This window comes from Aegilops tauschii, chromosome 3 (genome assembly GCF_002575655.3).
Source record: "Aegilops tauschii subsp. strangulata cultivar AL8/78 chromosome 3, Aet v6.0, whole genome shotgun sequence".
Classification (NCBI taxonomy): Eukaryota; Viridiplantae; Streptophyta; class Magnoliopsida; order Poales; family Poaceae; genus Aegilops; species Aegilops tauschii.
The window spans coordinates 190,480,502-190,624,680 of NC_053037.3; the positions used below are offsets into that span (position 1 = coordinate 190,480,502).

Below are 144,179 nucleotides of genomic sequence, written 5' to 3' on the forward strand. Positions count from 1 at the left end.
AATCTATAGACTTTAATATTATTGTTCCAAAACAAAATAATACCACCTTTCCTCCCATCACCTGGGCAGACTAGCTATTGGTCCATCCTCAATCTCTTTCGCAAACATTTAGCCAGAAAAGATTCAAGGTGAGTCTCTGACAAAAACATCACATCGAGGTTGCAACTTCGTTGGACATCCAACAAAACTCGGACTGCTGGGGCGTTCCCGAGCCCGTAACAGGTTCATGCTAGTATCTTCATGGTAGTAAAACAACAACAAAACTCCTGGTCGGCGGTGGCGCGGGAGGACAGCAAACACTAAATTAAATTTGCTAGGGGACGGCGAATCTGAAGACGAAGCTCCCTCTAAGGAGGATGAAGATCTGATCTAGCTTCTCAGGAAGAATCGCTGATGCCACACCAAGAAATCCTCATCAGCTATCCATCTCGTAATAGAGAAAAGGAGACCAGCGACGACACACCAAAGCATCGACTTGGGACAGCGAAGACGCCGGCCACCGCGCGTCAAAACCCTAGTCTCCTCGTGGTTTGCCTCTCATGGTAAAAACGGGTTCACGACCTACTATATAGTAAGAAAAAAATAGTAGCAAGTGGTGATCCGGCACCAACTCTGCTGGCTCGTAGCTTCGTGGCACCGTAGCGACATATTGTTACGAAAGAATATTATGCCATCACTGCAACCCACGGGTAATTACCTGCTTAGAAAAAAATAGTAAAAGAAAAAACAAGCCACTTGGGCAATTGAACGTGCCCAAGTTGACGACCGAACCAGGGAAAGTCTTCTCCTACCCACAAGAACGCTCATTCGCATCGCCACCTTCCTCCCTCCCCTCCTCGCCATCTCCGACCCGACTTGCGGCCAATGGCGGACCAGCTCACCGACGACCAGATCGCCGAGTTCAAGGAGGCTTTCAGCCTCTTCGACAAGGATGGGGACGGTACTCCCTCCTCTCTCTCTCTCTCTCTCTCTCTCTCTCTCTCTCTCTCTCTCTCTCTCTCGTTGTTAGGCGAAGAGATTATGCGTCTTATTGATCTGTCTGCTTTGTCAGTATTGGTCAACGATCGACCAGGAACTATCTGTTGGATCGTTCTCTGTTTTGAGGGATCTCGGATCTCGATTCCTGGTCTGCACGCCTTCCTTTTGAATTCCCATCTATTGTGATTTCTTGAGATCCGTTTGGAGTCTACGGGCCTGCCCTCAATGCTTGACTGCTTGTCACTTTTGGATCTTAGAGAGTGGCGTAGCTTGATTGGGGGTAAACGATAACTGATCGCTTGATCCATCATCAGTTTGTGCCAACGGATAGAGGTCTGCCGAGTTTTGATTCGTCACCCATAGGCCGTGATTTCGTTGGATTTGTTGGTGGAATCATTGCGTTCATCTCACTATCATGTTTCTTCAATTGTATATTAAGGGCTCCAGTTTATTGCAGCGGAAGGGAATAATCTCTCTAGAGCTTAAATGGCTAAATAATAGAAAATGCACTCTGTGGAGTCTAGATTCATTCGCATTAGTTTGCTATATGATTTAACTATCGCAAAATTGTACGTCGCAGTTTACATTGGATGATAGTGTTATCCAAAGAGTGCTTCTCTTTGCTTTGAGGTCACACAACATGCACTCATTAATTATAATCTGGTTGTTTCAGAGTTAGAGCCTTAGATGTATAACTGGGAGTGGTCCATAAGTTGTTGCTGGAGAGCTATCAACTAGATAGGGTAAATCAGGAAATTACAAGCGAAAGTTGTACAGATTCTGTCACTGAGAAGGTAAACTGTAAAGCAGTTGAGGATGTTCTGAATCTATTCGCTGCAAAACTGGCTGCTGCTGCAACATGCCTCTATTACGTGCATAGCTTCGTCATCACTGAGCATTACCATCAGGAGTACTACTATCAATTGATAAATTGAATGAAGGACTCACTTTTGTTGCTTACCTATCATGATCTGCGGGAAGTGTTTTCCTTTTCGTTCTGCAAATGCTCTCTGATAGCAAATTAAGTGGAAAACTAATGAATTCAACGTAGCTAGGATTTGAAGTTAATTATTACCACTAAATAACTTTATACCTAATGTATGTGCTTTATCAAGTTTTTGAAGGTTGTTTTTCTTTTACTATTTGTTAGTGGGGTTTATCCTGACAGTTGTTGAAAGTATTTTATTTGAAAGGTTCAGTTTCTTTGTTAGCAAACATATTATGCAGATAGCAAGTCATTGGTGCCATGCCAACATGGTCCAAAGACCAAACACACTAACACAGTATGTTACGCTGTTCATTATTGAGTTAATAGTTCCACAAGTATGTGTTTGCTGACAATTCAAGTTGAGACTGAAAATAAAAGCATGGACATGATAGTTTGGCACCACGCATCAGATAACTAACTTATATCAAGTGGCAGCTCTGTGGAGGATAGCTGCCTGAATCAATCCAAGGGGCATGGTATGCTAGTTGCTCTTGATTTTAGGTCAACAGAAGACAAAACGGTGATTTACCTGACAATCGTTGGAATATCTTGAGTTGTTGTGGGTTCGCACAGTGTTAGCTAGATGGAAATAAGACTAATGGTCTCCAAAATTGGACTTAATCATCATGCTCATAAGTACAGAATTATGACCAACATGAAAATAGTTTTAACTAGTAATCCAATGGTATCACTTTTGTGTGGCAAAACTATGCATTGTTGGAAAGATTCATGTAACAACATACAGTCTGAGCCTTGACACAGGCAAGAGCTTTATAAAAGAAAGGACGCCACTACTGCGCGACTGCTGCGGCGTAGCCCTGCTCAATGTGACGTCAGCACATGCTCACTCATCATAATCATCCACTAATGGATGGCTGGATCAAGTGGTTTCGTGGCTGTTGTGCCTGAGGGTTATTAGATCCTGAACGTTAGCTCCATAATTTTTTCTGTGGAAGAAATAGATGGAGCCTGCACTTACTAATTTGATAGCCATCACGACTTGTATCTTTGGCTTAGCGAATACTAGTTTATGTCTAGTGAGTGTAAGCAAGGTTCATTTTTAGTATTATATCCTTTTGTTTTATTTGTTTATTATGCACCTGCACAAGAATTGATGATTTTAAACATTACATAGGATACCTGAGAGCTGAACACCTGGACTTCAATAACATAGATCGTCTCCTTTCCAGGTTGCATTACCACCAAGGAGCTGGGAACTGTCATGCGTTCCCTGGGGCAGAATCCCACTGAGGCAGAGCTTCAAGACATGATCAATGAGGTGGATGCTGACGGCAATGGAACAATTGATTTCCCCGAATTCCTCAACCTTATGGCCCGCAAGATGAAGGACACTGATTCTGAGGAAGAGCTCAAGGAGGCATTCCGTGTGTTTGACAAGGATCAAAATGGTTTTATCTCTGCTGCTGAACTGCGCCATGTCATGACCAACCTTGGTGAGAAGTTGACTGATGAGGAGGTTGACGAGATGGTCCGTGAGGCTGATGTTGATGGTGATGGCCAGATCAACTATGACGAATTTGTTAAAGTCATGATGGCCAAGTAAGTTGCATTACCATCTGAGGGAAGCTTCAGTAATCAGACCAAAATATTACCTATCCAGGTGCCATTTTGTGGGATGGCTATTGTATTAAACCGAAAACGATAACACTGCTGTGTCATATGTTGTAGGCAATGATTGTTTGCCTTGAAGATTTTATAGATCCTGCTCTGGTCTTTCTGATTTTGTCTGTTCCGTTTTTTTATGTTTGGTTCGTTTCAACTTTTCAAGAGTGTAGCCACAACGTGTTAATGAATAACTATATGTCAGTGTTCCATGATTTCATTGCTAGCTCACAATTTACCCCTCATTTATTGAAGTGTTATACTGTATGTGTGTCTGATACAGACATAGCTTGCATATTTTTTTTGGTAACTATATAAATGAATATTTCTGGTAATGGAAGTGCGGTATTATCGTTCTTCAGCTTGAATGGCTAAGATTGTTTTCTTGTTTTGTCAATATTATAGAAAATTATTGTTTCCTGGCAATTCCCTATTTGGTGCCTGCCCAAACATCATTTGTTTTTGAGAGGCCAAAACATCGGAAGCAGCGATATGGCTCGTACTTGTATATAGTAGCATTATCTGGACGGTCCGATGGGCTGATTGGTTGGTTTGGTAGCATTGACTGAGGCAGGCTGTGAGCTGTGGAAAAAGAGGTATTCCGACCAGCGTCATGTCAGAGGACGTAGGAAGATGGCTACACGTACAGATTGCTGTATAGCTGACAGCAGTCAAGCCCGTGTGCAGGTGACAGACTAGACGGACTAGGACCGCCGGTCCAGGATCCTGGCTGTAGTTGGACCATAGTCCAGAATTTTTTGCTCTATCTCATGGAGAACAAACCACTGTCTGTCGTCTTCAATCAAATAGTTGGAGCGGCGAGGGGGTCGGTCAGAGGAAAAATGGAGTTGTAGAGCGAGGCAACACACGGCTGGCGATTTCCGGGCGAGGCCTTGCTTCCTTGACCCTTTTCACGGCGGTTGTGACAACGGTTAGTCAACTCCAGTGGTGTTTCGTCTGATGCATGTTCAGGTTGCTGAACTTCTCGGACGGGGGTGCCTCGCCGGCCTTGGATATGAAGGAGAGAAGCGAGGTGCGTAGTAGAGTACCCACTGATTGGGATGAATCGTCCGAGGGAGGTGACCAAATATAGGACCAGGATACACAGCCCCATCACTGAAACAGAAACCATCAAATTCGTTGCGGCCACAAGGAGCATTATCCTTGACAGTTCTCCATTGGAAGACACTCGAGCACCGGGATTTTGCTGCAATCCGTGAGAAGATTTGTAAAGAGAAGAATTGATGAGGCAGTCCGGATCCTCTCTCGGCTTGTCAAGCTGAGATCCAGACAAAGCTGGTGACAGAGGCGCAAAACTGCGGCCAGCTGCGACAGACTCCAGTATAGCGGGACATGTGTCCTATCATTCGAAGAAGGGACATTGACCAGATTACAATCACGAGAAGAAAAACAAGTAAACGAATTGAGACTACATCAATTGTACCAACGGAAAAGGAAAGATCTGGTTCAAGATCTTACCCTCCACAAGATGCACTTGTAGGGCGGCCTTAATTTTTGCTACAACGGCCGGAGTACCAACTGCTGTTCATGGTGGTGTGTACGCGATTGGAGCAGGTGGCCACGGAGGTTTTTTTTTCCCAACATGGATGGCAGCATAACCTACGGATCGATCCACCACCTCTTCGACATAGGCATAGTGTCGGTCTAAAGGACTCTACCGTTGCCGATTTGTCGATTTTTATTTCATGAATTTTTGTCAGACTTCTGGATTTGGCTGTGTGCATCTTAGTTACGCAGAGGCCGGGTGTTACTCATAATGCTTTGTATCCGCTTGATGCTACATTTTGAGATAATAAAGTCGCCCTTTATCGAAAAAAATGTCTCCAAGACATAACGACGACAGCGAGGATATGGTGTTCACTGCTATGGGAGACGAAGAACAAGATGTCGCCATTGCTGTACTTCGGTGAATTGGAAACAGTGCGGGGTGCAGGAAATGGCTGCTAGGGGGTGTGTCAGAAGGACGATGTAATAAATTGGATTGGATGGAGTATGACTCACGTCCACCACACACATCCAGGAAACAAGAACCCGGTCCAAGAAGATGAGCAAACGTCGGGACCGTAGAAGACCATGGTCGGCTCCAGCAATAATGGCTACCTGACAAGGCGCAGCGACATTGTTTGATAATGCTGTTTCCTGCTGAAATACTCAAGCATATACAATAGTGTGCGCTGATCCCTATATGCACCAACGACTTAGATAATAGGATCATATAGTAGTATGACCCATAATGAATTTTCGGTAAGTGCTTAGATATTATATCTCCTTTACTACATGATAGTATTGTGGCTTTTGATACATCTTTGTGCAACTTGTCTTTATTCTTTATCTTGGAGCTCATGTTTAATTCATGCGACACTGAATTATAAGATATGAATCTGTACAAAAGATTGTATGTTTATCTCCTCCATTGAAAATATAAGTTGATTGTTTATGTGCTCTCCTATAATTAGATTGCAGGGACAAGTTACCTACAAGGATAAACTAATTTATTATGCTAAATGGAACATGGGTATTTTCTTTGTTCAATTCTGCAAGTAATTTTCTTGAATTTTCTTTCCATAAATTTTGAAGCCGTACTTTTACATTATTTTTCAAACGGCGGGTCGACATGACTGTCACTGAAACCTTCTTATACGTATTTAGTGAAACAATTTCTTTGTTTATAGAATGGACATGGCTCCAGCCTATAGATCGTAAGACTTTATACTTCTTCAAAATGACTACATGGTTCTAATATGTGGATTTAAGTGGAATGAATATTCTCTTGGTCATATTTTGCAAGGTGACTGGAGTGGTGGAATAATCGCTTGCATGCTGAAGGTGTTAGCACACAAATTGTTAAAGATCGTGAGAAGATTATTCATTCGGTAGTTTAGTAGTTTATCAGTGGCTTTCACGGGAATTTGAGGTAACGCTTCTTGGAACCCTTTAGGTAGACTAGGTAAACCCTAGGCTTCTTGGTAGACTATGGCATCAACATTAGAAAACAACAATATAGCTCAGTCAAAATTGTACCAGTAAAAAAAACTACAAAGTACCTGATCTTGAACGTTAACATTTTCATTTGATTTTGAGATATTATGAATGGCAATTTTGTTCCGGTAGTATCAATATAGGATGAGATGGTCACCTGGTTATATTCATTTGCATTGAACAAGCTGAACCGGGATGTTGGCATTAGATCATCAAACCATCTACAAAATGCATGGTAAAAAGATGTGCAATGCTTATTGTTGTTCTCATTAGGAACTACAACTATAGATAGATGAACCATGGTCCGGAACAGATCAACAAACAGGTTGAAATTGCTTCTATATTATTTCTAGTGACAATACATAACAGAATGAGAAAAGGCAAGGATATACAACAAAGAAGGAGCACATTTACATGTTTGTATTTCTGCTTTTTCCTGTCAAGGATATAATTCAATGGGAGATAATTTATTATGAGTTTCTACCCTTTTCATTTGTGCTTCGTCGACATCTTACTTTTGCTTGGTCAAAGTTTAAAGTGCATGACAACTTAACTTGCTGCACGGGAGAAAGGTTGGCCAGAAGTAGGTGAGGTAAAAAATAAGTAGGCTCCATCTCTTTTACATCTGTTCAGGCTACTAAATTTAGTTCACTTAGTCATTTCAGTTTCACTTGTGTATGTGAAATAAATATTTTATAAAGCTTTATTTTTAGGGTTCAACTATCATTTGAAAGTCGAGTAGAGAATTAGAAGTGTTATAGTTAGCATTTAAAAGCTACATTTGATTACCAATTAGAACATAGATTTTGTTTCATTGTATTTGCAACTGCAGTATCAATTGGTTTTAAATTTCAGATAAAGAGTGATATTGAATTTTCACATATGCTTTTTTTATTCGTCATGATAACCCTGCCATTGCTATGGTTTGATTCCTGAAAAAAATTCCATGTCTTCAAAGCTATCCATACCCTTTGTACCAGTTTATTGTAAGTGTGCAGCTCACGGTAGAATATCCATTTAGTTCCCTGAATATTTTAAGATGATGAGCATATCAATTGCATTCTTTTTAATTGAGTTTGCACACATTTAAAAGCTACTGTTAACAGCAGCTACAGAAGCAGTCTCTAACTATTACCCTTTCCATTAATAACAAGGCATCAATGATGGAAGAACATTGCTGAAGGACTGGCAATAAACAACGATGTAAGAGCTATTGCTGAAGGACTTGACAATAAACAACAACGTAAAAGGGCCTCTTCGCAACTAGCTCGGCCTCCAACCTACTGACATCCCTTATTTCATTAAAAAAACACATACGTACGCACGGGCTCAACCACAGGCGCGACGTGCTGCCGCACCTTCCGCCTGCTAATTGTTCTTCAAGACGGAGAAGAAGCACTTCATCTTCATGCATTGTTGGTTGAAATTGAATGTGCACCCCAAGTGGCTCAATGTCATTACCAATTCCGTCAAGACCGCCTCCATAGCCAATGTAGATGAAGATGGTGATCCAACAAAAGGAGACCTTGCTCCGGCCATAAGGATGACTAGGAACCAAGGGGGGAAGTGGGAGGAGGAGAAGGATAAGCAAGGGGCGACCGCCAAGATGATGGAGAGGTACGAGGACATCATCGCAAAGGAGGAGGCATGCGTCAAGCGCAATGGCGTGGAGGAGAAGAAGGCCGAGAGGTTTGACAAGTCCAAGGTGGCGCAAGAAAAGAAGATCAAGCTCCAACAGAAGAAGGTTCAGCTTGACTGGTTCGGAGGACACCAAGATGTTGACCATAAATATGCTGGAGTTGGATCCCGATGCAGCGAAGATCGTGCAAGCTTACCGTGCTAGGATGTTGAAGTGCTTGGCAGCCAATTCTGAGGAGTCGGACGTACAGTGAAGAATTTGACATGGACAGCCGGACTGGGAGGCAAAAAGTAAAGTTTTTTGCACAAACCGACAACTTTTAGGATCGGCTGCATATAAAAAACTTATGAACATCCGACGCTTTTTGGTTGTGATTGCATATGTTTGCACTTATATTTACTAAATTTCTATTGATCTACATATGCTTCTCAAATGGAGGAGGCCGGAACCTGGGCGGGCATTTGATGCACCGGGTTGGATGGATTTGATGCATCGGGTTGGATGGATTTGATGCACCGGGTTGGATGACACTTGCCTACCACTGTCCGCAGACAAGTCCAGATATGTCCACGTACGTTTGGCGTTGGAGTTTCCCTAATGGGGCTAGAACTAAGGAGAGAAACATAGGCCCGCGGTCTTTCGTATATTATTATTTATTTGGTGACACTTGCCTTGTCGTTCACTTGTTGAAACAATCATTTCATGACTATGGCATGTCATGGTGCTGTTAGCAGTGCTCAAAGCAAAGATCATGAAGCTGCACGCACAGAGATGCTATGGAAATCATGAAACATAGTTCCCCAGACCAGAGAGAATTGTGTGGGTTGCACTGCATGAGATAAGAAAAACTTGATGTTTTGCGGAAATTCATTATGGGTCATACTACTATATGATCCTATTATCTAAGTCGTTGGTGCATATAGGGATCAGTGCACACTATTGTATATGCTTGAGTATTTCGGCAGGAAACAACATTATCGAACAGTGCCGCTGCGCCTTGTCAGGTAGCCATTATTGCTGGAGCCGACCATGGTCTTCTACGGTCCCGACGTTTGCTCATCTTCTTGGACCGGGTTCTTGTTTCCTGGATGTGTGTGGTGGACGTGAGTCGTACTCCATCCAATCCAATTTATTACATCGTCCTTCTAACACACCCCTAGCAGCCATTTCCTGCACCCCGCACTGTTTCCAATTCACCAAAGTATAGCAATGGCGACATCTTGTTCTTCGTCTCCCATAGCAGTGAACACCATATCCTCGCCGCCGTCGTTATGTCTTGGAGACATTTTTTTCGATAGAGGGCGACTTTATTATCTCAAAATGTAGCATCAAGCGGATACAAAGCATTATGAGTAACACCCGGCCTCTGCGTAACTAAGATGCACACAGCCAAATCCAAAAGTCTGACAAAAATTCATGAAATAAAAATCGACAAATCGGCAACAGTAGAGTCCTTTAGACCGACACTATGCCTATGTCGAAGAGGTGGTGGATCGATCCGTAGGTTATGCTACCATCCATGTTGGGAAAAAAAACCTCCGTAGCCACCTGCTCCAATCGCGTACACACCACCATGAACAGCAGTTGGTACTCCGGCCGTTGTAGCAAAAATTAAGGCCGCCCTACAAGTGCATCTTGTGGAGGGTATATCGCTGCTTCCAGCACTTACACCATACTTGAGCCTGTGTACCAATTATAGCTTCAGATTTTCTCTTGATAAATGTGTAAAATGAGTATGTATCTTAGGTGTTTAATCTTTGAATCATCACCGAGCCTTGCCCAAAATTTTAGCTCCAGTTTTTATATCTAGTTGGACGTAAGGGTATCTACTTTGTAATGAAGTGAATGAAGTCGGCAGCAGCACACACACACTTGCAAAAATTTGATTCACTTGCTTGAGATTTGCACTCCTATGGTCAAACTAGCAAAATGAAAGATACACCAATTTAACAAATATCGACAACTTTATGTCTTGCTATCAAATTAATGTATGTAGATTTAAGATAATCAATTTTATGATACTAATCATTATTGACTAATTGTCAAAAGTTTCACAATCTAAAAACACCCACTATTATTCTGTAAACCCTACAATTGTGAATGTTTGCACTAAGAAAAAGAAGGCACATGTTCTCCCACTTTTGTGAACTTCCGAAGATTCTAAAATATTGTGAATGTGCAAGTAAACTATATGTAACTTCCTGGTAGTAGATAGAATATACACTATTATATGCTACCTATTTAATTTTACACATATGCAACTCAATATTGCTATGACATATTACTTGCAAATTCTTGAAACAATGATGAGAATTTTTTTCATTGTATACAACAGATTCTAACATTCAGAGGACACAAGTTGGTATTTTTGGAATGATTTGTTTTTTTGCTTTTGCTTAGGACTGCGATGTTTGGCATCCCTTAGTTCAAATTACCAAATAACAGTTTCATGTTCATCCATGATAATATGTTAGTTCACATTACCATCATAATCTCCGAACCTAACCAAATGTCTGCTATGATTTTGGCATCTATAATGATTGGCACATCTTAGTTCACATCACTGTGATCGTTAAATAACCAAGGAAAAAGGAAATACTTTTTATTAAAAAGGAAATACTTTTAATGAAATCTGGCATACCATGGGGTCAAGGAGCCAGCTAAGGCGAAGGAGAGCGACCGAGGAAGGATGGTGAAGCTAGCAGCTCAGCCGACAGGGAGAAGCCGTGGCGGAGAAGGTGTGGTCTTGCTAGGGAGATAGGTCGAGTGTTCGCCACTCATGCTGCTGCACTACCGATGCCCAACTTTGGCGGAAGTTCCTCCCAAAATCCCAATGGCCTCCACCTTTACCGATCTTCTCCAAAAGCAACATGTCATGCCAGTCGCCAGTCCTCCCATGGTGGCCGATGGTAGATGGTCCCACCTTTGGGGGCTTTCTCCTGCGTCATCTTCACCTGCGCAAAGAAGCAAGGACTGGGACATGTAAATTGGAGAGAGGAGAGGCAGACAGAACCAGAAGAAATTGAGGGAGGGGACACAGAGGAGAGGGCACCTCTTGTTGCGGCACCGCTCCACTGCGGATAGGGAAAGAGATGCTAGATGAGAAAGAAAATGGCCGAGGCTTCATGAAGGATCGTCATAAGTGGCGACTGCAGTATGAACGGTCCAGCACATCAGGAGAAAAGAAGGCAAAAAACCGGAGGAAGCAAAAGCCAAAGACAGGAGGAAGCCAAAGGCAAAACCAAGGACATGTGTCACTCCCGGATGAGCCAATGCCCAACACTAGGAATGCACAGGAGGAGGCCTAGCTTAGCAGCTCTAATTATTGTATATACTAGATGACCCGTTGCGCCCTTGGCGCAAAGACCAATTGCAGAAAAGAGGCTAAGCAGCCTATAAACAACATGTTTTATGAATGATCCGCAAAGGGCAAATAGAAAATGCAATTGAGAAGTTACGTGAACTATTTGAAGGATATTTTGTTTTGAATTATCTGAAAGTGATAATGTTCATATTGCGTTTGTTTTTGCGCTGTATTTATCAATTACAGATAATGATTAACGTTGCCCATGGCTTTCTTTGGCGATAGATAAGCTATTTGCTTGAGCAGGTGAATGGATTCTAAGATTTGTTTTCATGCTCCGGCTTTATTCATTATGAAACTGTTAAAATAACCATGAGTTTAAATGGGATTGTTACTGAGTACTAGATCCTTATGTATGATGTTGATCTTTTACACCTTTGATGCAAAAAACTAGCAATATCATTACTATTTCGGGTATGTTGTCGATGGCCGGCGAGTAGATCACTCGGTACAGCACTACCACCCCCACCATCAAGGACCACCGAGAAATCTACATATTGAGGAGGGCTATAGAGAGAAAGTCGTATCGAGAGTGTGTGAGTGAGGCACGAAGACACAATTAGCGAGTGTGTGTGTTTGAGAGACAAGCCAATAGATAGATTAATATCAAGACCAAAGTGCCCCCCTACTCCTGTCTTTGCTGGGTGGGGTGGGGTGGGGGGAGAACACTGGTACAACGAGGTGCTATACAAACGGTTTTAACCCCTTTCCGCGACGGAATTTGGAACCGTCGCCAAGTGAGTGTGGGCGATAGGGGGTCCTTCCCACACGACCCAGAAACCGTCGGGGATAGGCCCTCCTGGCACACACGCTCGGCAAAATGAGGTCGTGTGCGACAGGGCAAGGCATCGAAACCCAATCGTTTCCGTTCATATGTACTGAGGGAGTCCTGGACTAAGGGGTCCTAGGGCGTCCGGCCTGTTACCTACTGGGCCGGACTGATGGGCTGTGAAGACACGAAGACTGAAGACTGTACCCGTGTCCGGATTGGACTCTACTTGGCGTGGAAGGCAAGCTAGGCGACCTATTATGAAGATTCCCTCCTATGTAATTGATCTCATGTAACCCTAGATCTCTCTGGTGTCTATATAAACCGGAGAGCATAGTCTGGATAGGACAGATTCATTACCATATACTCATAGGCTAGACTTCTAGGGTTTAGCCATTACGATCTCGTGGTAGATCAACTCTTGTAACACTCATATTCATCAAGATCAATCAAGCAGGAAGTAGGGTATTACCTCCATAGAGAGGGCCCAAACCTGGGTAAACATCGTGTCCCCCGTCTCCTGTTACCATCGATCCTAGACGCACAGTTCGGGACCCCCTACCCGAGATCCGCTGGTTTTGACACCGACATTGGTGCTTTCATTGAGAGTTCCACTGTGACGTCGCCAAGGAGGTTGATGCGCCTTGTTGTCAAGGATAATATCATCTCCGGAGGAGCCCTGGCCCCGGGCCAGATCCTCCGGCTCGGCCCTTAAGCCAACGATGACCTCTCAAGTCTTCGAAAATCGCCTCCGTGTTGATCCCGAATACTCCGCCCGCATGGATCCAAAGCAGTTATCGTCGTTGAATGAACTCCTGGATCGCATGGCCGCCTTGGGGGTCACTACAGACTATGATCGGGTCGGGCTTAAACCCGACCAGAGAGAAATTAAAACTCCACCGATCACCCATCAGATAGCGGTAGTCGAGGAGCGGAGCAACTCTTCTACTATATTGAAGACGAACTATATTCGGGTATCCGATCTCAAGGAGCCGGATATTTTCCGGCAGAAAACCATACCACTTCCTCCGAACATAGAATCGGAGGACGGGCCTAAAAAATCAGTCGATATCCCGGAGCCCGAACTGTCCGGCCCGGTAGACATCCAAACTCCGGATCCAAAATCGGGTCAGGGTTCGAATTCAATTCCACCCACCCACCCGGACATAGATGCTCTCAGGAGCATCAAACAACAGACTCAGGAAGCGGTCCACCACTTCTGGGCCAGATTCCTCCTTGTTAAAAACAAGGTAAAAGACTGCCGCGACGAAGACGCGATAGCAGCATTCTGCAACAACTGCGCGAACGAAGGTATCCTTAACGCCATCAATCGCCGCCGCATACCAAAGTTCGCTGACCTAGCAACTATCGTATAAAAGTACATCGCGATGGAAAGCGCCTGGAAAACTCACGCAGCTTGCTGGGAACCACCTCGGCTCCCCCCACAGGCGAAAAGGACGCGCCCCCATGGCACGCCTAGCCGAACAGTCAAAAACATAAACCCATTACGTTGCACGGCACCGTTCTGGAGGGATGGCTCAATAGCCCATGCAAAATACACACGACGCCGGATACCGTGGCAACCCACAGCCTTAGAGCATGTTGGATACTTCGGCAGGTAGCCAAGAGTGGCGAGGACATCCTTATCAAGGACACCCCAGAACAACACCCTCCAGCAAACGACGACAATAGAGTATTGGCAGTCTTCGAGACATTCGCTTCAAACAACAAGCGTAAAAGGGCCCTGCGCGATCTCGCCGAAGTTTGCCAGGTCGCTGCAATTGACCCCTGGAACGACACGGCCATAACCTTCAACGCCAGTGACGAACCTAAATACAGAACAGTCCGAGCGCCAGCTGCCCTAGTCCTCAGTCCCATCGTGGACGACTTTCGACTTACAAAAGTCCTCATGGACGGCGGCAACGGACTAAACCTCATTTACGAGGACACGCTCCACAAGATGGAAATAGACAGGAGCCACATCGAGAAAAGCAGCACAACCTTTCGAGGTATCATTCCCAGCCGGGAAGCTCGGTGTGCAGGAAAAATTACACTTGATGTGGTGTTCGGCATGCCGGATAATTATCGGTCCGAAGAAATAACTTTCCAGGTGGCCCCTTTCAACAACGGGTACCACGCCCTGTTAGGGCGAGAGGCCTTCATGCGCTTTCAAGCCATACCTCATTATGGGTATATGAAGTTAAAAATGCCCGGGCCTAATGGAATAATCACCCTCGTCAGCGATCCGGACATAGCCCTCCACGCCGAGAATAAAACCGCATCCTTGGCCCTCGAGGCATTGTCCAAGGCCCTTGCGGCCGAAGAACTAAGCGCACTACGCTCCACCGTGGATAAGGACGATGTGATCCTGGACAAACGACCCAAATCCACCTCGTTCAAGCCAGCAGAAGAAATAGTCAAATTTCAGGTCCATCCAACAGACCCGAAGAAGACAGCGTCTATCAGAGCGCAACTCAGCCCTGCAGTCGACGCCGCACTACGAGACTTCCTGCGCGAAAACTGGGATATATTCGCCTGGCATCCTTCCGATATGCCAGGAATCCCGCGCGAGTTGGCCGAACATAGCCTCAACATACTAAAGGGATATAAGCCGGTCAAGCAAACTCTATGGCGCTTTCCCGAACCCAAACGACAAGCTATGGTGGAGGAGCTAGCCAAACTCATCGAGGCCGGATTCATCAAAGACATTAAACATCCGGACTGGCTGGTAAACTTGGTAATGGTACCAAAGAAGGATAAATCCTGGCGCCTATGCGTCGATTTCAAAGACCTTAACAAGGCTTGCCCTAAGGATCCCTTCCCTCTTCCACGCATTGATCAAATCATTGACGCTACCGCAGGCCACGACTCGATGTGCTTCCTTGATGCATATTCTGGATACCATCAAATCAAAATGAAGGAGTCCGATCAAGCCGCAACAACATTCATTACACCATACAGGCCGTTTTGCTTGAACACCATGCCCTTCGGGCTCAAGAACGCCGGCGCCACCTACCAGCGCATGATCCAAACATGCCTCGAGAAACAGATCAGCAAAATAGTGGAGGCCTACGTGGACGACGTCGTCATCAAAACTAGACACGTCGAAACACTAATAGACGACTTGCGTCTCACATTCGACAACCTCCGCACATACGACATCAGGCTTAACTCGGAAAAGTGCATCTTCGGCGTCCCCGCCGGTAAACTATTTGGCTTCATCGTTTCCAATAGAGGAATTGAAGCAAATCCAGCCAAAATCCAAGCTCTGTCACAACTGGCTGCGCCAACCGAACTCAAGCAGGTCCAAAAACTCACTGGGTGCGTGGCAGCTTTAAGCCGCTTTATCTCCAGGTTGGGAGAAAAGGCGCTGCCGCTCTATCGCCTTCTACGGCGCACCGATAACTTCGAGTGGACGGACGCGGCGACGGCCGGACTGGAAGAAATAAAAGCCCTTCTGGCAAGCAACCCAATCCTGGCCGCGCCAAATGCCGGCGAACCAATGCTCTTATACATATCAGCAACACACCAGGTGGTGAGCGCCGTACTCGTCGTCGAACGAGAACAGGACGGACACAAATTCTCGCTCCAGAAGACGGTATACTACGGATCCACCGTCCTCACACCACGCAAATCCCGGTACCCTCATTATCAAAAAATAGCATATGCAGTCTTCATGGCATCTCGAAAATTGCGACACTACTTTCAAGAGTGCTTTATCACGGTGGCCTCAGAAGTGCCCCTCAACGATATAATTAACAACCGGGATGCAACGAGACGGATTGCCAAATGGGCCATTGAGCTCCTGCCATTCGACATCACGTACAAACCACGTCGAGCCATCAAATCACAGGTACTGGCTGACTTCGTCGCCAAATGGACAGAAGCCGAACTCCCTAAAGAGTACGGCGCGTATTCCAACTAGGTGATGCATTTTGACGGCGCCAAGATGTTGGCAGGGCTAGGGGCGGGCGTCGTATTAGCGTCCCCCACAGGAGATATCTTCCAATACGTACTCCAAATATTATACACAGACTCCAACAACGCAGCCGAATACGAGGCCTTGCTACATGGCCTCCGGATGGCCGTATCAATGGGCATACAACGCCTGGAGGTGCGCGGAGACTCAAACCTCGCAATATCCCAAATTAATGGAGACTTTGATGCCAAAGATCCAAAGATGGCAGCTTATCGCAATGCTATCTTGAAAATGTCGGCTCGGTTCAAGGGACTCGAATTTCACCACATTGCCCGCGAAAGTAATCAAGCGGCAGACGTCCTTGCTCGCATCGGTGCTAAGCGCGACCCCGTCCCACCTAACATCTTCCTCGAAAGGCTCTTTAAGCCCTCCGTGGTGTGGCAAGGGGGAGACAACAACGACAGTCCCGTTCCGAACACAAACACAGATAACGAACACGCCGATATCGTCGGAGGCTCAGCCACCGAAATAACACCCTCAGCTCAGCTCATAATGGCAATAATTGCCCCGTGGACCGAACCATTCTTGGACTACTTAATAGGAAGGAGCTCCCAGAGCATCAGAACGAGGCTCGCCGCATCATCCGGCGTTCGAAGGCCTATAAAGTTCACGAAGGAGAGCTCTACAAGAAAAGCACTACCGGAGTCCTTCAAAGGTGTATCTCCGAGGAGGAGGGGCGGCAACTCTTGGAAGAAATCCACGCCGGTCTTGGTGGGCACCACGCTGCAGCCAGAGCACTTGTCAGCAAGGCCTTCCGTACAGGATTTTACTGGCCTACGGCCGAGGCAGACACACAGGACCTTGTCCAGCGCTGTGTTGGATGCCAACTCTTCGCCAACCAAAGCCATATGCCCCAACCGCTTTACGAACAATCCCCATTACATGGCCCTTTGCGGTCTGGGGCTTGGACATGGTCGGACCCCTTAAAGGGGCAAGCCATAAGAAAAATATCTGCTGGTCATGGTGGACAAATTCACCAAGTGGATAGAGGCTAGACCAGTTAAAACGGTCGAGTCCGGACCGGTGATTGCATTTATATCCGATGTGGTACACCGTTATGGTGTACCACACAACATCATCACCGATAACGGTTCGAATTTCACAGCTGAGGAGGTGAAAAACTGGTGTGCTAATCTGGGCATTAAGCTCGATTACGCCTCTGTCTACCACCCGCAAACAAACGGTCAAGTCAAGCGACCTAATGGTCTTATTATGAGCAGCATCAAACCCAGACTAGTGCGGTCTTTGAAAGAAGACAAACACTGGGTCGAGGAGCTCGACTCCGTACTCTGGGGGTTGCGGACCACGCCCAACCGTACTACCGGATACACACCTTTCTTCATGGTGTACGGTGCAGAGGCTGTATTGCCCTGCGATATTATACATGACTCACCTCGAGTGCGCATGTACGAAGAGAAAGAGACCGAGTTGAATCGGCAGGACAACCTAGACGCCCTGGAGGAGGAGCGCGACGTCGCCAAAGCCCGTTCAGCATTTTATCAACAGCAGGCTCGAAGATATCAAAGCAGAGAAGTACGGGCCAAGACTTACAACGTTGGCGAACTCGTTCTACGCTTGCTGGAGAAGAAAAAGGACAAACTCAAGCCCAAATGGGAGGGTCCCTTCATAATTGACGAAGTTCTTACCGGAGGAGCGTACCGTCTTCGCGACGCATCAGACAATCGCCTAGAGCCGAACCCCTGGAACGCGGCCAGACTCCGAAGGTTCTATGCCTAGCGCCGAACCCTTTGTTAGTCTCCTTCTCCCTTATAGTTTCCATAACTCTTTCCCCCTTTTACACAATTTTTTTCACTTTAAAGCTCTCATTCGGCTCGACCGAACAGTGCTGACGTACACTTTTTTACATACGTACGCCCATTATACCTGGGGGCTTCTTTCACAGAAGCTTGTTAATATTACTTTCCGAGCTCATCACACATGCGCGTTTTTCCCGTATGTCTTTTCTTCACCATTATATGCATCGATATGACTTAAGTTTTGGCCAAGCTGGGTTGCCTGGCTCCTGTGCTTACCCCTACATTCCCGATTGTTCGGCTAGGTGGTAAAGGGAGCACCTCTGCGATTGTTACTGCCAGGTCATCCGGATGTGTACCTCAGACTGGGTGAAGCCGAAAGCTAGAGTTCTTAAGGGAATATTCGGTCGGCGGATGAAAAATATTTTTTGCACTCACTCTATTATGAACCCCTAGAAGCTATACACATTGTGCTTTTCACATCACAATTCGGACATGTCTACTAATGCATGCACACCTAGGGAAAGGAACCCTTAACGGAACTATTCTCCCTGGAAGATGTTTCTTACAATCTCAATGTAATATAACATAACTAGCCGGATACAACTTGTGTGTTCAAGCAACTATGACCCCTACGCTTAGTTTTCCATGCATACCCCGGCCTATTCGACCGCGACGGTATTCGGAAACACTCCGCACCTTCGGGTCCGGAGGTTGAAGCGAAAAGGTCTGCCATGACAAATGATATACAATTCGGCTAGAAATTCCACATGGTGAGGAAAGTACATAGTCACTTGGACTCAAACACTTCTGCCTCTATACCATCTAACATGCAATCTAATTTACAATCCTGCTGAGAATATTTGGCAGCCACCTCTACTTGGTCATATACTAAACTAACGGGAATTTCTTCCCCATTCGACCCTACCGGTCCGACCCGCACCATGTGATTAGGATCAAGCTTGGTATACCGAGTTTTCACCATGGCCCAAGCCTCTCGCGCACCCTCTCGGCAGGCAGATATCTTCCATAGCCGGATACGTCGCCGCGCTCCTTTAAACAACTCTACAAGATCCTCCATACTTCCTGGAGGGGAGGTGGATGGCCATAGAGCCTTGGCAACACTCCGCATCGCCAGCCGCGCCTGTTCGTGCACTTGCGACAGCTTTTGCAGCAGATCACTCGATGATCCGGACACCTCCTCTTTAGGATGGCCCGTTAATATACCTGCAATAATAGCTACATCAATTTCTCCTATCTCCGAACTACTTTCAAAATAGTTCAGATACATACTGAGTATGCCGCCTCGCAGCTTCTTGTTTTCCTTCACGGAATTGGCTAGCTGGGCCCGCACATCTTTCAGCTCTTCGCCTAGCTGGGTCTTGCAATCCTGGAGCTGGTTTTTCTCAATAATGGCCTGCTTCAGCACACGATCGCCTGTAGCTTGTAGCCTTTTGGCTTCTTGCTCATTCGCTTGCGCGACTTCCAACGCCTCTTTGAGTCCCCCTGACATTATGTCATGGTATAAGCAAGACTGTTAATATTCTGGGCATATAAGTATATTTTCTCGTTGGAGGGGAATATTACCAGGTGACGCCTTCTTGAACTCTTTTAGTTCGGCGGTAGCAACATTTAGCTGCGTCCGACATTGTTCCAGCTCTTGGGATAGCAGGTTGTTCTTCTCTGTAAGAACCTGGTCATACAACGGTCCTTAAATCAGTTGTACCAACTGCTTTCAGTCCCGGGGGCTACTGGCATAGGCTATCCTTTTTTGACAAAGTAACCTTACCTGCACATCTGTTAGATATTGCCTCGTGGCTTTTCTGAGCCCGTCTCGAGCAGCTCGGATGTATGCGTCGCCCGAGCTAAAGGCAATAAATGCCTCGTCCGAGAACTTCGGGTCTCGTAAAACAGCCCTGCAGCACCGATGATTCATGGCGCTCTCTACTTCCGAGTTGGTAACACACGTATTGTCCGAACCCTCGGCCGATGGGCAGTCCGGCTTTGTTTTTACATCGGCCCCCGTCTCCCCGGCCGCATCTAAATCTTGGTTGTTGGGAACGCGGCCGGCCGGACCCCCGGACACAGTTCATCAAACCTTTTTCCTGTAATCGAACAGGCGCATAAGTCACAGTCGGATACGGCCGCTGAAAAATATATTTATCCATACCTCCTCGACTAGGTCCCGGCGGTGCCTCCACCGGCCCTCCTCTTCGAAGGCCTGCCCGGTGCAGGAACCGATCTCCTCGGTATCATCGAACGCCTCCCCTGTAAAACGTGCGACAATGTGGTGTGTGAGGCAGAGTAAGAACACCCTTTCAAAAAAGGTGTTTCTTGATTACTTACCTGTGAAGCAGGAAGAAGACCAGGGTAATTGGCGATGATGGCCACTTCCGTGCCATCATAGCTCGTCTGGTAAAACACCTCCTCCGCGAGCACCACAAATATATCTGGATCCTCTTCGAACCCGGGATCAAGCTCCCGGTTGTGGTCCTCCGGCTGTGGGGCGGGACTATGGAATCCCTCGGTGACCTTTCGCCAGTGCTGTCGTAAGCAAACAAACCAGAAATTTATCAAAGGCAATTCGGAGATGGAGGGAGTAAAAACAGAGGGGTTGGACCTTACCCAACTGGGAGGGTTATACATAGAGTACCCATCGCTGAGCTTGATGCGAAGAAATTCCTTTTCCTCCCCTTTGAATAGCTCGGCTAATATCTTAGCCAAAGCGGCAGGGGTATCCGGACCTTTCTGGCCACAGCGAGAGGCGTCATCCTCCCCATTGTAGTCCCACATGGGAAGCCCTATGTGTTGGAGCGGCTGAACCCCTCGCGCTATGAAGATCGCCATCACCTCGATTACTATGAGCCCGGACTGAGCGAGCTCTTTTATCTTGCTCATTAGCTGACGAACCTCTACGCCGTCTCCTTCTTCAAGACTCCGGGGACGCCAACTGTGGCGTTTCTTCAGCGGGACGACCGCAAATTTGGGAAGACCCTTTCGCACCGGATCGGGAAGCGGAACGTCCTCGATATAGAACCATTCTGGGGGCCAGCCATCGGGTGCCTTCCTTGGTGTGCCGGATGGATATTCGGTATCGGCAACGCGCCATACTTCGGCTCCGCCCACTTCAAATATGTACCCTTCATGATTGCGCGGGACGAGGCAGAACAACTTCCTCCACAACTCAAAATGAGCCTCGACGCCCAGGAATAATTCACACAAAGAGACGTAACCCGCAATGTGCAGGCCGGTGTGAAGTTATGCAGTTGGAGGCCGTAGTACTCCAAAAGCCCTCGGAGGAACGGATGGATTGGAAATCCAACGCCTCTTAGCAGATAGGGGACGAAACACACTCACTCTTCCCCGGACAGATTGGGGAAGTCCTCTGCTTGAGCCCTCTCATTGAAGGAAGCTAGCCCCGTCCGAACAGGGACTAGATCTGCAGGGGGAAGGAATCCCTGCGTTTGCAACTTCGTCAACTGGCTATGAGGCATAGAACACCTCTCCCACTCGCCTTTCTCTGGGCCAGGACGAGCGGAGGAGCTAGGAACGCTGTCCATGCTGGAATGGTCTCTTCTAAGCAGTCTCTGGAGATTTCTTCTGCGTGGCGCTGAATGGATTTAGATCCCATCCCTTTAAATAAGCGCCCTTCCTTACGTAGAGGGGGTGTTATTCGCAAAAATACCCTAACTTTCCACATTCGCTTGACACGTGGAGGACGAAGATTATTTAAAACACGCGGAAGCCAAGGAGGCGACATTGGATCAATGGCCGAATACATTACTTGGAGATCATCGAAGGAGGAACCCGCCTTGCAATGCCGAAGACCATGTGTGTGCCGAGCACTTCGCTATTGAAGACTGGTTCGGGGGCTACTGAGGGAGTCCTGGACTAAGGGGTCCTCAGGCGTCCGGCCTGTTATCTACTGGGCCGGACTGATGGGCTGTGAAGACACGAAGACCGAAGACTATACCCATGTCCAGATTGGACTCTACTTGGCATGGAAGGCAAGCTAGGCAACCTATTATGAAGATTCCCTCCTATGTAACCGACCTCATGTAACCCTAGATCTCTCCGGTGTATATATAAACCGGAGAGCATAGTCCGGATAGGACAGATTCATTACCATATACTCATAGGCTAGACTTCTAGGGTTTAGCCATTACGATCTCGTGGTAGATCAACTCTTGTAACACTCATATTCATAAAGATCAATCAAGCAGGAAGTAGGGTATTACCTCCATAGAGAGGGCCCGAACCTGGGTAAACATCGTGTCCCCCGTCTCCTGTTACCATCGATCCTAGACGCACAATTCGGGACCCCCTACCCAAGATCCGCCGGTTTTGACACCGACATGTACATCCCACATAGCCAGTCAAAAACAAATGTTTCCGTTTGTTATGTACATTCCACATAGTTAATCCAAGGAATACGTTTCCATTCTTATGTACATCCCACACAGTCAATCCAGGGAAAATGTTTCCGTTCGTATGTACATCCCACACAGTCAATTCAGGGAAAACGTTTCCTTTCGTATGTACATCCCACACAATTTTATGTATAGGCTCGTGTGTGATAGGTGTAACTATCACACACACTCTGCCATGCTTAACCGTTTGCTTTTATTCAACTACATCACACACGATTTGATGAAGAAAACTGTGTGGCATTGGGCCATCCATCACAAGCGCTTTTACTGCTAGAACCGTTTGCAAAGTTCCGTGACCCATTTAGCAGGTTTATTAGTTTACATTTAATAATTCTAGTATTACGCAAATTCACATTTCATATCGAACAACTGTTTGCCAATTTCGTATCAGACACATAAATATATTTTAACATCACAGTACGATAGCTACCTAAAAGCAACACAGTACAACATATAGCTAGTTCAGCTTCATAAGAACAATATTAGAATAATATATTCATTTCCCTAATCGAGATCATCCAGACTCGTCTTATCCACCTCTGCTTTCAGTTCAGTAAGAACCTGTTTTACACTGGCCAAATGGGAAAGTGCCTCCTCCTTCGCCAACACCATCTTAGCAAAGTCTGACTTAAAAAATCTGAGCTCATTCTCCACCTTTCTCTTTTTATCCCGCATCTTCAAATATTCTTCAACGTTGACAACACTTTCTCTAAGCCTACCTCTGTTCTCTTCCTCATACATGCTCCAGAGCTTTGCTAGGCACATCTTCAAAGACTGTGGCCACTCTTGCTCAACCCACTCCAAGTAAGAACACTTATGTTCATCCTATAATATTTAAAACTAGATTAGTAACAATTGTAGGGGAAATGGGTTTATATCAATATAGAAAATCACCAATACTTATTTTGAAAAACTGAAGAAACATGTTAATTATGACATATCTTCTCAAAAAGATCAATGTGCAAATGAATTAATTGCTACTGAGATAACAACCAAATTCTTAAATATTAGAAGCTATAATTAACTACAACAACACTACAAGTTCTTACTCATGTACTATAAATAACAAACAGAACATTTTATGAGGAAGGTAAATATAACTGCAACAGCATAACGACAATGTTTGAATGACAACAAATTGATACTAACAGGTGTGTACATGCACAAATTTAGTAACATAGAACTAATAGCACTAAGGCTGTCCACTATGTATGCCAAAACCAGTGTAAAGACAACTGTTGCTACATCTCGCGCCGGTGCCCTGCACTGGCGAGCCGATGCAGCGGAAAAAAATCAGGGACCCAGACTTCGGAGCACCTAGTTGCTCTGATGCCCAGTTCCTTTGTGCCATAAAGATTTAGTATTTTACTACTTGACTGCTCGAATGTGTGGACCAAAGTTGGCTACACAAACTGCTGAAGCGGTGCCAAATAATTTTCTAATGGCACCGCTGATGAGATGGCCACATTTTTAGATACTAGGTACAAATTATGACACTGTCTTAGGATGCGTTTGCTTGAAGGTGTGGTATGAATGGGTTGGGACCGTGACAGTGTCTGAATCACATCTAACCAATGATTTGTAACAAGGAAAGAGGGTCTAACCTTCTCTGCACATGCCAGAAACTTCCTCCCTCTGTCCACAGATTCACACGCAACTAGCTTCACGCATGGAGATTGATGGTGACAATGAGCAGACAGATCTTCAGCCACCCCGCTCCATTCGTTGCAACTGATGGTCCTAGGGAGCTACAAGAGGAAGAAATGACTCAAATCGACCGCCGGGTTAAAATCCTTCATTCCAAGTCATAGCCTGAGAGAGAGAAGAGAGGCATACCCGAGTGGTGAAGGAGTCGTCGTCGTCGGAAGAACCGCTGGAGAGGTCATTGTAGAAGACCATGGCGACCCCGGCGGTAGGATGCGAGACGGCGAGAGCGAGGAAGCGCCTATAGCTTAGGAAGGAAGGAAGGACGAAATAGGGGAAATGTGACTTGTGGTCGGGGAGAAAAGGGGGTGGGGGTAGATATTTTGGTGGTAGGCCAAAAAATTCGAAATATGGAGGGAAACTTTCCGCGCGGTGCCGCCGGACACCATTCATGTCGTGGGAAACCACGACCACCTATGGGACCAAGAGCCCCTTTCTGGTTCGGCGGGGGATAGCACGTTTCACAAAGAGCGGAGGAGCGTGGAACAACATGATAGAGATCACATGGGCAGTCTTTACCCAGGTTCGGGCCGCCGTGAGGCGTAAAACCCTACTCCTACTTTGGTGGATTGATGGTGGAAAAATGGTGGTGAGCGCAACACGCTTTCCCGGCAGGGTTGCCTCGGGTCAAAAATGGCTACGCGCGTATCAGTGTGTGAGGGGATGGATTAGCCAACCCTTTCTACGGTTGCCTTGGGCCTCCTTTTATAGATAAAGGGGTCACCAGAGTGGAAAATCAGTCATTATGCACTGATTAGATAGCAAACAGTCTATCATACCTAACTCTGTAGGCTGACAGAGCGCATTAAATGCGCCGCTCAACGTCACATCACAGCTCGCCCGGCAGGCCCTGCCGGGCTGGTTTGCCAGCTTCGCGCCTGCTTGCTCGACACGTCGCAGGACAGGTGTCGCTTGTAGGTATTTTCTGTATGAAGTGGCTGCCTGTAGGGTAACGCGACAGAAAACAAAAAAAATTCTGACTTACGGACCAGCCCAGGACCACTATGGAGACTGCATACAAGGTTTGATCTTTTTCGTTACTGACTCGTAGCGCAGCGGGACGTAGAGTCGATGACGATCGGCGGTGCAGATCCCCGCAGCTAGGATTTACAACCTCCCAACCGCGAGGATGTATACCCTCATTTGCCCCTCGGACAGCCCTCCGGGAGGGGGTTGGACAGTCCCCCGGACGATGTCGCGGACAGCCCTTCGGGAGGAACTTTGAAACTCGAACGGTCACACGGACAGCCCTTCGGGAGGCACTCTCGAACTAAGAATGAAAACACGATCTCTCTACAGAGTTGCACACAAACGGTGTCATCTATCCGACAGGTCTTTGCCGTCCAGAACTAGTTCCCATCGGAACCCAGACAACCTTTCGGCTCTACGAAACTATTTCGCGGGGAGGGAGAGAGAAGCCAGATCATTGCAATGGCACTTGTATGTGAGAAAGAGTGTGTCTTTAGGCAGGCCCCTCCACCCCTATTTATAGGCCAAGCCCAAGGGTGGCTTCTCCAAGAAGCCAAGGGGATAATACCAAAAGGCCCTCAAGGTGGCTTCTCCAAGAAGCCAAGCAAAAAGCACTTTCACTATTCATGACGACATTTTTCAGCGTCCGTTCGAACTGAAAATATTTATGTGGGCTCAGAACATTTCCAGTACCCACTGAAATAATTTTCAACGTGTTCCAAAACAATTTCGGTTTAGTGATTTTCATCTGCGCAAAGCAAACAAGAATTCGTTTTCACTATTCATGAAGAAAATTTTTCGTGTCCATTAAATCCGAAAATATTTCTCTGGGTCTTAGAATAATTCCAGTACCCACTAAAATGATTTTGGATTCGTTCTGAAACAATTCCAGATTAGTGAATTTCATCTGCGAAAAGCAACCAAACCGGTACCGGCAGCTCCGGAACATTTCCGGTTTTTATCCCGAAAAATTCCCAGAAGTTTTCAGAATAATTCTGGCACCCTCCAAGAATTATCAGGCGTGTCCCGAAACCAATTTGACTTAATGGTATATCCTAAAACAACTTTTTGATTTTACGAAACTATTTTGCTATTCTCTCTCCGGAACTCTTCCATTGTCTCCGAAACTTTTTCGGCAAATTTCTCTCACACTCCCTGTCGAGTATTCAGCAGATAGATGACCCTTAAGCGTGTGACCCTATAGGTTCGGTGAAGCATAGACATGACCGGAACACTTTCCGATCAATGATCAACATCGGAGCCGTGGACACCCATATTGAACCCTATACCCACACGAATGAATATTCGAGTGAACCTCCAGTTGCCGTGTGCTATTCCTATTGCTTCGTGATATGTTACAAATACCCGAGGTGAGACATGTTGGCATCCCCGTGGATCAACAACTTGTCCACTATGCCAGCTACCTCGTTACCGGTATTGTTCTCTTTTCTCATTCCCGTGTTCCGGCATCCCCGTGATCAAATCACAAAGTGTCTGGCCAGACGATGATGGATACCGTAACACCGAGAGGGCCCAGATATATCTCTCCATCATCGGAGGAGAAAATCCCAATCTTGAGCTATCAAGTTACTTGACATACTTTTCCATGAACCCGTAAGCCGCCGTAATAGCCACCCATTTATGGATGATGTTTAACAAACCCCAAAGTTCATGAAGCAAGCATGAAGAAACTCGATACTCTCATGGTCTAAGGAATCATGCAAACGTTAACCATCTCTGTGTTATGTACCATTAACTTGTGATGAATGAATCTCATAGCATAACATCAATCCGGGTCGATTCAACACAAATGTTCTCTTAACGTTGTGCCCTCAAAGTTGCTGGCATAGATATGCCCATGATCAGGAAAACAGAACGATCATGCAACACTTGAGCTAGTCTTAGAGGCCAGACTAGGAATACTTCTTACCGTTTATTATTCCACATGTGCATATGAGTCTTTCTCCGAGCCTCGTGTTATTGCAGACTCGAGAACCATAGCAGTTATAGCATGGAACATAAACATAGTTATGAACATGGAGATAAATAATAGCATTTATTATTGCCTCTAGGGCATATCTCCTACACTGCCATGTGGCGAATAGTAGCCACTTAGTCAGTTTGGAGCTTGACCCCGCACTAGAGTCAATAATCTAGTTAATGCTAATGCACTTTGCACCTATGGCATACTGGTGTAAAAAATGCTTCACTTGTGGTATATCCTGATGTCCATTGGATCTGACAACTTCAGCTCCGTGTGTATCTCTACATATCCTCGCTTTTTCACGCTTTCACAAAATTCATATTTTGTGCGGACCTGGCTTTGTATATATGTGAATCATTGGTCGAAACCTGATTCCTCAGACTGAGCTATGGAGCAACTATCTGCAATAGTGTCCCATTGACCAAAGCCTTCTTGGAACCATAATAAGTTCATGAATGAACTATATGATTCAACATCTTTGTATTTGTCGCTTCTAAAGCGGCAACATACTTTGCCTCTGTTATATAATTTGCCACAATAACTTGTTTGGAACAATTTCCAACTAATTGCGCCACCATATTGTGTGTTACACAAAACCCTCAATTTAAATCGAAAATCGCATGGAGAAATGATGAAGACTGTATCGATGTAACCTTCTACAACGAACTCTTCACGATCTCCACTTGCGAGAAAACATGTCATCGGTGCTACTTTAGTACCCAATGACCTTTTTTTTCACTGTTGTCCCATGATCAGTATTTTTTATCACTTTGGTATCTATACTCGCAACAACTTGGGAGTATTGGACATATCTGGTTGTTTTACATACAATGGAATACATGATTAATCCAAACACATGAGTGTGTGGAATCTCCATCATGTATTTTGCTCATCAGTGTTTTGGGACACTGATTCTTGCAAAAACTCTTTCCATGTGACTTTGGCAAGAATCACTCCTTGTCGTTCTTAGTGCTAAATGGTTTTAGCATCTTGTCAATATGTATTTTTTTGCTCAGCCCCATTAGGTAAGTCTATCTCCATAGATCATTATGCCTAATATCAAGGCTATTTAGCCCAAGCACTTCATCGAAAAACTATTTTGAAATGAAGTCCTAATTCGTGTCAAGAAATTTATTTCCAATTAACAATGTGTCAAGCACACAAGGTTTTCAGAAATATTATTATGCTCCCACTTACTTTCTTGAAACCACAAGCATCTTCGTTACCCATTGATGAAGTCAAACCCATTTGACCATTCCATCAAAAACTAAGATTCCAACTCCATTTTGCTCTCTTCTGTCCATTGCTGGAACTCTGAAGCTAGCATACTTACTAGCATCCTCTGGACCGACAAAATACTTTGGATTGTATCACATACAAGTCCTAGGTTGTATTTCCATTTCATGGAAATTCTTTTGTCATCCATGTTTCATATCTCATGTTTGAAATATGTATTAATTGCTAGTTTGACCCGAACCGACTTTAAGCATTGCTACGGTGAGACAATCTCATTGTAGTCAACTCCTTGAACTTGTTATTGCAACAAGTCAAGCTTAATGGATAAAACATTTTATCCATACCAGTTTATAGTCCCATTACAATCCGTTAGACTCCAAGTCTTCCGGAGGGTTTATCAAGATTTAAATCTTGAATCATTTATGGAAACTATCTCAGATTATATTGGCATTTAGCCAATTCTGGAGTCAGGGCCCATCAACGCTTCCTTGTGTATTGTAGGTATACTGTTGTCTAACAACAATACCTCGTTTGCGCATCTGAGAGGTTTGCACGAGCTTTGCCTACGTTGTTCAGCTACAAGTTCGACTGAAGTCCATACATCTCATGTAGAGGCTTCTGTATCAGTCGCAGTAGGAAACTCTGGAATCACTTCCAAGGTTCCTTTCCTTTGACTTGATGACGAAGATACCTGTTATCTCATCGAGTTGCACTGTCCTCCCACTCACCCTTTTGCAAGAACTATTCTCTTTAAAAGCATACTATTTCCTGGCAAAATCCTTTGCCTCGGTATAGTGGTGGGGAATACCCAATGACTTGGGATAACTTACAAAGTAGCACTTGTCTGATTTTGAATAGGTTTGTAACCTTTTACAAAAGCCCCATATTCCAAATGTTAAGAAAAGATATAACATGGCTGGGCGTACCATACCAATGCCGCCACTTCAACAGACCTGATGGACCTCTTTTCAGTGTAAAAGCCGCAGTCTCTAAAGCATTACTCTTTAAAAGTGATAATGGCAAATTTATTTATGTCATCTTTGATCTTACCATGTCATAAATGGTTTGATTACATCTTCACAGACATTCCACTCATAGTGGTGTTCCGGGAGGTGTAAGTTGTGAAACTCTTTTCACAACTCATCAGACGTTCGCTAAACTTGTAACTCAGATATTCCTTTCTGCAATCAAATTGTAGAAACATAGTTTCCTTCTTACAATAACTTCTACTTCGTTTTTGAAAACCTTTCGAATGATTTCAAAAGATCCAGACTTACGTCTCATCAAGCAAATAATCATATATCTACTTGAGTCATTTCTGAAGATATATAAATCCACTACTTGCAACAACATTTATTTAACTACACACATCAAAATGTATGATAACCAATAAGTTTGTTGCTCGTTCCTTATGGCCTGTGAACGGTATTTTAGTCACTTCACTTTTCGAAGGAAAGTTGCAAGTGTCAGATGATTCAAAATCAAACGACTTCAAAATCCATCATAATAGAGTTTTTCCATGCGGGTTTCTCCAATGTGACCAAATGCAGTGCCACACATGTGTGGTATTCTCATAGTCTTGAGACATTTAGCGTCAGTGTTATGGGTGTATCATTTTACCATCAGTATTCATAACATACATCCCATCTTGGATGGAAGCATGGCCCTTCATGTTATTCATAATACTGAACAACAATTGTTCTTTTATGAACACCCCTTTTGCAATAAACATTGTGCAATGGGCTAGAGTGTAAGAAACTCTAAAATGAATTATGAAAGTAAACACAGAGGTAATATTAATATCATTATTCATAACATACATTTCATTCATAATGAAAGTATGACCCTTATGTTTATTCATAATACTGAACATCAAAAGTTCTCTTATGAACAACCTTCTTGCAAGATACCTTATGCAAAGGGCTAGAGTGTGAGAAACTCTAAAATGAATTATGAAAGAAAATACATAGGTAATACACCGATGGAAGGTATAGTAACTTGTACTATGTTCCCAGCACGTATTAAAACCTCATTCCTGGCTAGTCTTTTTAGGCCATAGTAGCTCTTACATTGATTCGCAACAGAATGCAATCGAGCGGGTCTCTTTGTGATTAACTCACAATACCAAGAATTAGTGATTAACATGTTTAACCGTAATTCCCAAGAACTATATCTTTGACCAGCCTTCTATACATCAAAAACTTGTATGACATTCATACATGAGCTGGATATTCCAGTCATCTTTCTTTCTGCCTTTATACTTCTAACAGTTTAACTTTTAGTATTTTTCCTACTTGAAAAAGAAGCACCCAACTTAAGAGTGGCGTTAGCCCCGGACTTCCTAGGCGTGTAAGTCATACTAACACTCTTTGGACACTTCCTTTCTCTTTACGTTGTTGTTTTATTCACCTTTCATCATATGACATGCGTTCTTCTGGATCCCTCTCTTATCAGTCTAATGCATAGTAAACACTTTACTAATAATTTGCAAACAAACATTGCTTTGGATATTTCATATCTTTCAGTCTTTGTTTGTATCTGAAAATTAATTTCCAGTTCCATGAATATCACATAACTATCCCAAACTTTTGAAGTTCGGGTCTCATGGAAGCAAACATTTTGCACTTGAGCGTAACGGAATTCTAGCTTTTGGATCGAAGGACAAGAGTCACATCATCCATAGCATTTGTGGGAGGATACCGAAAGCATGCGATAGGACAAAATCCTTCTCGGCACTCTTGAGGACAATCCTCACATTACGTTACCAATCGTAAAGTTTTAAACAGATATTTAACAGCTATTCAATTTTAAAAGGGAAGGTGGAAACACGAGCCATTATTCTACAAATATTTTGCAAGAAACACTTAGACAATGTACATAATTAATTGCACTGAGAATTAAACATGTTAATTCAATAGTGCGCTCCCACTCAAATCAATATCTCTCATAATTGATTGTGAGTGATACAAGATCCATATTACAATTCAACGCCAAGGATGCATCCATCTCAGGTGATGAGAATTGCAATCGGTAGGCCAACTTGCCAATCGCATCTTTATGTGACTGTCGGATCACGGGTTCCCGCAAAACCCTCAAGGTTCGAACATTGGGGTGTGCACGAAGATTCCCTCCCTACCGATCTGCGCCCTAGCTCGCTAAGATCCCGCGGACGAACTCGACGAACTCGCAACACAGAAAGACACAAGATTTATACTGGTTCAGGCCACCGTTGTGGTGTAATACCCTACTCCAGTGTGGTGGTGGTGGATTGCCTCTTGGGCTGATGATGAACAGTACAAGAGGAAGAACAGCCTCCTGAGGTTGAGGAGTTCTTGTGCTTGACCAACTTATGTGGGTGAGGACTCGATGCCCCTTGCTGTGGTGGCTAGCTCTACTTATATAGGCCCTGGTCCTCTCCCCAAATATTGAGCGGGAAGGGAGCCAACAACGGCCAATTTTAAAGGGGACAGCTAGTACAGCTTATCCTGACAAAAGTAGTCTTCACCTGCAAAAGGCTCTGGTGGTGACGCCATCTTGGGCTCCATGGTGACCTCCGTCTTGCCGTCCTGCTGGTCTTGGTCTCGTTGCGCCGATACAGAAACCTTTGCTTGATGCCTCGGTACTCCGCGCCTGCGCTTGCCCCTTTAGCACCAAAGAGGAAACGAGGACGCTGCGCGCCCTGGCGCCCGCCTGGCGCCCACCTGGTCTCGATCGTCATGGCTCACTTCACGAGGACCTCGCGAGGTTTGCCTTGCCTTGATCTCTCCGCCCCTCGTGAGCCTGCCTGGCGAGGCCGCTCCCGAGGAGGTCTCGCGTCGTCCGCCTCGCGAGGGTCTTGAATACCTTGTCGATGTAGATGGGCCGTAAAGCCTGCTAGCTCAGCCACGCCGTGGGCCGCGGGCAGGCAAGTCTGGGGACCCCCATTCCCAGAACGCCGACGGTGACTCTTGTTCATCTTTCGATGCGCGTGTTCCGAGCTCATGACTTTCATGCCTGAACGTCAAGACAACCAAGTGATCTTGCTGCGAGGTCTCAACTCACCCGCCTCACACTTCTCTAATCGTTCGTACCCATGCATCCATGTGATACCCCGAAGAGATAGGTGTCGTGACGGTGCTACACTTGGGAGAACACTAACTACTTGATATTTTAAGTGAGAGATCACCCTAATAAAAAGCGACTACCGCGCAATCAAGAAGGGTGCATCATAAGGGATAAACATCTCAGGCAATTCATAATAGCATGATATGGTATAGCCCTTTCTGACAGAGAAGTCTTTCATTTCTTCGTATTTGGCATTTACGTCGGTGTTCACCTTCGCGAAGATTGCCACCACCTTGTCGATGCACCAGATAATGTTGCTATCTCTATAGCTAATCAAATAAGTGCATTACTTAAGGCTGACACACAGGTCATTTAAAGTGACAATCATATGGCTCCAGCCATCATGCCGAATCATGACACGCAGGTCATGTTAATTTTACATTGTATAATCATCTCATACATAATCAAATTATTATATTATGAGCACTGCTATACCACATCACATGCAAACCATCCTGCAAAACCAAGTTAGACACCTCTAATCGGTTCATACAAAAAAGGTTTTACGTGGCTTCTAAGGTTTCGTAACAAACCGAAGCTACCAACGTCCATCATCAAGTATGATAATTCAAGTCGCTAGATTAACTTTGCAGGGTGTATGAAGAACGAGATAATAAAATCTCGAACCCCATACTAAACTTCGTCATACGCATGACCCCCATGTAGATCATATCTGCATTGCCCTTTTGTCTACAAAACATCCATCTTTCTTTAACTATGGTGGAACCCAAAGAACTGTTAGCACTTCGTTGATCTGTCAATCAGCATACTCAGGAGCAGCATAAAAGGATCGCGGATTGCCAGAACTTTGTGAGATTCCACCATGCCGTCAAGAGCAGGATTATGCAAATTCGAGGGAAGCAACAAGAACATCGGGTAACAGATTTCATCTGCTACCCACACAAATAAGTTTTAGTAATAGAACTCATCTCTTACCTAATTATATTGTGCAACACCCATACATCTCTATGTACTCTAGATCGCAACCTGCATCTACGCATAGCACGGCTCATGATGCCACTCTAGGGTAACGCGATAGAAAACAAAAAATTCCGACTTACGGACCAGCCCATGACCACTATGGAGACTACATACAAGGTTTGATCATTTTTGTTACCGACTCGTAGCGCAGCGGGAAGTAGAGTCGATGACGATCGGCGGTGCAGATCCCCGCAGCTAGGATTTACAACCTCCCAGCCGCGAGGATGTATACCCCCGTTCCGAGAACGCCGACAGTGGCCCCCGGGCCCAAGGCGCGCTCGGGCTTGCCTTCGAGGTGAAGCCAAAGGTCAAGCGCGGAGCGCCGCGGGCCCCAAAAGCCCGCGGCCCCGTTCGACGCGTGGCGGGCGATTGGACGTGGGCGTCTCCGCTTCCCCATGCTGTCTCGGCAACTGCCCGACTTGACAAGTCCCTGTGACATGCAAGGAAAACCATCATTACCTGTGATCGTGGGGGGCGCTGGTTGGCCTTCTCCTGCTATAAATGAGGGAGGGGGCAGAGCCCCCATCGCCCATCTCTTCCCGGTCCGCTTGCTCCTCCCTTCTCTGCTCCATCACCGGCTCCAATGGCGCCGTCGAAGAGGTTCTCCGCCGCAGAGAAAGGAAAGGCCCCTCGCGAGGGGCCTGGCTCCCCGGTGCCCAAGAGGGGACGCGGCCGTCCCCGTAAGCACACCACGACTCCCGCTGCGCCCCCCGCTCCCGGGGTGGCAACGCTGCACGTGGCGGGGGTCGCTCCGGTCGCGGCAGCCCCGTTGACGAGGGGAGACGTGCCGTCGTTGCGCGGCCTCCCCGGCCGCGCTTCCACTCGGCAGAGGTGCTGCCGGAGTTCGTTGTCTGGTCGGAGGATCCGGCCGGCAACTGGCTTCAGCTTCCACGCTTCTTCGTCGACGAGCTGCCGGCCTCTGGTCCAGGTGGGCTCTGGCTGCAGGCGAACGACTGCTGCAGCAGGGCTTCATGGGTCGTGGTTGAGGTCTCTGCCGCGGGCAGCATAGCTCTGGCCCGCGGTTGGCAGACGTTCGCCCACGCGCGCGGCCTGGGCATGCGGTGCACCCTCCATTTCAAGTACGACGATGATGCGACCCTCTACGTAAGGGTGTTTGGGGAAGATGGTCGCCGCGCCGGGTGCTACCCCAAGACGAACGACGGCGAGGAGGTGCTCGGTCCTGGCGATGGCCGCGACGAGGGCGTGGGCGAGCCCGCCGGACGCGCCTCATCCAGCTACGGTGGCTCTTCTCTTGGCGAAAGCTCCAGCAGCGGTGGCTACGACCAGCCGCCACGCTGCCGCGCTCGCTTCAAAGGTGGTAGCGGGTCATCTCGTCGTCGCGCCTCCGTGAAGCGCGAGGAGGGATCCGGCTAAGCTCGGGACATCTCCGGGGGCCTGCCCCCGTGGATCACTGCAACGCCGCTTTTGTTTTGTTCTTCTTTTCTTTCCTACATCAAAATGAAACCAGTATGGGCCCGGAGGGGCGTTTATCGAACTGTGGTTCCTCAATCATTACGCTATGCTTCTTATTTCCGTGCTGTGTCGTTATTTTGTGCCGAGATAACTTAGCCTGGCGCGTTCGGGGCAGCCTCCTCTTCACGAGGCACTTGTTTCCTCGTGCCCGTCTTGGCTTAGTGGTTGCTCAAGAACTGTAAAAAATTCGTTAGGAAGCTCACTAGGAGACTTATCGTTCACCCGAGCCTTGACCCAGCGCTTCATATCGCGATACCCGAGGGACATGGACTTGGAAAGATGCGCCAGCTTGTGGGCTCGAACAAGGGTGCCTGTTGCCTCTTGAGCACTGCGTTGGTTTTTCCCTTGAAGAGGAAAGGGTGATGCAGTAAACTAGCGTAAGTATTTCCCTCAGTTTTTGAGAACCAAGGTATCAATCCAGTATGAGACCACGCTCAAGTCCCTCGCACCGACACAAACAAATAAGAACCTCGCAACCAACGCGATAAAGGGGTTGTCAATCCCTTCACGGTCACTTACGAGAGTGAGATCTGATAGATATGATAAGATAATATTTTTGGTATTTTTATGATAAAGATGCAAAGTAAAATAAAAGGCAATAAAAATAGCTAGTTGATGGACGATTAATATGATGGAAAATAGACCCGGGGGCCATAGGTTTCACTAGTGGCTTCTCTCAAGAGCATAAGTATTACGGTCGGTGAACAAATTACTGTCGAGCAGTTGATAGAATTGAGCATAGTTATGAGAATATCTAGGTATGATCATGTATATAGGCATCACGTTCGTGACAAGTAGACCGACTCCTGCCTGCATCTACTACTATTACTCCACATATCGACCGCTATCCAGCATGCATCTAGAGTATTAAGTTCATAAGAACGGAGTAACGCTTTAAGCAAGATGACATGATGTAGAGGGATAAACTCATGCAATATGATATAAACCCCATCTTGTTATCCTCGATGGCAACAATACAATACATGTCGTTTCCCTTTCTGTCAGTGGGATCGAGCACCGCAAGATTGAACCCAAAGCTAAGCACTTCTGCCATTGCAAGAAAGATCAATCTAGTAGGCCAAACGAAACTGATAATTCGAAGAGGCTTGCAAAGATAACCAATCACACATAAAAGAATTCAGAGAAGATTCAAATATTGTTCATAGATAAACTTGATCATAAACCCACAATTCATCGGTCCCGACAAACACACCGCATAAGAAGATTACATCGAATAGATATCCACGAGAATCGTGGAGAACTTTGTATTGAGATCCAAAGAGAGAGAAGAAGCCATCTAGCTAATAACTATGGACCCGAAGGTCTGAGGTAAACTACTCACACATCATCGGAGAGGCTATGGTGTTGACGTACAAGCCCTCCGTGATCAATGCCCCCTCCGTCAGGACGCCGGAAAAGGCCCCAAGATGGGATCTCACAGGTACAGAAGGTTGCAGCGGTGGAATTAGGTTTTCGTGGATGCTTCTATTGGTTTGGGGGTACGTAGGTATATATAGGAGGAAGAAGTATGTCGGTGGAGCAACATGGGCCCCACAAGGGTGGAGTGCGCGCCCCCTGCCTCGTGCTCTCCTGGTTGATTTCTTGACGTGGACTCCAAGTCCTCTGGATCACGTTTTTTCCAAAAATCACGTTCCCGAAGGTTTCATTCCGTTTGGACTCCGTTTGATATTCTTTTTCTGCGAAACACTGAAATAGGCAAAAAACAACAATTTGGGCTGGGCCTCCGCTTAATAGGTTAGTCCCAAAAATAATATAAAAGTGTATAATAAAGCCCATTAAACATCCAAAACAGAATATAATATAGCATGGAACAATAAAAAATTATAGATATGTTGGAGACGTATCAAGCATCCCCAAGCTTAATTCCTGCTTGTCCTCGAGTAGGTAAATGATAAAAAACAGAATTTTTGATGTGGAATGCTACTTGGCATAATTTTCAATGTAATTCTCTTAATTGTGGTATGAATGTTCAGATCCATAAGATTCTTTAATATTGACATAAAAATAATAATACTTCAAACATACAAACTAAGCAATTATGTCTTCTCAAAATAACATGGCCAAAGAAAGTTATCCCTACAAAATCATATAGTCTGGCTATGCTCTATCTTCATCACACAAAGTATTTAATCATGCACAACCCCGATGTCAAGCCAAGCAATTGTTTCATACTTTTGGTGTTCTCAAACTTTTTCAATCTTCACGCAATACATGAGCGTGAGCCATGGACATAGCACTATATGTGGAATAGAATGGTGGTTGTGGAGAAGACAAAAAAGGAGAAGATAGTCTCACATCAACTAGGCGTATCAACGGGCTATGGAGATGCCCATCAATATATATCAATGTGAGTGAGTAGGGATTGCCATGCAACGGATGCACTAGAGCTATAAGTATATGAAAGCTCAACAAAAGAAACTAAGTGGGTGTGCATCCAACTCGCTTGCTCACGAAGACCTAGGGCATTTTGAGGAAGCCCATCATTGGAATATACAAGCCAAGTTCTATAATGAAAAATTTCCCACTAGTATATGAAAGTGACAACATAAGAGACTCTCTATCATGAAGATCATGGTGCTACTTTGGAGCACAAGTGTGGTAAAAGGATAGTAGAATTGTCCCTTCTCTCTTTTTCTCTCATTTTTTTATTTGGCCTTTTCTCTTTTTTTATGGCCTTTCTCTTTTTTTATTTAGTCTGGAGTCTCATCCAGACTTATGGGGGAATCATAGTCTCCATCGTCCTTTCTTCACTTGGGACAATGCTCTAATAATGATGATCATCACACTTTTATTTTCTTACAACTCAAGAATTACAACTCGATACTTAGAACAAAAATATGACTCTATGTGAATGCCTCTGGCGGAGTACCGGGATATGCAATGACTCAAGAGTGACATGTATGAAAGAATTATGAACGGTGGCTTTGCCACAAATACGATGTCAACTACATGATCATGCAAAGCAATATGACAATGATGGAGCGTGTCATAATAAACGGAATGGTGGTAAGTTGCATGGAAATATATCTCGGAATGGCTATGGAAATGCCATGATAGGTAGGTATAGTGGCTGTTTTGAGGAAGGTATATGGTGGGTTTATGTTACCGGCGAAAAGTGCACGGTATTAGAGAGGCTAGCAATGGTGGAAGGATGAGAGTGCGTATAATCCATGTACTCAACATTAGTCATAAAGAACTTATATACTTGTTGCAAAAATCTATTAGTTATCGAAACAAAGTATTACGCGCATGCTCCTAGGGGGATAGATTGGTAGGAAAAGACCATCGCTCGTCCCCGACTGCCACTCATAAGGAAGCCAATCAATAAATAAATCATGCTCCGACTTCATCACATAACGGTTCACCATATGTGCATGCTACGGGAATCACAAAATTTAACACAAGTATTTCTCAAATTCAAAACTACTCAACTAGCATGACTCTAATATTACCATCTTCATATCTCAAAACAATTATCAAGCATCAAACTTCTCATAGTATTCAACACACTCATAAGAATTTTTTTACTAATCTTGAATGCCTATCATAATTAAAGCAAATTACCATGCTGTTTGTAGGACTCTCAAAATAATCTAAGTGAAGCATGAGAGAACAATTGTTTCTATAAAAAAAATCCACCACCGTGCTCTAAAAGATATAAGTGAAGCACTAGAGCAAAAACTATATAGCTCAAAAGATATAAGTGAAGGACATAGAGTATTCTAACAAATTCCGAATCAAGTGTGTCTATCTCAAAAGGTGTGTACAGCAAGGATAATTGTGGCAAACTAACAAATAAATACTCAAATAATACAAGACGCTCCAAGCAAAACACATACCATGTGGTGAATAAAAATATAGCTCCAAGTAAATTTACCGATGGATGAGGACGAAAGAGGGGATGCCTTCCGGGGCATCCCTAAGCTTTGGCTTTTAGGTGTAATTATATTATCTTGGGGTGCCATGGGCATCCCCAATCTTAGGCTCTTTCCACTCCTTGTTCCATACTCCATCAAATCTTTACTCAAAACTTGAAAACTTCACAACACAAAACTTAACAGAAAATCTCATGAGCTCCGTTAGCGAAAGAAAACAAAACATCACTTCAAGGTACTGTATTGAACTCATTATTTATTTATATTGGTGTTAAACCTACTGTATTCCAACTTCTCTATGGTTTATAAACTATTTTACTAGCCATAGATTCATTAAAATAAGCAAACAACACACGAAAAACAGAATCTGTCAAAAACAGAACAGTCTGTAGTAATCTGTAACTAACGCAAACTTCTGGAACTCAGAAAAATATACCAAAGTAGGAAGACCTAGAAAATTTGTTTATTGATCTGCTGAAATTGGAATCAATATTTTATCACGTTCTGGTGATTTTTAACAATTGTTTTAGTGAACAGTAAGTTTTGGAATTTTCAGCAAAATCAAATAACTATCATCCAAGAAGATCCTATAGGTTTAACTTGGCACAAACACTAATTAAAACATAAAAACAAATCTAACCAGAGGCTAGATCAAAGATTTATACCTAAACAGAAGCAAAAATAAAAAAACTAAAAAATAAAATTGGGTTGCCCTCCCAACAAGCGCTATCGTTTAACGCCACTAGCTAGGCATTGAGATTTCAGTGATGCTCACCAGAAAGACAAGAATTGAAGCACAAAGAGAGCATCATAAAACACGTGACAAACACATCTAAGTCTAACATACTTCCTATGCATAGGCATCTTATAGGCAAACAAATTATCAAGGCAAGCAAAAACTAGCATATGCAACGAAGCGGAAAGAAACAATAGCAATCTCAACATAACGAGAGGTAATTTAGCAACATGAAAATTTCTACAACCATATTTTCCTCTCTCATAATAATTACATGTAGGATCATAAGCAAATTCAACAATATAGTTATCGCAAAACGTATTCTTAACATGATCCACATGTATGCAAAGTTGACACTCTTCCAAAATAGTGGGATTAACATTAACTAAAGTCATGACCTCTCCAAACCCACTTTTATCAAAAACTTCATAAGATTGAAAATCCTCCAAATAAGTGTGAACTAAAGTTGACACTCTTCCAAACCCACTTTCAATATCATTGCAAACATTATTATCAATCTCATATTCATCATGGGGCTTAAATAAATTTTCAAGATCATAAGAAGAATCACCCCAATCATGATCATTGCAACAAGTAGTAGACATAGCAAAACTAGCATCCCCAATCTTAGGGTTTTGCATATTATGAGCAAAATTGACATCAAGAGAATTATAGTAAAATCATTGCAATAATGCTTTTTATTCAAAGATCTATCATGAATTGCTTCATAAAGTACTTCATCACAATTTTCAGATTCACGAATTTCAAGCAAAACCTCTTAAAGATAATCTAGTGCACTCAACTCAGTAGCAATAGGTTCATCATAATTGGATCTCTTACAGAGATTAGCAAGTGCACGAGGATCCATAAACTTTTAGCAAGCGAAGATGCAAGCAAAAAGAAGGCACACTAAAAAGAGAGGGCGAATAAAACAACAAGGGTGAAGTGGGGGGAGAGGAAAACGAGAGGCAAATGGCAAATAATGTAATGCGAGGGATAAGGGTTTGTGATGGGTACTTGGAATGTCTTAACTTTTGCGTAGACTCCCCGGCAACGGTGCCAGAAATGGCTCGTTGACGGGAAATCAAATCTTGACTTGACTTGGCGCGAATCTCCCCGGCAACGGCGCCAGAAATCCTTCTTGCTACCTCTTGCGCATTGCGTTGGTTTTTCCCTTGAAGAGGAAAGGGTGATACAGTAAAGTAGCGTAAGTATTTCCCTCAGTTTTTGAGAACCAAGGTATCAATCCAGTAGGAGACCACGCTCAAGTCCCTCGCACCGACACAAACAAATAAGAACCTCGCAACCAACGCGATAAAGGGGTTGTCAATCCCTTCACGGTCACTTACGAGAGTGAGATCTGATAGATATGATAAGATAATATTTTTGGTATTTTTATGATAAAGATGCAAAGTAAAATAAAAGGCAATAAAAATAGCTAGTTGATGGACGATTAATATGATGGAAAATAGACCCGGGGGCCATAGGTTTCACTAGTGGCTTCTCTCAAGAGCATAAGTATTACGGTCGGTGAACAAATTACTGTCGAGCAGTTGATAGAATTGAGCATAGTTATGAGAATATCTAGGTATGATCATGTATATAGGCATCACGTTCGTGACAAGTAGACCGACTCCTGCCTGCATCTACTACTATTACTCCACATATCGACCGCTATCCAGCATGCATCTAGAGTATTAAGTTCATAAGAACGGAGTAACGCTTTAAGCAAGATGACATGATGTAGAGGGATAAACTCATGCAATATGATATAAACCCCATCTTGTTATCCTCGATGGCAACAATACAATACATGTCGTTTCCCTTTCTGTCAGTGGGATCGAGCACCGCAAGATTGAACCCAAAGCTATGCACTTCTCCCATTGCAAGAAAGATCAATCTAGTAGGCCAAACCAAACCGATAATTCGAAGAGAATTGCAAAGATAACCAATCATACATAAAAGAATTCAGAGAAGATTCAAATATTGTTCATAGATAAACTTGATCATAAACCTACAATTCATCGGTCCCGACAAACACACCGCAAAAGAAGATTACATCGAATAGATCTCCACGAGAATCGTGGAGAACTTTGTATTGAGATCGAAAGAGAGAGAACAAGACATCTAGCTAATAACTATGGACCCGAAGGTCCGAGGTAAACTACTCACACATCATCAGAGATGCTATGGTGTTGATGTAGAAGCCCTCCGTGATCAATGCCCCCTCCGGCAGGACGCCGGGAAAGGCCCCAAGATGGGATCTCACGGGTACGGAAGGTTGCGGCGCTGGAATTAGGTTTTCGTGGATGCTTTTGTTGGTTTGGGGGTACGTAGGGGCATATAGGAGGAAGAAGTATGTCGGTGGAGCAACGTGGGCCCCACGAGGGTGGAGGGCGCGCCCAGGGGGGTAGGCGCGCCCCCTGCCTCGTGCTCTCCTGGTTGATTTCTTGACGTGGACTCCAAGTCCTCTGGATCACGTTTGTTCCGAAAATCACGTTCCCGAAGGTTTCATTCCGTTTGGACTCCGTTTGATATTCTTTTTCTGCGAAACACTGAAATAGGCCGGTCCTTTGAAGAACAGATCCCTTGCGCTCTGATACGTCTCCAATGTATCTATAATTTTTGATTGCTCCATGCTATTATATATTCTGTTTTGAATGTTTAATGGGATTATTTATACACTTCTATATTATTTTTGGGACTAACCTATTAACCCAAGGCCCAGTGCAAATTGCTGTTTTTTGCCTATTTCAGTGTTTCACAGAAAAAGAATGTCAAAAGGAGTCCAAATGGAATGAAACCTTTGGGAGCGTGATTTTTGGAACAAACGTGATCCTGAGGACTTGGAGTGGACGTCAAGCAATCAACGAGGAGGCCACGAGGCAGGGGTGCGCCCTCGCCCTCATGGGCCCCTCGTGGCTCCACCAACCTACTTCTTCCTCCTATATATACCTACGTACCCTGAAACCATCAAGGAGCACCACGAAAACCTAATTCCACCGGCGCAACCTTCTGTACCCGTGAGATCCCATCTTGGGGCCATTTCCGGCGCTCCGCCGGAGGGGGAATCGATCACGAAGGGCTTCTACATCAACACCATAGACTCCCCGATGATGTGTGAGTAGTTTACCACAGACCTTCAGGTCCATAGTTATTAGCTAGATGGCTTCTTCTCTCTCTTTGGATCTCAATACAAAGTTCTCCTCGATCTTCTTGGAGATCTATTTGATGTAACTCTTTTTGCAGTGTGTTTGTCGAGATCCGATGAATTGTGGGTTTATGATCAAGATTATCTATGGACAATATTTGAATCTTCTCTGAATTCTTTTATGTATGATTGGTTATCTTTGCAAGTCTCTTCGAATTATCAGTTTGGTTTGGCCTACTAGATTGATCTTTATTGCAATGGGAGGAGTGCTTAGCTTTGGCTTCAACCATGCGGTGCTTGATCCCAGTGACAGTAGGGGAAATGACACGTATTGTATTGTTGCCATCGAGGATAAAAAGATGGGGTTTATATCATATTGCTTGAGTTTATCCCTCTACATCATGTCATCTTGCCTAATGCGTTACTCTGTTCTTATGAACTTAATACTCCAGATGCATGCTGGATAGCGGTCGATGTGTGGAGTAATAGTAGATGCAGGCAGGAGTCGGTCTACTTGTTGCGGACGTGATGCCTATATCCATGATCGTGCCTATGCACTTTTCTATCAATTGCTCGACATTAATTTGTTCACCCACCGTAATACTAATGCTATCTTGAGAGAAGCCACTAGTGAAACCTATGGCCCCCGGGTCTATTTTCCATCATATTAATCTCCCGTCAACTAGCTATTTCTGGTGCAGTTTATTTTGTAATCTTTACTTTCAATCTTTATCATAAAAATACCAAAAATATTATCTTATCATCTCTATCAGATCTCACTTTTGCAAGTGGCCGTGAAGGGATTGACAACCCCTTTATCGCGTTGGTTGCACGGTTCTTATTTGTTTGTGTAGGTACGAGGGACTTGCGTGTGGCCTGCTACTGGATTGATACCTTGGTTCTCAAAAACTGAGGGAAATACTTACGCTACTTTGCTGCATCACCCTTTCCTCTTCAAGGAAAAAACCAACGCATGCTCAAGAGGTAGCAAGAAGGATTTCTGGCGCCGTTGCCGGGGAGGTGTACACCAAGTCAAGTCAAGATTTGATCTCCCAACAACGAGCCATTTCTGGCGTTGTTGCCGGGGAGGTGTACACCAAGTCAAGTCAAGATTTGATCTCCCGACAACGAGCCATTTCTGGCGCCGTTGCCGGGGAGTCTACGCACAAGTCAAGACATACCAAGTACCCATCACAAACTCTTATCCCTCGCATTACATTATTTGCCATTTGCCTCTCATTTTCCTCTCCCCCACTTCACCCTTGCCGTTTTTATTCGCCCTCTTTTTCCGTTCGCCTTTTTTTTGCTTGCTTCTTGTTGCCTGTTTGCCCTAATGGCCATGCCTAAAAACGTTGATCCTTACCTTAAAAGGTTGGAAGAAATTGAAAACAACGTCAGAAGATTTATGACTTTGCAATTTGAGCATAATAATTTCTTTAGAAACGAGCTTAAAGAACAAAAAAGCTTTATGGGGTACATGAATAAAGAGCTTGATGATATGTCTAAGGAATTTTATGGCTTGAGATCTTAGTTTGCTCATCTTGAAAAATTAATAGCCCAAATTTCGGATAAGCAGGCCACCTTAGTCAATAAGATGGCCGCTAAACCAGAAGATCTAGAAGGTAATAAGGATGAAGATCTAAAAGTAATTGATGTGTCTCCTATTAAATCTTTGTTTTGCAATATGAATCTTGATAATGATGGGACTGGAGATGAGTCAACTTTAGTTAAAAGGCGTCCCAATGATTCGGAGTTTTTAGATCTTGATGCAAAATTTAGTAAAAGTGGGATGGCTGATGTCAAAACTTTAGATAGCAATGAACCCACTATCTTGGATTTCAAGGAATTTAATTATAATTATTTCTCTTTAATAGATTGTATTTCCTTGTTGCAATCCGTGCTAAATTCTCCGCATGCTTATAGTCAAAATAAGGCTTTTAGCAAACATATCGTTGATGCTTTAATGCAATCTTATGAAGAAAAGCTTGAATTGGAAGTTTCTATCCCTAGAAAACTTATGATGAGTGGGAACCTACTATTAAAATTAAAATTAAAGATCATGAATGCTATGCTCTGTGTGATTTGGGTGCTAGTGTCTCCACAATTCCAAAAACTTTGTGTGATTTGTTGGGTTTCCGTGAATTTGATGATTGTTCTTTAAACTTGCACCTTGCGGATTCCACCGTTAAGAAACCTATGGGAAGAATTAATGATGTTCTTATTGTTGCAAATATGAATTATGTGCCCGTAGATTTCACTGTCCTTGATATAGATTGCAATCCTCTATCCCTAGGAAACTTTATGATGAATGGGAACCTACTATTAAAATTAAAATTAAAGATCATGAATGCTATGCTTTGTGTGATTTGGGTGCTAGTGTTTCCACGATTCCAAAAACTTTATGTGATTTGTTAGGTTTCCATGATTTTGATGATTGTTCTTTAAACTTGCACCTTGCGGATTCCACCATTAAGAAACCTATGGAAAGAATTAATGATGTTCTTATTGTTGCAAATAGGAACTATGTTCCCGTAGATTTTATTGTTCTTGATATAGATTGCAATCCTTCATGTCCTATTATTCTTGGTAGACCTTTCCTTAGAACGATCGGTGCAATTATTGATATGAAGGAAGGGAATATTAGATTCCAATTTCCGTTAAGGAAAGGCATGGAACACTTCCCTAGAAAGAAAATTAAATTACCATATGAATCTATTATGAGAGCCACTTATGGATTGCCTACCAAAGATGGCAATACCTAGATCTATCCTTGCTTTTATGCCTAGCTAGGGGCGTTAAACGATAGCGCTTGTTGGGAGGCAACCCAATTTTATTTTATTTTTTTGCTTTTTGGTTCTGTTTAGGAGTAAATTATTCATCTAGCTTATGGTTAGATGTGGTTTTGTGCTTTAATTAGTGTTTGTGCCAAGTAGAACCTTTGGGAAGACTTGGGTGAAGTCTTTTTGATCTTGCTGTAAAAAACAGAAACTTTAGCGCTCACGAGATTATTACAACTTTTTACTGGAGAGTGCTATTTAGTTGATTCTTTATGAAGATGATTATCAGATAAATTCCTCACGTCAAGAATTTTTTTAGAATTTTTGGAGTTCCATAAGTTTGCGTTAGGTACAGATTACTACAGACTGTTCTGTTTTTGACAGATTCTGTTTTTCGTGTGTTGTTTGCTTATTTGGATGAATCTATGGTTAGTAATGGAGTTTATGAACCATAGATAAGTTGGAATACAATAGGTTTAACACCAATATAAATAAAGAATTAGTTCATTACAGTACCTTGAAGTGGTGTTTTGTTTTCTTTCGCTAACGGAGCTGACGAGATTTTCTCTTAAGTTTTGTGTTGTGAAGTTTTCAAGTTTTGGGTAAAGATTTGATGGATTATGGAACAAGGAGTGGCAAGAGCCTAAGCTTGGGGATGCCCCGGAAGGCATCCCGTCTTTTGTCTTCGTCCATCGGTAACTTTACTTGGAGCTATATTTTTATTCACCACATGATATGTGTTTTGCTTGGAGCATCTTGTATGATTTGAGTCTTTGATTTTTAGTTCATCACAATCATCCTTGCTGTACACACCTTTTGAGAGAGACACACATTAATCGGGGTTTATTGGAATACTCTTTATGCCTCACTTATATCTTTTGAGTTAAACAATTTTTCTCTAGTGCTTCACTTATATCTTTTAGAGCACGGTGGTTTTATTCTATAGAAATTATTGATCTCTCATGCTTCACTTATATTATTTTTAGAGTCCTTTAGAACATCATGGTAATTTGCTTTGGTTATAAAATTAGTCCTAATATGATAGGCATCCAAGATAAAAACTTTAAAGTACGTTGAATACTAAGAGAAGTTTGATACTTGATGATTGTTTTGAGATATGGAGGTAGTGATATTAAAGTTGTGCTAGTTGAGTAGTTGTGAATTTGAGAAATACATGTGTTGAAGTTTGCAAGTCCCGTAGCATGCACGTATGGTGAACGTTGTGTAACAAATTTGAAACATGAGGTGTTCTTTGATTGTCATCCTTATGAGTGGGGGTCGGGGACGAGCGATGGTCTTTTCCTACCAATCTACCCCCCTAGGAGCATGCACGTAGTGCTTGGTTTTTGATGACTTGTAGATTTTTGCAATAAGTATGTGAGTTTTTTTTGAGTAATGTTGAGTCCATTGATTATACGCACTCTCAACCTTCCATCATTGCTAGCCTCTTCGGTACCGTGCATTGCCCTTTCTCACCTTGAGAGTTGGTGCAAACTTCGCCGGTGCATCCAAACCCCGTGATACGATACGCTCTATCACACATAAACCTCCTTATATCTTCCTCAAAACAGCCACCATACCTACCTATTATGGCATTTACATAGCCATTCCGAGATATATTGCCATGCAACTTTCCACCGTTCCGTTTATTATGACACGCTTCATCATTGTCATATTGCCTTGCATGATCATGTAGTTGACATCGTATTTGTGGCAAAGCCACCATGCATATTTCATACATGTCACTCTTGATTCATTGCCCATCCTGGCACCGCCGGAGGCTTTCATATAGAGTCATTTTTTGTTCTAAGTATCGAGTTGTAATCATTGAGTTGTAAATAAATAGAAGTGTGATGATCATCATTAATAGAGCATTGTCCCAAATAAAAAAAGAGAGAAAGGCCAAATAAAAAATCCCAATAAATAAATAAAATAAAAATAAAAATGGACAATGCTACTATCCTTTTTCCACACTTGTGCTTCAAAGTAGCACCATGATCTTTATGATAGAGAGTCTCTTGTTTTGTCACTTTCATATACTAGTGGGAACTTTTCATTATAGAACTTGGCTTCTATATTCCAACAATGGGCTTCCTCAAATGCCCTAGGTCTTCATGAGCAAGCAAGTTGGATGCACACCCACTTAGTTTCTTTTGTTGAGCTTTCATACATTTATAGCTCTAGTGCATCCGTTGCATGGCAATCCCTACTCCTTGCATTGACATCAATTGATGGGCATCTCCCTATCCCATTGATTAGTCGCGTCAATGTGAGACTTTCTCCTTTTTTGTCTTCTCCACACAACCCCCATCATTATATTCTATTCCACCCATAGTGCTATGTCCATGGCTCCCGCTCATGTATTGCGTGAAAGTTGAAAAAAGTTTGAGATTACTAAAGTATGAAATAATTGCTTGGCTTGTCATCGGGGTTGTGCATGATGAGAGCATTCTTGTGTGACGAAAATGAAGCATGGCCAAACTATATGATTTTGTAGGGATGAGCTTTCTTTGGCTATGTTATTTTGAGAAGACATAATTGCTTAATTAGTATGCTTGAAGTATTATTATTTTTATGTCAATATTAAACTTTTAGCTTGAATCTTTCGGATCTGAACATTCATGCCACAATAAATAAAATTACATTGAAGAATATGCTAAGTAGCATTCCACATCAAAAATTCTGTTTTTATCATTTAGCCACTCGAGGACGAGCAGGAATTAAGTTTGGGGATGCTTGATACGTCTCCAACGTATCTATAATTTTTGATTGCTCCATGCTATTATATATATTATGTTTTGAATGTTTAATGGGCTTATTTATACACTTTTATATTATTTTTGGGACTAACCTATTAACCCAAGGCCTAGTGCAAATTGATGTTTTTTTTGCCTATTTTAGTGTTTTGCAGAAAAAGAATATCAAACGGAGTCCAAAAGGAATGAAACCTTCGGGAGCGTGATTTTTGGAACAAACGTGATCCAGAGGACTTGGAGTGGACGTCAAGCAATCAACGAGGAGGCCACGAGGCAGGGGGCGCGCCTACTCCCCTGGGCACGCCCTCCACCCTCGTGGGCCCTTCGTGGCTCCATCGACCTAGTTCTTCCTCCTATATATACCTACGTACCCCGAAACCATCGAGGAGCACCACCAAAACCTAATTCCACCGCCGCAACCTTCTGTACCCGTGAGATCCCATCTTGGGGCCTTTTCCGGCGCTCGAACGGAGGGGGAATCGATCACGGAGGGCTTCTACATCAACACCATAGCCTCTTCGATGATGTGTGAGTAGTTTACCACAGACCTTCGGGCCCATGGTTATTAGCTAGATGGCTTCTTCTCTCTCTTTGGATCTCAATACAAAGTTCTCCTCGAGCTTCTTGGAGATCTATTTGATGTAACTCTTTTTGTGGTGTGTTTGTCGAGATCCGATGAATTGTGGGTTTATGATTAAGATTATCTATGAACAATATTTGAATCTTCTCTGAATTCTTTTATGTATGATTGGTTATCTTTGCAAGTCTCTTTGAATTATCAGTTTGGTTTGGCTTACTAGATTGATCTTTCTTGCAATGGGAGGAGTGATTAGCTTTGGGTTCAATCATGCGGTGCTCGATCCCAGTGACAGTAGGGGAAACGACACGTATTGTATTGTTGCCATCGAGGATAAAAAGATGGGGTTTATATCATATTGCTTGAGTTTATCCCTCTACATCATGTCATCTTACCTAATGCGTTACTCTGTTCTTATGAACTTAATACTCTAGATGCATGCTGGATAGCGGTCGATGTGTGGAGTAATAGTAGTAGATGCAGGCAGGAGTCGGTCTACCTGTTGCGGACGTGATGCCTATATACATGATCATGCCTAGATATTCTCATAATTATGCACTTCTCTATCAATTGCTCGAGAGTAATTTGTTCACCCACCGTAATACGTATGCTATCTTGAGAGAAGCCACTAGTGAAACCTATGGCCCCCGGGTCTATTTTCCATCATATTAATCTCCCGTCAACTAGCTATTTCTGGTGCCGTTTATTTTGTAATCTTTACTTTCAATCTTTATCATAAAAATACCAAAAATGTTATCTTATCTTCTCTATCAGATCTCACTTTTGCAAGTGGCCGTGAAGGGATTGACAACCCCTTTATCGCGTTGGTTGCAAGGTTCTTATTTGTTTGTGTAGGTACGAGGGACTTGCATGTGGCCTCCTACTGGATTGATACCTTGGTTCTCAAAAACTGAGGGAAATACTTACACTACTTTGCTTCATCACCCTTTCCTCTTCAAGGGAAAAACAACGCATGCTTAAGAGGTAGCACGCTCCAATCTGACCTTGGTGCTGTGATCTTGTTCTCGTGCATGTGCACCGTCTGGGCAACATACCCATGGTTTGTTGCACCGACAGAAGCCCCCGGGCCTGGCCCGAACGCGCTGCCGGGCATCGTTTGGGAAGGCCCTAACAAGTGCACAGGCAGGGGCGTGGAAGCGTATGGCTCCTTGAGATCTTCTTTGCTTCTTCATTAACTTGCGTCGGGGTCAGTTTCCGGTTTTCGCGCATGTTGTGCTGAGCATTATGGAAAGAACCAGATCGTGGCCCATGGATTGCCCACGCCCCACGATCACGGGGTGGAAACTGCCATTCCACTGGCCTCCTCTCCCAGGTGCATCCGCCACGTGTGCCTCATGCACTGGGTATGGTAGGCGATGGATGCAGAGTGCGTGGGGACGGGCGCCATGGCAGAAAACTAGGCGTCGTTGGTTGGTGTAGAGGGTCCGCTCCGATTTCCTGAGCCGTTGAAGGCGCATGGAGGCCCTATTGGAGGAGCAGGGCGGTTGTCTCCTGGGTGAGAGGCTGCTACCTCTTGAGCATGCGTTGGTTTTCCCTTGAAGAGGAAAGGGTGATGGAGCAAAGTAGCGTAAGTATTTCCCTCAATTTTTGAGAACCAAGGTATCAATCCAGTAGGAGATAACACGCAAGACACCTAGTACCTGCACAAACAATCAAGAACCTTGCGACCAACGCGATAAAGGGGTTGTCAATCCCTTCACGGTCACTCGCAAAAGTGAGATCTAATAAAGATAGTAAGATAATTTTATTGGGATAATTAGATTTATGCCCCTAGTTGTGTCCCACTCGTCTGTTTTACCCCTAATTCCCAAAAGTCACCCGTTCTGTCCAAGTCACTTTGCTCCTCTTATGCTTTTGCCCTTTGACCATTTGACCGTCAGTTTGAAAACTTCATAACTAATTCATACTAAATCAGAAAAATGCAAATAAGATACCAAAATGTTTAGAAAAACATCACCTATATGTCAGTGTCATTTGCATTCATGAAAAAAGTGTTGGAAAGTGCCCATCCGAGTTTTAGCTCTTATGCTACCACCATGAATAGTAAAATCTAAAAAAGTTCAAAAAAATTCAAAAAAATATTGGTGGCAAAGAATGACAAATGTTTTAAGTGCCTGCCAATTTTCATCAGGGAATAACATTCGTGGGTGCCGCGGCAAAAAAACCAATCAGCACTCCAAAATAGATTATTTTTTGCCACGACTTCCACGAATGTCATTCCCTAATGAAACTTGGCAAGCACTTAGAACATTTGTCGTTCTTTGCCACCATATTTTTTTTGAATTTTTTTGAATTTTTTTAGAGTTTACTATTCATGGTGGTATCAAAAGAGCTAAAACTCGGATGTGCACTTTCCAACACTTTTTTCATGAATGCAAATGACACTGACATATAGGTGATGTTTTTCTGAACATTTTGGTATCTTATTTGCATTTTTCTGATTTAGTATGAATTAGTTATGAAGTTTTCAAACTGACGGTCAAACGGTCAAAGGGCAAAAGCATAAGAGGAGCAAAGTGACTTGGACAGAACCGGTGACTTTTGGGAATTAGGGGTAAAACAGACGAGTGGGGCACAACTAGGGGCATAAATCTAATTATCCCAATTTTATTTGGTATTTTTGTTGTATAGATTGGAAAGTAAAGATTGCAAAATAAAATAAATAGGAAACTAGAATTGTAGATCGGAAACTTATATGATGTAAAATAGAAGATTATATGATGGAAAATAGACCCACGGGCCATAGGTTTCACTAGTGGCTTCTCTCGAGATAGCATAAATTACGGTGGGTGAACAAAATACTGCCGAGCAATTGATAGAAGAGCGCAAAGATATGAGAATATCTAGGCAATGGTCATGAATATAGGCATCACATCCGTGTCAAGTAGACTGAAACGATTCTGCATCTACTACTATTACTCCACACATCGACCACTATCCAACATGCATCTAGAGTATTAAGTTCATAAGAACAGAGTAATGCATTAAGCAAGATGACATGATGTAGAGGGATAAACTCAAGCAATATGATATAAACCCCATATTTTTATCCTTGATGGCAACAATACAATACGTGCCTTGCTGCCCCTACTGTCACTGGGAAAGGACACCGCAAGATTGAACCCAAAGCTAAGCACTTCTCCCATTGCAAGAAAGATCGATCTAGTAGGCCAAACTAAACCGATAATTCGAAGAGACTTCCAAAGATATCAAATCATGCATATAAGAATTCAGAGAAGAAACAAATGTTATTCATAGATAAACTTGATCATAAATCCACAATTCATCGGATCTCGGCAAACACACTGCAAAAGAGTATTACATCGAATAGATCTCCAAGAACATCGAGGAGAACTTTGTATTGAGAACCAAAGAGAGAGAAGAAGCCATCTAGCTAATAAATATGGACCCGAAGGTCTGTGGTAAGCTACTCACACATCATCGGAGAGGCTATGGTGTTGATGTAGAAGCCCTCCGTGATCGATTCCCCTTCCGGCAGATCGCCGGAAAAGGCCCCAAGATGGGACCTCACGGGTACAGAAGATTGCGGCGGTGGAAAGTGGTTTCGTGGCTCCCCTTGATATTTTTAGGGTATAAGAGTATATATAGGCGAAAGAAGTACGTCGGTGGAGCTCCGTGGTGCCCACTTGGGTGGGGGCGCGCCTACCCCCCTGGGTGCGCCCTCCTGCCTCGTGGCCGCCTCGCGCAGTTCCAGACTTCAACTCCAAGTCTTCTGGATTGCTTTCGTTCCAAGAAAGATCACCGCGAAGGTTTCATTCCGTTTGGATTCCGTTTGGTAATCCTTTTCTACAAAACACTGAAATAGGCAAAAAACAGAAACTGGCACTGGGCCTTCGGTTAATAGCTTAGTCCCAAAAATAATATAAAAGAGCATATTAAAGCCCATTAAACATCGAAAACAGATAATATAATAGCATGGAACAATAAAAAATTATAGATACGTTGGAGATGTATGAAGCATCCCCAAGCTTAACTCCTGCTCGTCCTCGAGTAGGTAAATGATAAAAACAGAACTTTTGATGTGGAATGCTACCTAACACATTTTTCAATGTAATTTTCTTTATTGTGGCATGAATGTTCAGATCCGAAAGATTCAAGACAAAAGTTTAATATTGACATAAAAATAATAATACTTCAAGCATACTAACCAGGCAATTATGTCTTCTCAAAATAACATAGCCAAAGAAAGCTCATCCCTACAAAATCATATAGTTTGGCTATGCTTCATTTTCGTCACACAAAATGCTCCAATCATGCACAACCCCGATGACAAGACAAGCAATTGTTTCATACTTTAGTATTCTCAAACTTTTTCAACTTTCACGCAATATATGAGCGCGAGCCATGGACGTAGCACTATAGGTGGAATAGAATGGTGGTTGTGGATAAGACAAAAAGAGGAAGATAGTCTCACATCAAGTAGGCGTATCAATGGGCTATGGAGATTCCCATCAATAGATATCAATGTGAGTGAGTAGGGATTGCCATGCAACGGATGCATGAGAGCTATAAGTGTATGAAAGCTCAACAAAAGAAACTAAGTGGGTGTGCATCCAACTTGCTTGCTCACGAAGACCTAGGGCAATTTGAGGAAGCCCATCATTGGAATATAGAAGCCAATTTCTATAATGAAAAATTTCCACTAGTATATGAAAGTGACAACATAAGAGACTCTCTATCATGAAGATCATGGTGCTACTTTGAAGCACAAGTGTGGAAAAATATAGTAACATTGTCCCTTCTCTCTTTTTCTCTCATCATATTTTTGTTTGGGCCTTCTCTTTTTTTGTCCGGAGTCTCATCCCGACTTGTGGGGGAATCATAGTCTCCATCATCGTTTCCTCACATGGGACAATGCTCTAATAATGAAGATCATCACACTTTTATTTACTTACAACTCAAGGATTACAACTCGATACTTAGAACAAAATATGACTCTATGTGAATGCCTCCGGCGGTGTACCGGGATGTGCAATGAATCAAGAGTGACATGTATGAAAAATTATGAATGGTGGCCATGCCACAAATACAATGTCAACTACATGATCATGCAAAGCAATATGACTATGATGAAGCGTGTCATAATAAACGGAACGGTGGAAAGTTGCATGGCAATATATCTCGGAATGGCTATGGAAATGCCATAATAGGTAGGTATGGTGGCTGTTTTGAGGAAGTTAAATGATGGGTTTATGGTACCGGCGAAAGTTGCGCGGCACAAGAGAGGCTAGCAAAGGTGGAAGGGTGAGAGTGCGTATAATCCATGGACTCAACATTAGTCATAAAGAACTCAAATACTTATTGCAAAAATCTACAAGTCATCAAAACCAACCACTACGCGGATGCTCCTAGGGGGATAGATTGGTAGGAAAAGACCATCGCTCGCCCCCGACCGCCACTCATAAGGAAGGTAATCAAATAAACACCTCATGCTTCAAATTTGTCACACAACGGTTACCATACGTGCATGCTACGGGACTTGCAAACCTCAACACAAGTATTGCTCAATTTCAAAATTACTCAACTAGCACGACTCTAATATTACCATCTTCATATCTCAAAACAATCATCAAGTATCAAACTTCTCATAGTATTCAATGCACTCTATATGAAAGTTTTTATTATACCCATCTTGAATGCCCATCATATTAGGACTAATTTTATAACCAAAGCAAATTAGCATGCTGTTCTAAAAGACTCTAAAAATAATATAAGTTAATCATGAGAGATCTATAATTTCTATAAAATAAAACCACCACCGTGCTCTAAAAAGATATAAGTGAAGCACTAGAGCAACATTATCTAGCTCAAAAGATATAAGTGAAGCACATAGAGTATTCTAATAAATTCCGATTCATTTGTGTCTCTCCCAAAAGGTGTGTACAGCAAGGATGATTGTGGTATACTAAAAAGCAAAGACTCAAATCATACAAGACGCTCCAAGCAAAACACATATCATGTAGTGAATAAAAATATAGCCTCAAGTAAAGTTACCGATAGATTAAGACGAAAGAGGGGATGCCTTCCGGGGCATCCCCAAGCTTAGGCTTTTGGTTGTCCTTGAGTTTTACCTTGGGGTGCCTTGGGCATCCCCAAGCTTAGGCTCTTGCCACTCCTTATTCCAAAATCCATCAAATCTTCACCCAAAAACTTGAAAACTTCACAACACAAAACTTAACAGAAAATCTCATGAGCTCCGTTAGTATAAGAAAATAAACCACCACTTTAAGGTACTGTAATGAACTCATTATTTATTTATATTGGTGTTAACCTATTGTATTCCAACTTCTCTATGGTTCATACCCCCCGATACTACCCATATATTCTTTAAAATAAGCAAACAACACACGAAAAACAGAATCTGTCAAAACAGAACAGTCTGTAGCAATCTGATTCATACGCATACTTCTGTAACTCCAAAAATTCTGAAATAAATTGGTGTACGTGAGGAATTTGTCTATTAATCATCTTCAAAAAGAATCAACCTAAAAGAACTCTCCAGTAAAAAATGGCAGCTAATCTCGTGAGCGCAAAAGTTTCTGTTTTTTACAGCAAGATCGCAAAGACTTCACCCAAGTCTTCCCAAAGGTTCTACTTGGCACAAACACTAATTAAAACATAAAACCACATCTAAACAGAGGCTAGATGAATTATTTATTACTAAACAGGAACAAAAAGCAAAGAACAAAAATAAAATTGGGTTGCCTCCCAACAAGCGCTATCGTTTAACGCCCCTAGCTAGGCATTGAGATTGCAATGATGCTCACATGAAAGACAAGAATTGAAGCACAAAGAGAGCATCATAAAACGCGTGACAAACACATCTAAGTCTAACATACTTCCTATGCATAGGCATCTTATAGGCAAACAAATTATCAAGACAAGCAAAAACTAGCATATGCAAGAAAGAAGTGAGAAACAATAACAATCTCAACATAACGAGAGGTAATTTAGTGACATGAAAATTTCTACAACCATATTTTCCTCTCTCATAATAATTACATGTGGGATAATATTCAAATTCAACAATATAGCTATCACAAAACATATTCTTAACACGATCCACATGTATGCAAAGTTGACACTCTTCCAAAATAGTGGGATTAACATTAACTAAAGTCATGACCTCTCCAAACCCACTTTTATCAAAAACTTCATAAGATTGAACATTCTCCAAATATGTGGGATCTAAAGTTGACACTCTTCCAAACCCACTTTCAATATTATTGCAAACATTATTATCAATCTCATATTCATCATGGGGCTTAAATAAAATTTCAAGATTATAAGAAGAATCACCCCAATCATGATCATTGCAACAAGTAGTGGACATAGCAAAACTAGCATCTCCAAGCTTAGGGTTTTGCATGTTATTAGCACAATTGACATTAACAGAATTTATAATAATATCATTGCAATCATGATTTTCATTCAAGGAGCTATCGTGAATCACTTCATAAATTTCTTCTTTCATCACTTCATCACAATTTTCAGATTCAGGAATTTCAAGCAAAACCTCATGAAGATAATTTAGTGCACTCAACTCACTAGCAATTGGTTCTTCATAATTGGTTCTTTTAAAAAGATTAGCAAGGGGATGAGGATCCATAACAATAGATTTTTAGCAAGCGAAGATGCAAGAACATAGAAGGCACATGGCAACACAAGCAAACGAAAAAGACGAACGGAAGAGGGGCGAAGAAAAGGCAAAGGTTTTCGAAAATCGTTTTAGAAGTGGGGGAGAGGAAAATGAGAGGCGAATGGCAAATAATGTAATGCGAGGGAGAAGAGTTTGTGATGGGTACTTGGTATGTCTTGACTTGAGTGTAGATCTCCCCGGCAATGGCGCGAGAAATCGGAAAGTAGACGGGAGATCAAATCTTGACTTGACTTGGCGTAAACCTCCCCGGCAACGGCGCCAGAAATCCTTCTTGCTACCTGTTGAGCATGCGTTGGTTTTCCCTTGAAGAGGAAAGGGTGATGCAGCAAAGTTGCGTAAGTATTTCCCTCAGTTTTTGAGAACCAAGGTATCAATCCACGCATGTCACCTAGTACCTGCACAAACAATCAAGAACCTTGCAACCAACGCGATAAAGGGGTTGTCAATCCCTTCACGGTCACTCGCAAAAGTGAGATCTAATAAAGATAGTAAGATAAATATTTTTGGTATTTTTGTTGTGTAGATTGGGAAGTAAAGATTGCAAAATAAAATAAATAGGAAACTAGAATTGTAGATCGGAAACTTATATGATGTAAAATAGAAGATTATATGATGGAAAATAGACCCTGGAGCCATAGGTTTCACTAGTGGCTTCCCTCGAGATTGCATAAATTACGGTGGGTGAACAAATTACGGTGGGTGAACAAATTACGATCGGAAACTCAGCATAGAAGGAACATCGAGCTAGCACAAGAAGTAGATGATGATCAAATGATCGTTTATCCTAGGTAATTATGCATGTAATAGTTTACTTTGGTCTGTGGAAATGTCATGTGTGTACTAGCCACCTATGTAACTGGATGTTTGCCGCGTATTACCACTACTACAGGTTGCTGCTAACGCAAAACTACGATCAGAGACCCTTCGAAGAAACTGTGTGCGATGCAATAATGATACGTCTCCAACGTATCTATAATTTTTGATTGTTCCATGCTGTTATATTATCAATCTTGGATCTTTTACAATCATTTTATAGTCATTTTATATCATTTTTTGGTACTAACCTATTGATATAGTGCCAAGTGCCAGTTGCTGTTTTCCGCATGATTTTTACATCGCAGGAAATCACTAGTGAAACCTACGGCCCCCGGGTCTCTTTCTCATATTATTTGCCTTTGCGATCTATTTTCCTTTGCTTTTATTTTCAGATCTATTAAACCAAAAATACAAAAATACCTTGCTGCAATTTATTCTTATTTATTTTATTTGGCGTTCGATCTATCAATCTACTACAATTTTATTCACGCCCGTTTGCCCATCTGGGGCGCCGCTACCCGAAAGGGATTGACAACCCCTTTTACACGCCGGGTTGTGAGAAGTTGTTATTTCTGTGTAGGTACTGTTTATGTTGTGTTGCTTGGTTCTCCTACTGGTTCGATAACCTTGGTTTCACATCTGAGGGAAGTACCTACCGCTGCTGCGCTGCATCATCCCTTCCTCTTTGGGGAAATACCGACGTAGCTTCAAGCCGCATTGTCAGATCACGGGTTCCGGCAAAACCCTTAAGGTTCGAACTCTGGGGTGCGCGCGAAGTTCTCCCCCGATCAATCCACGTCCTAGCTTGCTAAGATCTCAAGGGTAAACTCAACGAACTCACAACACAAGAGACACAAGATTTATACTGGTTCGGGCCACCATTGTGGTGTAATACCCTACTCTAGTGTGTTGGTGGTGGATTTCCTCTTGTGCTGATGATGAACAGTACAAGGGGAAGAACAGCCTCCTGAGGTTGAGGTGTTCTTGTGCTTGGTGTGTGGCTAAGGATCAGCTAAAGATCAGATGCCTGAGGCTCAATTGTCTCTTGATGAGTTGCCCCCTACGGTGGTGGCTAGTCCTACTTATATAGTCCCTGGTCCTCTCCCCAAATATTGAGCAGGAAGGGAGCCAACAACGGCCAATTTGAAAGGGGACAACTAGTACGGCTTATCCTGACAAAAGCGGTCTTCGCCTACAAAAGGCTCTGGTGGTGACGCCGCCTTGGGCCCCATGGTGACCTCCGTCTTGCCGTCCTGCTGGTCTTGGTCTTGTTGCACCGATATGGAAACCTTTGGTTGATGCCTCGGTACTCCCCGCCTGCGCTTGCCTCCTTAGCACCAAAGCGGAAACAAGGACACTGCGCGCGCTGGTGCCCGCCTGATCTTGATCGTCCTGGCTCACGTCACGAGAACCTCGTGAGGTTCGCCTTGCCTTGATCTCTCCGCCCCTCGCGAGCCAACCTGGTGAGGCCGCTCCTGAGGAGGTCTTGTGTCGCCCGCCTCGCGAGGCTTGGCCCCTCGCAAGGGTCTTGAGCACCTTGTTGATGAAGATGGTCCATACGGGCCACGCGCAGGGCCATGCCGTGGGCCGCAGGTAGGCAAGTCTGGGGCCCCCCGTTCCTAGAACACCGACAGTAGCCCCGGGCCCAAGGCGCGCTTGGGCTTGGCTTCAAGGCGAAGCCAAAGGCCAAGTGCGGAGCGCCACGGGCCCCAATAGCCTGCGGCCTTGGTTGACGCGTGGCGGTTGATTGGACGTGGGTGTCTCCACTTCCCCACGCTGCCTCGGCAACCGCCCGACTTGACAAAAAGGCTGGCGTGGACAGTGCTTGTCTTCACTGCTTCCCTTCGCCTTGCTCAGATCCCCTTTCTTGCGCCCTGCCTCCAAAATCCCCAGATCTACTTCCATCCTCCTTCGCACCAGCGACCAATGGCGCCGCGCAAGGTCAAGCCCTCCTCGTCGCTGGCTTGGTATGAACCAGCTCTCGACGCGCCCAATGTCTCGGAGAAGAACCTCGCCGCCACGTGCTTGCTGACGGCGGGGGAGAGCAATGAGAGAGGGAAGACGGAGCTCCGGGTTGCCTCCGACGTGTCGGATCCCGAGGGAAGCACCTTCTTCCCCTTCTTCACGAGCAGTATCGCCGCAGGGTTGGTTCCCCCCTTCTCTGACTTCTATGAGGTCCTCGGCCACTACGGGCTGCAGGCGCTGCATCTTCATTCCAACTCCATCCTTCTCCTGCCCATCTTCGCCTACTATTGTGAGGCATATCTGGGCATGATGCCATCCGTGGCTCTGCTGCGTCACTTCTTCTTCCTCCGCGTCAGCGAGGGCCATATCTCCGGGTGCGACAATTTCATTGCGGCCGGCAAGGCCAACTCGATCTCGAACACCTGGAAGAAGGCCGACAACCTCAGGGCCAAATGGGTCATGATGGGCGCCAAGTGCGTCCACCCGCGCTTGGCGCTGCCGACGGAGATGCCCCAGTCCGACAAGGGGTGGTCTTGCACGAAGCTCACTGATGAGCGGGCGTCGTCGGTGTTGGAGCAGATGCAGACCGACCTGAAGCCGGGCAACGCGAGGGCGGCGAAGGTGACAGGGGCCATGCTCCTGAGGGAATTCCTGATGCTGCGCGTCGCTCCTCTTCAGGCATGTGCGCGCCCCTTGTGGAGGCTTGGGGATGAAGAGGACAAGATTCGCCTGAGCCCGGAGGCCTTGCCTGACGATGAGCTGTCTGCAGTTTTGTGCCTCTTGGTCGGAGACAACCAAGAGTACCCGCCGAGTGCCTTCGTTCCCTTGTTCCGCCGCAAGGACTGGGAGCAGATCATGGCTGACGAGTCCCGTGGGAAGGAAGAAGAGGAGGAGGACTCGGAGGTGACCCCCGAGGAGATGGGGGAAACCTCCCCCTTGAGCAAGGCCGACATCCTCGGCACCCTGCCGGACGATGACGGGGCCGACGCCCACTAGGAGGAGGGGGAGCTGCCCGTTGTCCCGATGAGGGGCAGGTCATCGCTAGTCTCCCGAGATGCTACCCCCACCTTGACGCCGCCCGGAGCTGCCTCTGGCCCTTCTGCTGGACCGTCCTCTGCTTCTGGAGCAGGCGCGCCCGCGCCTCAAGCCTCGAGGCTCTCGGGCTTCAAGCTCACCAAGCGGAGGGTGGACTATGCTGCGGTGGACCAGTAATTGCTCAAGCTCCATCTTGTTCTGGCTTATACTGCTGCCTCCTGATGTTCGTCCTTGGTTTGCCAGGCCGCTGCCTTCGGCGAAGAAGAGGAAGGAGGATGCAGCGGCCGCGCCCCCTTCCATGAGGAGAGGAGGCGACGTCACTCACACCTCCCCGGCCCAGTCGCCCTCGCGAGACCAGGAGGAGCTTCGTCACGAGGAGTCAGCCCTCGAGGCCCCGCTGGCTCCGGAAGTGCCGATGTCCGGCTCAGCCTCCGAGGTCCCAAAGGCTCAAGAGTCCTTGGTCTCCCAGGCCCTGGTGACGGCGTTGCCTCCTTCTCCTGCCGCGCCATTGCTCTCAGGTTCTTCTGCCTCCTCTGTTGTCTTGGAGCGTGCCCTTTCAGAGATGACCCAGCTGCGGGAAGATCTCCGGGGCGCGGATCCATGCCTGGTGGCCGGGCGCCTGGAGCTGGCATCCGGCTGGCTTCAGTCTGACGCGGCGGTCCGAGCGACGCTGAACCAGGCTGCAACGGCCTCCGAGAAGGAGATGCGAGCCGCCGCGCAGGCTGCGGCCGATCGCGAGGCGGCGCTGAAGGACGCCAAGGCCGCCCACGACCGCTGCCGGGCGTTGGAGAAAGAGCTGAAGGGCCTGCGCGATGAGCACGCAGAAGAAGCTCATGGCCGCCGGGCAAAGGAGGAGGAGATGAGGGATCGGGAGGATGCCATCAAGAACCGCGACGCCGAGCTGGGGGAGCTGGCGAAGGCGCAGGCCGCTGAACGCGACCGGCTAGAGGAGCTGGAGCGGAAGGTGGAGGCGGAGAAGGTCGATCTTGACGCCAAGGCGAAGGTCCTGGCTGAAGACCGTGTGGCCTTCTCGCTCCTCGAGGAGAGGTCCCGTGTGGCACTGAAGTCACTGTACGAGAAGGGCTTGGAGAAGCTGCTGACCACCGATAAGGATGGCCCTGCTCAGCTGCTTCCCTTCTTGGTGAAGGCGCTCAAGGAAGTCGTGGAGGGCATCGGTCCCATGGCGGATGCAGAGGCTCACGTACTTTCTTCAACCGCGCTGACGCTGGTCTTCAGCCACCCGTACCTTCGTGACCCCAGCGCTCATCTTGACGAGCTGCTGGAGCCTGTAGCTGATGAACACTGTGCGGCTGCCGCCGCAGCCGTGAAAGGTCAAGTGGAGGCCCTGCTGAAGAAGTTCCGTGGCTTCACCCCCGCGCCTTCGACTGGTAGTGCCACCGATCCTGCGGCTCCAGCTGGCGGTGCAGGCGAAGGCGATGCCACCAAGGAAGGAGCACCTCTTGTGGGCGACGACGGTGTCCAGGGGTGACCTGCGGCTGCTTTTCTGTTTTATTCCTACAACATGCACCATGCCTCGTGGAGGCGTGAAATTCGCGTTTGATATTGTGAGAACAATGTGTCTTGTAATATTTGCTTTGAGATTTTGCGATTTTCTTCCTATTTGTTTTATGTTCTGCGTCAGCAGAGCCCGGCCCCGCGCATACCTCAACCGCCGTTGGGCCGACCGGAGACCAGGACGGACCAAGGAGTGAGGTGCTACGTGACCAGTTAGGCTCCTGTGTCGCGATGCTCAGGAGTCCCCCTTGACGCGCAAACAACTTATAGGAAGGATACGCGAGGATAGGTTAATGTTCTACGTCGGCAGGGCCCGGCCCCACGCATACCTCAACCGCCGTTGGACCGACCGGAGACCAGGACGGACCAAGGAGTGAGGGGCTACGTGACCAGTTAGGCTCCTGAGTCGCAATGCTCAGGAGTCCCCCTTGACGTGCAAACAATCTTCATACCTTTGCCCTCGCCGAGGCTTGGCTCGGGAGGGGCGTGCGATGACCAGGTCCGAGGGACCTGGCTTGGGCGGAGTACGCTTGGGCGTGACCCGAGCGTAGCCCCCGTGCCCAGCCCCCTCGCGCGACTCTCCCGAGGGGAGGCATTGCGGTGAGACCGGACACTGAGCTCTGGGCTCCCTGAGGTTGATACGGCCGTGAGGCCGCCCTCAGTTGTTTATCACCAGCGCGGAGCATAGTGCTTCCGCTTGTGCATGGGCATAGCTGCTCCTCGGCAGCGTCGACGGCCAGCGCGGAGCATGGTGCTTCCACTGGTGCGTGGGCGGGGGACTCCCTACTGCGGAGAGCCCCTGGGGCGTGTACAACCCCGCCCTGACACGTGGCTTGCACGGCAGGGCTAGACGAGGTGTATCTGGGCACTCGTGAGCCAGCGCGGGACTCACGAGACCCTACCTCAAGGCGGGTTGCGCCTGGTGTTAGTTCGTGTTCGCTGTGCTGGTCCTGCGAGGTGGTCAGACAACCTGCGCCGAACGAATCTCCTGTGGTTATCGCATGAGAGGGCCAAGCACCAACGGCCCCAGGAGGTGACGTGAACAGGGCCGGCCCGCTAGACAGAGCTCAGCCGTTGGATTTATCGATTCTGTAGGGACGGGCCCGAGCACAGGCGCCGTGCTTGTCGGGTGGTTGGTGCGACATATGCCAAGGGATGGCTTATCATTGTGGGAGCCAATAAAACGTCGCCGGTGCCTGGAAACGGGATGAGGCGAAGACATGCACGCCGGCGAATCTTACCCAGGTTCGGGGCTCTTCGAGGAGATAACACCCCTAGTCCTGCTCTGCAGGGTCTCCGCATGATCACTAGATCGATAAAGGGTAGCTACAATCGCTCCTAGAGCTGTTGGGATCAAGGGAGAAGAAGAACAAGGCTAGCTCTTGCTTCTCTCTGTCTATGGTGTGTGTGTGTGCTATGCTTGGACGCCAAACATGCAGAAGTGCGAACCCTTTGCATGGGTGCTCCAGGGGGTTTATATAGGCCTACCCCCCGGGGGTACAATGGTAATCCGACTGGGATCTGGTCCCAGCCGTCAGTGTCTACGCTCGCCGGCTTCTCCGCCGGCTGGTGGGTCCCGCCGGCTGCCGGCTACTTGGTCGACAGGCCGGTCCCACCGCCTAGGGTTTTGTCAGCGGCTGCTTACTGTAGCTGCGCCTCTGATGATGAGGGCTTTGTCGAGGTGAGCGTGGCTACAGTGGGCCGCCTCGGGGGCTATCACTGTAGCCTCACCTCGTCTTGTCTCCTTAATGGGGCTCCTGCTTCGAGGAAGGGAGTGGCCGGCTTCTGGAGGCCGGCTATACTCTTGGCCGACTAGGAAGAGCCGGGCCGCCTTCACGCCTCTCTCTGGCTGAAGGGGCCCGCAGTCCTTGGGCCGTACAGGAGGGGGTCGTGGATGACGTTGTAGCTGGCGTGGCTACAGTGCCGGGCCGCACGGGAGACATCCCTCCCGTACGGCCCCCTGTAGCCGTGCCCGCCTCGGGCTTCGGGGGTCGTGGGCCGCACTGTGGCCACACCCCGTCACGTCGCCGTTATGTAGGAGTGGTTGTGGTCTTGGCCGGCTTCTAGGAGTCGGCGTCCTTCTTGGCCGGCTTCTTGGAGTCGGTGAGGTTGGGTCGCCTTCCGGGAGTCGGCTTTAGTGGTAGCCGGCCGGGGAAGGCGGCCCAAATGCTTGGAGTGCTTGAAGGCCCAAAGGCCTGATAAATTTTCTGAAGAGCCAAGGGTGGTCGGTTAGGCTACCCGTGGCCATTTACTCCGACAGTAGTCCCCGAAGCTGATTGGGCTTCGAGGTGGAGTGGGGTTCGAGAAGCTCGATCAGCTTCCTATTGTGACAAGCCGGCAGCTGGGAGCCGGCCTTGGTGCAGGCGCGCCGCCTTTAGTCGAATTCTTCTGGAGTCGGGGGGCGGGAACCCGCAGGCTCGTGCACCGGGCCGCGGGCCGGCCTCGGGCCGTTGGCGTGCCACGTGGCCGGAAAGCCTGCCAGCCCACGCGCGGGACGGGACGTTGCCGCAGGGAGGGGGCCCGCCACGTCCGCGCCCCGGCCCAGGCGCGGATCCTTTGTATCCCGAAACCGCCCGCACGTTCCGTGCGGCAGTTTCGGCTCGTACTTATGCGTAATAAACGCGAGATGTGGGGGGAGTGGGTGCAGTTAATCCCACGTCCTCCCCCCACGTCCGGCCTCTTCGGCCGCGTGAGGCTATAAGTAGGGGGAGGTGGAGGGCGGCAAACCCTCGCACGCTCCTCCTACTCCCTTTGTCTTGTCGCCTTGCTCGTTCTTGCGACAGCGCCTCGCCACCGCGCTCTTCCTTCGCACGCTCCTCCGCCGCCGTGCCAGCTTCCGCTATGCCTCCCCACATAGAGCAGCTTGGCGGGGATTGGGATGGCTCCATCGTCCACAACGACCACATCGACTTCCTCCGCGACACCCGGCGTCTGCCCAGCGCGGACAAAGTGGGGTCCGCCTCGCGCCGGAGAAAGAAATTAGGCCGGCGCCGCGGGATGGCGAGCGGGTGGTCTTCCGCTTGCACTTCCTGCGTGGCTTCGGCCTGCCAGTGAGCGCCTTCTTCCGCTCCTGGCTGGACTTCTATCAGCTCCAGCCGCACCACCTCACCCCCAACGCGGTGGTGCTGCTGTCGGACTTCGTCACCCTGTGCGAGGGCTATCTCGGCGTCCTCCCCACCCTCGAGCTCTGGGGGGAGTTCTTCCAGTCGAAGCTGGGTACGCGCAGCAAGGGCGTGCCGGCCCACACTGGCGCCTTCATCGCGTCGCGGAGATCGGGCGCCGACAACCCCTTCCCCGTCATCACGCTGATCCAATCGGTGAAGAAGTGGCAGAAGTCATACTTCTACGTGCGGAACATTGCTCCACGGGGCGACTACATCAACCTGCCGGCTTACGTAGCCGGCCCACCGGCGGGGAGGCTGCCCCAGTGGTCCTTCCGGGCGGTGACGCTGTCACAGGGAGGAAACGCCGCCATCGCCCGCCTGCGGGTGATGGTCCAGTCGGAGGGCCTGACGGGGCCCGACCTCCTGGCCGCGTTCGTCACGCGCCGGGTCCTCCCGCTCCAGAGCCGGCCTCATCTGATCTGTCAGATGAGCGGCCAGCTCGATCCGAGCCGGATGTGCACCAAGGAGATGCCGCAGCCCGACGCCGCCGACATGGTGAACTACCTCACCAACTGTCAGCTTTCCGACGACTGGCAATTCGGCAAGGAGCCATACAGCCGCGCCAATCCTCCGCCTACGGTACGCTCCCCTTCTCTTTTTCTCTTTCTCTCTCTCAGCTTTGTCGCCGAGTTCTTCTGGGCCGACTCTAACTCAGTCGGCTCGCTCTTTTTGACAGAATCCTCTGCTTCGGCCGGCCGGCGGAGCGGACGTGGAGCGCCGCTTCGTTCCCGACCGGACCGAGCACGACCAGGAGGACCCCGACCTGGGGGCGGTCCATATGGAGGACGCCGCCGAGCCGGCTGGAGGCCAAGCCGGCGGCGAAGCAGGCGGCTCCGGGTTCACCGCTACCTTCGAGGACTGGCCGGACGAGGACGAAGCCGAAGCCGTCCCGCATCGCCAGCCGGCGTCCGGACGCGGCGCGGGCTCCTCCGGCGCGCAGCCTGTTCGGGGTAGAGGCCAGAAACGTCGCGCCACCCAGGGCATGTTCGGTAGCTGGACGAAGAAGCCCAGGGGTGGGGCAGCGGCCACCAGGCGGGAAGAGGCGGCCGCGAAGGCGGCTCGTTTCCGCAAAGTGATGAAGCAGCCGCAGACCGTGTCGGCGTAAGTTTTTTCTTCTATGTACTGTCCATCTTTCTTTGCTTTGATGGTTCTTGAGTCTTCGTCTTCTTTTTCAATGGTCAGAGCTCCGCTATCACTTGAGCGGGCGGACGCCGGCTCCGTCATCGAGTCGCCAGGGGGCTCTGGGAGCACCAACCACCGCGTAGATCCCCGCGCCGCCCTCCTGGAGGCGACGGAAAGGAACGCGCGGGAGGCGCGGGAGGAGCAGGAAGCGCGGGAGGCCGAGGCACGGAGGGCAGCCGCCGCCCAAGCAGCTCGGGAGGAGGAGGCGGCGAAGGCGCTCGCCGAGGCCGCAGCCAAGGCCCAGGCAGAGGCCGAGGCCGAAGCGGCGGCAGGGGAGGCCTTGATGGTCACCCCCCTGCGCACCATGGTGCCCGGGGACGTCGATCCCTCGCCGGGGGGAGCCAGCGGTTCCCAGCCGGGGCTGGGAGGAAGCGGCGACGACGTCGTCATCTTGGGGGAGGCGCCGGGGCCGACTCCTCCGAATACGACGACCCAAGGCCGCCAGCCTGAGCCTACGCCCGCACAGTCGGCGGGGGGCGAGCCGGCCGCGGGGGCTGAGGTGGCGGTCCGGGTTCCGCCAAGCCGGCGTGCGGGGAAGGCCGCGGCTGAACCGCAGAAGGCTGCGTCGGAGCCTCAGCCGGCCGTGGGCTCAAGCTTGTCGGCCCGAGACGCGGAGGCGGCCAGCGCTACCTCGGGGTGGATGCCGGGCGGAGGGACAGCGGTGGTGAACATCGCTGCACAAGACGTCCGGACCCGGCTGCAAGGTCAAGCCGCGGCGCTGAGGCAGTTCACCGACGAATTCCTCGCCACGCGGGCAGCCATCCGGGTTAGTATTCTCATCTTGTTGTTTCTTGATCTTGATTTCTCTCGTGGGGGTGCGTCAGGGCACCCACTGGGTGTAGTCCCCGAGTTCCGAGTCGGCTGCTGAGCAGGCGGCTTGGAACTTCTTGGAGATTTTGTTTTTGCTGCTTTGTTCTCACTTCGGTCTTCTGTCTGTCTTGCAGGACTACCACAACCTCCGAGTGGCCGCCTTCAACTCCCAGGCTCGGGAGCTGACTCAGAAGACCGCCGATCTCACTGAAAGCCAAGGTATGTGACTTGATTTTTATCTCATGTGGGGGCGCGTCAGCGCACCCACTGGGTGTAGTCCCCGAGATTCGGGCCGACTGCTGAGCAGTCGGCTCGGATCTTCCTTGATGATTTCTCATTATTCTTCTTCTTCTTCTATCTCTGCAGCGGCCAACGCCGGTCTGAGGGCACAGCTGGGGGAGTCCCAGACTGCTCTTCGTGCCAAGGACGCGGAGCTCGCCGCCTTGGTGCAGGAGCGCGACCGCCTGGTCAAGAAGCTGGCCGACCAGGAGGAAGGCCACAAGGCTGCGCTGAAGGCTGCGCAGGATCGCGAAGCCACCCTCCAGGCCGAGTTCGAGACGGAGGCGGCCGGCTGGGCAGAGGCCAGGCAGACTCTGGTCTCCGGCTATGGCCAGATTGAGGACCTGGTTGACGGTAAGTCATCTATCCCTTCATCCTTTCTTGTCATCTGCCACTTCGGCTTGTTTTCCTGATTTGGGTGCTCTTCTTTTCTTTTCTTCTTCGCGCAGAGTACTTCCCCGGTTATTCCACTGCCGCCAATCAGGCCATCGAAGCTCGTCGCCAGGCGAAGAGGCAAGCCGGCTTCGAGATCTCGCCGACCGCCGGCCGCTCGCTGGAGGAGCAGCTCCTGGCGATCCAGGCTCGTATCCAGCCGGCTCACAGGCTGCTCCGCCGGCTTCAGCGTGCCGGGTCGCAGGTCTTGGCCGCCCTCTGGCCCGGCCAAGTGGTCCCGCGCACCCCCAGTCGGACCGCCGACTGGCTGGAGGTGGCCGTCGGCCGCTTCGAGGCTTGGAAGGCGTCAGCGGCTCGCTCCGGCGCCAGGCGGGCGCTGGAGTTCGTCAAGGCCTGGTATCCCGGCCTGAACTTGGACCAGCTGTCGACCTGGCGGCAGCAAGCTGACACGGAGCTGGAACCGGCACGGCCGGCCATCATTCGGCGGGCTTCAGCGATCGCCGACTACACCGACACCAACGTCTTCGCCCCCGAGGTGGACGACAATGGAGTTGCCCAGCCAGAAGATTGGTTCGGGCTGGACCCGGCGTACGGCGAGGACTCGGCGGAGGAGATCGACTCCAGCGACGAGGGCGAAGAGGAGGAGGAGGAGGGTGAAGACGCCGAGCCGGCTGGTGGAGTAGCCGGCCAGCCTGACCGCGCCTCCAGCACTACGTCGCGTGCGAGTGCGTCTCCGGCTGCAGGAGGCGGTCAAGCCGGGACCAGCTAGGCGGCCACTCCTTTAGCCGGCGAGCTGCCTTCACCGACCAGCTCGGCCTCCAAGTCGTGCCTTAGTCTTCTTTCTTTGTTTTCCTGTCTTGTTACTTTTGAACAATGTTTCGTTAAGTCTGCACAATTCCACCCACTGGGTGTATTCAAACTCAAGTCTGTTGCCGGCCTGTGGGCGGCTTTATGTATATAAGTTATGCAATCGGTCTTTCCTTGTACTTTCGCTTTTTGTCCTTCTGCTTTTTTCCTTTGCCGCCCTCCCTTGGTTGCCGCCTCCCCAGTCAAACAGTTGCTCTGCAATCTGTAGCCGGGGGGTGCCTGGCCGATTGGGGAGGGGGAAGTACTTTTAGCTTTCCCGGACTTAAGCTAAGTTTTTTAGGAAGCCGGCCAGCCGGCTGCTGTGACAGCCGGCAGGCATATATGGAGGTCGTCTTTTTGCTATATATGTTAGTTGTTCCTTAGCCATTTTTCGTGTGGGCGTCCTTTCTGTCTTCTCTCTTGCTAGTCGGACAGTCAGTTCTTTGAGCCGCGACTTTCAACAAGAGAGGACTTGGGAGCCGGCGCACTACTTTGCTGACTTCGGGAAGAACTTAGAATATAGCTCAAGGCGGCCAGTCCCCGGGCCGACTAGTCGGACCCGGTGCCGGACAAGAATTCAAAATGTAATAATACATTCATGGATATGACACTCGTCATTCATGGATAGATAAAAGGCAGTCCCCGAGTACTGTTCGGGGGGCCTGTTGGTTTGTAACTTAATACAAAAGGGGTAGCGTGATACATACTGCTCTTCAGCTGTAAAATCGTCTTAGGAGGTTTGCGTTCCATGGTCGCTCCGACTCCTTGCCGGAGTCGTCTCTCTTGCGTGCTCTTGGCTTTTGCGCGTCGATCAAGTAGTAGGAGTCGTTGCCGGGTGCCTTGCTGACGACGAAGGGGCCTTCCCAAGGGGCCGAGAGCTTGTGCTGGCCGGCTGTTCGCTGGATCAGCCGGAGCACAAGGTCGCCCTCTTGGAAGGATCTTGGCTTGACCTTGCGGTTGTAGTAGCGGCGCAGGCCTTGCTGGTAGATGGCTGACCGGCTGAGGGCTAACAGCCGGCCTTCTTCCAGTAGGTCGACGCCATCTTCTCTTGCTTCTTTGGCTTCCTCCTCCGTGTACATGGTGATCCAAGGCGAGTCGAACTCGATGTCTGTTGGGATGACATCCTCGGCACCGTACACAAGGAAGAATGGAGTGAAGCCGGTTGACTTGTTGGGTGTAGTGCGCAGACTCCAGAGGACAGCCGGCAGCTCTTCGAGCCAGCAGCCGGCCGATCGCTCCAGTGGTACAACCAGTCGGGGCTTGATGCCGGAGAGGATAAGTCCATTTGCTCGCTCGACTTGGCCGTTTGACTGCGGGTGGGCAACGGACGCTAAGTCTAGTCGGATGCCCTGTGTCGCGCAGAAACGTGCCAGTGCGCCTTTGGCGAAGTTCGTGCCGTTGTCGGTGATGATGCTGTGCGGCACGCCGTACCGAGTAGTGATGTCGGTGATGAATGTCACGGCAGTCGGCCCGTTCAGCTTCTTAATCGGCTTTGCTTCGATCCACTTTGTGAACTTGTCCATAGCAACGAGTAGATGTGTCAAGCCACCGCGGGCCGTCTTGAAAGGGCCCACCATGTCCAGTCCCCAGACGACAAAAGGCCAGGTGAGGGGAATGGTCTTGAGGGCAGAAGCCGGCAGGTGTTGTTTGGAATTGAAGACTTGACATCCTCTGCAGGTCTTGACTATTTCTTTAGCATCCTCCAAGGCAGTCGGCCAGAAGAACCCATGGCGGAAAGCCTTGGCCGCGAGGGATCTTGAGGCGGCGTGATGGCCGCATTCGCCTTGGTGGATGTCTTTGAGGATTGCCACTCCTTTTTCTGGCTCGACGCAACGCTGGAAGACTCCAGTGACGCTGCGCTTCACAAGCTCCCTGTTGATTATTGTGTATGCTGCGGCTCGTCGTTGCACTAGTCTTGCTGCGATCTCATCAGCCGGCAGCTCTCTGCTGACTAGGAACTTGAGGATGGGCTGGGCCCATGAGGGAGCTGTGACTTCTTCTGCTGTTAATGTGGCCACCATGACTCGGGTGGGTGGGTTGGGTGTTGCGTTGGATTCGACCACCACTTCTTGCGTCGTTGCAGTCCCCGGGCCGACTGCTGCAGTCCCCGGGCCGGGCTCTGAGGTCCCTGGGCCGGGTGCGACTACGTCAGTCCCCGGGGCAGTCGTCGAAGTCCCCGTGCCGCCTGCGGGATTTCTTGAGCCGGATCCGGCTGTTTCTGGCGCAGGCGGTATGAAGATGGAATCCGACTCTGGAGACGGCTTGATGGACGGCCTGAGGAGGCGCTGGAGGGAGACGCCAGTCGGTATGGCTTGTCGGGTGGAGCCGATCCGTGCTAGGGCATCTGCTTGGTCGTTGTCGGCCCTTGGCACGTGAAGGAACTCGCACCCTTCGAAGTATCCGCTCATCTACTGGACGAGGAATCGGTAGCTTGCCATGTTTGCGTCCTTGGCGTCCCAGTCGCCAGATGATTGCTGGACCACTAAGTCTGAGTTGCCGTAGCACAGGATCCGGCGTATGCCGAGTTCTTTGGCTAGCCGGAGCCCATGTACGAGCGCCTCGTACTCGGCCACGTTGTTGGAGGCGGCGAAGTGGATCTGCAGCGTGTACTTGAGCTTGTCGCCTTTGGGAGAGGTGAGGACGATGCCGCTCCCAAGCCGGTGCGCATCTTGGACCCGTCAAAGTGCATCCGCCAATGGGTAGAGTCGGGAGCCGGCGGTAAGTACTGGGTCTCGGCCCAGTCGACGAGGAAGTCGGCCAATGCTTGCGACTTGATGGCGGTGCGGGGTTGATAGAAGATCGTGTAGGGCGCCAAGGCAATGGCCCATTTGGCCACCCGGCCGGATGCATCCCGGCTGCCTATGATCTCAGCGAGCGGGGCAGTGCACACGACCGTGATGGGGTGCTCTTGGAAGTAGGGCTTCAATTTCTTGGCAGCGAAGTACACCCCATAGCACATCTTCTGGTAGTGCGGGTAGTTTTGCTTTGAGCTGGACAGTACTTCGCTGAGATAGTAGACCGGCCTCTGGACCAGCTGGGTTCGGCCTTCCTCCGGGCGCTGGACCACAACAACAGTGCTGACGACTCGGCTTGTCGCGGCGATGTAGAGGAGCATGGGCTCCTTCTCAGTCGGCGCAGCCAGGACAGGCGGAGTGGTCAACATTTTCTTCAACTCATGGAAGGCTTGGTCGGCTTGATCATTCCACTCAAAGTGAGTGGACTTCTTCATGAGTCGGTACAGGGGGAGGGCCTTCTCTCCTAGTCGGCTGATAAATCGGTTCAGGGAGGCTAAGCGGCCAGTGAACTTCTGCACATCTCGCAGTTTGGTGGGAATCTCCATCCTCTCGATGGCTTTGATCTTGACAGGGTTGCACTCAATGCCGCGTTCGGAGACCAGGAAGCCTAGCAGCTGGCCGGCTGGCACTCCGAACACGCACTTCTCGGGGTTGAGTTTGATCTGGAATCGGCGCAAGTTGGCGAATGTTTCCTTCAGGTCTTCCAGCAAGGTACCGCGCTTCTCTGTCTTCACGACAATGTCGTCTACGTAGACGTGGGCATTTCTGCCGAGTTGTTTCAAGAGACATTTCTGCATGCAACGCTGAAAAGTGGCACCGGCGTTTCTCAAGCCGAATGTCATTGTCAGGTAGCAGAAAGCTCCAAAGGGTGTGATAAAGGCAGTCTTCAGGCGGTCAGCCGGGTCCAACTTGATCTGATGATACCCTGAGTATGCATCCAAAAAACATAACAGCTCGCATCCGGCTGTGGAGTCTATCACTTGGTCAATCCGTGGCAAAGCAAACGGATCCTTTGGGCAGGCCTTGTTCAAACTTGTGTAGTCTATACACATGCGCCACTTGTTATTCTTCATCAAAACCAGAACTGGATTGGCAAGCCATTCTGGAAAGAACACTTCCATGATGAAGCCGGCTGCAAGGAGCCGGGCTATCTCTTCTCCCACGATTCTTCGCTTCTCTTCCGATAGTCGGCGGAGGGGTTGCCTGACCGGCTTCGCATCAGCTCGGACATGTAATTTGTGCTCGGCGAAATCCTTCGGGACACCCGGCATGTCCTTTGGGGACCATGCAAAGATGTCTCGATTCTCACGGAGGAAGTCGGCGAGCTCGCCTTCCTATTTACTGTCCAAATTCGCCCCAATCACGGGGAACCTCTCCGGGTGCTCCGGGTCTAGAGGTATCTTCTTTGTCTCTTTCGCAGGCTGGAAGGAGCCCTGCGCATCACAGTCCTTGGGATTGGGGGACAAGGCCGGCTGCTTGCCGGCCATGGCCACAACCCGCTCCAACATCCTTTTCTCTTCTGCCAGCACGAGGGACTCGGCTAGCCGGCTGCTGGCCATGGCACACTCGATGGACTTCTTGTAGTCGCCGGCTACCGTGATGATCCCCTTCGAGCTTGGCATCTTCATCTTCAGGTAGGCATAGTGGGGCACAGCCATGAACTTGGCCAAAGCAGGTCGGCCACGTAGCGCATGATAGGGGCTCTCCAAATCCACCACCTCGAACCATATCGCTTCCCGGCGAAAGTGATCTTTGTCTCCGAAGAGAACATCCATTTTGATCTTGCCGATTGGAGAGCAAGATAGGCCGGGTATGATACCATGGAAGATAGTGCGGCTCGGCATGAGCTGCTTTGCTTTGATGTTCAGCTTGTCCATGGTGTCGCGGTACAGTATGTTGATACTGCTTCCGCCGTCTATCAGGACGCGGGAAAATCTGGCGGCTCGCCTCTCCGTCGCAAGGGTGACGTCCAAGACCATAGCATAGGAGCCAGGCGAAGGCATCACCTCTGGGTGGTCGGCCTGGCTCCAGCTGATGGGCTTTTCTGACCAGTGCATGAACTCGGCGGTGCTAGAGGCGACTGCGTTTACTTCTTGGTGCTGCCGGCGTCGGCTGCGCTTGTCGTCGACTTGACTTGTGAAGACGACATAGGCGTCGTGCGCTTCGGGGAACTCATCTTGGATGGCACCGACTGCCGGCCGGGCCGCCGGCTGCTGGGGAGCTGGAGGCGGCGGGCCGGGAGGCGGAGGCGGCACCATCCCTTCGCCCTTGGTGATGCGGGTGAGCCAGTGGCATTTCCGTGTTGTATGGTTGGACGGCTTCGCGCCGCTGTGGAACTTGCAGGGAGCATCGAGTGCTTGTTCGTAGGAGAAGGACGGCTGCCAGGGCGGCCGGCCACCCTTCTTCTTGGGAGCGGGCCGCTCCTCGGGCTGCTCATCTTCAATGGTGGCCACCTGCCGACTGGAGGAAGTCGGCATGGGGCCCTTGCGCTTGTGGTCATTCTGGTAGGGGCGCCGGTTAGGGTCGCCAGCCGGCGTCTTGGGAGCCGGAGCAACTACTTTTCCCGAGGCGTCCACTCGGAGCTCGGTCTTCATGGAGGAGTCGGCAGTGGCATACTTGTCGGCGGTGATCAGCAACTCGTCGAGGGTAGCCGGCTCGTCGCAGAGGAGTCGGTGCTTGAGGAGGGTGCCCTCTCGGCACCCGGCGGTGAAGTATTCGATGGCCTGGACCTCGTGCACTCCCTCGCAGGAGTTGCGGAGCTCGGCCCATCGTGTGAGGTAGTCGCGGGTCGACTCGTTGGGCCCTTGGACGTAGAGGGAGAGCTGGCGAGGCTTGGGAGGCCGCTTGTAGGTGCTGGTGAAGTTGCGGACGAAAACTTCGGTGAAGTCCAACCAGCTGTTGACGCTGTAGGGCTTGAGGCTGTTGAGCCACGTGCGCGCCGTGCCCTGTAGCATCAAGGGGACGTACTTCACGGCGACGCGCCGGTTGCCGTTGGCGATGCTGACGACTGTGGAGTAGTCGATGAGCCAATCTTCCGGCTTCACCGAGCCGTTGTACTTGGGTGTGTCTCTGGGAAGCGAGAACCCTTTGGGGAAGGGCTCGTCGCGGATGCGGGGGCCAAAGCATGGCGGGCCGACATCGTCTTCTTCTTCTAACGCCAAGGATCGAGCAAGGCGGTCGATCCTGTGGCGGGCGTCACTCTCGCCGACTCCTTCTCGGCGGCCGAGTCGGTCGCCAAGAGTCGGATGCGTGATGGGCGGCGGAGTGAGGCGTCTTTCTCTTCGAGGCGGGGGAGGCGGCAGGTTTCCTTGGTGTTCGACCGCCCGAGGGCGGCCATCCGCGTCGCGCTCGATAGTGATGCGAGTCCGGCTGCGGCTGGCAGCCGGCTCCTTGTCTTTCTTCTGGCGCGTGCCGCTCGCAGTCGGCGAGCGGGACGTCGCGGCGTGCTCCCGGCGCGGGGGATGGCTATCAGCTCGGGCGCCGGCTTCGTGCCGTTCTGCAGCCGTGTCGATCAGCTACTGGATCCGTCTTGTCATGTAGGGGAGCTCATCGGCTCCCAGCCCATTGAGCTCCTCTGCTGCCGCCTGAGCGGCTCACAGATTCTCGAGCGGGGTGGCGTAGACGGGGCGATCTGCGCCCAGCATGCTGGCAACGGCTAGGCCGCGCTTCTGGACGAAGCCGGCTCGGCTCGGACCGCTGGGCGGCGGCGTCCCGAAGGCGGCGCGGTCGACTTCGCGCTAGTGGGCCTCAGCGAGGCGTCTCATCGAGGCTATCTTCTTGCTCTCCGTGATGAGGGCAAGACGGCGTGCCTCCAGGGTCTCGGCGTCGGCGTCGGCCGGGATGGGGATGGAGAGGTCGTGCATCGCCGCTTGCTGAGCGTCGCGGGCGTCCTCGCCTGAGTTGGAGACGTGGCTGATGACCAGCACTTCGGTGACAGCGCTGCTGCCGCTGTCAGCTCGAGGGAGGGGGTCGTCGAAGACCACCACGTTGGAGGGGTAAGCATCGAGCGACGCGGTGTCGGAGTCGATGAGCATCGGGTCGGTGGAGCCGACCGACTCCATGTCCGCAGCAGGCTCGCTGGAGACGTGAAGTTGGTCGAGGAGGCTGACGAGGCGGCTCTCGGGGTAGTCGGTGCCTGCGTCGGACGCAGGCTCGTCGGAGATGCGAGTCTCGCCGAGCAGATCGGCGAGGCGGCTCGCTGCGCAGGCGTCGTCGACACCTTGCAGCGCGTCGGGGCAAACGCCATCGGGCGCAGCAGGCTGGCTGCGCTCGCGGGGAAGGAAGGGGGTTCCCGTCCAGAACAGGTCTCCGGACAACGGTGCACCTGGCCCCACGGTGGGCGCCAAATGTCGGGTGGTTGGTGTGACATATGCCAAGGGATGGCTTATCATTGTGGGAGCCAATGAAACGTCGCCGGTGCCTGGAAACGGGATGAGGCGAAGACATGCACGCCGGCGAATCTTACCCAGGTTCGGGGCACTCCGAGGAGATAACACCCCTAGTCCTGCTCTGCGGGGTCTCCGCATGATCACTAGATCGATAAAGGGTAGCTACAATCGCTCCTAGAGCTGTTGGGATCAAGGGAGAAGAAGAACAAGGCTAGCTCTTGCTTCTCTCTGTCTATGGTGTGTGTGTGTGCTATGCTTGGACGCCAAACATGCAGAAGTGCGAACCCTTTGCATGGGTGCTCCGGGGGGTTTATATAGGCCTACCCCCCGGGGGTACAATGGTAATCCGACTGGGATCTGGTCCCAGCCGTCAGTGTCTACGCTCGCCGGCTTCTTCGCCGGCTGCTGGGTCCCGCCGGCTGGTGGGTCCCGCCGGCTGCCGGCTACTTGGTCGACAGGCCGGTCCCACCGCCTAGGGTTTTGTCGGCGGCTGCTTACTGTAGCCGCGCCTCTGATGATGAGGGCTTTGTCGAGGTGAGCGTGGCTACGGTGGGCCGCCTCGTGGGCTATCACTGTAGCCTCACCTCGTCTTGTCTCCTTAATGGGGCTCCTGCTTCGAGGAAGGGAGTGGCCGGCTTCTGGAGGCCGGCTATACTCTTGGCCGACTAGGAAGAGCCGGGCCGCCTTCACGCCTCTCTCTGGCTGAAGGGGCCCGCAGTCCTTGGGCCGTACAGGAGGGGGTCGTGGATGACGTCGTAGCTGGCGTGGCTACAGTGCCGGGCCGCACGGGAGACATCCCTCTCCTACGGCCCCCTGTAGCCGTGCCCGCCTCGGGCTTCGGGGGTCGTGGGCCGCACTGTGGCCACACCCCGTCACGTCGCCGTTATGTAGGAGTGGTTGTGGTCTTGGCCGGCTTCTAGGAGTCGGCGTCCTTCTTGGCCGGCTTCTTGGAGTCGGTGAGGTTGGGTCGCCTTCCGGGAGTCGGCTTTAGTGGTAGCCGGCCGGGGAAGGCGGCCGAAATGCTTGGAGTGCTTGAAGGCCCAAAGGCCTGATAAATTTTCTGAAGAGCCAGGGGTGGTCGGTTAGGCTACCCGTGGCCATTTACTCCGACAGTGCTTAACCTACTCACGCGAAGGATCCTGAAGAAAGACGGCCGGCGCGCGGCTCCCACGATAGGTGACGATCAAGCAGGTAATAGTCATAGATAGATTAAGCATGGGAAGCATACTGGCTTAAGTAAATGCAGGGAAGATACATGCCGCCGGGTCCGACCCGAGCGGCTTGGGGATGATGCAGCCCAAGGGGCGCCCCCAGCAGGGTAAGCTAAAGACATAAGAAAAGGGGTACATCCCACAGGGACGGACCCACGCGGCCTGGGAATGATGCAGCCCGAGGGGCGCTCCCAGCTAAATAAACTTGGAAAATGTCACCTGGTTCTGTCGATGAAGGGATGTCGGAGCAGCTGGAGGTACGCGGTGAAGGGGTCGCTCCTCACGAGCCACCGGGGTCCTGAGCCTCGGGAGGCTCTGGGGGTCCAGGCGGTTCCTTGAGGACCGTCTCCATCTCCATCAGGACGGCGTGATGCTTGGCCTCCTGAGTCGCCAGGACGCGCCGCAAGTTGCGCTGATAGGCGGATGACACGCTCGGCAGGCCAAAAGGCATGCGAACGTAGCTATGAGGTGGGCCCTCGCAACGTCTCACGCGCGAAGGCCAGAAAAGCTCCTGAGATGCGGCCCTATTGAGCCCTGGGACGTCGATGCAGACGTGCAGCCCATCATCCTCGCCTGGATGGGGAGCTGCGCCTGGTGAGCGGCGGCCGCCGCGTATGGCCCTTGCGTCTTGCAGTTCCTAAGTGGTCCTGGTGATGAACTCCTGAGCGGTGGGTGCTCCTCGCCCTGTGTTCTCCTGAGGGAAACATGACGTGAAACATGCCTCCAAGTGGTGCCCGAGCGCCTCCCTCGTGATGTTGGACAGGTCTGAGGCCCTCTAGAAGAGAGCCCCCGAGCCCTGCCCGAGAAGGGCGCCAGGCGCGCCTTCCTATGCGATGGAGGGAGGCGCCCCTGGCGGGGGCGCCGATCCTGACGAGGTTCCAGTCGCGACGCCACCCTCCTGAGGTCCTTCACGATGCAACTACTTCTTCTTCTTGGGGGTGGCCTCAGGAGGGCACTCGCCCTTGCTGTCGAGATCGTAGATTGCTGCAGCTTGGAAGGCACGCTCAAGGGAGCACACCGCATCTCTTTCTTGGCATGGGACCGTGATGATTCCGCCGCTTCCCGGCATCTTGAGGACATTGTAGCCGTGATGGGTCACCGCCATGAACTTGTCCAGGGATGGATACCCGAGGATGGCATTGTACGACAGACGGATGTGCGCGACGTCGAAGTCGATGAGTTCTATGCGGTAGTTTTTGCGTTCTCCGAAGGTGATGCGAATGCGGACCTGCCCGATCGGGGTAGTGGAGTCGTTGGTCACTCCTGAGAAAGGCTCGGTGGGCTGAAGCTGGTCATACGGCACTTGGAGGTTGTCGAACGTGTCGACGGACAGGACGTTGAGCCCCGCGCTGCCGTCGATGAGGGTCTTGGTGACTTGCCTATTGCTGATGACTGGGGAGCAAAGCATCGGGGGGGGGGGGCGCTTGCGGTAGCCGCACACTTGAATTGATCTGCCGAACTAAAGGTGATGGCGCACTTGGACCACCTGTGCGGGCGTGTGGCCTCGAGCTTGGGGAGGACTGCATTCACTTCACGAGTAAACTGTTTGAAGATACGCTACGAGGCTGGGGCCTGAGCTCCGCGCAAGATGCAGGCGACAGCACGTGGTTCCTGGAAGCCCCCAGCCCCCTTGTCTTGATGGTGGTCGTCATTCCTTGTTGGCGGTGGCGGTAGTGGGGGAAGACCGGCGTTGCCCTGAGGACGGTCCTCACGAGGCTGGTCCCTCCAGGCGCCCTCGCGAGGCCGATCCTGCCAGCGGTCCTCACGAGGCCGGTCGCGCCACTCCTGGCGTAGGCCACGGTCGTCCCATTGTCCACCACCACGTCCTCCTCCTCGGCCGTAGCCCCGGTCGTTGCGCTCGGGGCATCGACCGAAGCGTCCTTCTCGAATGGCTTTGAGCTCTTGACAGTCGCTGGTGTTGTGGGTATGCAGGTTATGGAAGGCGCAGAACGGTCGGCTGCTCTTGGATGATTCGGGATGGTCTCTGCTACTCTTGGTGCCTGGCTCCGCCGCGAGCACGTTTGCTCCCTTGTGCTTCACGTCCTTGGCCTTGGCTTTCTTCTCCTCCGGGTCCGCAACCGGGAGCTCAAGGAGGGAGAGGCGCCCCTCCTCAGCTCTTGCACACTTGGTCGCCAGGTTGAACAGCTCCAGGGACGTGCATAGCTCCTCGTGGATGGCGAGCTCCTCCTTCATCTTGACGTCACGGACGCCATCAGAGAACGCGGAGATGATGGCCTCGTCCGTCACCTTTGGGATCTTGAGACGAACATTGTTGAATCGCTGGATGTACTTCTGGAGGGTCTCTCCTGGTTGCTGCTTGACGCGACGCAGGTCACCCGCGGCCGGTGGCCGGTCGTGAGTGCCCTGGAAGTTGGCGACGAAGCGGTCGCGCATCTCGTCTCAGGAGGAGATCGAGCCTAGAGGCAGGTTCAGGAGCCACGAACGAGCGCCATCTTTAAGGTGCCATAGGGAACCAGTTCACCATGACTTTCTCGTCGCCGTTGGCCGCCTCGATGCTCAGCTCGTAGAGCTGCAGGAATTCCGCGGGGTTGGGGGTGCCGTCGTAGCGAGGAGGCAGATCTGGCTTGAACTTCCCGGCCAGGCGACGCTACGCAGCTCGGGGGTGAAGGCGTGGCAGCCGGCCGTGGTCACCGGGGCCCGCCTTGGAGGTGCAGCTTGGTATTGGCGCCCGGGCGCCGCTACAGCAAGCGGCGCGGGGCCTTTCCACAACAAATGATCCTGGTGCGGTGGTGCGAGGAGTGGCGGAGTGTTCTCTTGCGGTCGAGGGACTTCTTGACAGCTTCTTTCTTCACGCGCGGGCGCCGGACGCGGTGGGTCGCGCCGTGGAGCCGCGCGGCTTGGCGCCAGGGCGCCGTCTTGGTGCAGAGGTGGTGGAGGTGCTCCGTGAGCTACGTCCCCCGTAGCTGGCGGAGGGCGAGGTAGTGAGAGGGACGGCGCAGGGGAGCCCCCTGCGGCGCTGACGAGCTCGGCGATGCGGTCAAGCCAGTCCTCGTAGAGGTCGTCGACTGGGCGGTACCGCAGGAGCTCGTGCGCCATGAGGAGCACGGCCCGTGCGTCCGTGGGAGCACGACGATCGTGAGACGACGAACCAGCGGGAGTCAGCGATGGAGTGGCGGTGCGGCCGTCCTGTCGCACCGAGGGATGCAACGAGGACGTTTGCTGCTCGTTCCCCACCAGGCCGGTGGCGGCATTGCTGGCAGGCGACGGAGAACGACGGGGTGGCCCGCCGACAGGGGCCGTCTGGGCAACGCGGGTGGCAAGGGCAGCCAGGCGCTCGGCGCAGGCGCGGCGTGCGTCCGCCATGGAGACGATGAAGCGACGTGACACGGAGCGACGGAAGGGAAGCTTCAGTGCATCCCTACCTGGCGCGCCAAATGTTGGATCACGGGTTCCAGAAAAACCCTTAAGGTTCGAACTCTGGGGTGCGCGCGAAGTTCTCCCCCGATCGATCCACGTCCTAGCTTGCTAACATCTCAAGGGTAAACTCAACGAACTCACAACACAAGAGACACAAGATTTATACTGGTTTGGGCCACCTTTGTGGTGTAATACCCTACTCCAGTGTGGTGGTGGTGGATTGCCTCTTGGGCTGATGTGGAACAGTACAAGGGGAAGAACAGCCTCCTGAGGTTGAGGTGTTCTTGTGCTTGGTGTGTGGCTAAGGATCGGCTAAAGATCAGATGCCTGAGGCTCAGTTGTCTCTTGATGAGTTGCCCCCTACGGTGGTGGCTAGTCCTACTTATATAGGCCCTGGTCCTCTCCCCAAATATTGAGCAGGAAGGGAGCCAACAACGGCCAATTTCAAAGGGGACAACTAGTACAACTTATCCTGACAAAAGCGGTCTTCGCCTGCAAAAGGCTCTGGTGGTGAAGCCGCCTTGGGCCCCATGGTGACCTCCGTCTTGCCGTCCTGCTGGTCTTGGTCTCGTTGCACCGATATGGAAACCTTTGCTTGATGCCTCGATACTCCACGCCTGCACTTACCTCCTTAGCACCAAAGGGGAAACAAGGACACTGCGCGCGCTGGCGCCCGCGTGGCGCCCGCCTAATCTTGATCGTCATGGCTCACGTCACGAGAACATCGCGAGGTTTGCCTTTCCTTGATCTCTCCGCCCCTCGCAAGCCAACCTGGTGAGGCCGCTCCTGAGGAGGTCTTGTGTCGCCTGCTACCTCTTGAGCACTGCGTTGGGTTTCCCTTGAAGAGGAAAGGGTGATGCAGCAAAGTAGCGTAAGTATTTCCCTCAGTTTTTGAGAACCAAGGTATCAATCTAGTAGGAGGCCACGCATGAGTCCCTCGCACGTACACAAACAAATAAATCTTCGCAACCAACGCAATAAAGGGGTTGTCAATCCCTTCACGGTCAGTTACGAGAGTGAGATCTGATAGATATGATAAGATAATATTTTTGGTATTTTTATGATAAAGATGCAAAGTAAAGAAAGCAAAATAAAAACGGCGCTAGAAATAACTTGTTGACGGGAGATTAATATGATGGAAAATAGACCCGGGGGCCATAAGTTTCACTAGTGGCTTCTCTCATGAGCATAAGTATTACGGTGGGTGAACAAATTACTGTTGAGCAATTGATAGAATTGAGCATAGTTATGAGAATATCTAGGTATGATCATGTTTATAGACATCACGTCCGAAACAAGTAGACCAACTCCTGCCTGCATCTACTACTATTACTCCACACATCGACCGCTATCCAGCATGCATCTAGAGTATTAAGTTCAAAAGAACAGAGTAACGCTTTAAGTAAGATGACATGATGTAGAGGGATAAACTCATGCAATATGATATAAACCCCATCTTGTTATCCTCGATGGCAACAATACAATACGTGCCTTGCTGCCCCTACTATCACTGGGAAAGGACACCGCAAGATTGAACCCAAAGCTAAGCACTTCTCCCATTGTAAGAAGATCAATCTTGTAGGCCAAACCAAACTGATAATTCGAAGAGACTTGCAAAGATAACCAATCATACATAAAAGAATTCATAGAAGATTCAAATATTGTTCATAGATAAAATTGATCATAAACCCACAATTCATCGGTCTCAACAAACACACCGCAAAAGAAGATTACATCGAATAGATCTCCACAAGAGAGGGGGAGAACATTGTATTGAGATCCAAAAAGAGAGAAGAAGCCATCTAGCTAATAACTATGGACCCGAAGGTCTGAGGTAAACTACTCACACATCATCGGAGAGGCTATGGTGTTGATGTAGAAGCCCTCCGTGATCGATGCCCCCTCCGGCGGAGCTCCGGAAAAGGCCCCAAGATGGGATCTCACGGGTACAGAAGGTTGCGGCGGTGGAATTAGGTTTTTGGCTCCGTATCTGGTAGTTTGGGGGTACGTAGGTATATATAGGAGGAAGAAGTACGTCGGTGGAGCAACATGGGGCCCACGAGGGTGGAGGCCGTGCCCAGGGGGGTAGGCGCGCCCCCCTACCTCGTGCCCTCCTGGTTGATGTCTTGACGTAGGGTCCAAGTCCTCTGGATCACGTTCGTTCCGAAAACCACGTTCCCGAATGTTTCATTCCGTTTGGACTCCGTTTGATATTCTTTTTCTGCGAAACTCTGAAATAGGCAAAAAACAACAATTCTAGGCTGGGCCTCCGGTTAATAGGTTAGTCCCAAAAATAATATAAAAGTGCATAATAAAGCCCAATAATGTCCAAAACAGAATATAATATAGCATGGAGCAATCACAAATTATAGATACGTTGGAGACGTATCAAGCATCCCCAAGCTTAATTCCTGCTCGTCCTCGAGTAGGTAAATGATAAAAACAGAATTTTTTATGTGGAATGCTACTTGGCATAATTTCAATGTAATTCTTCTAATTGTGGTATGAATATTCAGATCCGAAGGATTCAAGATAAAGGTTTAATATTGACATAAAAGTAATAATACTTCAAGCATACTAACTAAGCAATTATGTCCTCTCAAAATAACATGGCCAAAGAAAGTTCATCCCTACAAAATCATATAGGTTAGTCATACTCCATTTTCATCACACAAGAATGCTCTCATCATGCAACTGTTTCATACTTTAGTAATCTCAAACTTTTTCAACCTTCACGCAATACATGAGCGTGAGCCATGGATATAGCACTATGGGTGGAATAGAATATAATGATGGGGGTTATGTGGAGAAGACAAAAAGGAGAAAGTCTCACATCAACGCGGCTAATCGATGAGCTATGGAGATGCCTATCAATTGATGTTAATGCAAGGAGTAGGGATTGCCATGCAACAGATGCACTAGAGCTATAAATGCATGAAAGCTCAACAAATGAAACTAAGTGGGTGTGCATCCAACTTGCTTGCTCACGAAGACCTAGGGCAGTTGAGGAAGCCCATTGTTGGAATATACAAGCCAAGTTCTATAATGAAAAATTCCCACTAGTATATGAAAGTGACAAAAGAAGAGACTCTCTATCATGAAGATCATGGTGCTACTTTGAAGCACAAGTGTGGAAAAAGGATAGTAGAATTGCCCCTTTCTATTTTCTCCTTTTTTTGGGCCTTCCTTTTTTTATTTGGCCTTTCTCTTTTTTTATTGGGGCAATGCTCTATGAATGATGATCATCACACTTCTATTTATTTACAACTCAATGATTACAACTCGATACTAGAAAAAAGTATGACTCTATATGAATGCCTCCGGTGGTATACCGGGATAGCAATGAATCAAGAGTGACATGTATGAAAAATTATGAATGGTGGCTTTGCCACAAATACGATATCAACGACATGATCATGCAAAGCAATATGACAATGATGAACGTGTCATGATAAGCGAAACGGTGGAAAGTTGCATGGCAATATATCTCGGAATGGCTATGGAAATGCCATAATAGGTAGGTATGGTGGCTGTTTTGAGGAGGATATAAGGAGGTTTATGTGTGAAAGAGCGTATCATATCACGGTGTTTGGATGCACCGGCGAAGTTTGCACCAACTCTCAATGTGAGAATGGGCAATGCACGGTACCGAAGAGGCTAGCAATGATGGAAGAGTAAGAGTGCGTATAATCCATGGACTCAACATTAGTCATAAAGAACTCACATACTTATTGCAAAAAATCTACAAGTCATCAAAAACCAAGCACTACGCGCATGCTCCTAGGGGGATAGATTGGTAGGAAAAGACCATCGCTCGTCCCCGACCGCCACTCATAAGGAGGACAATCAAAGAACACCTCATGCTTCAAATTTGTTACATAACGTTTACCATACGTGCATGCTACGGGACTTGCAAACTTCGACACAAGTATTCCTCAAATTCGCAACTACTCAACTAGCACAACTTTAATATCACTACCTCCATATCTCAAAATAATCATCAAGCATCAAACTTCTCTTAGCATTCAGCACACTCATAAGAAAGTTTTTTACTAGTCTTGAATACTTAGCATATTAGGATTAATTTGCCAATTTAAGAAAATTAGCATGCTGTTTAAGACTCTCAAAATAATATAAGTGAAGCATGAGAGAATAATAGTTTCTATAAAACAAAACCACCGCCATGCTCTAAAAGATATAAGTGAAGCACTAGATCAAAAACTATATAGCTCAAAAGATATAAGTGAAGCGCATAGAGTATTCTAATAAATTCCGAATCATGTGTTTCTCTCATCAAAAGGTGTGTAAAGCAAAGATGATTGTGGTAAACTAACAAATAAAGACTCAAATCATACAAGACGCTCCAAGCAAAACACATATCATGTGGTGAATAAAAATATAGCTCCAAGTAAAGTTACCGATGGAAGTAGACGAAAGAGGGGATGCCTTCCAGGGCATCCCCAAGCTTTGGCTCTTAGGTGTCCTTAGATTATCTTGGGGTGCCATGGGCATCCCCAAGCTTAGGCTCTTGCCACTCCTTGTTCCATAATCCATCAAATCTTTCACCCAAAACTTGAAAACTTCACAACACAAAACTTAACAGAAAATCTCGTGAGCTCCGTTAGCGAAAGAAAAGAAAACACCACTTGAATGTACTGTAATGAACTCATTCTTTATTTATATTGGTGTTAAACCTACTGTATTCCAACTTCTCCATGGTTTATAAACTATTTTATTAGCCATAGGTTCATCAAAATAAGCAAACAACACAAGAAAAACAGAATCTGTCAAAAACAGAACAGTCTGTAGTAATCTGTAACTAACGCAAACTTTTGGAACTCCAAAAATTCAGCCAAAATAGGACGACATATATAATTTTTTTAGTGATCAGGAGCAATTGGAATCAATATTTTATCACGTTCTGGTGATTCTTAACAACTATTTTCGTGAACAGAAAGTTTCTGGAATTTTCAACAAGATCAAATAACTATCATCCAAGAAGATCTGATAGGTTTAACTTGGCACAAACACTAATTAAAACATAAAAACAAATCTAACCAGAGGCTAGATCAAATATTTATTCCTAAACAGAAGCAAAAAAGCAAAAAACTAAAAATAAAATTGGGTTGCCTCCCAACAAGCGTTATCGTTTAACGCCCCTAGCTAGGCATAAAAGCAAGGATAGATCTAGGTATTGCCGTCTTTGTAGGCAATCCATAAGTGGCTCTCATAATAGATTCATAAGGTAATTTTATTTTCTTTCTAGAGAACTGTTCCATGCCTTTCCTTAACGGAAATTGGAATCTAATATTCCCTTCCTTCATATCAATAATTGCACCAATCGTTCTAAGGAAAGGTCTACCAAGAATAATAGGACATGAAGGATTGCCATCTATATCAAGAACAATAAAATCTATGGGCACATAGTTCCTATTTGCAACAATAAGAACATCATTAATTCTTCCCATAGGTTTCTTAATGGTGGAATTGAGGGAGTCCTAGATTAGGGGGTCCTCGGACAGCCGGACTGTTCGACTATGAAGATACAAGATTGAAGACTTCGTCCCGTGTCCGGGTGGGACTCTCCTTTGCGTGGAAGGCAAGATTGGCAATTCAGATATGTAGATCTCCTCCCTTGTAACCGACTCTGTGTAACCCTAGCCCCCTTCGGTGTCTATATAAACCAGAGGGTTTAGTCCGTAGGACGACAACAATCATAATCATAGGCTAGCTTTTAGGGTTTAGCCTCTACGATCTCGTGGTAGATCAACTCTTGTAATACTCATATCATCAAGATCAATCAAGCAGGAAGTAGGGTATTACCTCCATCGAGAGGGCCCGAACCTGGGTAAACATTGTGTCCCCCGCCTCCTTTACCATCCGCCTTAGACGCACAGTTCGGGACCCCCTACCCGAGATCCGCCGGTTTTGACACCGACATTGATGCTTTCATTGAGAGTTCCACTGTGCCATCACGATAAAGGCTTGATGGCTCCTTCGATCATTGGCAACGATGCGATCCTGGGTGAGGTTTTTCTCCCCGGACAGATCTTCGAATTCGGCGGCTTCGTACTGCGGGCCAACTTGCTTGGCCATCTGGAGCAGATCGAGAGCTACGCCCCTGGTCATCAGGTCAGGTTTGGAAGCTTAAACTATACTGCTGACATCCGCGGAGACTTGATCTTCGACGGATTCGAGCCCATGTCAGGTGCGCCGCACAATCACGACGAGCATGACTTAGCTTTGCCGTCGAACGGTGTTCGGGAGATCACACCTGTGGCTACTCCGGCCCTCAATCCGGAGCAGATCGTGTCGTCCGAGGACGGGCGGATGGACCCCGCCACGGAGGCCGCACACTCAGCGGCGATAGAGCCGAATACTGACTTCACCTCCTATGACACCCGTGTTGCCGGACCCTTGGATTCGTCCCCGACCACGGGCTCCGAACCGCCTGCGTCCGTGCCTATCGAATCTGATTGGGCACCGGTCATGGAGTTTTCCTTCGCGGATATCTTTCAGCACTCGCCCCTGGGCGACATGCTAAATTCATTAAGGTCTCTCTCCTTGTCAGCAGGCCCTTGGCCGAACTATGTCCGGCTTGAGTGGGAAGCGGACGACGAAGAAATTCGTTCCCGACCCACCACCCACTTAATAGCCACTTTCGACGAATTAACTGACATGCTCGATTTCGGCTCCGAAGACATCAACGGTATGGACGACGATGCATGAGAAGAACAGGAACCACTGCCCACAGGGCGCTGGACAGCCACTTCATCGTATGATATATATATATATATATATATATATATATATATATATATATATATATATATATATATATATATATATATATATATATATATATATATATATATATATATATATATATATGGTGGACACCCCCAAAGAAAGCGATGGCAATAAGGCAACGGAGGATAATCCCCTCGAGAAGCAATCTAAGCACCGGCGTCATCGGCGCCGCTCTAAGCCCCGCCATAGCAAAAGCAGCGATACCGGCACAAGAGACAATAACGATGCGGATAGTGCCGAAGACAAAGATAATCCCCTCCAGCCAGGCTTCGAGCGGGAGGATGGGCAAGCTAGCCCTGAGGAACAGGTGACAGACGGAGAATCAGAGGATGACAATTACATGCCCCTCTCCGAAGACGAGGTGAGCCTCGGCGACGAAGAATTTAACGTCCCGAGGATCCCGTCGAGCAGGAGCGCTTCAAGCGCCGACTTATGGCCGCAGCAAAAAGCCTGAAGAAAAAGCAGCAGCAGCAGCTTCAAGCTGATCAAGATCTGCTAGCGGATAGATGGACTGAGGTCCTGGCAGCTGAGGAATACGAACTCGAACGCCCAACCAAAAGTTACCCAAAGCGCAGGTTGCTACCCCAACCCGAAGAGAAAGCATTAAAGCCTACACTACCAGCGTGTGATGCGGCTGACCGGCCACCTCGTGGCCGAGACAAAGCGGCATATCAGCCCGAAGTCCAGCCCGCACCCCGTCGCCAGTCAAACAAAAACACCAAGGCCCGGGGCAACACGTAGGACCTGCGAGACGTATTGGAAAACAAAGCAGGACATAAAAGATCGATCTACGGATCACGGGGGCGCGCCCCAACGCGTGACGACGACCGTAACGCCGGATATACTAAAAGCAAATCCGGTCGGGCCGAATACAGCAGACAAGCCTCGTATGAACTGCGTCGTGATATATCCCGACATAGAGGCGCCGCACACCCCCTATGCTTCACTGATGAAGTAATGGATCATGAATTCCTAGAAGGGTTTAAACCCATGAACATTGAATCATATGATGGTACTACAGACCCCGCGGTATGGATAGAGGATTTCTTCCTCCACATTCACATGGCCCGCGGGGATGATCTACACGCTATCAAGTATCTCCCGCTAAAACTCAAAGGGCCGGCTCGACATTGGCTGAATAGCTTGCCGGCAAACTCCATCGGAAGTTGGGAGAACCTGGCAGACGCATTCCTGGACAACTTCCAGGGCACTTATGTGCGACCACCGGATGCCGATGATTTAAGTCACATAACACAACAGCCCGGAGAGTCAGCCAGGAAATTATGGACTCGGTTCCTAACTAAAAAGAACCAAATTGTCGACTGTCCGGATGCCGAAGCCCTAGCGGCCTTTAAACATAACATCCGTGACGAGTGGCTCGCCCGACATCTCGGCCAAGAGAAGCCAAAATCCATGGCAGCCCTCACGACACTCATGACCCGCTTTTGCGCGGGCGAGGATAACTGGTTGGCCCGTAGCAACAACACAGCAAGCAACCCTGGCACATCATAGGCCAGAGATAGCAACGGCAAACCCCGACGCAACAAACACAAGCGCCGCAAAAATGGTGAAAACGCCAAAGATACGACAGTCAATGCCGGATTTAGCGGCTCTAAGTCCGGTCAGCGGAAAGGGCTATTCAAAAATGACAATACGGGTCCGTCTAGTCTGGACCGCATACTCGACCGTCCATGCCAAATTCATGGCACCCTAGGAACACCAGCCAATCATACCAACAGAGAATGCTGGGTCTTCAAACAAGCCGGCAGGTCAGGCGCCAAAAACAAAGATAAGGGGTCTCAAAGCGATGATGGCGACGAGGAGCCCAGATCACCGAATACAGGAGAGCAAAAGAAATTTCCCCCGCAAATCCAAACGGTGAACCTGGTAAACGCCACCCACACTCCCAACCCGGACCGGATGCGCACCCTCAGGGATGTTGACTTAACGGAACCAGTCGTCCCACAATACAAACTAGGGCCGATCACCTTCAACCGCACGGATCGTCCGGTTAACACCAATCAGGGCAATTCAGCCTCACTAGTCCTCGACCCAATAATTGACGGGTTCCACCTCACACGAGTCCTTATGGACTGAGGCAACTGTCTAAACCTGCTTTACCAGGACACAGTGCGCAAGATGGGCATCGATCATTCGGTGATCAAGCCCACTAAAACCACCTTTAGAGGTATTATACCAGGTGTGGAGGCCAGCTGTACAGGCTCCATCGCCCTTGAGGTAGTCTTCGGATCACCAGACAATTACCGTGCCGAAGAGTTAATCTTCAACATCGTCCCCTTTCGCAATGATTATCAGGCACTGCTCGGACGAACCGCGTTCGCTCGATTCAACGCGGTGCCACATTATGCCTACCGTAAGCTCAAGATGCCCGGTCCGCGCGGCGTCATCACGGTTAATGGCAAGGACGAACTTTCCCTCGGCACCAAAGAGTATACCGCTGCTTTAACAACAGAAGCAACGAGTGGCACCTTTCAATCGAACCTCGAGTCGACGGCCAGGCTCCCGGACACCGCCAAAGGACTCCGAACTACTTCGCGGCAGGATAGCCCGGCTCGTCCAGAGCTCAATTAAACACTCCAGCGAAGGCCGGGACAGGCCACATACCGTGGCTCAACCGCTCTGCGGCACACAAACATTTCTTACATTTCTTTGCAGGTTCACCTTTGCGTAGACCAGGACTGGCGATATGGAAGCAGGTCGAACGCACAAGGGAATCCTTAGATATTCCCCGCGATGACCATCCGACTATACTCCGGATCCGCACACAGCTTCTTCCCCCTGGTCTCAGCAGGTTCCACAGTCATATTTCTTTTTTATCACATTACCTGTACTCATACGCATCGACGTACTATTCAAATACAACATGTGGATTTATATGACGCTTATCCGCTGTTATTTCTTATTGAAATTCTTTTGTCAAGTGGCATCCGTACACTGTGATATGCCTTAAATATGCCAGGGGCTTCATTTTACCCATAATACGGCAATAAAGTCCGAACACCTTCATGGAAGTTCGGCACCCCGAACTTATAGCATTATATGCATCAGCTCCGAATCATGTCTTGGGTCAAATGTTGGGTTTGCCCGGCTCCCATGTTTTGCTGCCTTACGTTCCGCTATATCGGCTAAGGCGGCACAGGGAGAACTACTGCGATTGTGTCCCGGTTCTTCCGGACGAGCACCTCAGTAGAGAAAGCCGAAAACTGACTGTCATGATACGGCGAGAGTTGGTCAGCTGTTCGAGAGGTTATAAAATCTTTAAGGATTCCTCCCGCATAATGCCATAACCAATGCAGCGTGCGATGGATCGGCTTTTCTTCCGATCAGGTGCTTATAGAGCCCCTCGTGCGGTCTTCCGAACACCGGGGGCTGCGCCTACCTTCCTTTTCTAAAGCTCCTATGGCTAAGTGAGAGTGATAAAGCCCTATAGTCCGATTGCCTGGTTCGTTGTGCTGAACACCTCCTTCGAAGGACCCAAAACTGGGATAAAGAGTGATCAGGTTTATCCCGAACACCCCCGTACTTCCTACGTGGGGGCAGAAGTCGACGACTGGCCAACTCTCAGGATTAATATATAAAACGGCCGCGCAGGAGGATAAACTTTTATATAACAGGCAATAAATAATAGAAATGGCCTTGTTTAACATTACAAAGGACAACATGATTGTATTCATGGAAATATAATGTCCTTGGTGCATTGCTCCGCCGCAAGGCAGGATCCTTTCAGGACACTTTCGTAATATAATTCGGGCTTGCGGTGCTCCTTCCCATCTGGCGGTCCCTCGGTCATCAGCTTTTCAGCATCCATCTTCCCCCAGTGCACCTTTGTGCGGGCGAAGGCCATTCGCGCACCCTCTATACAGACCGACCGCTTGATGACGTCAAGTCGAGGGCAGGCACTCACAAGCCACTTGACGAGCCCGAAGTAGCTGCTTGGAATCGGCTCGGCGGGCCATATCCGGATAATCAAATCCTTCATGGCTAGTTCGGCCGCCCTATGCAGTTCGATCAGCTGTTTCAGTTGATCAGCAAAAGGCAGCGGATAATTCGGTGCCAGATACTGCAACCAGAAGAGCTTATCCGCAGTATTCCTTTCTTCAGCTTGGTAGAATTGGGCGGCATCCGATATGCTGCGGGGCAGCTCCGCAAATACCCCTGGAGAAATCCGAACTTAAAATTAGAAACATGATTTTCTCCTCAAATACTTGCTTTACATGGAAAAAAGCCTTACCCGCCGCGATCTTCCTCGCCTCCTGGATCTCCTGCAGGGCGCCTTGGGTTTCCCCCCGGGCATCGCGCGCGGCCTGATGAGCCCTGGTGAGTTCGGATTCTTTCTCCGTTAAACTCTGCTCCAAGGTCTTGCATTTCTTCACGGCCTCTTGAAGCTCTTGCTCAGCTTCAATAACCCTGGCCTCGTGCTTCTCACGAAGAGCCTGCTCTGCGGCTGCCTTTTTCTCGGCCTCGGCCACAGCCTTCTTAAGAGCCTCGACTTCGGTCATCGTCTCTAGTGCAAATCATGAAACATATTTTATCATACTGGAAATTCGTTCGCACTGAACGCGAACAGGGCTTGTGCATACCTTGTTTATCTTCCAACTGCCTTTTCAACTGGCCAAGTTCTAATTTGGCCCGCTCCAGACTTAGATTCAGTCCGGGGACCTCCGCAGTATGAGAGGGAGCAGTCGCTACAGATGCCTGCTTATAAAAGAAGAGAGATAGATGTCATCATGTGAGTCTTCTTGCGAACATAAATTTGATCCTCTGTCCGGTTCTTTCTTTCACCGAATAGTGTATCAGGGGCTACTATCCATACTATGACACTCTTCGAAACCTCATAAAACATACCTCAAAGCCTCTTATAAGGCTGATACAGGCTTCATTCAGTCCACTCTCAGCAGACTGAATCTTCTCAATCACCGCACCCATAAGGGCACGGTGTTCATCGACGATGGAAGCGCTCTTCAGCGCCGCCAACAAGGCGTCCGGCACCCCTGGTTGGACAGAGGTTGCTGGTGGAACAGGCACACCCCCTCCAGCCGAGGGAGGCCGCCTGCTTGATTCTGGAGCCGTACTGGTCTCCGGAATTGCGTCCGGCTGGGGGCCGAATTCAAGATGGCCCCCGCCGTCGACTCCCATGGGAACCTTCTCCCCATGTATCCGGCCCTTGAAGTTTGACCTCCAGGCGCCGCCTTCACGATCTTCCCCCCTCCTTGGCCTGGGTCCTTCTGGAACGAAACCTTGGTGTTATTCACATATTTGGGGGAAGGGGCCTTCGGGGGCGTCCCGCTCTCCATAGCATCCGAGCCCAGCAAATCCTTCGACGAGGATTGTTCGGTGCGGGACCTCGCCGGACTACAAAAAAGTATGGCTCAGGTTAAAATATTATGCCATGATGAGTCTAGACGCATAAATGTGTTCGGATTTTATATACTCACGAGTTCACGAGGGGCTGGGCTCTGGGATCCCACTCCGGGCTGCTGTCGGCGGTGGCAGTGGACTTCTCCGAAAGAGGAGTTTTCCCCGTTTAGGCGACTCGGCCTCCAAGTGTATGGAGGCCGTCCTCTTCTTTCTTCCCCCCGCTGGGGATTCGTCTTCCTCCTCCTCCTCGTGCTCTCCGGAGGCAGAACGGGCATTGGAGCCTTCGGATATTGTGTCTGAAGTGCCGCGGCGACGAAGGTCACCCCGGGTCTTTTTGGCCTCCTTCTCGGCCTTCTTCTTCAACGCCTTGTAAGGCTCCGGGACCAGCATCTTCGTCAGAAGTGGGCCGGCCGGTTCTTCTGGCAGCGGGGCCGGACAGTGGATCTGCCCCGCCTTCTTCGTCCAGCCCTAGGAGAGTTGTGGAAAACACATTAAGCATTTCCCTTGGGTTATGCGGATAAAACATATAATGACTTACCGAGCTTGCAGGGCGGGACAGTTGGTACCCGCGGTCCTCGGCTGAGTCCGGCCATGATTTGCTGGACTTGAAAAGCACCTTCTAGATGTCTTTGTGCGAGGAGCCAAAGAGCTCTCGCAGGGTCTGGTGCTTGGCCGGATCAAATTCCCATAAATTGCAAGTCCGGTGTTGACAAGGCAGGATCCAGCGAACTAACATCACCTGGACTACATTGACAAGTTCGATATTCTTGTCTTCCATATCCTTAACGCGAGTCTGGAGCACCGACAGTTCGTCGGACGAAGACCAGTTCAGGCCCTTCTTGGCCCAGGACGTACGCCGCAAAGGGGCTTTGGATCGGAACTCGGGAGCAGCAGCCCATTCCGTACCGCGTGGCTTAGTGATGTAAAACCACTGCTGTTGCCACTCTTTGACGGAATCATTAAAAGTACCTATTGGCCATGTGACGTTGGGCATCTTGCTCACCATAGCGCCCCCGCACTCGGCGTGCTCGCCGCTCACTACCTTGGGCTTCACATTAAAGATCTTCAGCCATAAGCCGAAGTGTGGCGAGATGCAGAGGAAAACCTCGCACACGACGATGAATGTCGAGATGATATCCTTCTCCCGGATGGTAGAGGCCATCCACTTGCCTCCTGCTCCGGATCCGGACATTTTCGGAAGACTTTGTGGGCGGAGAAGTCGAACGCTCAGGCACTGGAGCTCGAGCGAAGGGGAATGGATGAGGAAGAAGAAAGCGTGGGTGCAAAAAGGAGTCCTTATCCCCTTATAAAGGTAGCAGGGATTCTGCGCCTCCCCACTTGCCTGGTAAAATCGCTTATTCCACAAGCGCCATGATTGATGGCGCGGTTGGGTTACCCACACCCGTATTGATGAGAATCCCGTGATAAGGGGACACGATATCTGCTTCGACAAGACATGCCAAGAAAACCATCTCGCAATATGTGCAGTAGCTGGTTGAGAAAAATGGTTTGAATAATGACCGGGCTGTGGCGTGATGTCACGCTATGAAATTTGTCAGCAGATTAGATTTGTGGGATATTGTACTCTCTACGGTGGTATGTGGAATTTGTTTTGCAGAGCCGGACACGATCCTTGTGTTCAAAATCTTCTATGGAGTATTCAGAGGAGGAACCCGCCTTGCAATGCCGAAGACAATCTGCGCGCCGGACTCATCGTCATTGAAGCCTGGTTCAGGGGCTACTGAGGGAGTCCTGGATTAGGGGGTCCTCGGACGGCCGGACTATATACTTCGTCCCGTGTCCGGGTGGGACTCTCCTTTTCGTGGAAGGCAAGCTTGGCAATTCGGATATGTAGATCTCCTCCCTTGTAACCGACTCTGTGTAACCCTAGCCCCCTCCGGTGTCTATATAAACCGGAGGGTTTAGTCCGTAGGACAACAACAATCATAATCATAGGCTAGCTTTTAGGGCTTAGCCTCTACGATCTCGTGGTAGATCAACTCTTGTAATACTCATATCATCAAGATCAATCAAGCAGGAAGTAGGGTATTACCTCCATCGAGAGGGCCCGAACCTGGGTAAACATTGTGTCCCCCGCCTCCTATTACCATCCGCCTTAGACGCCCAGTTCGGGACCCCCTACCCGAGATCTGCCGGTTTTGACACCGTCAGGAATCCGCAAGGTGTAAGTTTAGAGAGCAATCATCAAAATCACGGAAACCTAGCAAATCGCACAAAGTTTTTGGGATCGTGGAAACACTAGCACCCAAATCACACAAAGCATAGCATTCATGATCTTTAATTTTAATTTAATTTTAATAGTAGGTTCCCACTCATCATAAAGTTTTCTAGGGATAGAAACTTCCAACTCAAGATTTTCTTCATAAGATTGCATCAAAGCATCAACGATATGTTTAGTAAAGGCTTTATTTTGACTATAAGCATGAGGAGAATTTAGCACGGATTGCAACAAGTAAATACAATCTATCAAAGAGCAATTATCATAATTAAATTCCTTGAAATCCAAAATAGTGGGTTCATTGAGATCTAAAGTTTTAACTTCTTCAATCTCGCTTTTATCAATTTTAGCATCAAGATCTAAAAACTCCGAATTTTTGGAACGCCTTCTAGGTAAAGGTGGATCATATTCAGTCCCATCATTATCAAGATTCATATTGCTAAACAAAGATTTAATAGGGGACACATCAATAACTTTTAGATCTTCATCTTTATTTTCATAGAAACTAGAAGAACACGCTTTTACAAAGCAATCTTTCTTAGCACGCATCCTAGCGGTTCTTTCTTTGCACTCATCAATGGAAATTCTCATGGCTTTGAGAGACTCATTGATATCATGCTTAGGTGGAATATATCTAAGTTTCAAAGAATCAACATCAAGAGAAATTCTATCAACGTTCCTAGCCAATTCATCAACTTTAAGCAATTTTTCTTCGAGCAAAGCATTGAAATTCTTTTGTGAATTCATAAACTCCTTAACACTAGTCTCAAATTCAAAGGGCATCTTATTAAAATTTCCATAAGAATTGTTGTAGGAATTAACATAATTATTAGAGGAATTACCAGGATACGGCCTTGGATTAAAGTTTCCTCTATACGCGTTGTTACCAAAATTATTCCTACCAACAAAATTCACATCCATAGATTCATTATTATTCTCAATCAAAGTAGACAAAGGCATATCATTAGGATCAGAAGAAACACTTTTATTAGCAAATAATTTCATAAGTTCATCCATCTTTCCACTCAAAACATTAATTTCTTCTATCGCATGCACTTTCTTATTAGTAGATCTTTCAATGTGCCATTGAGAATAATTAACCATAATATTATCTAGGAGTTTAGTAGCTTCTCCTAAAGTGATTTCCATAAAACTGCCTCCCACAGCCGAATCTAAAAGATTTCTAGAAGCAAAATTCAATCCGGCATAAATTTTTTGTATAATCATCCATAAATTCAAACCATGTGTAGGGCAATTACATATCATTAATTTCATCCTCTCCCAAGCTTGTGCAACATGTTCATGATCAAGTTGCTTAAAATTCATAATGTCATTTCTAAGAGAGATGATCTTAGCGGGAGGAAAATACTTAGAGATAAAAGCATCTTCGCACTTATTCCAAGAATCAATACTATTTTTAGGCAAGGACGAAAACCAAGCTTTAGCACGATCTCTAAGCAAAAAAGGAAATAGCTTCAATTTAACAATATCATTGTCAACATCTTTCTTATTTTGCATATCACACAAATCAACGAAGCTATTTAGATGGGTAGCGACATCTTCACTGGGAAGGCTGGCGAATTGATCTTTCATGACAAGATTCAACAAAGCAGCATTAATTTCACAAGATTCAGTATCGGTAAGAGGAGCAATCGGAGTGCTAAGGAAATCATTGTTGTTGGTATTGGTAAAGTCACACAATTTGGTATTATCTTGCGCTATCATGACAAGCAAGCAATCCAACACATGAGCAAACAAAAAGCAAGCGAAAAAGAGGTGAACGTAAAAGAGAGGGCGAATAAAACGGCAAGGGTGAAGTGGGGGAGAGGAAAATGAGAGGCAAATGGCAAATAATGTAATGCGGGAGATAACGGTTTGTGATGGGTACTTGGTATGTTGACTTTTGCGTAGACTCCCCGGCAACGGCGCCAGAAATAGCTCGTTGTCGGGATTCCAAATCTTGACTTGACCTTGCATAAGCCTCCCCGGCAACGGCGCCAGAAATCCTACTTGCTACCTCTTGAGCACTGCGTTGGTTTTCCCTTGAAGAGAAAGGGTGATGCAGCAAATTAGCGTAAGTATTTCCCTCAGTTTTTGAGAACCAAGGTATCAAACCAGTAGGAGGCCACGCACGAGTCCCTCGCACCTACACAAACAAATAAATCCTCGCAACCAACGCAATAAAGGGGTTGTCAATCCCTTCACGGTCACTTACGAGAGTGAGATCTGATAGATATGATAAGATAATATTTTGGTATTTTTATGATAAAGATGCAAAGTAAAGAAAGCAAAATAAAAATGGTGCTAGAAATAACTTGTTGACGGGAGATTAATATGATGGAAAATAGACCCGGGGGCCATAGGTTTCACTAGTGGCTTCTCTCATGAGCATAAGTATTACGGTGGGTGAACAAATTACTGTTGAGCAATTGATAGAATTGAGCATAGTTATGAGAATATCTAGGTACGATCATGTATATAGGCATCACGTCTGAAACAAGTAGACCGACTCCTGCCTGCATCTACTACTATTACTCCACACATCGACCGCTATCCAGCATGCACCTAGAGTATTAAGGTCAAAAGAACAGAGTAACACTTTAAGTAAGATGACATGATGTAGAGGGATAAACTCATGCAATATGATATAAACCCCATCTTGTTATCCTCGATGGCAACAATACAATACGTGCCTTGCTGCCCCTACTGTCACTGCGAAAGGACACCGCAAGATTGAACCGAAAGCTAAGCACTTCTCCCATTGCAAGAAAGATCAATCTAGTAGGCCAAACCAAACTGATAATTCGAAGAGACTTGCAAAGATAACCAATCATACATAAAAGAATTCAGAGAAGATTCAAATATTGTTCGTAGATAAACTTGATCATAAACCCACAATTCATCGGTCTCAACAAACACACTGCAAAAGAAGATTACATCGAATAGATCTCCACAAGAGAGGGGGAGAACATTGTATTGAGATCCAAAAAGAGAGAAGAAGCCATCTAGCTAATAACTATGGACCCGAAGGTCTGAGGTAAACTACTCACACATCATCGGAGGGGCTATGGTGTTGATGTACAAGCCCTCCGTGATCGATGCCCCCTCCGGCGGAGCTCCGGAAAAGGCCCCAAGATGGGATCTCACGGGTACAGAAGGTTGCGGCGGTGGAATTAGGTTTTTGGCTCCGTATCTGGTAGTTTGGGGGTACGTAGGTATATATAGGAGGAAGAAGTATGTTGGTGGAGCAACATGGGGCCCACGAGGGTGGAGGGCGCGCCAAGGGGGGTAGGCGCGCCCCCTACCTTGTGACCTCTTGGTTGATGTCTTGACGTAGGGTCCAAGTCCTCTGGATCACGTTCGTTCCGAAAACCACGATCCCGAAGGTTTCATTCCGTTTGGACTCCGTTTGATATTCTTTTTCTGCGAAACTCTGAAATAGGCAAAAAACTTCAATTCTAGACTGGGCCTCCGGTTAATAGGTTAGTCCCAAAAATAATATAAAAGTGCATAATAAAGCCCAGTAATGTCCAAAACAGAATATAATATAGCATGGAGCAATCAAAAATTATAGATACGTTGGAGACGTATCATCACCCGCCTCGTGAGGGTCTTGAGCACCTTGTTGATGAAGATGGGCCGTACGGGCCCACGCGCAGGGCCACTCTGTGGGCCGCAGGCAGGCAAGTCTGGGGACCCCCGTTCCAAGAACGCCGACACGCATCAAAAGGAATTTCTGGCACCGTTGCCGGGGAGGATCACGTCAAGATAGTCTCCCGGCCATGTGCAAATTTCTGGCGCCGTTGCCGGGGAGGATCTTCAACATATACCAGGTTCCTAATCACAAATCTCATCTCCTCGCAATTTACATTATTTGCCATTTGCCTCTCGTTTTCCTCTCCCCCACTTCACAAAAAATTTCCATTTTATTCGCCTCTCTTTTTCATTCGCGGTTTTCTCGTCAGATCTATCCTTTGCTTGCAATCATGAGTGATTTTGGTATGGCACCAACAGATGATGGCCTAACTCCTAAGATTGGACGTACGAGCAATCTGGATGCTAAAACTTCTATCTTGGGGCAAGGGAACGTTATGGGAAAAGAACGTATCCAAGAATTTTTCAATTGTGTTGGGAATCTAAGTCTTGATGATGCTCCTATAGTTAAAACTACTAGATCTTATGCGGATGCTATTTCAGCACTAGTTCTGAAACTTGGAAGTAAATTTATTTGTACCCATCCTACTTTGCAAAGATAGTTTTTTTAGCTTCCCGTTATAAAGAATCCTAGGGCTAAAAAGTTGGCCACCCTTGTCCTTATGAATGAATTTGATTACATAATACGAGAAGCTAGGAAAATCTTTGATTTTTATGGTATGAATTGTGAAAAACCTGTGATAGATGAAATTCTTTACAATAGTGACTATACTTTAAGACATGTGGGGATAATAAAATCTTTGATGAAAATCTTAAAAAAGAAGTCCCCGTTGTAGATATAATCCAACAAGTTTTCAATAATGTTAATCAACATCACTCTTGGATTGTTGCAGGATATCAAAGGGGGTTATGATGAAAACCAACTGAGGAATGCTAATGTTTCTATGGATAATATGTTTTATGTTGTGTTTACAAAACCCCATGATGAAAATACCTCTAAGAAAATTAAGAACAAAGATGACAAAACTTAGATCCTTGCTTTATGCCTAGCTAAGGACGTAAAACTATCGCTCTTGTTGGGACGCAACCCAATGAATAAAATATATTTTTGCTTTTTTCTTTATGTTATTGAGTGTTAGCACAATTATGCTACTGATACGATTGTGTTTTTTGAATTTTAATTAGTGTTTGTGCCAAGTAAAGCCTTTAGGATCTTCTTGGGTGATAGTTGTTTGATTTTGCTGAAAAACAGAAACTTTTGCGCTCACGAAATCAATTCTCATTTCTTACTAGAGCATGATAAAATGTCAATTATTTTTGCAGTAGATTAATATACAAATTGCTCAGGTCGTCCTAATTTTTCAGAATTTTTGGAGTTCCAGAAATTTTCGAAATAGTCAGATTGCTACAGACTATTCTGTTTTGACAGATTATGTTTTCTTTGCGTTGTGTGCTTATTTTGATGGCTCTATGGTTTTATTTGATGAGTTTCTGCCATAAAAAAGTTGGAATACAGTAGATATAATGCAAAAACAAAATATGAATTGTTTTGATACAGTAGTTATAGTAGTGATTTGCTTTCTTTTACTAACCGATCTCACGAAGGTTCTGTTGAGTTTTGTGTGATTGAAGTTTTCAAGTCTTGGGTTATCTTACGATGGATGAAGGAATAAGGAGTAAGAAGAGCCTAAGCTTGGGGATGCCCCGACATCCCAAGCTATTGTCCAAAAATGAGCAAACAACTAAGCTTGGGGATGCCCCCGAGTGGCATCCCCTCTTTCTTCTAACGACCATCGGTATTTTACTCAAAGCTATATTTGTATTCGTCACATACTATGTTTTTTGCTTGGAGCGTCTTGTATGATATGAGTCTTTGATTGTTTTATTTTGTGCTTTAAGTCTTGATTCCTTGCTGGACACACCTATTTGAGAGAGCCAAAATTATGTCATGACTTGTTAGAATTGCTCTCTATGCTTCACTTAAATTTTTATGAGCTATGGACTTGCTCTAGTGCTTCACTTATATGTTTTTGAGCACGGCGTGCTTTAGTATTTTTGAAGAAATGCTCTCTTGCTTCACTTAGATTTATTTGAGAGTTAGTAAATTTTCAAGAAATGCTCTCTTGCTTCACTTAGATTTATTTGGGAGTTAGTAAATTTTCAAGAAATTCTCTCTTGCTTCACTTAAAATAATTTGAGAGAAAAAGAAAAAAATTATGATCATGATCTTCACTTATATTTGTTTGAGCTTGTCAAAAGCAACACATAAAAATTAGTCCCAAAGTGATAGATATCCAAGAAGGATATAAACTTTCATGAAGATCATTGGACGAAATAAACTTGATTCTTAGTAATAGTTTTGAGATATGATGATGTGATATGTGAGTTATGTTGATGAGTAATTATGCTTTAGTAAGAATATTGGTGTTAAGGTTTGTGATTCCCTATGCAAGCACGAAAGTCAATAGTCATGCAATGAAATTATGTCCTACTTGTGGTGCATTATTCTGTGTTAATTATGCTTAATGCTCGCTTATGAGATTATTCGTTTCTTGGTTGGTCGCATCTCAGTCTTTTGCTAGCCTTCATTTTGCACTAAGTAAGATCACTACTTGTGCATCCGAAAACCTTTATACTAGTTTTGCCACATGAGTCCACTATATCTACCTATATGCGGTATTCTTTTGCCGTTCTAAGCAAATTTGTATGTGCCATCTCCAATTTTCAAAATGAACTTCTCTTTTGTGTGTTCGTTTCGCCCGCGGAGTGGTGAGGGGTGGCTAATATTTTCCATGCTAGATGTGTTATTCTCATGATGAGTTTTTATTCACTTGTCATTGCACGAGAGTAAGGCAAAGGTATTAGGGATGCCCAGTGCCGAAATGAAAAATGAATTCAATTTATGTTGTCAAATAATAAATTCCTTGGAAAGTGTTGGTATCGAAGGCACCCGTTGATACGGTTAGCCATGGAAAATGAAAGTATGGTTGAAAAAGGAATAAACTTTATTTTCTATTTGGGAACCGCCTATGATATATCTAGCATCGAAAGTGTTGGGAACTCTAAATTGTTTTCGTTGGTGAGAAGGATACACCTACCAAAATGTTTTTATCTCTAAGTTTTTCGCTTTGAGCCCTGGTACCTCTACAAATCCCTATTTCCCTCTGTGAAGGGCCTTTCTTTTAGTTTATGCAATTTTTATTTTGAATTTGAGTCTCCATCTTCTCTTACAAAAGCACCAACTAGGAGGCAATATGATCGTACTTGAGTATTGAGTGTAGTTAATATGCGAGTGTGTTCGTAACGCCCGAATAATTAGGCTACAGTAAAACTCTCCTGATGATGCCATGTCATCTCTGTTACTATTGCTAATCAAGTGTTAGTTCAAAACATTTCAAATTCAAAAAATGAATTAGTGACAAACACCCAAAGTTTTCAAAAGTCAAAACAAAACTGTTCGGTGGGTGCCAAATATTGCACTGGTAATTATTGTGGAGAAAACAATTTTTTTAAAGTGCCTAAGTATTTTAAAGTGAAATAAAACAGAAAAGAAAAATAAAGAAAAGAAAAGAAAAGGAACCCCCCCTCACTGGACCAGGCGGCCCAGCTCACAGGCCAGACCGGCCCACCTGGCCCAGCTGGCCAACCGCCGGCCCAGCCCCCTGCCTCGCCTCCTTCCCGTGTTCCCCTGACCCGGGTTGGAACAGGGGCGCGCTCCCGCCCGACCACCTCGCCGGCACCGACGCCGGGGAGGATAAGGTCGCCAGCGCCCCCGCCTCCTCGGGCCCCTCTCCCACTCGCCCCCGCTCTCCCTCTCGGCCTCTGCGCCTCTCCCTCTCCCCCCAGATCCACGCCGCTCCCTCCTTCCCCACTGCCCGAGCGTGCTCGCCGCCGTTCTCCATCGTTCCCGCGGCCACCGTCATCGCCCTGCACCCCCGACATGCCGTAGGCGTCCGCCGTCGTCCTCTACCTCGTCTACGCCTCGCCATCGAGCTCGAGGAGCACCGCACGGTCGGGATCGAGCTCGTCCCCATCTTCTCTGTCGCCGGTGACCGCTGTCGTCTCCGGCCACCTCTGCGCTCCTAAGCTGTCGCAGGCTTTTCGTAGCCGCTCGGTGAGCTCCTCCCTCCCTCCATTCTTCTCCTCGCACTGCATGAGTCTCCCTAGCTAGCTCGTCGCCGTTTCCTCTCGCGTCCGACTCCGGTCGTCCACCGATGAGCTCGCCGCGCTCGATTCCGGTCACCCCTGTCGCCACAACCACCACCGTTGGACGCGGCGCAGCCGTTGCTTTCGAACGCGCCCAAAAACTCCACGAACGGTGCCTTGTAGGTGTTTTCCGGCCACCTCCCGAGCCGCGCCTCCGCATTTGGCCTCGCCGGCGTCGTTCCGGCGCCGTCCGCCGATGTGGCTAGGCGGGCCCCACCCCTAGGTCACTGCCATGGGGGCCCCGTTGACTGGGTTTACCCAGTCAATGTGCTGACTGGGCAGCCCAGTGCCATTGACTGGTGGGCATCGCCCCTAACACTAATTAAATTACTTAATTTAATTAAATTTAAATTGATTACTCACTGACAGTGGGCCCATGTTATCTAATTAGTTAGATTAATGGAAATTACACTCTGTTAAGGCCACTGTCTATGACAGGTGGGACCCATTGGTTAGTTTGACTAGTCAAACGGGTCAGCTGACTGCTGATGTCATGCTGATGCATTGCTGACGCATTAGTAGATTTCTGTTAATAAAAATAATTCCAGAAAATGGTTTAATCTTTGAAAAATCATATAAAATACTCTGTAACTCGGATGAAAATACTTTCTACATGAAAGTTGCTCAGAACGACGAGATGAATCCGAATACGCAGCCCGTTCGTTCACCACACGTCCCTAGCATAGTGAACCTGCAACATTTCACCTCTGGTCCATCTGTCCGAAAACGCGAAACATCGGGAATACTTTCCCAGATGTTCCCCCCTTCGCCGGTATCACCTACTACCGCGTTAGGGAACACCTAGCATCACACTTTGTCAAGTCATGCATCGTCATGCATCTGTTTGCATTGAATTCATTGTTTCTTCCCCCTCTTCTCTCCGGTAGACTACGAGACCGACGCCGCTGCTGGTGCCCCGACCGACTACGCTGTTGACGACCCCTCCTTCTTGCTAGAGCAATCAGGCAAGCCCCCCTTGATCACCAGATATCGCCTATTCTTCTCTATACTGCTTGCATTAGAGTAGTGTAGCATGTTACTGCTTTCCGTTAATCCTATCCCGATGCATAGCCTATCCTTGCTACTACTGTTGTTACCTTTACCTGCAATCCTACATGCTTAGTATAGGATGCTAGTTTTCCATCAGTGGCCCTACATTCTTGTCCGTCTGCTGTGCTATACTATCGGGCCATGATCACTTGGGCGGTGATCATGGGTATATACTTATATACTCTATACATGATACCTGTGGTGACTAAAGTCGGGTTGGCTCGTAGGAGTACCCGCGAGTGGATCTTTGGGGCGGAGCGACAGGGCAGGTTGAGACCGCCTAGGTGAGAGGTGGGCCTGGCCCTGGACGGCGTCCGCGGTTACTTCAAAATAACACACTTAACGAGTTCTTGGTATTTGATCTGAGTCTGGCCATATGGTCTATATGCACTAACCAACTACGCGGGAATAGTTATGGGCACTCAACGTCGTGGTATCAGCCGAAGCCTTCGTGACGTCAGCGACTGAGCGGCATGCGCCGGATTGGACTGGAACGCCTACTAGGCTAGGTCTGCTTTCGGCCGCCCTCGCAACGTGCAGGTGTGCAATGGGCGATGGGCCCAGACCCCTGCGCCATAGGATTTAGACCGGCGTGCTGACCTCTCTGTTGTGCTTAGGTAGGGCTACGACGTGTTGATCTTCCGAGGCCGGGCATGACCCAGAAAAGTGTGTCCGGCCAAATGGGATCGAGCGTGTTGGGTTATGTGGTGCACCCCTGCAGGGAAGTTTATCTATTCGAATAGCCGTGTCCCTCGGTAAAATGACGACCCCGAGTTGTACCTTGACCTTATGAGAACTAGAACCGGATACTTAATAAAACACACCCTTCCAAGTGCCAGATACAACCTGGTGATCACTCTCTAACAGGGCGACGAGGAGGGGATCGCCGGGTAGGATTATGCTATGCGATGCTACTTGGAGGACTTCAATCTACTCTCTTCTACATGCTGCAAGATGGAGGCTGCCAGAAGCGTAGTCTTCGACAGGACTAGCTATCCCCCCCTTATTCTGGCATTCTGCAGTTCAATCCACTGATATGGCCCTTTACACATATACCCATGCATATATAGTGTAGCTCCTTGCTTGCGAGTACTTTGGATGAGTACTCACGGTTGCTTTTCTCTCTCTTTTCCCCCTTTCCTTTCTACCTGGTTGTCGCAACCAGATGCTGGAGCCCAGGCGCCAGACGCCACCGTCGACGACGACTCCTACTACACCGGAGGTGCCTACTACTATGTGCAGCCCGCTGACGACGACCAGGAGTAGTTAGGAGGATGCCAGGCAGGAGGCCTGCGCCTCTTTCGATCTGTATCCCCGTTTGTGCTAGCCTTCTTAAGGCAAACTTGTTTAACTTATGTCTGTACTCAGATATTGTTGCTTCCGCTAACTCGTCTATGATCGAGCACTTGTATTCGAGCCCTCGAGGCCCCTGGCTTGTATTACGATGCTTGTATGACTTATTTATGTTTTAGAGTTGTGTTGTGATATCTTCCCGTGAGTCCCTGATCTTGATCGTACACGTTTGCGTGCATGATTAGTGTACGATTGAACCGGGGGCGTCATAAGTTGGTATCAGTGCCGACTGCCTATAGGAATCCCCTTTCCACACTCCTTGGCCGAAGTCGAGTCTAGACATTACAAAACTTTTACTAACATGGCTGTGTGTCTTACGGGCCCACGTCGCCATTGGGTGGTACTAGGATCTTTTACTCCTCGACCTTTACTCTGGGACTCTGAACTCTCTTCTACTTGGGTTAAACGAATTTACTAACTCCAACACTAGGATCTCGTGACCACATTCACCCCAAAGTTGGATAAGCCATAGTTATTTATTAGAATAGTATTTTGAACAATTCACACACTGTCATTTGACTCCTTTGAAACATTTTTGCTTTGAGATTGAACCCACGAGGCAGGTCGTGCGCCACACGACGACCATTGGTGCCTCGGGATCACCTGCTGTGCTAGCTGAGATGATGACCTATCTGGGTTATCGCTGGCACCCTGAGTACACCGTCTATGAGGAGTACCAGGACTTTAACCAGGAGCAGTACCATGCCATCGTCCACCTCTACTCTCGGGAGTATGACTCCACTACTGTGTTGCACACCGCTCATGGTGTTGGAGTGACCATCGATATGGCTGTCCACGATGCTGCTTATGCTACTCTGACACGTCTTCGTGGAGAGTATCGGGAGTTGGACACCTCTCCTTTCAGGCACATTGCTTTCGCATCTGATGTTGGTGCGGAGGGATACTATACTGCAGCCTTCTCCACTGTCACCTGAGAGCCCTTCTACCATCAGAACCTGGTTCTGCATGCTGATGGGCTAGATCGAGCTAACCAAGCTCTTCGCCACGAGTTGTACACCACCCGTCAGCACCTTTACCGTGCTCTGACGCTGTTGCACCCTTTTGTCCGATCTAGAGAGCTGCCCCGTTCTGCGATCCACCCATCCAGGACTGTGATGCCCCAGGGTGTCGGCTAGCCAGATGTGGGAGGCTACTCTCCCGCACTTGGTCCTCTTCTGCCACCTGAGCGTCAGGTTCTGCACCAGAGTATTCGCGGACCCCAGGTTGCTGACGTGGAGTTCCCGATGCGACACTACTAGCTTTCAGGCTACACCTACCTCCACAGTACCTCTTGGGACTGATGTAGGCTTGCTTGTTAGTATTAGATGCATTCGCCGCGAGCCTGTGTGCCGCCTATGGTGTTTTAGTCTATGTACTGAACTCTGTGTACTGAACTCTATGCATGACCCCTTTTGTAAGTTATGCCGACTACTATGTAGTAGCTATCGTGCTCCTTTCATTATGCATGTTTCATCATGAATGATTCTTGTCATTGCAAATTTCTCAATGCTGAACTACCCCTGTTATATATTAGCAGGATGGTTAGACCAGGTGGTCGTGGTAGTGGTGGCAATGCCCCACCACCACCTGAGTAGATGGCTGGTATGATCCAACAGTTCGAACTGAACCGCCAATTCATGGTAAATATGATGGCTCAGTTTCCTCTCCCCAATATGGACCAGCAACCAACCCCAGTAACTCTGCACGATTTCATGCGCCTCAACCCAACTGTGTACCGGAGCTCAACTCAGCCTCTGGATGCTGATGACTGGCTCCGTGACATCACCTATGAGATGGAGTCTGCCGATGTAGCCCCTGCTAGCTATGTCACCTTTGCTTCCTTCTTCCTGAAGGGACCCGCAGCTCAATGGTGGGACAGCCACAGGGGTACTCTACCAGCTGGAACAATCATCACCTGGCCAGACTTCCAAGCTGCTTTCCGTGCCCGCTTCATTCCTCAGGGAGTCATGGACCGGAGGAAGCGTGAGTTCCGTAACCTCACCCAAGGCAACAAAATTGTTGAAGCTTATCAGCGGGAGTTTCTGGACTTGTCTCGCTATGCTGAAGAGGACATTGCAACTGATGCCCGTAGACAGGAGAAGTTCCGTGACGGCCTTCAAGCTGACATCAAGCTCGCACTTCTAGTGCATGACTTTGCTGATTTCGCCACCTTGGTGAACAAGGTCATCAATGTCGAAACTGGTCTGCAGGAATACTAGAGCTCTCACAGGCGCAACCGTGATACGGGCTCATCTTCGGGCCCGCCCTCGCAGAAGCGTAAGATATGGATTCCCAATAGCATGTATCAGCCAACTGCACCTGCCCCAAGGCAGACCTATGCTGCACCTCGACTGCCTACTCCTCCAACTAGGCAGCCAAGGCTTCCAGCACCACCACCCCGAGCTCCTGTTCCCACTCCCAATAATGGTTTGTGCATCAGGTGTGTTCAACCAGGACACCGTGCTAGAGAATGCAACCAGAACCAGAATCAACTGGCCCTTCCAGCAACTGGCCATGGAAGCAACCAGCCCCGCAGCAACAAGGCCAAGTCTTATGGTCGTGTTCATGCCAACCACGTTGATCTCAATGAAGCTCAAGACCAGCCTGCTACTGGGATGGGTACACTCCTCGTAAATTCAGTACCAGCATCCGTTTTATTTGATACAGGTGCATCACATTCATTCATGTCAGAAGATTTTGCATTCATACATGGCATTACAAGCGAAGACATGAATGCTTCACTATTAGTACACACCCCTGCAGGCCAATTGCGAACCTCCATGATTTGCAACGACGTCCCCGTTGAAATCGAAGGACTGGAATTTCTTGTCTCTCCCATCGTACTGAAGTCCTGTAGCATTGATCTCATTCTGGGAATGAATTGGTTAAAAGCGCATACTGCTTCAATCGTTTGCGCCACTAAGACCGTCCATCTGCTACACCCTTCAGATGAAATAGTTACTTACCAAGCTCATCTGGTGCAAAATGCCGAGGCAAGGCTCTATGCATTGAATGCATTGAACGCTGCACCACTCGAGGGCATTGAAATCATTCCTGTCGTGTGTGAATTCCTCGACGTCTTTCCTGAAGAACTTCCAGGGATTCCCCCTACTAGAGTTGTCGAATTCATCATCGACTTGAAACCAGGCACCACTCCTATAGCCAAACGACCCTACAAGATGCCGCCGCATGAACTCCTTGAGCTTAAGGAGGAAATCGACAAATCTCTTCGCAAAGGATTCATTCGCCCAAGTTGCTCTCCTTGGGGAGCACCTTCTCTCTTTGTCAAGAAGAAGGATGGGACAAACCGATTAGTTCAAGACTTCCGTCCCATAAACCAAGCTACCATTCAGAATAAATACCCTCTTCCTCGGATCAATGATCTGTATGATCAACTGGCGGGTTCATCAGTGTTCTCTAAGCTCGACTTGAGGTTGGGTTACCACCAGATCCGTGTTCGCGAAGAGGATATCCCAAAGACCGCCTTCGTGACTCGATATGGTTCATACGAGTACACCGTCATGTCTTTCGGTTTAACCAATGCTCCAGCCACCTTCTCTCGTCTGATGAACCATATATTCATGGATTACCTCGACAAGTTCGTCGTGGTTTATCTGGATGGTATCCTGGTTTTTTCCAAAAACGAAGAGGAACATGCTGAACATCTTTGTCTGGTGCTGGAAAAGCTACGAGAGCATCAACTATATGCCAAGTTCTCCAGATGTGAATTCTGGCTACCCGAAGTAACCTATCTTGGGCATGTCATCTCTAAGGATGGTATTGCCGTCAACCCTGAACGAGTCCAGGCTATCCTTGATTGGACTCCTCCCAAGAACGTTAAGCAAGTCAGAAGTTTTCTCGGTCTCGCCAGCTATTGCCGTCGATTCATCGAGAACTTCTCCAAGATCGCTAGGCCTCTGACTAACCTGTTGCATAAGGGCGTCAAGTTCCAATGGACAGACAAATGTCAGGAAAGTTTCCAGGCACTCAAAGACAAGTTGACTTCTGCCCCAGTGCTAGCTCCACCTGATACTAAAAAGGACTTCGTCATTTACTGTGATGCTTCCCGTCAAGGATTAGGCTGTGTCCTAATGCAAGACCACAAAGTGATTGCTTATGCCTCTCGGCAATCACGCCCTCGCGAAGAGAACTACCCAGTTCATGACCTCGAACTTGCTGCTGTCATTCATGCACTGAAGCAGTGGCGACATTACCTTCTCGGTAATCGTTGCGAGATCTTCACTGACCACCAAAGTCTGAAGTATCTGTTTACTCAGCCAGACCTGAACCTCCGTCAGCAGAGATGGATGGAGATTGTTGCAGACTTTGACTTGGGTATTTCCTATACGCCAGGCAAGGCTAATGTAATGGCTGATGCCTTGAGCCGCAAGTCTTACTGCAACCACCTACAGGTTCACAAAGTTCAGCCCTTGCTTGTTGAAGAATTCAGAAAGCTGAACCTCCATATTGTTCCTCCGGGTGCACTCACTCCCCCTCCTAAGGAGTTTCGCAAGATGAACCTCCGGGTTGTTTCCCAGGGTTCGCTCAATACCCTGGCTGTCGAACCAGATCTCTTGGACTCCATCAAGAGAATACAGGGATATGACTCTGAAGCCCACAAGATTAAACACTACCTCGTAGAAGGAAAGCCCTCATTCTTCACTATTGCTGAAGATGGCACTTTGTACTTCAAGGGCCGCCTAGTGGTGCCATGTGCAGAGAAAAACCTGGATATGACTCAGGAAGTTATGAAAGAAGCTCATGATACGCCTCTATGTATCCATCCTGGTAGTACAAAGATGTACCAATACATCCGTCAGAGATTCTGGTGGTCTAATATGAAGCAAGTGTTGGGAATCGTAGCATAATTTTAAAATTTTCCTACATTCACCAAGATGCATCTATGGAGTATACTAGCAACGAGGGGAAGGGAGTGCATCTACATACCCTTGTAGATCGCGAGCGGAAGCGTTCCAATGAACGTGGATGACGGAGACGTACTCGCCGTGATCCAAATCACCGATGACCGAGTGCCGAACGGACGGCACCTCCGCGTTCAACACACGTACGGTGCAGCGACGTCTCCTCCTTCTTGATCCAGCAAGGGGGAAGGAGAGGTTGATGGAGATCCAGCAGCACGACGGCGTGGTGGTGGATGTAGTGGTTCTCCGGCAGGGCTTCGCCGAGCTTCTGCGAGAGAGAGAGAGGTGTTGCAGGGGAGGAGGGAGGCGCCCAAGGCTGTAGGTTGCTGCCCTCCCTCCCCCCTTTATATAGGCCCCCTTGGGAGGGGGGCCGGCCAAAACCCATCTAGGGTTGCGGGGGCGGCGGCCAAGGAGTGGAAAGGGGTGCCTTGCCCCCCAAGGCAAGGGGGAAGCTCCCCCCTAGGGTTCCCAACCCTAGGCGCATGGGGGGAGGCCCAAGGGGGGCGCCCCAGCCCACTAAGGGCTGGTTCCCTTCCACTTTCAGCCCACGGGGCCCTCCGGGATAGGTGGCCCCACCCGGTGGACCCCCGGGACCCTTCCGGTGGTCCCGGTACGATACCGGTAACCCCCGAAACTTTCCCGGTGGCCGAAACATGACTTCCTATATATAATTCTTCACCTCCGGACCATTCCGGAACCTCTCGTGACGTCCAGGATCTCATCCGGGACTCCGAACAACTTTCGGGTTTCCGCATACATATATCTCTACAACCCTAGTGTCACCGAACCTTAAGTGTGTAGACCCTACGGGTTCGGGAGACATGCAGACATGACCGAGACGCCTCTCCGGTCAATAACCAATAGCGGGATCTGGATACCCATGTTGGCTCCCACATGTTCCACGATGATCTCATCGGATGAACCACGATGTCGAGGATTCAATCAATCCCGTATACAATTCCCTTTGTCGATCGGTGTGTTACTTGCCCGAGATTCGATCGTCGGTATCCCAATACCTTGTTCAATCTCGTTACTGGCAAGTCTCTTTACTCGTACCGCAATGCATGATCCCGTGACTAACGTCTTAGTCACATTGAGCTCATTATGATGATGCATTACCGAGTGGGCCCAGAGATACCTCTCCGTCACACGGAGTGACAAATCCCAGTCTCGATCCGTGCCAACCCAACAGACACTTTCGGAGATACCCGTAGTGCACCTTTATAGTCACCCAGTTACGTTGTGACGTTTGGCACACCCAAAGCACTCCTACGGTATCCGGGAGTTGCACGATCTCATGGTCTAAGGAAAAGATACTTGACATTGGAAACGCTCTAGCAAACGAAACTACACGATCTTTTATGCTATGCTTAGGATTGGGTCTTGTCCATCACATCATTCTCCTAATGATGTGATCCCGTTATCAACGACATCCAATGTCCATAGACAGGAAACCATGACTATCTGTTGATCAACGAGCTAGTCAACTAGAGGCTTACTAGGGACAGGTTGTGGTCTATGTATTCACACATGTATTATGATTTCCGGACAATACAATTATAGCATGAATAATAGACTATTATCATGAACAAAGAAATATAATAATAACCATTTATTATTGCCTCTAGGGCATATTTCCAACAGTCTCCCACTTGCACTAGAGTCAATAATCTAGTTACATTGTGATGAATCGAACACCCATTGCGTCCTGGTGTTGATCATGTTTTGCCCTAGGGAGAGGTTTAGTCAACGGATCTGCTACATTCAGGTCTGTATGTACTTTACAAATATCTATGTCTCCATTTTGAACACTTTCACGAATGGAGTTGAAGCGACGCTTGATATGCCTGGTCTTCCTGTGAAACCTGGGCTCCTTCGCAAGGGCAATGGCTCCAGTGTTGTCACAGAAGAGAGACATCGGGCCCGACGCATTGGGAATCACCCCTAGGTCGGTAATGAACTCCTTCATCCAGACTGCTTCCTGTGCTGCCTCCGAGGCTGCCATGTACTCCACTTCACATGTAGATCCCGCCACGACGCTTTGCTTGCAACTGCACCAGCTTACTGCTCCTCCATTCAAAATATACACGTATCCGGTCTGTGACTTTGAGTCATCCAGATCTGTGTCGAAGCTAGCGTCGACGTAACCCTTTACGACGAGCTCTTCGTCACCTCCATAAACGAGAAACATATCCTTAGTCCTCTTCAGGTACTTCAGGATATTCTTGACCGCTGTCCAGTGTTCCATGCCGGGATTACTTTGGTATCTTCCTACCAAACTTACGGCAAGGTTTACATCAGGTCTGGTACACAGCATGGCATACATAATAGACCCTATGGCCGAGGCATAGGGGATGACACTCATCTTTTCTATATCTTCTGCCGTGGTCGGGCATTGAGCCGTGCTCAATTGCACACCTTGCAATACAGGCAAGAACCCCTTCTTGGACTGATCCATATTGAACTTCTTCAATATCTTGTCAAGGTATGTACTTTGTGAAAGACCAATGAGGCGTCTTGATCTATCTCTATAGATCTTGATGCCTAATATATAAGCAGCTTCTCCAAGGTCCTTCATTGAAAAACACTTATTCAAATAGGCCTTTATACTTTCCAAGAATTCTATATCATTTCCCATCAATAGTATGTCATCCACATATAATATGAGAAATGCTACAGAGCTCCCACTCACTTTCTTGTAAACACAGGCTTCTCCATAAGTCTGTGTAAACCCAAACGCTTTGATCATCTCATCAAAGCGAATGTTCCAACTCCGAGATGCTTGCACCAGCCCATAGATTGAGCGCTGGAGCTTGCATACTTTGTTAGCATTCTTAGGATCGACAAAACCTTCCGGCTGCATCATATACAACTCTTCCTTAAGGAAGCCGTTAAGGAATGCCGTTTTGACGTCCATCTTCCATATCTCATAATCATAGTATGCGGCAATTGCTAACATGATTCGGACGGACTTCAACTTCGCTACGGGTGAGAAAGTCTCATCGTAGTCAACCCCTTGAACTTGTCGATAACCCTTAGCGACAAGTCGAGCTTTGTAGATGGTCACATTACCATCCGCGTCCGTCTTCTTCTTAAAGATCCATTTGTTTTCTATGGCTCGCCGATCATTGGGCAAGTCAGTCAAAGTCCATACTTCGTTTTCATACATGGATCCTATCTCAGATTTCATGGCTTCTAGCCATTTGTCGGAATCCGGGCCCGCCATCGCTTCTTCATAGTTCGAAGGTTCATCGTTGTCTAACAACATGATTTCCAGGACAGGGTTGTCGTACCACTCTGGTGCGGAACGTGTCCTTGTGGACCTACGAAGTTCAGTAGTAACTTGATCCGATGCTTCATGATCATCATCATTAACTTCCTCCCCAGTCGGTGTAGGCACCACAGGAACATTTTCCCGTGCTGCGCTACTTTCCGGTTCGGAAGGGGTGACTATCACCTCATCAAGTTCCACTTTCCTCCCACTCAATTCTTTCGAGAGAAACTCCTTCTCCAGAAAGGACCCATTCTTGGCAACGAAGATCTTGCCTTCGGATCTGAGGTAGAAGGTATACCCAATAGTTTCCTTAGGGTATCCAATGAAGACGCATTTTTCCGATTTGGGTTCGAGCTTTTCAGGTTGAAGTTTCTTGACATAAGCATCGCATCCCCAAACTTTTAGAAACGACAGCTTAGGTTTCTTCCCAAACCATAATTCATACGGTGTCGTCTCAACGGATTTCGACGGAGCCCTATTTAAAGTGAATGCGGCAGTCTCTAAAGCATAGCCCCAAAATGAGAGCGGTAAATCGGTAAGAGACATCATAGATCGCACCATATCCAATAGAGTGCGATTACGACGTTCGGACACACCATTTCTCTGAGGTGTTCCAAGCGACGTGAGTTGTGAAACTATTCCACATTTCCTTAAGTGTGTACCAAATTCGTGACTTAAATATTCTACACCACGATCTGATCGTAAGAATTTTATTTTTCTGTCACGTTGATTCTCAACTTCACTCTGAAATTCCTTGAACTTTTCAAAGGTTTCAGACTTGTGTTTCATTAGGTAGACATACCCATATCTACTTAAATCATCAGTGAGAGTGAGAACATAACGATATCCTCCGCGAGCCTCAACACTCATTGGACCACACACATCGGTATGGATGATTTCCAATAAGTTGGTTGCTCGCTCCATTGTTCCGGAGAATGGAGTCTTGGTCATCTTACCCATGAGGCATGGTTCGCACGTGTCAAATGATTCGTAATCAAGAGACTCCAAAAGTCCATCTGCATGGAGCTTCTTCATGCGCTTGACACCAATGTGACCAAGGCGGCAGTGCCACAAGTATGTGGGACTATCGTTATCAACTTTACATCTTTTGGTATTCACACTATGAACATGTGTAACATCACGTTCGAGATTCATCAAAAATAAACCATTGACCAGTGGGGCATGACCATAAAACATATCTCTCAAATAAATAGAACAACCATTATTCTCGGATTTAAATGAGTAGCCATCTCGAATTAAACGAGATCCAGATACAATGTTCATGCTCAAAGCTGGCACTAAATAACAATTATTGAGGTTTAAAACTAATCCCGTGGGTAGATGCAAAGGTAGCATGCCGACGGCGATCACATCGACCTTGGAACCATTCCCGACGCGCATCGTCACCTCGTCCTTCGCCAGTCTCCGTTTATTCCGTAGTTCCTGTTTTGAGTTACAAATATGAGCAACCGCACCGGTATCAAATACCCAGGAGCTACTACGAGTACTGGTAAGGTACACATCAATTACATGTATATCACATATACCTTTGGTGTTGCCGGCCTTCTTCTTGTCCGCTAAGTATTTGGGGTAGTTCCGCTTCCAGTGACCACTTCCCTTGCAATAAAAGCACTCAGTCTCGGGCTTGGGTCCATTCGTTGACTTCTTCCCAGTAACTGGTTTACCGGGCGCGGCAACTCCCTTGCCGTCCTTCTTGAAGTTCTTCTTACCCTTGCCCTTCTTGAACTTAGTGGTTTTATTCACCATCAACACTTGATGTTCTTTTCTGAACTCCCCTTCCGCTGATTTCAGCATTGAATATACCTCGGGAATGGTCTTTTCCATCCCCTGCATATTGTAGTTCATCACAAAGCTCTTGTAGCTTGGTGGAAGCGACTGAAGGATTCTGTCAATGACCGCGTCATCCGGGAGATTAACTCCCAGCTGAGTCAAGCGGTTGTGCAACCCAGACATTCTGAGTATGTGCTCACTAACAGAACTGTTCTCCTCCATTTTACAGCTGAAGAACTTGTCGGAGACATCATATCTCTCGACCCGGGCATGAGCTTGAAAAACCAGTTTCAGCTCCTCGAACATCTCATATGCTCCATGTTTCTCAAAATGCTTTTGGAGACCCGGCTCTAAGCTGTAAAGCATGCCGCACTGAACGAGGGAGTAATCATCAGCACGCTGCTGCCAAGCGTTCATAACGTCTTGGTTCTCAGGGATTGGTGCTTCACCTAGCGGTGCTTCTAAGACATAATCTTTCTTGGCTACTGTGAGGATGATCCTCAGGTTCCGGACCCAGTCCGTATAGTTGCTGCCATCATCTTTCAGCTTGGTTTTCTCTAGGAACGCGTTGAAATTGAGGACAACGTTGGCCATTTGATCTACAAGACATAGTGTAAAGATTTTAGACTAAGTTCATGATAATTAAGTTCATCTAATCAAATTTTTAATGAACTCCCACTCAGATAGACATCCCTCTAGTCATCTAAGTGAAACATGATCCGAATTCAACTAGGCCGTGTCCGATCATCACGTGAGACGGACTAGTCAAGATCGGTGAACATCTCCATGTTGATCGTATCTTCTATACGACTCATGCTCGACCTTTCGGTCCTCCGTGTTCCGAGGCCATGTCTGTACATGCTAGGCTTGTCAAGTCAACCTAAGTGTATTGCGTGTGTTCCGAGGCCATGTCTGTACATGCTAGGCTCGTCAACACCCGTTGTATTCGAACGTTAGAATCTATCACACCCGATCATCACGTGGTGCTTCGAAACAACGAACCTTCGCAACGGTGCACAGTTAGGGTGAACACTTTCTTGAAATTATTATAAGGGATCATCTTACTTACTACCGTCGTTCTAAGCAAATAAGATGCAAAAACATGATAAACATCACATGCAATCAAATAGTGACATGATATGGCCAATATCATTATGCTCCTTTGATCTCCATCTTTGGGGCACCATGATCATCTTCGTCACCGGCATGACACCATGATCTCCATCATCATGATCTCCATCATTGTGTCTTCATGAAGTCGTCACGCCAACGATTACTTCTACTTCTATGGCTAACCCGTTTAGCAACAAAGTAAAGTAAATTACATGGCGTTATTCAATGACACGCAGGTCATACAAAATAATAAAGACAACTCCTATGGCTCCTGCCGGTTGTCATACTCATCGACATGCAAGTCGTGATTCCTATTACAATAATATGATCAATCACATACATCACATATATCATTCATCACATCTTCTGGCCATATCACATCACATAGCACTTGCTGCAAAAACAAGTTAGACATCCTCTAATTGTTGTTGCAAGTTTTTACGTAGTTTGTAGGTTTCTAGCAAGAACGTTTTCTTACCTACGTATGACCACAACGTGATTTGCCAATTTCTATTTACCCTTCATAAGGACCCTTTTCATCGAATCCTTTCCGACTAAAGTAGGAGAGACAGACACCTGCTAGCCACCTTATGCAACTAGTGCATGTCAGTCGGTGGAACCTGTCTCACGTAAGCGTACGTGTAAGGTCGGTCCGGGCCGCTTCATCCTACAATGCCGCCGAAACAAGAAACGACTAGTAGCGGCAAGAAGAATTGGCAAACTCAACGCCCACAACTGCTTTGTGTTCTACTCGTGCATAGTAACTACGCATAGGCCTGGCTCATGATGCCACTGTTGGGAATCGTAGCATAATTTTAAAATTTTCCTACGTTCACCAAGATGCATCTATGGAGTATACTAGCAATGAGGGGAAGGGAGTGCATCTACATACCCTTGTAGATCGCGAGCGGAAGCGTTCCAATGAACGTGGATGACGGAGTCGTACTCGCCGTGATCCAAATCACCGATGACCGAGTGCCGAACGGACGGCACCTCCGCGTTCAACACACGTATAGTGCAGCGACGTCTCCTCCTTCTTGATCCAGCAAGGGGGAAGGAGAGGTTGATGGAGATCCAGCAGCACGACGGCGTGGTGGTGGATGTAGCGGTTCTCCGGCAGGGCTTCGCCGAGCTTCTGCGAGAGAGAGAGAGAGAGAGAGAGAGAGAGAGAGAGAGAGAGAGAGAGAGAGAGAGAGAGAGGTGTTGCAGGGGAGGAGGGAGGCGCCCAAGGCTGTAGGTTGCTGCCCTCCCTCCCCCCCTTTATATAGGCCCCCTTGGGAGGGGGGCCCGGCCAAAACCCATCTAGGGTTGGGGGGCGGCGGCCAAGGAGTGGAAAGGGGTGCCTTGCCCCCCAAGGCAAGGGGGAAGCTCCCCCCTAGGGTTCCCAACCCTAGGCGCATGGGGGGAGGCCCAAGGGGGGCGCCCCAGCCCACTAAGGGCTGGTTCCCTTCCACTTTCAGCCCACGGGGCCCTCCGGGATAGGTGGCCCCACCCGGTGGACCCCCGGGACCCTTCCGGTGGTCCCGATACAATACCGGTAACCCCCGAAACTTTCACGGTGGCTGAAACATGACTTCCTATATATAATTCTTCACCTCCGGACCATTCCGGAACCTCTCGTGACGTCCGGGATCTCATCCAGGACTCCGAACAACTTTCGGGTTTCCGCATACATATATCTCTACAACCCTAGTGTCACCGAACCTTAAGTGTGTAGACCCTACGGGTTCGGGAGACATGCAGACATGACCGAGGCGCCTCTCCGGTCAATAACCAACAGCGGGATCTGGATACCCATGTTGGCTCCCACATGTTCCACGATGATCTCATCGGATGAACCACGATGTCGAGGATTCAATCAATCCCGTATACAATTCCTTTGTCGATCGGTATGTTACTTGCCCGAGATTCGATCGTCGGTATCCCAATACCTTGTTCAATCTCGTTACCGGCAAGTCTCTTTACTCGTACCGCAATGCATGATCCCGTGACTAACGTCTTAGTCACATTGAGCTCATTATGATGATGCATTACCGAGTGGGCCCAGAGATACCTCTCCGTCACACGGAGTGACAAATCCCAGTCTCGATCCGTGCCAACCCAACAGACACTTTCAGAGATACCCGTAGTGCACCTTTATAGTCACCCAGTTACGTTGTGACGTTTGGCACACCCAAAGCACTCCTACGGTATCCGGGAGTTGCACGATCTCATGGTCTAAGGAAAAGATACTTGACATTGGAAAAGCTCTAGCAAACGAAACTACACGATCTTTTATGCTATGCTTAGGATTGGGTCTTGTCCATCACATCATTCTCCTAATGATGTGATCCCGTTATCAACGACATCCAATGTCCATAGACAGGAAACCATGACTATCTGTTGATCAACGAGCTAGTCAACTAGAGGCTTACTAGGGACAGGTTGTGGTCTATGTATTCACACATGTATTATGATTTCCGAACAATACAATTATAGCATGAATAATAGACTATTATCATGAACAAAGAAATATAATAATAACCATTTATTATTGCCTCTAGGGCATATTTCCAACAGCAAGACATTGCTCGTTATGTTGCTGAGTGTGACTTTTGCCGTCGTATCAAAGCAGAACATCAAAGGCCTGCTGGAACTCTGCAACCTATCTCTATTCCTGAATGGAAATGGGACCATGTTGAGATGGATTTCGTCACTGGATTTCCCAAATCGCAGAAGGGTAATGATGCTATTCTTATCGTCATTGACCGGCTTTCTAAAGTTGCACATTTTCTGGCGGTCAAAGAAACAATCACTGCTAGTCAGCTTGCAACTCTCTACATGTCCAGAATTGTTTCACTTCACGGTATCCCATTGGTTATCAGCTCAGACCGTGGCAGCTCATTCACTTCAAGATTCTGGGCAAGTTTCCAAGAAGCTATGGGAAGTCATCTGTCATTCAGTACTGCGTTTCATCCTCAGTCGCAAGGGCAAGTTGAACGCGTCAACCAAGTTCTCGAAGACATGCTTCGAGCTTGTGTTATTTCCTTCGGCAAGAAATGGTAGGAATCTCTCCCATATGCTGAGTTCTCTTATAATAATAGCTATCAAGCTAGTCTGAAGATGGCCCCCTTCAAAGTGTTATATGGACGAAAGTGCCGAACCCCTCTGAACTGGTCAGAAACTGGGGAACGTCCACTCTTTGGTCCAGATATTATCCAACATGCCGAAGAACAAGTCCGCATTATTCGTGAGAATCTCAAGAGTGCTCAGTCACGTCAGAAGAGTCAGTATGACTGTCGTCATAAAGACATGGTCTATCAACCTGGCGAAAAGGCTTATCTTCGAGTCACACCAATGAAGGGTGCTCACCGCTTTGGGATCAAGGGCAAACTAGCTCCTCGCTATATTGGCCCATTCACTATTCTTGAAAGGCGTGGAAAAGTGGCATATCAAGTTGAACTCCCGCCGAACCTTTCTCAGGTTCACGATGTGTTCCCCGTGTCACAGCTCCGCCGTTGCTTCAAGGACCCAATCCGAGCAGTGGATCATGAAGTGCTCGAATTGCAGCAGGACCTCTCCTATAAAGAGCATCCGGTTCGCATTCTCGACCAAGCTGAACGCCGCACACGTCAGAAGGCGATCAAGTTCCTCAAAGTCCAGTGGTCGCACCATTCTGAAGATGAAGCCACCTGGGAACGCGAGGATCGCCTGCGTGATGAATACCCCGCACTGTTTCCTTCTACCTCCTAAATCTCGGGACGAGATTTCTTGTAGTGGAGGAGATTTGTAACGCCCGGATAATTAGGCTACAGTAAAACTCTCCTGATGATGCCATGTCATCTCTGTTACTGTTGCTAATCAAGTGTTAGTTCAAAACATTTCAAATTCAAAAAATGAATTAGTGACAAACACCCAAAGTTTTCAAAAGTCAAAACAAAAATGTTCGGTGGGTGCCAAATATTGCACTGGTAATTATTGTGGAGAAAACAATTTTTTTTAAAGTGCCTAAGTATTTTAAAGTGAAATAAAACAGAAAATAAAAATAAAGAAAAGAAAAGGAACCCCCCCTCACTGGACCAGGCGGCCCAGCCCACAGGCCAGACCGGCCCACCTGGCCCAGCTGGCCAACCGCCGGCCCAGCCCCCCTGCCTCGCCTCCTTCCCCTGTTCCCCCGACCTGGGTCGGAACAGGGGCGCGCTCCCGCCCGACCACCTCGCCGGCACCGACGCCGGGGAGGATAAGGTCACCAGTGCCCCTGCCTCCTCGGGCCCCTCTCCCACTCGCCCCGCTCTCCCTCTCGGCCTCTGCGCCTCTCCCTCTCCCCACAGATCCACGCCGCTCCCTCCTTCCCCACTCCCTGAGCGTGCTCGCCGCCGTTCTCCGTCGTTCCCGCGGCCACCGTCATCGCCCTACACCCCCGACATGCCATAGGCGTCCGCCGTCGTCCTCTACCTCGTCTACGCCTCGCCATCGAGCTCGAGGAGCACCGCACGGTCGGGATCGAGCTCGTCCCCATCTTCTCTGTCGCCGGTGACCGCCGTCGTCTCCGGCCACCTCTGCGCTCCTAAGCTGTCGCAGGCTTTTCGTAGCCGCTCGGTGAGCTCCTCCCTCCCTCCATTCTTCTCCTCGCACTGCGTGAGTCTCCATTGCTAGCTCGTCGCCGTTTCCTCTCGCGTCCGACTCCGGTCGTCCGCCGATGAGCTTGCCGCGCTCGATTTCGGTCACCCCTGCCGCCATAACCACCACCGTTGGACGCGGCGCAGCCGTAGCTTTCGAACGCACCCAAAAACTCCACGTACGGTGCCCTGTAGGTGTTTTTCGGCCACCTCCCGAGCCGCGCCGCCGCATTTGGCCTCGCCGGCGTCGTTCCGGCGCCGTCCGCCGACGTGGCTAGGCGGGCCCCACCCCTGGGTCACTGCTAGTGGGCCATGGGGGCCCCATTGACTGGGTTGACCCAGTCAATGTGCTGACTGGGCAGCCCAGTGCCACTGACTGGAGAGCCCCGCCCCTAACACTAATTAAATTACTTAATTTAATTAAATTTAAATTGATTACTCACTGATAGTGGGCCCATGTTATCTAATTAGTTAGATTAATTGAAATTAAACTCTGTTAAGGCCACTGTCTATGACAGGTGAGACCCATTGGTCAGTTTGACTAGTCAAACGGGTCAGCTGACTACTGACGTCATGCTGATGCATTGCTGACGCATTAATAGATTTCTGTTAATAAAAATAATTCCAGAAAATGGTTTAATCTTTGAAAAATCATATAAAGTAATCCGTAACTCGGATGAAAATACTTTCTACATGAAAGTTGCTCAGAACGACGAGACGAATCCGGATACGCAGCCCGTTCGTTCACCACACGTCCCTAGCATAGTGAACCTGCAACATTTCACCTCCGGTCCATTTGTCCGAAAACGCGAAACATCGGGAATACTTTCTCGGATGTTCCCCCCCTTCGCCGGTATCACCTACTACCGCGTTAGGGCACACCTAGCATCACGCTTTGTCATGTCATGCATCTGTTTGCATTGTATTCATTGTTTCTTCCCCCTCTTCTCTCCGGTAGACTTCGAGACCAACGCCGCTGCTGGTGCCCCGACCAACTACGCTGTTGACGACCCCTCCTTCTTGCCAGAGCAATCAGGCAAGCCCCCCCCCCTTGATCACCAGATATCGCCTATTCTTCTCTATACTGCTTGCACTAGAGTAGTGTAGCATGTTACTGCTTTCCGTTAATCCTATCCAGATGCATAGCCTATCCTTGCTACTACTGTTGTTACCTTTACCTGCAATCCTACATGCTTAGTATAGGATGCTAGTTTTCCATCAGTGGCCCTACATTCTTGTCCGTCTGTTGTGGTATACTATCGGGTCGTGATCACATGGGCGGTGATCACGGGTATATACTTATATACTCTATACATGATACCTGTGGTGACTAAAGTCGGGTCGGTTCGTAGGAGTACCCGCGAGTGGATCTTTGTGGCGGAGCGACAGGGCAGGTTGAGACCGCCTAGGTGAGAGGTGGGCCTGGCCCTAGACGGCGTTCGCGGTTACTCCAAAATAACACGCTTAACGAGTTCTTGGCATTTGATCTGAGTTTGGCCATATGGTCTATACGCACTAACCAACTACGCGGGAACAGTTATGGGCACTCGACGTCGTGGTATCAGCCGAAGCCTTCGTGACGTCAACGACTGAGCGGCGCGCGCCGGATTGGACTGGAACACCTACTAGGCTAGGTCTGCTTTCGGCCGCCCTCGCAACGTGCAGGTGTGCAATGGGCGATGGGCCCAGACCCCTGCGCCATAGGATTTAGACCGGCGTGCTGACCTCTCTGTTGTGCTTAGGTAGGGCTGCAACATGTTGATCTTCCGAGGTCGGGCATGACCCAGAAAAGTGTGTCCGGCCAAATGGGATCGAGCGTGTTGGGTTATGTGGTGCACCCCTGCAGGGAAGTTTATCTATTCGAATAGCCATGTCCCTCGGTAAGAGGACGACCCCGAGTTGTACCTTGACCTTATGACAACTAGAACCGGATACTTAATAAAACACACCCTTCCAAGTGCCAGATACAACCCGGTGATCGCTCTCTAACAGGGCGACGAGGAGGGGATCGCCGGGTAGGATTATGCTATGCGATGCTACTTGGAGGACTTCAATCTACTCTCTTCTACATGCTGCAAGATGGAGGCTGCCAGAAGCGTAGTCTTCGACAGGACTAGCTATCCCCCCTTATTCTGGCATTCTGTAGTTCAGTCCACTGATATGGCCCTTTACACATATACCCATGCATATGTAGTGTAGCTCCTTGCTTGCGAGTACTTTGGATGAGTACTCACGGTTGCTTTTCTCCCTCTTTTCCCCCTTTCCTTTCTACCTGGTTGTCGCAACCAGATGCTGGAGCCCAGGAGCCAGACGCCACCGTCGACGATGACTCCTACTACACCGGAGGTGCCTACTACTACGTGCAGCCCACTCGTGACGACCAGGAGTAGTTAGGAGGATCCCAGGCAGGAGGCCTGCGCCTCTTTCGATCTGTATCCTTGTTTGTGCTAGCCTTCTTAAGTCAAACTTGTTTAACTTATGTCTGTACTCAGATATTGTTGCTTCCGCTGACTCGTCTATGATCGAGCACTTGTATTCGAGCCCTCGAGGCCCCTCGCTTGTATTATGATGCTTGTATGACTTATTTAGGTTTTAGAGTTGTGTTGTGATATCTTCCCGTGAGTCCTTGATCTTGATCGTACACGTTTGCGTGCATGATTAGTGTATGATTGAATCGGGGGCGTCATAGTGTTTCATGAATGGATCAATGATTGAGCATGATGGGCTAGGGATAACTTATTTTAGCGTTGATATTTTGAAAGACATGGTTGCTTGTTGATATGCTTGAGTATTTAAATTATCATGTCAAAACTAGACTATAGCTTTGAACAATATAAAAGTCCAAATGTCCATGCTACAAAGAAAAGAAATATGATATGACATGATAGGCAGCATTCCACATCAAAAATTCTATTTTTATCACTTACCTACTCGAGGACGAGTAGGAGTTAAGCTTGGGGATGCTGATACATCTCCAACGTATCTATAATTTTTGATTGTTCCATGCTATTATATTATCAATCTTGGATGTTTTATAATCATTTTATAGTCATTTTATATCATTTTTTGGTACTAACCTATTGACATAGTGCCAAGTGCTAGTTGCTATTTTCTGCATGTTTTTTACATCGCAGGAAATCAATACCAAACGGAGTCCAAACGCAACGAAACTTTATGGAGATTTTTTTGGACCAGAAGACACATAATGGTCCCTGGCTGCACCTGGGGGTGCTGCGAGGAGAGCACAACCCACCAGAGCGCGCCAGGAGGCCCAGGCGCGCCCTGGTGGGTTGTGCCCACCTCGGGTGCCCCCCGGACCGCCTCTTTGCTCTATAAATACCCCAATATTCCCAAAACCCTAGGGGAGTCGACGAAATATTGATCCAACCACCGTAGAGTCCAGAACCACTAGATCCAATCGAGAAACCAACTCGGATGGGGTTCACCACCTCCATTGGTGCCTCTCCGATGATGCTTGAGTAGTTCTTTGTAGACCTTCGGGTCCGTAGTAAGTAGCTAGATGGCTTCCTCTCTCTCGCTGAATTCTCAATACAATGGTCTCTTGGAGATCCATATGATGTAACTCTTTTGCGGTGTGTTTGTTGGGATTGATGAACTTTGAGTTTATGATTAGATATATCTTTTTATATCCATGAAAGTATTTGAGTTTCTTTGATCTCTTTTATGCATGATTACTTATAGCCTCGCATTTCTTCTTCGATATTTGGGTTTTGTTTGGCCAAGTTGATCTATTTATCTTGCAATGGGAAGAGGTGCTTTGTAGTGGGTTCGATCTTATGGTGCTTGATCCCAGTGACAGAAAGGGAACCGACACGTATGTATCGTTGCTACTAAGGATAAAACGATGGGGTCTATCTCTACATAGATAGATCTTGTCTACATCATGTCATCATTCTTATTGCGTTACTCCGTTTCTCCATGAACTTAATACACTAGATGCATGCTGGATAGCGGTCGATGTGTGGAGTAATAGTAGTAGATGCAGGCAGGAGTTGGTCTACTAATCTTGGACGTGATGCCTATGTAATGATCATTGCCTGGATATCATCATGATTATTTGAAGTTCTATCAATTGCCCAACAGTAATTTGTTCACCCACCGTTTGCTATTTTTCTCGAGAGAAGCCACTAGTGAAACCTACGGCCCCCGGGTCTCTTTCTCATATTATTTGCCTTTGCGATCTATTTTCCTTTGCTTTTATTTTTAGATCTATTAAACCAAAAATACAAAAATACCTTGCTGCAATTTATTCTTATTTATTTTATTTGGCGTTCGATCTATCAATCTACTACGATTTTATTCACGTCTGTTTGGCCATCTGGGGCGCCGCTACCCGAAAGGGATTGACAACCCCTTTTACACGTCGAGTTGTGAGAAGTTGTTATTTGTGTGCAGGTGCTGTTTACATTGTGTTGCTTGGTTCTCCTACTGGTTCAATAACTTTGGTTTCACATCTGAGGGAAATACCTACCGCTGCTGTGCTGCTTCATCCCTTCCTCTTTGGGGAAATACCGATGTAGCTTCAAGCCACATCAAATAATTGCAAACAGTGGTGTAAAAGAACCGTCAAAAAAGGTGCAAAATGTTTGCGATGCCGGATGCATCAAACACAGTTATGATTTTAATTGCGTGTGCGATGCAGAGCATACTGTTCAGTTCAATGAACTATTTGTGATGAGGTGAAACAAAAGAAATGGGCAGCCAGATGAAGGCGTGTGCGATATACAACATACGGTTCACTTGGATGAACTGTTTGTGATGAGGAGGAACAATAGAAACGGGTAGCTAGATAAAGGTGTGTGCGATTGAGGGCATACGCTTCAGAAGGATTAACTGTTTGTGATTAGGCAACATAACAGAAACGGGTCAGCCAGATCAAAATGTCTATGATTGATGGCATACACTTCACACAGATGAACTATTTGCGATTAGCCACAACAAACATACATAGTTAGATAGATCAACGCGTGTGCGCTAGACGGGAACACACATTCTAATTAAAAGAAGCGTGCGTGATGGTAATAACGACCACGCACGATTGTTGGAACAACACGTGTGCTGATATTGCCTATTGCGGTGCACCCTATGGTGCAAACGCCACGTACGCGGCCGAGAAGGCGTGCCCACATTACGCCTTCCGGGAATAGTGCCGCACTTATAACCATCAATAAATTTTGAGCCTGCATCCCATCACATTCCAAATTACTGGCACGCTATATTTAAATGCAAACCTGTTCACACCGATCAAAACCTAAATGGTTTCACACTTAGGAGCGTATTAGTACTCGTTTATAAATACTACTGCTCCAAGATGAATGCACATCCCTCCTCAACTCCTCATCCACACAAAAAAACATGTCATTCATCATCGTTCCCTTGTGTCTGCCATGGCCAGCGTGAGTTCTGGGTCGAGAGATTGCCACCAGGGAGATGCAAGCATGGAAGCGGAAGCACGAGAGATGTCCCGCCTCGCCGCGAAAGCAGCTGGCATGTCCCGCCGCGTGGCCGTAGCAGCACAGAGGTCCCGCCGCACCGCTGAAGCAGCACGGAGGTCCCGCCGTGCCGCCGAAGTAGCACGGAGGTCCCGCCGCGCCGTCGATGCAGAAGTCTAGTCCGGCCGCACCGCGGAAGCAGAAGAGATGTCTCGCCGCGCCACGAATGCACCAGAGATGTCCTCCCGTGCCGCGGCGCCTGGGAAAAATGTCTCGCGGGCAGGCGAGGACTCTTACAAGCGCATGCATGCGATCGTCCATAGACAGATGGATCAGATCTCCGGCTGGGCAAGGTTGCAGGACAACATGAAAGCCTCTTTTGAACAGGCTACCGGTGTCATCCGGCAACTAAATGAGAGCAATGCGAAGCTCCTGGCCGAGCGCGACCTGCTGAGGGCGAAGATCGTCGGAAGTGCGGAGCAGCAGGAGGAGACCACTGCCTTGTTGAAGAGGATCGGCATCATCGTCGAGAAACTTAAGGACGAGAATGCCATGCTGCGCATCGAGCGCAGAAGGCTGGTGGAGGAATCCGTGATGTTCTCAAGCAGCATCTTGAGGACAAGAAAGAGCTCATCGCTACTCGCCGCGGAGACTAGTTCCTGCGGCCTGCAGCAACGCATCAAGAAAGTAGAGATCAGCGAGCCAGATCATTGTCTTCCTTCTTCTTTTTCCCTTGTGTATTTGGGGCGTTGCTGCATGTGGCTTTTTTTAATTATGTTTCTAAATATGTAAGACAATTATTATCCACTGTCATCATCCTTATATTCATCATGCTTGCTATAAGTCGCAGTCGATGCTATATAGGTCCGTCGGATCTTATATCAAGATCCGTGCAAAACTTTCTTTTCAGATTTTCATTTTTCTCTCTTAAATCTCAGTCCAGTGAGACATGTAGCCACGCCGTAGAACAGGGGCTCGGGTGCCATTAATGGAGACGTTGGGATGGAGGTGCGCGGCGGGTAGAGGTCAAAGGGCTCTCCTCCTAATGAGCACGTGCAGGGGTCTGATCGCACGCCTCCCGTACTCAAACCTCGCACGACACCTCCTAGCCAATAAAAAAGGGGACGCGTGGTGGCACATAATTGGTAAGTAGAACGCACATGGTTTCAATAATACTTGTGTTTCCGATTTGTAACGTGACAGCACTTGTTCCAAAATGACTTTGTTGATTGTTAATGTGCGCCTTCGCAAATCGGACAGAAAAATTACCACAACATGTTGGTGCCATGTCTTGACACCATGCCAAGTTTCATGATTTTCAGGTGTGTTTTGGATTTACAGGAATTAAAAAACCAAGTTTCTCAATCTTTCCGGCCAAGCCACGACGCCCAGATGTTTGAATTTCATTCCCATTTCTTGCATTGGACCCTAGAAATTCACCCAGGGACACACATGTGATTTTTCAACAAACGTTGGTGCACTGGAGCATGTGCTTGTAGTTCAAATTTGAATTATGCACCTTAAATGCCCAGAAATTAATTAATGTATAAAATAAGGCCAAACGAACCAGGAATAATTCCAAAATTTAGCACGATACTTCTATTTGGTCTAATCTGCCTATGTAAGAAAATTAAGGTGGGAGAAGGCAGTGTACGTATGTCGTTTCGCACACGGGGGTGACACCTTCCCTCTCGGAACCACGCGCCTTCTTGAGGGAAGCTTCGGTTTGCAAGAAGCTTACAACAAAGCTTGTCCCAATTCGGCCAAAAAATTTAGCGCAGCATGTTGGTGCCATGTCATGACACCATGCCAAGTTTCATGATTTTCAGGCGTGTTTTGGATCTACAAGAATTAAAAAAGCAAGTTTCTGAATCTTTCAGGCAGAGCCACGATGCCCAGATGTTTGAATTTCATTCCCATTTCTTGCATGGGACCTAGAAATTCACCCAAGGACACACATGTGATTTTTGAACAAACTTTGGTGCACTGGAGCATGTGCTTGTAGTTCAAATTTGAATTATGCACATTAAGTGCCCAGAAACTCAACTAATGTATAAAAAAGGCCAAACAAACCCGGAATAATTCCAAAATTTAGCATGATACTTCTATTTTGGTCTAATCTGCCTGTGTAAAAAAATTAAGGTGGGAGAAGGCACTGTACGTATGTCATTTCGCACACGGAGGTGACACGTTCCCTCTCGGAACCACGAGCCTTCTTGAGGGAAGCTCCGGTTTGCAAGAATGTTACACCAAAGCTTGTCCCAATTCGGCCAAAAAAATTACCGCAGCATGTTCGTGCCATGTCATGACACCATGCCAAGTTTCATGAGTTTCAAGGGTGTTTTGGATTTACAGGAATTAAAAGACCAAGTTTCTCAATCTTTCCGGCCGAGCCACCATGCCGAGATGTTTGAATTTCATTCCCATTTCTTGCATGGGACCTAGAAATTCACCCAAGGACACACATGTGATTTTTCAACAAACTTTGGTGCATTGGAGCATGTGCTTGTAGTTCAAATTTTAATTATGCACATTAAAAGCCCAGAAACTCAATTAATGTATAAGAAATGCCAAACGAACCCGGAATAATTCCAAAATTTAGCACGATACTTCTATTTGGTCTAATCTGCCTGTGTAAAAAAATTAAGGCAGGAGAAGGTAGTGTACGTATGTCCTTTCGCACATGGAGGTGACACGTTCCCTCTCGGAACCACGAGCCTTCTTGAGGAAGCTCCGGTTTGCAAGAAGCTTATACCAAAGCTTGTCCCAATTCAGCCCAAAAGTTTACCGCAGCATGTTGGTGCCATGTCATGCCACCATGCCAAGTTTCATGATTTTCAGGAATGTTTCAGATTTACACGAATTAAAAAACAAGTTTCTCAGTCTTTTCGGCTGAGCCACGATGCCCAGATGTTTGAATTTCATTCCCATTTCTTACATGGGACCTATAAATTCAACCAAAGACACACATGTGATTTTTCAACAAACTTTGGTGCACTGGAGCATGTGCTTGTAGTTCAAATTTGAATTATGCACATTAAATGCCCAGAAACTCAATTAATGCATAAAAATGCCAAACGAACCCAGAATAATTCCAAATTTAAACACGACACTCATATACTAGTTGCTTGTTCACTGTACGTAAATGTTCTAGCAATTCAGACACCATCATTTCCCTCCGTAACACCATTTTGTCTTTCAAAACATAATGGAAAAATCAGGTATACCACAAACAGTTACTAGAAAGAATCGTGTGGGACGCGATATAAAATATCTTGGTGCACCGTCTTGTCTGGCTTACGCAGGAAGCTTCGTCGTCTACATTCCACCGCCCCCGCTTGAACCACACTTGTCGCCAGTTTCTCGCGGCACCGTGTGAAATTTTTTTGCCACCGCGAAAATATCTATCTCCCCGCGCCCTCCCTCCCACCAAAAGCCACATTTCCACTATTCCTCCTTGCTTTCCAAGTTCAAACCTTCACAGCTGCTTACTGGCAGCTCAGCCTCCTCGATACGTCTTCAACGTATCTATAATTTTTGATTGTTCCATCCTATTATATTATCGGTTTTCGATGTTTAATGGGCTTTATTAAGCACTTTTATATTATTTTTGGGACTAACCTATTAACCGAAGGCCCAGTGCAAATTGCTGTTTTTGCCTATTTTAGTGTTTCGCAGAAAAAGAATATCAAACGGAATCCAAACGGAATGAAACCTTCGGGAGAGTTATTTTTGGAACAAACGTGATCCACGGGACTTGGAGTGGACGTCAAGAAAGAAGCAAGGAGGCCACGAGGCAGGGAGGCACGCCTGCCCCGCTGGGCGCGCCCCCACCCTCGTAGGCCCCTCGCAGCTCCACCGACCTACTTCTTCCTCCTATATATATCCATATACCCCAAAAACATCCGAGAGCACCAGGAAACCCTATTTCCACTACCGCAACCTTCTGTACCCGTGAGATCCCATCTTGGGGCCTTTTCTGGTGCTCCGCCGGAGGGGGAATCGATCATGGAGGGCTTCTACATCAACACCATAGCCTCTCCGATGATGTGTGAGTAGTTTAACATAGACCTTCGGGTCCATAGTTATTAGCTAGATGGCTTCTTCTCTCTCTTTGGATCTCAATACAAATTTCTCCTCGATCTTCTTGGAGATCTATTCGATGTAATTCTTTTTGCGGTGTGTTTGTCGAGATCCGATGAATTGTGGGTTTATGATCAAGATTATCTATGAACAATATTTGACTCTCCTCTGAATACTTTTATGTATGATTTGTTATCTTTGCAAGTCTCTTCGAATTATCAGTTTGGTTTGGCCTACTCGATTGATCTTTCTTGCAATGAGAGAAGTGCTTAGCTTTGGGTTCAATCTTGCGGTGTCCTTTCCCAGTGACAGCAGGGGCAGCAAGGCACCCATTGTATTGTTGCCATCGAGGATAAAAAGATGGGGTTTATATCATATTGCTTGAGTTTATCCCTCTACATCATGTCATCTTGCCTAATGCGTTACTCTGTTCTTATGAACTTAATACTCTAGATGCATGCTGGATACGGGTCGATGTGTGGAGTAATAGTAGTAGATGCAGAATCGTTTCAGTCTACTTGTCGCGGACGTGATGCCTATATACATGATCATGCCTAGATATTCTCATAATTATGCACTTTTCTATCAATTGCTCGACAGTAATTTGTTTAGCCACCGTAATACGTATGCTATCTTGAGAGAAGCCACTAGTGAAACCTATGGCCCCCGGGTCTATTTTCCATCATATAAGTGTCCAATCTATTTTACTTTGCAATCTTTACTTTCAATCTATATCATAAAAAATACCAAAAATATTTATCTTATTATCTCTATCAGATCTCACTTTTGCAAGTGGCCGTGAAGGGATTGACAAGCCCTTTATCGTGTTGCTTGCAAGGTTTTTATTTGTTTGTGTAGGGACGAGGCGACTTGCGTGTAGTCTCCTACTGGATTGATACCTTGGTTCTCAAAAACTGAGGGAAATACTTACGCTAGTTTGCTGCATCACCCTTTCCTCTTCAAGGGAAAACCAACGCAGTGCTCAAGAGGTAGCAAGAAGGATTTCTGGCGCCGTTGCCGCGTAGATCTACGCGAAGTCAAGTCAAGTCAAGACATACCAAGTACCCATCACAAGCTCTTATCCCTCGCATTACATTATTTGCCATTTGCCTCTCATTTTCCTCTCCCCCACTTCACCTTCCCCGTTTTATTCGCCCTCTTTTCTGTTCGTCTCTTTTCGCTTGCTTCTTGTGTGCTTGTGTGTTGGATTGTTTGTCACGATGGCTCAAGACAATACTAAATTGTGTGACTTTTCCAATACCAACAACAATGATTTTCTTAGCACTCCGATTGCTCCTATTACCGATGCTGAATCTTGTGAAATTAATCCTGCTTTGTTGAATCTTGTCATGAAAGATCAATTTTCTGTCCTTCCTAGTGAAGATGCCGCTACCCATCTAAACAACTTTGTTGATTTGTGTGATACGCAATAGAAGAAAGACGTGGATAATGATATTGTTAAATTGAAGCTATTTCCGTTTTCGCTTAGAGATCGTGCTAAAACTTGGTTTTCGTCTTTGCCTAAAAATAGTATTGATTCATGGAATAAGTGCAAAGATGCTTTTATCTCTAAGTATTTTCCTCCCGCTAAGATCATCTCTCTTAGAAACGATATTATGAATTTTAAGCAACTTGATCATGAGCATGTTGCACAAGCTTGGGAGAGGATGAAATTAATGATACGTAATTGCCCTACACATGGTTTGAATTTATGGATGATTATACAAAAAAATTATGCCGGATTGAACTTTCTTTCTAGAAATATTTTAGATTCGGCCGCGGGAGGCACTTTTATGGAATTCACTTTAGGAGAAGCTACAAAACTCCTAGATAATATTATGGTTAATTATTCTCAATGGCACACCGAAAGATCTACTAGTAAAAAGGTTCATGCGATAGAAGAGATTAATGTCTTGAGTGGAAAGATGGATGAACTTATGAAGTATTTTGATAATAAGAGTGCTTCTGATCATAATGATATGATTTGTCTACTTTGATTGAGAATAATAATGAATCTATGGATGTGAATTTTGTTGATAGGAACAATTTTGGTAACAACGCGTATAGAGGAAACTTTAATCCTAGGCCGTATCCTAGTAATTCCTCTAATAATTATGGTAATTCCTACAACAACTCTTATGGAAATTTTAGTAAGATGCCCTCTGCTTTTGAGACTAGTGTTAAAGAATTTATGATTTCTCAAAATAATTTTAATGCTTCACTTGATGAAAAAATTGCCTAAGATTGATGAGTTGGCTAGGAACGTGGATAGAATTTCTCTTGATGTTGATTCTTTGAACCTTAGATCTATTCCACCTAAGCATGATATCAATGAGTCTCTCAAATCTATTAGAATTTCTATTGATGAGTGCAAGGAAAGAACAGCTAGGATGCGTGCTAAGAAAGATTGCTTTGTAAAAGCATGTTCTTCTAGTTTTCATGATAATAGGGATGAAGATCTAAAAGTGATTGATGTGTCTCCTATTAAATCTTTGTTTTGCAATATGAATCTTGATAATGATGGGACTAGAGATGAGTCAACTTTAGTTAAAAGGCGTCCCAATGATTCGGACTTTTTAGATCTTGATGCAAAAATTGGTAAAAGTGGGATTGAAGAGGTCAAAACTTTACATAGCAATGAACCCACTATTTTGGATTTCAAGGAATTTAATTAAGATAATTGTTCTTTAATATATTGTATTTCCTTGTTGCAGTCCGTGTTAAATTCTCCTCCTGCTTATAGTCAAAATAAAGCTTTTACTAAACATATCGTTGATGCTTTAATGCAATCTTATGAAGAAAAGCTTGAATTAGAAGTTTCTATACCTAGAAAACTTTATGATGAGTGGGAACCTACTATTAAAATTAAGATTAAAGATCATGAATGCTATGCTTTATGTGATTTGGGTGCTAGTGTTTCCACGATTCCAAAAACTTTGTGTGATGTGTTAGGTTTCCGTGAATTTGATGATTGTTCCTTAAACTTGCATCTTGCAGATTCCACCATTAAGAAACCTATGGGAAGGATTAATGATGTTCTTATTGTTGCAAATAGGAATTATGTGCCCGTAGATTTCACTGTTTTTGACATAGATTGCAATCCTACATGTCCTATTATTCTTGGTAGACCTTTCCTTAGAATGATTGGTGCAATTATTGATATGAAAGAAGAAAATATTAGATTCCAATTTCCGTTAAGGAAAGGCATGGAACACTTTCTATAAAGAAAATTAAATTACCTTATGAATCTATTATGAGGGCCACATACGGAATGGATACCAAAGATGATAATACCTAGATCTATCCTTGCCTTTATGCCTAGCTAGGGGCGTTAAACGATAGCGCTTGTTGGGAGGCAACCCAATTTTATTTTATTTTCTTGCTTTTTGGTTCTGTTTAGTAATAAATAATTCATGTAGCCTCTGTTTAGATGTGGTTTTATGTTTTAAATTAGTGTTTGTGCCAAGTAGAACCTTTGGGAAGACTTGGGTGAAGTCTTTATGATCTTGCTGTAAAAAACAGAAACTTTAGTGCTCACGAGATTAGCTGCCATTGTTTACTGGAGAGTGATTTTAGGGTGATTATTTTTTCAGATGATTAATTGACAAATTCCTCACGTCCACCATTTTATTTCAGAATTTTTGGAGTTACAGAAGTATACGTTTGATCCAGGTTACTACAGACTGTTCTGTTTTTGACAGATTCTGTTTTTCGTGTGTTGTTTGCTTATTTTGATAAACCTATGGCTAGTATCGGAGGGTATGAACCATAGAGAAGTTGGAATAAACTAGGTTTAACACCAATATAAATAAAGAATGAGTTCATTACAGTACCTTGTGGTGGTGATTTGTTTTCTTATACTAACGGAGCTCATAAGATTTTCTGTTGAGTTTTGTATTGTGAAGTTTTCAAGTTTTGGGTAAACATTTGATGGATTATGGAATAAGGAGTGGCAAGAGACTAATCTTGGGGATGCCCAAGGCACCCCAAGGTAAAATTCAAGGACAAACAAAAGCCTAAGCTTGGGGATGCCCCGGAAGGCATCCCCTCTTTCGTCTTCGTCTATCGGTAATTTTACTTGAGGCTATATTTTTATTCACCACATGATATGTGTTTTGCTTGGAGCGTCTTGTATGATTTGATTCTTTGATTTTTAGTTTACCACAATCATCCTTGCTGTACACACCTTTTGGGAGAGACACACATGAATAGGAATTTATTAGAATACTCTATGTGCTTCACTTATATCTTTTGAGCTAGATAATTTTGCTCTAGCGCTTCACTTATATCTTTTTAGAGCACGGTGGTGGTTTTATTTTATAGAAATTATTGATCTCTCATGCTTCGCTTATATTATTTTGAGAGTATTTTAGAACATCATGGTAGTTTTCTTTGGCTATAAAATTAGTCCTAATATGATGAACATCCAAGATGGGTATAATAAAAACTATCATATAAAGTGCATTGAATACTATGAGAAGTTTGATACTTGATGATTGTTTTGAGATATGAAGATGGTGATATTAGAGTCATACTAGTTGAGTAGTTGTGAATTTGAGAAATACTTGTTCTAAAGTTTGTGATTCCCGTAGCATGCACGTATGGTGAACCGTTATGTGATGAAGTCGGAGCATGATTTATTTATTTATTGTCTTCCTTATGAGTGGCAGTCGGGGACGAGCGATGGTCTTTTCCTAACAATCTATCCCCCTAGGAGCATGCGCGTAGTACTTCGTTTCGATAACTAATAGATTTTTGCAATAAGTATGTGAGTTCTTTATGACTAATGTTGAGTCCATGGATTATACGCACTCTCACCCTTCCACCATTGCTAGCCTCTCTGATACCGCGCACCTTTCGCCGGTATCATAGACCCACCATATACCTTCCTCAAAACAGCCACCATACCTTCCTATTATGGCATTTCCATAGCCATTCGAAGATATATTGCCATGCAACTTACCACCATTCCGTCTGTGATGACACGCTGCATCATTGTCATATTGCCATGCATGATCATGTAGTTGACATCGTATTTGTGGCAAAGCCACCTTTCTAATTTTTTCATACATGTCACTCTTGATTCATTGCATATCCCGGTACACTGCCAGAGGCATTCATATAGAGTCATATTTTGTTCCAAGTATTGAGTTGTAATTTTTGAGTTGTAAGTAAATAAAAGTGTGATGATCATCATTATTAGAGCATTATCCCAAGTGAGTAAAGGATGATGGAGACTATGATTCCCCCACAAGTCGGGATGAGACTCCGGACGAAAATAAAAAAGAGGCCATAAAAAAGAGAGAGAGAGAAAAAGGCCCAAATAAAAAAATGAGAAAAAGAGAGAGAAGGGACAATGTTACTATCCTTTTGCCACACTTGTGCTTCAAAGTAGCACCATGATCTTCATAATGGAGAGTCTTCTATGTTGTCACTTTCATATACTAGTGGGAATTTTACATTATAGAACTTGGCTTGTATATTCCAATGATGGGCTTCCTCAAAATGCCCTACGTCTTTGTGAGCAAGTAAGTTGGATGCACACCCACTTAGTTTCTTTTGTTGAGCTTTCATACACTTATAGCTCTAGTGCATCCGTTGCATGGCAATCCCTACTCACTCACATTGATACCTATTGATGGGCATCTCCATAGCCCGTTGATACGCCTAGTTGATGTGAGACTATGTTCTCCTTTTTGTCTTCTCCACAACCACCATTCTATTCCACATATAGTGCTATATCCATGGCTCACGCTCATGTATTGCGTGAAGATTGAAAAAGTTTGAGAACATCAAAAGTATGAAACAATTGCTTGGCTTGTCATCGGGGTTGTGCATGATTAAATACTTTGTGTGATGAAGATAGATCATAGCCAGACTATATGATTTTGTAGGGATAACTTTCTTTGGCCATGTTATTTTGAGAAGACATGATTGCTTTGTTAGTATGCTTGAAGTATTATTATTTTAATGTCAATATTAAACTTTTGTCTTGAATCTTTCGGATCTGAACATTCATGCCACAATAAAGGAAATTACATTGAGAAATATGCTAGGTAGCATTCCACATCAAAATTTCTGTTTTTATCATTTACCTACTCGAGGACGAGCAGGAATTATGCTTGGGGATGCTTGATACGTCTCCAACGTATCTATAATTTTTTATTGTTCCATGCTATTATATTATCGGTTTTGGATGTTTAATGGGCTTTACTAAGCACTCTTATATTATTTTTGGACTACCTATTAACCGAAGGCCCAGTGCAAATTGCTGTTTTTTTTCCTATTTCAGTGTTTCGCAGAAAAGGAATATCAAACGGAATCCAAACGGAATGAAACCTTCGGGAGAGTTATTTTTGGAACAAATGTGATCCAGGGGACTTGGAGTGGACGTCAAGAAAGTAGCAAGGAGGCCACGAGGCAGGGAGGCGCGCCTGCCCCCCTGGGCGCACCCCCACCCTCGTGGGCCCCTTGCAGCTCCACCGACCTACTTCTTCCTCCTATATATATCCATATACCCCAAAAACATCCGAGAGCCCCAGGAAACCCTATTTCCACCGCCGCAACCTTCTGTACCCGTGAGATCCCATCTTGGGGCCTTTTCCGGCGCTCCGCCGGAGGGGGAATTGATCACGGAGGGCTTCTACATCAACACCATAGCCTCTGCGATGATGTGTGAGTAGTTTACCACAGACCTTCGGGTCCATAGTTATTAGCTAGATGGCTTATTCTCCCTCTTTGGATCTCAATACAAATTTCTCCTCGATCTTCTTGGAGATCTATTTGATGTAATTCTTTTCGCGGTGTGTTTGTCGAGATTCGATGAATTGTGGGTTTATGATCAAGATTATCTATGAACAATATTAGAATCTCCTCTGAATTGTTTTATGTATGATTTGTTATCTTTGCAAGTCTCTTCGAATTATCAGTTTGGTTTGGCCTACTAGATTGATCTTTCTTGCAATGGGAGAAGTGCTTAGCTTTGGGTTCAATCTTGCGGTGTCCTTTCCCAGTGACAGCAGGGGCAGCAAGGCACACATTGTATTGTTTCCATTGAGGATAAAAATATGATATAAACCCCAGCTTTTTATCCTCGATGGCAACAATAAAATACGTGCCTTGCTGCCCCTACTGTCACTTGGAAAGGACACCGCAAGATTGAACCCAAAGCTAAGCACTTCTCCCATTGCAAGAAAGATCAAGCTAGTAGGCCAAACTAAACCGATAATTCAAAGAGATTTGCAAAGATATCAAATCATGCATATAAGAATTCAGAGAAGAACCAAATATTATTCATAGATAAACTTGATCATAAATCCACAATTCATTGGATCTCGGCAAACACAATGCAAAAAGTATTACACCGAATAGATCTCCAAGAACATCGAGGGGAATTTTGTATTGAGAACCAAAGAGAGAGAAGAAGCCATCTAGCTAATAACTATGGACCCTTAGGTTTGTGGTAAACTACTCATGCTTCATCGAAGAGGCTATGGTGTTGATGTAGAAGCCCTCCTTGATCGATTCCCCCTCCGGCAGATCGCCGGAAAAGGCCCCAAGATGGGATCTCACGGGTACAGAAGGTTGCGGCGGTGGAAAAGTGGTTCTGTGGCTCCCCCTGATGTTTTTAGGGTATAAGAGTATATATAGGCGAAAGAAGTAAGTCGGTGGAGCTCCGTGGGGCCCACGAGGGTGGGGGGCATGCCTACCCCCTGGGCGCGCCCTCCTGCCTCGTGGCCGCCTCGTGGAGTTCCAGACTTCAACTCCAAGTCTTCTGGATTGCGTTTGTTCCAAGAAAGATCATCGCGAAGGTTTCATTCCGTTTGGATTCCGTTTGATATTCCTTTTCTGCGAAACACTGAAATAGGCAAAAAAACAAAAACTGGCACTGGGCATTCGGTTAATAGGTTAGTCCCGAAAATAATATAAAAGAGCATATTAAAGCCCATTAAACATCCAAAACGGATAATATAATAGCATGGAACAATAAAAAAATATTGATACGTTGGAGACGTATCAAGCATCCCCAAGCTTAATTCCTGCTCATCCTCGAGTAGGTAAATGATAAAAACAATTTTTTGATGTGGAATGCTACCTAACATAATTTTCAATGTAATTCTCTTTATTGTGGCATGAATGTTCCGATCCATAAGATTCAAAATAAAAGTTTAATATTGACGTAAAAACAATAATACTTCAAGCATACTCATAAAGCAATCATGTCTTCTCAAAATAACATGGCCAAAGAAAGTTATCCCTACAAAATCTTATAGTCTGGCTAGGCTCTATCTTCATCACACAAAGTATTTAATCATGCACAACCCCGATGACAGGCCAAGCAATTGTTTCATACTTTTGATGTTCTCAAACTTTTCAACTTTCACGCAATACATGAGTGTGAGCCATGGACATAGCACTATAGGTGGAATAGAATGGTGGTTGTGGAGAAGACAAAAAGGAGAAGATAGTCTCACATCAACTAGGCGTATCAACGGGCTATGGAGATGCCCATCAATAGATATCAATGTGAGTGATTAGGGATTGACATGCAACGGAGGCACTAGATCTATAAGTGTATGAAGGCTCAACAAAAGAAAACTAAGTGGGTGTGCATCCAACTTGCTTGCTCACGAAGATCTAGGGCAATTTTAAGGAAGCCCATCATTGGAATATACAAGCCAAGTTCTATAATGTAAAATTCCCACTAGTATAAAAGTGACAACATAGGATACTCTCTATCATGAAGATCATGGTGCTACTTTGAAGCACAAGTGTGGTAAAAGGAAAGTAGCATTGTCCCTTCTCTCTTTTTCTCTCATTTTTTTATTTGGGCCTTCCTCTTTTTTTTATGGCCTCTTATTATTATTATTTTTCTCGACCGGAGTCTCATCCCTTGTGGGGGAATCATAGTCTCCATCATCCTTTCCTCACTGGGACAATGCTATAATAATGATGATCATCACACTTTTATTTTCTTACAACTATGGAATTACAACTCAATACTTAGAACAAAATATGACTCAATGTGAATGCCTCCGTCGGTGTACCGGGATGTGCAATGATTCAAGTGTGACATTTATGAAAAATTATGAACGGTGGCTTTGCCACAAATACGATCTCAACTACATAATCATGCAAAGCAATATGACAATGATGGAGCGTGTCATAATAAACGGAACGGTGGAAAGTTGCATGGCAATATATCTCGGAATGGCTATGGAAATGTGCTACCTCTTGAGCATGCGTTGGTTTTCCCTTGAAGAGGAAAGGGTGATGCAGCAAAGTAGCATAAGTATTTCCCTAAGTTTTTGAGAACCAAGGTATCAATCCAATAGGAGACTACATGCAAATCGCCTAGTACCTGCACAAACAATCAAGAACCTTGCAACCAACGTGATAAAGGGGTTGTCAATCCCTTCACGGCCACTTGAAAAAGTGAGATCTGATTAAGATAATAAGATAAATATTTTTGGTATTTTATTGTATTGATTGGAAAGTAAAGATTGCAAAATAAACGGCGACAAAAATTGGCAAGTTGATGGGAAACTAATATGATGTAAAATAGAGCCGGGGCCATAGGTTTCACTAGTGGCTTCTCTCAAGATAGCATATATTACGGTGGGTGAACAAATTACTGCCGAGCAATTGATAGAAAAGAGCATAGTCATGAGAATTTCTAGGCATGATCATGAACATAGGCATCACGTCCATGTCAAGTAGACCAAAACGATTCTGCATCTACTACTATTACTCCACACATCAACCGCTATCCAGCATGCATCTAGAGTATTAAGTTCATAAGAACAGAGTAACGCATTAGGCAAGATGACATGATGTAGAGGGATAAACTCAAGCAATATGATATAAACCCCATCTTTTTATCCTCGATGGCAACAATACAATACGTGTCGGTTCCCTTTCTGTCATTGGGATCGAGCACGGCAAGATTGAACCCAAAGCTAAGCACTTCTCCCATTGCAAGAAAGATCAATCTAGTACGCCAAACTAAACCGATAATTCGAAGAGACTTGCAAAGATATCAAATCATGCATATAAGAATTCAGAGAAGAATCAAATATTGTTCATAGATAATCTTGATCATAAGCCCACAATTCATCGGATCTCGGCAAACACACCGCAAAAAGTATTACATCGAAGAGATCTCCAAGAACATTGAGGAGAACTTTGTATTGAGAACCAAAGAGAGAGCAGAAGCCATCTAGCTAATAACTAAGGAGCCTAAGGTCTGTGGTAAACTACTCATGCTTCATCGAAGAGGCTATGGTGTTGATGTAGAAGCCCTCCGTGATCGATTCCCCTCCGGCAGATCGCCAGAAAAGGCCCCAAGATGGGATCTCACGGGTACAGAAGGTTGTGGCGGTGGAAAAGTGGTTTCGTGGCTCCCCCTGATGTTTTTAGGGTATAAGAGTATATATAGGCGAAAGAAGTACGTCGGTGGAGCTCCATGGGGCCCACGAGGGTGCGGGGCACACCTACCCCCCTAGGCGCGCCCTCCTGCCTCGTGGCCGCCTCGTGGAGTTCCAGACTTCAACTCCAAGTCTTTTGGATTGCGTTTGTTCCAAGAAAGATCATCGCGAAGGTTTCATTCCGTTTGGATTCCGTTTGATATTCCTTTTCTGCGAACACTGAAATAGGCAAAAAAAAACGAAACTGGCACTGGGCATTCGGTTAATAGGTTAGTCCCGAAAATAATATAAAAGAGCATATTAAAGCTCATTAAACATCCAAAACGGATAATATAATAGCATGGAACAATAAAAAAACTATAGATACGTTGGAGACGTATCAAGCATCCCCAAGCTTAATTCCTGCTCGTCCTCGAGTAGGTAAATGATAAAAACAGTTTTTTTGATGTGGAATGCTACCTAGCATAATTTTCATTGTAATTCTCTTTATTGTGGCATGAATGTTCAGATCCATAAGATTCAAAATAAAAGTTTAATATTGACGTAAAAACAATAATACTTCAAGCATACTCATAAAGCAATCATGTCTTCTCAAAATAACATGGCCAAAGAAAGTTATCCCTACAAAAATCTTATAGTCTGGCTATGCTCTATCTTCATCACACAAAGTATTTAATCATGCACAACCCCGATGACTGGCCAAGCAATTGTTTCATACTTTTGATGTTCTCAAACTTTTTCAACTTTCACGCAATACATGAGTGTGAGCCATGGACATAGCACTATAGGTGGAATAGAATGGTGGTTGTGGAGAAGACAAAAAGGAGAAGATAGTCTCACATCAACTAGGCGTATCAACGGGCTATGGAGATGCCCATCAATAGATATCAATGTGAGTGAGTAGGGAGTGCCATGCAACGGAGGCACTAGATCTATAAGTGTATGAAAGCTCAACAGAAGAAACTAAGTGGGTGTGCATCCAACTTGCTTGCTCACGTAGACCTAGGGCAATTTTAAGGAAGCCCATCATCGGAATATACAAGCCAAGTTCTATAATGTAAAATTCCCACTAGTATAAATGTGACAACATAGGAGACTCTCTATCATGAAGATCATGGTGCTACTTTGAAGCACAAGTGTGGTAAAAGGATAGTAGCATTGTCCCTTCTCTCTTTTTCTCTCATTTTTTTATTTGGGCCGTTCTCTCTTTTTTTATGGCCCCTTATTATTATTATTTTTCTCGTCCGGAGTCTCATACCTTGTGGGGGAATCATAGTCTCCATCATTCTTTCCTCACTGGGACAATGCTATAATAATGATGATCATCACACTTTTATTTACTTACAACTCAAGAATTACAACTCAATACTTAGAACAAAATATGACTCTATGTGAATGCCTTCGTTGGTGTACCGGGATGTGCAATGATTCAAGTGTGACAATTATGAAAAATTATGAACGGTGGCTTTGCCACAAATACGATCTCAACTACATGATCATGCAAAGCAATATGACAATGATGGAGCGTGTCATAATAAACGGAACGGTGGAAAGTTGCATGGCAATATATCTCGGAATGGCTATGGAAATGTGCTACCTCTTGAGCATGCGTTGGTTTTCCCTTGAAGAGGAAAGGGTGATGCAGCAAAGTAGCATAAGTATTTCCCTAAGTTTTTCAGAACCAAGGTATCAATCCAGTAGGAGACTACACGCAAATCGCCTAGTACCTGCACAAACAATCAAGAACCTTGCAACAGATGCGATAAAGGGGTTGTCAACCCTTCACGGCCACTTGCAAAAGTGAGATCTGATAAAGATAATAAGATAAATATTTTTGGTATTTTTGTTGTATAGATTGGAAAGTAAAGATTGCAAAATAAACGGCAACAGAAATTGGCAAGTTGACGGGAAACTAATATGATGTAAAATAGACCCGGGGGCCATAGGTTTCACTAGTGGCTTCTCTCAAGATAGCATATATTACGGTGGGTGAATAAATTACTGCCGAGCAATTGGTAGAAAAGAGCATAGTTATGAGAATTTCTAGGCATGATCATGAACATAGGCATCACGTCCGTGTCAAGTAGACCAAAACGATTCTGCATCTACTACTATTACTCCACACATCGACCGCTATCCAGCATGCATCTAGAGTATTAAGTTGATAAGAACAGAGTAACACATTAGGCAAGATGACATGATGTAGAGGTATAAACTCTAGCAATATGATATACACCCCATCTTTTTATCCTCGATGGCAACAATACAATACGTGTCGGTTCCCTTTCTGTCACTGGGATCGAGCACGGCAAGATTGAACCCAAAGCTAAGCACTTCTCCCATTGCAAGAAAGATCAATCTAGTACGCCAAACTAAACTGATAATTCGAAGAGACTTGCAAAGATATCAAATCATGCATATAAGAATTCAGAGAAGAATCAAATATTGTTCATAGATAGTCTTGATCATAAACCCACAATTCATCGGATCTCGGCAAACACACCGCAAAAAGTATTACATCGAAGAGATCTCCAAGAACATCGAGGAGAACTTTGTATTGAGAACCAAAGAAAGAGAAGAAGCCATCTAGCTAATAACTATGGACCCGAAGGTCTGTGGTAAACTACTCATGCTTCATCAAAGAGGCTATGCTGTTGATGTAGAAGGCCTCCGTGATTGAATCCCCCTCCGACAAATCGCCGGAAAAGGCCCCAAGATGGGATCTCACGGGTACAGAAGGTTGCGGCGGTGGAAAAGTGGTTTCGTGGCTCCCCTGGATGTTTTCAGGGTATAAGAGTATATATAGGCGAAAGAAGTAGGTCGGTGGAGCTACGAGGGGCGCACGAGGGTGGGGGGGCGTGCCCTCCTGCCTCGTTGCCACCTTGTTGCTTCCTTGAATTCCACTCCAAGTCTCCTGGATTGCGTTTGGTCCAAGAAAGATCCTCGCGAAGGTTTCGTACCGTTTGGATTCCGTTTGATATTCTTTTTCTACGAAACACTGAAATAGGCAACAAAACAGCAATTTGCACTGGGCCTTCGGTTAATAGGTTAGTCCCAAAAATAATATAAAAGAGCATATTAAAGCCCATTAAACATCCAAAACAAATAATATAATAGCATGGAACAATAAAAAATTATAGATACGTTGGAGACGTATCAAGCATCCCCAAGCTTAATTCTTGCTCGTCCTCGAGTAGGTAAATGATAAAAACAAATTTTTTTGATGTGGAATGCTACCTAACATAATTTTTGATGTAATTTTCTTTATTGTGGCATGAATGTTCAGATCCGAAAGATTCAAGACAAAAGTTTAATATTGACATAAAAATAATACTTCAAGCATACTAACTAAGTAATTATGTCTTCTCAAAATAACATGGCCAGAGAAAGCTCATCCCTAGAAAATTATAAAGTTTGGCTATGCTTCATTTTCGTCACACAAAATGCTCTCATCATGCACAACCCCGATGGCAAGCCATG

General features: G+C 47.0%; 1 protein-coding gene across 1 annotated transcript; it reads left to right on the forward strand.

The window, feature by feature from the left end:
• The first annotated feature begins 700 nt into the window (after positions 1-700).
• LOC109776683 (calmodulin-3) lies at positions 701-3,809 on the forward strand. Its single transcript, XM_020335349.4, has 2 exons — positions 701-940; positions 3,157-3,809. Exons 1-2 carry the CDS (start codon positions 865-867, stop codon positions 3,528-3,530), a joined length of 450 nt encoding a protein of 149 aa, XP_020190938.1. The 5' UTR covers positions 701-864; the 3' UTR covers positions 3,531-3,809.
• The last annotated feature ends 140,370 nt before the right edge of the window (positions 3,810-144,179 follow it).

Coding starts and splice junctions, on each gene's coding strand:
- LOC109776683 (XM_020335349.4), top strand. CDS start 865: ATGGCGGACCAGCTCACCGACGACCAGATCGCCGAGTTCAAGGAGGCT. Junction 941..3,156: donor CTTCGACAAGGATGGGGACG/GTACTCCCTCCT, acceptor TCTCCTTTCCAG/GTTGCATTACCACCAAGGAG.